The sequence below is a fragment of the Genypterus blacodes genome, unplaced genomic scaffold (assembly GCF_046128005.1).
Source record: "Genypterus blacodes isolate CSIRO-AG114 ecotype Tasmania unplaced genomic scaffold, CSIRO-AGI_Gbla_v1 ptg000008l_1, whole genome shotgun sequence".
Taxonomy (NCBI): domain Eukaryota; kingdom Metazoa; phylum Chordata; class Actinopteri; order Ophidiiformes; family Ophidiidae; genus Genypterus; species Genypterus blacodes.
Window position 1 is genome coordinate 3,044,740 of NW_027466822.1, and position 105,178 is coordinate 3,149,917.

A 105,178-nucleotide genomic window follows, 5' to 3' on the forward strand; every position below is an offset into this window, starting at 1 on the left:
GCTAATATTGCACATTTTTACTCAGTCATAACTTTCTCTTAAATTTAAGAGCAAGTGATTGATTCATAAATAAACAGAAAGTTTGCCTGATACAGGATTTAGGATTCTAAGAGAACCCTTGAAAAGATCATCACCTGTCACACACCACCTGTCCACCTGGATGCAACCGGTAGTGCAAAAACCTGACAACACACTCGTGTTGCCTGGCATGGGAGAAGATATGCCTCCCTTTGCTGTTGCCAAACTAATATCCAACAATCATTCCACACCATATATGACACTGGCTAATGGAGTTCCTTCAGAGGTTGTCATACACCACAAAAAGGCATTAAACTGATTGAGACAGACTACAGCTTGGCTCTGGTCAACAGTGCACTCATGTCCTTTAATAAGGAGAATGTGTCAGTGTGCATTGAAAGAGCAGTAATTTCAAATTGTGTCTGTACATCCTGCAGTATTTCCAAGATTCACTGTCTTGCACCTACTGTAAGCTCTGCCCATCATAAACAAATCAAAAGAAAAGGCATACAAGAGTATGCAACACTCATTTTACTTGCATCCTCAATTGCACAAATCTGCAGAAAATGACACTCGTGGACCGAGACCAGCAAGTCACTGAAGAGGACATTGCCGTTGACAAGTCTGTTATAATCAAGGCAGAGTTCAGCGGCATCTTCTTTTATTCAATCATACAGGAGTGGTAACATCACAAGGTAAAGTGAATACATACACTGAGTTATTCTTAAGGGTGCAAGAGGGTGGGTGCAAGAGCCTGTAATAATTTCCTGTTATTGTAAGTCCTGGCTGCTTATGTAACTATGCCCACAGTGGCCAGTTCTCTCCACTCTGATGGTGATTTTTAAACAGTTAGTAAATGCCAGGCATAGGTGCATAGATTTTCATTTTCTTCTTAAAGCAGTGGAAGTCAGACACACATTCTTCTGTCTTAGTGTGTTGAATGTACTCATGCAAAACTACATGGGTATCTTCCCATTGTGGAGTTGCTTGCTGCTTGGGGATCTGTCCTGCCACGCAAACATCCCAAGCCATCTAAAGAATGAAAAAAAAAGAAAAGAAAAGGAGACCAACAGCCATACTGACCTCTGATTTGTAAAGTAAATCCCTTCATCCTCTGGAAAAGCGATTTTAGGACCCTCAACAGTGGGCCAAGACGGACATCAGGAAGGGTAATTCCAGGCCAAAATATAAATACTTTAATCCACCAAACACGCTCCCACTCTTGTTTCCCAAGATCTGTGTTCCCTAAAGATGATGCTGCACAGGTATATTTTGTTTCTTTTTCTGCTCCCTGCAGAAAATAAAATTTACAGAAGCACTGTTTGGTGTTCCAGCAACTGAATCGAGAGAAAGGGCACAATAAAGTTAGTCTCTAAGGAAACAGTTCATCATTTGAGGAGGGAGAGAGAATATCAAGGGAGATGGATAACAATGTGACAGGAAACTTCTCATAACCAAAGTCCACGGCAACTTTTCACGGTTCCCATATCATCTCTTTTAGGTGAACGATGGGAGTGACAGCTGGGGAAAAAGCAGCATTTGGATGCATTTTAACAATTGTGACAACATAAAGGCAGAATGCAGAATTTGCAGAATTAAGCTGTCATGTCGAGCAGGGTCCACAAAACACCTTCAAAGACATGAGAACTGTGCATCCAACTGTCCTGTTGGAAGAAAAAATAAGCTCCACCCACAGAAATATGAAGGGTATGGTATTAGCTAAATTGTAAAATCAGTAATAACATTGTTTTCTATGAGATTATCATGCTGGGAATTTATTGATGTGAGCTTGACACTGAAATGTATACAGAAAAAACATGCTTATGTTGCTGAATTGAATTTGATACAAACTGTGAGTGTTGAGTGTTGGATATCAACCTTTTGTAAATGTTCACACAAAAGATGCTAATTCAGCTGGTTTGGGTGGAGAATCAGCCATGTGGATAAATGTTACAAATAATAATAATAATAATAATAAACCTGAGTAGCTCACCTCTATTTTGTCAAAGTAGCTCTCAAAGACAAAAAGGTTGGAGACCCCTGCTCGAAAATATGATATGATGCTACAAAGACAAGGTTAAAAACAGTTTTATAACAGATCAGAGACAGTGGACCCAGGTGGGGATGGAGTAAATCAAAAAACAAAACAAAACCTGAGCTAACTGAGAAACCCTATACTAAAAAAAAAATTGTGGGAGAAAATAAAACCTTGATCTCCAGTCACAGAACAAAAATATAGTAATATAGTTATATAAACTAGGTCAGCACCCACATGCTGACCTAGTTTATATAACAATTTTAGCTTCATGCAATGTACAGGTTACCCCATCTTTCTCATGGGGAAAGTGCAAAAATGAGCAGCAGCCCAACAGAGAGATGAGGGATGGTGAAATAGCATGTGGCTGGCTGCGACCAGACTTAGCATCTAATTAAGTTTGAAGCGACCTCTCACAAAGAAGGAACAGCCAAGTAGGAGGCCCTGAAACAGCCACACCCTCATGGGACCTGGAATTCAGGAAGGTGAAAGCAAGGAGGGGAGGGGAAAAACACCAAGGAGGAGCAAAAGAACATACAATACATGCCCCACTCATGTAACACTGGGTAATTCTTAATCTCTTAAAACGATGTCCAAAATACACAGCCTGGCATTGGACGGAAGGAGGAAATAAAATTCCAATTCACAATAACACAAGATAGTTTGTTTGTTCACACAGTTTATAATTTTGTTGAATTTGTGCACTCAAGATGGATAATATGTTCACTCGATGTGTGTACATAAGCTGTAAATAAACAAAACTTGCAATTGGTTCATTGTAAGGTCAATTGCTTCTTCAATGCTACCAAATTCCAACTAACAGTAATGCAACCAGTGCACAACACAAAATCGATATATTTACAGTATGTATATATACAGACATGGCTAAACCATTTTAAACATAAAAAATAAAAACAACAAAATATGTAGGTAAAACTAACAAACGTAATTGGCATCCACCATTCTTTGTGCTATATTCAATATGACTTCCACTTTGCTCTTGATTTTCAATGTAACACATGCAACAAAATTACTTTGCTGAGTGACTAGACAAAATTATTGAAGTTAGAAGCAATAACAAATCATTGGATTGTAGTGATATTTCACAGGTAACAAAGGTTTCTTCGATCTCTTGTGTTTCACTCCAGAATGCATAGATTTTTCGTTTCATACAGCCCTGGATGAAGACATGGTATTTTTCAGGATACAATGCACATGTGATCAGATGTTACCATGCATTTGATGAAACACTGTTCAGGTAGTGCTGCTGATGGGGGTGTTTATAAATGGCTTTACCAAATGAATTTACTCCTATCTTATTGAACCATTGTCTTTTAAACCCAAAATCACAATATAACAAATATTATATATATATAAAATTTAACAATGTGGTGTCTTTGTTTCACTTTAAAACATACCCACTATTAACTATGACATACACTAAAATACTGAGAAGCGGCAATATTATCCTGTATTTCTGTATTCATGAGTCAGAATCTGCCAGGGAGTCGCACAATTGCTGGGATATTCCATTCTGTATTTATCTATGTTTCATGTCACAACTTTTGAGTTCCATTCGATGTATCAGAGTTTCAGTCCATGTGTACAGAGTTTAATTCCATAGGCTTATTTCATTCTCATGAATCATTTATGTATTTCCTGAAGAAACAGGAGATACCCAATTTTTTTTTCTTACTTAGATATAGCTCATCAGTTGCTAGCAAGACTTGTATGTCATCTTTCCTAAAGCATTGTTAAATATAAATTAAAGACAGGCCATGTTTATCAAATGACAGGGAAGAGCTCAAGTACATATAATTCCACAAAAGAAAATTGGTGGCTGCAGTGTTATGCAGTGTCATAAGAATTGGCTATATGCCAGTAAAAAGAAGACCACTAGCTGATCTTGACTTGTAATCATGGATGTAAACAATGCAGGTTCTGTAAACCTAGCAATTGTTTTTTTAATGCAGTATATGTTTTGAACAAATTAGTTTCAGATAAAATTATGTGTAATGAGAAATCCTGAATCTAAATAAAACCATTTTTGTTATTAAGAAACTCAACAGATTACCTCTTGACTTATTGTAGCTTTTTGCACCTGTGAATCACCAAAACCACATTCAACATGATAGGTTTGAAGGACTGCCAAAAACAGCACATCACACTGCCATCTGTCATTGCAAACACCAAGTCACTATTGATTTCTAATTCTGGTTAGACTTGTACTGGTATATCTTAATACAGTGGTGCATGCTGTCAGCTACAGCCAGGTGGCCCTCAGGTAGCAGGGTCAAGCCACGTGGGCTACTTAGTCCTTGTATTACTATGGGCCAACCCAACCCTTGTGCTGGATATAACACAACTTTGTGCTCCTCCCCCCAGTCTGCTACCAATACGTTCCCATCTTTATCTATACAAATGCCCCAGGGACTTGCTAGGACAGGTCCCATACCAGAGCATACACCCAGGACCCTCACTGTATTCCAGCCTGGCTCCAACACTTTGATGCATGGCACACGACCTGTTTCACTCCCCCTTTCAGACACAGCCACCATGCCTGTCCTCAAACAAGCTGCCACCAAGTACGGCCGGTGGAATCCTGTTACCACTGTGCGCTCAAGTCGGGAGCCTGTTTTTGGGTCAAGCTTCAGGGCGATCAGGCAACCTTTACGGATATCAGCTATCAAGAACTCATCAAGCCTGGTCACTGTCACGCCTCTAGGAGCCTCCAATTCATCTTTTGCAGCACCTAATCTTGACCCTCCAAAGGTTTGGAGTAGGCGGCCATGTCGGCTGAACACAAGAAGGGCGCGTTCTGCTGCACAGCTTAGTGCTATTAGACCCTTGGCATTGACAGCAATGTCAAAGTAGTTTCGGCAGCGTCGGGCGGAACCATCAGAAGTTGGAGAAGCCACTTGTTGGAGGACATTTCCTCTAGGGTCAGTCACCTGTTTTAAAGGTTAGATTTTGTTTTAACATCATTGCAAACTTGCAAACACATACATTTAGTTACCAGAAAATTAGGTATATCTGTAATCTAATGCAATCCAATACAAGACCCATAGTAAATTCTATCATTGTTAGGTTGCCCTGCTTCAACAACCTCCTTACAAAGTACATCAACAATGATTTTAAAATAATTTGTTAAAGGTGCCTTTTTAAAACTGTATAACCTTAATTTATGAAGAGGTCACAATATGAAATCATGGGAACAAGTCTATAGAACTGGTAGAACCAGAACCGAAAGCCAAAGTTGCAGAACAAAACCAATATGTGCCCATTTGAGAAACTGCAATATCCCACTATTTACTACGACTTATATTAGAGGAGACATTGGTAGGATATATTACTTCAGATGTGAAGTACTGGATAACAAGTGTTGAAGTAGTACAGTGGCGGCAATACATCAAATTGAACTCATACCTGAACACGTGTATTTCCACAGTCCACAATAAAGAGTTGGCCATGTGGTGTGGCATGAATGCCACTTGGGAGTGTGAGGTCAGCACGACCGGAACCTTGCTTCCCAAACTGTCTGATCAGATGACCTCCTCTGGTGTTCATCTGAGAGAAAGATGGGTTTCCTTCCTCCTTCAAATCGACCAGGGCTCTCTCTCCTCTACATCTGTTGAACTGTGATGAGCCATCTATGACAGACATAGATAAAGACCTAGCCACCTGGGTTTGTTTTGAGTCAGCCAATGGAATTCTTCTCTGTGGCTGATGGTCAATGTTAGGACTTCTGTGTGAAGGGTACGAGTGCGCTTGTCCCATGTCAGTCCTTGGCTCTCTTTGAGTTGGTGAGTTGATGTGTGATGTGGAGTTGAGGTTGCCGCATTTCACTCTCCACAAACCCCCATGCTCATTCCTCCTGCCACTGATCATTGGTCGTGTTTTATGTGTCAAATCTAACGCAGACTTGGATAGACGACAACTGTAGTTCAAAGAGCCTCTGTTCATGGTGTAGTCAGGAGATGAGCTAACAATAAATGTGTAGCTGGAGTCCAGGCTATCTGTTGGGGAGGTTGCACGGCCAGAGTCACAGAGGGTCCCTAGAGAGTGTTCATCAGAACACTGGCTTTGGCAAGATGGAGGTCGGCCCTTGGAAGTAAGGTCTATACAGCTCTGGCTGCTCAAAGTTTCTCTTGCAGTCATCCTGGGAGATGTTGGACTGTTCTTCAAAAATCTACCATTAGAATCCATCACTATATCTCCATCCTGTCTGTCAAGACTTAAACATGGACTCAGCTTTGCGTGCTCCTTTCTTACTTGTTCAGCTGATGTGGACGGCTTGTGGCCAGAGACCATAATAAATCCTTTCCTCTGGTTGCTGGCGGAACAGTGTTTACCATTATTGCTAAATTTGCCTTGATAACCCTTAGTATTACGAAGCCTTGGGACAGCCAGAAAGACATCCTCCCCTTGTGGCTCAAAAGAGGTTGAGTCCTCCTCGTCATCCTGGGATGACTCCCAGTCAGACTGCTCACACTTGGGAAGACAGCAATGTGGCTTTGGTGAGTACTGCTGTGGTTCTTCCTCTGGTTTCAAACCACTCCATGTTGAAAGGCTGATCTTTCGGACCACCCTGCCTGTTGGAGAGGTCCATCCCTGCCCTGAGATGCTTCTCTCTTCTCCAGAATTTTGATTTATTTTGTCTCCGCACTCTGTTTCCTCTAAATGGAGAGCACACATCTTGCCATGGGACCCACACCCACCAACATGTAGGCACAGACTTTGTTCTTGTACACTAATATCTCCAAAGGTTACAATATTAGGTTGTGAACTGGGCTTGAAGGTCACTTTCTTCAGGGAAAGGGAGATTTCCCAGGGTTGGATGTGCTCTGCAACCTCCTTTAGTAGCGGATTATGGTTAGTATGGCTTTGGTCCACACCTGACTGTTGGCCCACTTCCTGGATCTGCTGCTGAAGCTGTGCCAGCTTATGTAGCCTTTTGTCTAGCAGTGACTGGCTGACCCGAGCTGCAGCCATGTTCTCTTTCTGCACCTGCTCCAGGTGTTGTTGAGTGTCACGATGGTCCTGCTGCACCCTCTCAAGCAGGCGTTGTTCTTCTCTGCGTGCTCCCAGGATGGCACGCTCCACTCCCCGTTTCACAGATTGAGTCTCTGCTGCATGACGCTCTTGTGAACCACGCAGCTCTGCCTCTGCCTGGGCAAGGTCATGCTGAGCCTGGGTAGCCCAGCATGGGGTAGAATGAAGCAAGGCAGCTGGGGAGGAGACATCTGATTGTCGACTGTGGGTTGAAACAGCGCAGGGTGGATTGTTTTTCGAATGACTTTCCACAACCATCATGAAATTATCCCTTTTGTCTTTTCCGTCTTTCAATTTTTGTTCCTATAGACAGAGATGCTTAATTAATGAGTGCATTCAAGAGTATGAGTCATTTCAATTCAAGTATTTGAACATAGTGAAGTGAAAACAGGCAGACATAGTACATATGGACAAGTGGGGCATCATATATAAAATGGTGAGTGAATCAATACTAAATGTTGCTGTTATTTATCATTATTTGTTTGTTGTTGTTGTTGTTGTTGTTGTTGATGTTGATGATGATGATGATGATGATGATGATCTATATAAGGGGGGCGTGGAGAAAAAGCTTGGGAACGACAGGTCTATACCACTAGGGGACCAAAGGAAGTTAAAGTTCAAAGATAAGGGGAAGTACAGTAAATGGCGGTTCCTCAGTATGGAATGTGAAGGCTTGAAAATTGTATCTGAGAGTTATTGAGAGGAAATCCCACCATCTTTGCAGAGCACAGTCAAGTGGACCAGAATGACAGGTAGAGGAAAAAAACTGCTTGTGCAAATGGCTGTGAAATATTTTATTCTCATGTACAAGAAATTCTATATTGAAATATTAAGAAAGAGAAGCTTATGAAGGCAACTTAAATACAATGCTTTCAAGATACAGTTTTTGGGCCTCAAGAATTTAAATTAGTTGTAAATCTGTTATCTAAATACAATATATCTGTATATATGTTTTTGGTCAATACATTGTTTAAACTGACAGCATTCTGTTTGATCATTTAGCTTATCAGTTCCTGCTCCAGCCGAATTTAATAACTGGTCCTAATGTCCCAACAAAATATTGTCGTACCAAATTTCTAAATTTGAAAAAGGTGTTGCCTCTAAAATGTATAATTTGTTTTTTGAAGTCGAGGTGAATTGACATTCAAGTTGAACTCTAGTCTGAACTTTAATCTAGCAAAATGTGTCAGTGTTACAATATTGCAACTGTTATGATGATATTCCGCATATCTATAAACATTCTATTTTCCGTGGCTGATTGTTTACAGTCATTACATGTGCAAACTCAAGCAAAGGAGTGAAGTGCATTCGTCACTTTAAAAACAAACTTAAAGAACACTATGAAGAGTGTTGTTTACTAAAATTATTTTATGTAGCACTTTTCAGTGCATAGTATGATATCAATAAATTATTTGAAGTAGTCCCATGGCCGAAAAGATTTCCCTATGGGACGATCAGTCACTAAGAGCATCCATGTTCCTCACGTGTGACTATCTGTTGATTTGTCTTATTAATTGAGGTCAATTTAGCACCATGTGTCCATTGCAATGCCTGTGTGTCTTGTGTGTAAGAATCCTAGTGCATGACACACAGTATAAGCTTAGTGTCAAATAGGTTTTATTGACTGTAATGTACTGTGTATTTGATATATCTAAAAATTACAAATACATTCAAAGTATAGGCCAGCCATACAACTTATTGTGAACAAAGTTACCATTTTGGAAAAAGATTATTCTACTAAACAGTTTTGTTTCCACAAAACAAAGTATTTAAGGTTGCTTGGACCCCTTGGATACTTGCCTAGAAGTCTTGGAACGCTACTTACTAACTTTTGAGGATACTTTTATTTATTGCATTTATTACATCTTATATTTATTACAATGTATTCATGCTATTGAATTTTTCTTTAAAATGATTTGTTTTTATTATTGTTTTTTAATATTTTGACAATTTCATCATAAAACAGAATGCAGAGGTCTTATGTTTCCATTTACCCAGTATTCAGTAATGTAATAAATATGCAATATCAAGCGCTGTTTTGCACTTCTGTTAAGAACTAAAGCAACGAGTCATGAGAGACACTCACGCAGACGGACACAGATCCCTGCAGCCTTTTCTCAGTTAAGTTAGCAGGATTTAATTGTTCAACTGTATGGCACAATCCTCAAGCACTTGTTGGAGTTGTTGTCATAGCATCATATCCATAACATAATTTATACACCTGAACAGGATTACATAAGTAAAAACTATTTGCAGTTTGACATCCCTGATGGCAGTTTATCTTTTGCATCCGTTTTGCTTATTATGTGATTAATGTTACAAGTTCAACCCACCCCCCTCAAGAGTGAAACATGATACAGAGCTACCGAGCAGCTGGTACAATGGACGTGTAAACAACACCACATTCATCAGCCTCATCTGACACTGTTGACAAATAAATAAAACAAATAGAATTTCACCACTAAATTACAATTAAAAATTCACTCATCGCTCACTAAACTCAACATTAGACAGAAGAACTTAGTTTTAAATATGGCATAATATAGAGTACATAGACTGTACGTCATACCATTTACACATATGATATATAATATATGATATACTGTATATTAAGAGGAACTGATAGACGTAGATGTATCCTTGTGTCTTGAGATGGCAAGTAACTAGAGACATTTACTCATAGCCGTACTTGAATGCTCTAAGACTATGCTATCTTTAATATCTTCAACTATGACAATAGATGTTAAGGTTGCAAATTAAAATTGTACATTCATCAGGAGCTCCTAAACTGATATTTTACCACACTATTTTGCGAGCACCACATAAAAAACTGGAAATTGTGGCTTATGATTCATTCAAAGTAAACACGGCAATACACAAAAACATTGCGATCCACTTAGATCTGGTGCTCACAATAAAGTATATGGTGTGCACAAGAAACTCGGAAAATTTGCCAATGCCACATCAGGGTGTCCGTACAATCAACATGAGATAAGGTCCGAACATGTTTTTTTCATGGACAATAACGTTCTACACAATATCACATTTTTAATAATCTGAGAAATTAACTAAGATAACAGACTTGTTTTTGCTTGATGACAGAATCCATTTGATATATTATTAAAATGTCATTTTAAGATATCAGAGGAGCAAGTAACTGCAATCCTCCAACTTTATAGTATAATAAAACGGTCAAGAATTAGCTTCATCCGGACTATTTGCATTGTTGGTGTTTCACCTGTATTTGTTTCACTTGCATCTGTCTGAGGCCAGTCAGGTCTTTAAAGAAGTATCATGAGGTTTGCTCTCACATTACCTCTGCATTATACATGAATAGGGTCCAGTTGCTCATCTTGTGAGTGTAACTGGGTCGTATCAGAAAGATAAGCTCAGTGTGCGTCAATGTTACTGCTACATGTCTAAAAATCAAACAAACGATGACTGCTCTACAAAGATGTTAAATAGTTGCAAGTAATGCTTCTATGAAGGACAGGTGCATACAGTACAAAATCTCCCTACTACCACCAGAGTTGTCTTACCTGTTGCGGGGTATCAGCTCTGCTACAAACGCGGCAAGTTCTTCACACCTCAGCAGCTCCTCACCATATCACCTTTACCGTCCGCCTCTCTGGTGGTTTCATTCTTCCACTTGTTGGCAGTTGCTAGGAGACGGAACAGCTGACTCCAGTTTCTTCTAAGATAGACTCTGACGACAGCATGGAATTATTCATACATTATCTCTATTCATTTATCTTAAACCTTTCTTAAATTTTGTTTTCAAGCAGATAACTCAGAGTTATTAAGGGTGCTTTTAGACTTGGGGCCATATACACATTTGATGTTCATGCACATAAGTGGGATTTTAATTATCTTTCATATTCAGACCTCAGACTTACCGGTGGACTTGAACGCAAGGAAAAACGTTTTATTGCCTGAAGTCCATGCCTTCAGGACAATTCACTCAAGAAAACTACAGGGAAATTGCAATAACATTCTAGAGGGCTGATCATAGCGCCTGAAAAGTTTACACATCCCTGTCCAATAAAAAAAATAAAAAATCATTACAAATAATACATTTAGATAAATATGGATGTGCCACTTATTCCCTGCACAGCTGTTCTGCGTAGCAGAGACTCTTTGAAGTTTCCCCCAGTTAAATGCTTGTTATAAGGGTTAATTGTTGCCTGTGGTGATATTTCAGATCTGTGTATTTATGTTTATATTTTCAAATATTTTGTCGATTGCATTCTGACTTTTGCCATGGATGTGTAATTCTTTCAGCTGTCACTCCTGCCACTATATACTATGGCACAAAGCTCAAATTCAGTTTGTGCTAAATGTGCCCTACAATGTCCCCACGTGATGCTGTGATTGTAGGTGTAATTACAGACTGGAAACCATTTCCTTGACTTGACTGGTTGTTGATACCACAAAGCAGAATTTTTGTTTTCACAAATGAGATTTTGTTTTCCATATTCCCACTCTGTTCTCCATCACTTGTAAGCGTTCTGTCCTGTCATTTTGCATCTGAAGCACAAAGCAGGAGGGGTGAAGTATTTTTTTGTAAAAATTGCATTCATTAATTTTTTGTTAAAATTGCGTTCATCTGAAATCAGAGTTTCATTGTTCTGACCTACTTTGTGTTTTTCAAGTTGAAGTTATGTTCCTCAATAAGTGATGTATTATCTGTAATCAACAACTTGTCAGCGGATTTGAAAGACATTACCATGGACTTACTCGTCGAGTGGAATTTAGTGGAAATAAAAGAAGCTGTTTATTCTCTTACCCTTTATGGTAAATGAGACGAGGAGAATGCTGCGCAAGCTACGTAGGCTCATGAACAATGACTCTCACCCTCTCCACCAGGCGCTGGCCTCATACAAAAGCACCATTAGTAACAGACTGATTCCTCCCAGGTGTACTGAATGCCACAGGAAATCCTTCCTTCCTGTGGTCATCGGACTTTAGAATAGATCTACCTTGGGTCGGGGGATGGACAGTGGGACATAGGGATCTGAGGTCTTGCCCCATCTGTGGCCCCCCAAAACACTTTCACTGTCACATTATAGCATATCGCACAACACGTTGCTGTATATCATATATACCACACGTGTATGCTGTACAAGTTGTATATATTGTAAATACTTGTACTTCCCTGCCAGATGCACATTCTGCACTTTGTACCCTCATGTACTTTGTACCCCTTAATGTGTGTACTTTATCTGCATGCACTCTTGCATGTTTTTTTTGCACTAGAGGTGACTCTCTTTTCATTCTACACTGTACTGTAACTGTTGCACAGTAATTTCCCGCGGGATAATTAACTTGTATCTTTTCTTATCTTAACCCTTTATCGGGCAAGTGACTACATCATCATCCTCTATGCAACCCTAGAGGATGATGATGTTCCCTGGGACATATTTAACAGGGTAATCAACTGCTTTCTACCCTTACTTCCAGGCCTCTTCCTCAAACCTTTGAGTGAATATTGCATCTTTTTTGTATGAAATATTGCCAGCTTTTGCATCAAAGGGGTACAGAAATCATATCAGCAATACAAAAGATTCCTTGAAGACTTGGCTTTAGTAAGTCACTGTCTTGGACATAATTATTTATACTTAAAGGCAATGACAGAGATTTGCATGAATCCATGTTCAGTTTGTTCTTTTGACTAACAATAAACCAGTGAACGGTTACGCTTTTTGGTCTTGTTGTTTTGATTTGGAACGACTCCGAGTCATGTACCACGAAGAGAAAGACTTGGAGTGAGAAGGCGACTCGTTTTCATCTCAAAACAAAAGATCAAAAGAATGAATGGTACACAGATTTACATTGAGCACAGAGGAAGCTTCCCAACTTCCTAACAGCCAACTGTTGATACTGTCTTCAGGGTGTCCAGGTCCATCTCTGCCTAACTGCTGCCCAGCACGCCAGCTGCCAACGGTGACTTGAAGAGGACAATAAGAAGTCAAATTGTCACACAATTACCTTAATGTGATTAGAAGTTATCTTGGCTTTTGTGGCTGTGCTTCTGACTGCATGGAGTATGATGAAACAAGTTTTTTAGTGATGCAAGTTGTGATCCTACTTCTGATGTGGTATAGCAGCCACGCATCCTGTGTGTGTGTCCGATAGCACTGGGTGCACAGTAGTAGAAAGCTTTTTCATGGGGATGGTGACAGAACACAGAGAAGACCTCAGCGATGTCATGGAGGGAGAATCCACAGAGGCAAAGGGCCGCCTTATGCTTATCTTTCGGGATCAACAGGACATGGAGACATTTCTTTAGAGATGTGCAGAGAAAGAAGGCCTGAAGGTTAATGCCACGTTCCTGGACTTCTAACCAGACGCTAAGAAACTAATCTTGTTGTCTGTGTTACTTTTCATAAAGCATATTTAACCACTTTTGAAAGGGTCCTTGGTCCTAGAGGAAGACCAGGGCAAGGAAGAGAATGATCTCACAAAAGCCTTTTCTGTTGCCCTAATGCTGCTGGTGTTGTGTGCCTTCTTATGTAATGATTGTTATGCTAATTGTTGATAACATACATTGTGTTGTAATTGAACAGAACCAAGATATTATTGTTTTAGAATTTAAAAGGAATGAATGACCAAATGTCGTCAGTGGTGATAAATGGAGAAAGACAATACAGCCCTCAACACACTGATGCCTCTGTTACTGTGGAAAATACAAATTTGTGAAAGAAAAAAAAAAGGCTTTATTAGAATTATTATTATTACTCGTGCTATTTTTGCAGTGGCAGTAGTATCAGTATAAACATTGAGTATACTTTAAGAAATGTTTAAATAATGTGCGTAGCAATAACACTATTATTATGGACATGTATACTTTTAAACATTAATTAAGATGCATCTTTACTCAACTTATGAACTTCCAAAACAGCGTATATGAAGTGTAAACCATTAAGATAATGGTGTATCTTGAAACATTGAAAGTCTTGAGATAGATGCACGGTTTCACATGTGTGGTCCAAATCAGCAGCTGCCGCATATTTAAAGACTGAAAGACCGGATGTGGACATCATTTTATGCATGCGTGGTCTAAATCACATTTGCGGGTCCAAATTGTCTAGTAACACAACAAAACTGAAAAGTTATCCATGACTCATACTTCACTCAGAGGTTAGGTCTAAGTAAGTGATCCAGCTCTAAGGTGAACCTCACAGTTACAGCTAAAGCTTAAAGAGTAAAACTATAATCTTTCTGTATCTATCAAAAACCTGAACATTCTAGCCATATGTAGACAGAAGCATGAATGATTTCTAATGTCACAAAGGGGGCGGTCTCTGACGGTTGTTTCTGTAAAACCAAGTAATTCCCCTGTCCTGCAAGGGCCAGTTGCCCATATGCTGTGCTAATGTTGTGGTAGCAGTTATAATGATCATCCTTGCGAGTTTGCAGCTCATTTTAAGATTAATTAAAGATATCCACCCTGTGAACCAATTTGACCTGATGATCAGTGGACACTGTGCACTGGATCCTTTAGGCAGCACTCAGAGTATGCCAATATGTCAATTACAAAATGGGAACATGACAGAGATTAACACGTGTTCAATTCCATACAGTGCGAGATAATAGAGAAAAGAGGCTGGGAACAATGCAATGTTGCTAGGCAAAGAATTTATAAATTAATAAAAACATTCCCTTTTAGTGTTCTACTTACAGCTTATTCCCCACATTTTTCCAATTTTTTATCATTTCAAAACATAGAAAAATATTTCTGACAACATTCATCATAACATTTTAGCGTGTTTCATTCTGTCCTGTTGGTTATTTCATACCTGTGCATCTTCCACCCACTGCTTTATACAATATTTACATCAAGTCAGTCCACATCAGGACACAGTCCATGTTTTTGCATAGGTCTCACCAGAGACATTTTAGGTGAAAAGGTCTACGATACAGTGAAACTGAGAAGAAAAGGGCAATATGCATTACAAATGAACATTAATCACAGCACAAAACATACAAAACAATCTAGAAGAATAAAGACATACTGTTAGATCAAAGTCTATTAGTTTAGCCATTGCGATTAATTTTCGTAAGTCAGGACTACTACCAAAAAGCTTTTAGATGTACGTTTGGTACAGTACATCATTTGGAGAGAATATTTCTGTGTAACCACTGAAAATAAAAAAGACAACAAAAAATAAATCAAATGAATCAAATCTGCTGTACTCCAAATGACCAGATTAATAATGTCAAGTTATTGTAATATCATTAATTGATGTAAAACTGTACGGATTTTCATCTGAATGATTCCATTACTTTTAAATTCACGGTAATGAACAGCTTAAACAGACAACACAAACATTTGGACATGCTCTAGCCTCTACATCGGGCTTTGATCACCGCCATCTTTGCCTGACTTGACTGTTGTAAGAATGTCAAGCTTTCTGATTTCCTTTGAGTTAGAGCCACTTTGCCAGAAGTTGGGGTAATTACAGTAAGGCTCTGGACCAAAACTCACTGTCTATGATCGGGTTTGGTTCGAAAACAGTTGAACTCTGAGACAGGTTTTTACATTCTATTAAAAGGAAATAGCTGATTGGTGGAATAATCCAACAGGACTGGGAATGCTTGCATTAATTTTTTACTCACTTTACTGTGTTGCTATGACATTGCTCCTTCTATGGCATTACAACCAGTTGATGATGACTGTGCATATGTCTGAGCTGCTATGTCATGCACTTCTTAATACAGCACTATCATAGAGCAATAAGACAAAAGGGGGTGGGGATGAATCACTTCAGACAGGATAATAATGAATTCTCTACTGCAACAAACCAAACAGGAAAGTTTGGTCACTGAGCAGTTTTTAAATGTTTACTTGAATTAATACCAAATTAAGCTTTTCATAACAAATTTCAACAATGTTGGTACATTGTTATTTAAGTGGCAAAATGTTTACTGTTGCATTGTTCGTGTTGTGTACCATTAGGGTTGTCTATGAATACCTGCACCGATAATTTTGAACAAAGATTCAAATACCATCACAAACATTGTCTTTGGTGTCGATAAAGCAAGTAGTATTGGCATCATTGTCTGTGTTGGGAAGAAACAACTGGACAGGCCTGTGAGGCTGAACACAAAGTGATCCTTCACAAAATAGTTAATAAAAATATTACAAACTTATGAGACTAAAAGGACTATTTACCCAAATAAGGTGGCTACAGTAGCTGTATCATGTGGGGACATGAGGTAATTTGCGGATGGTCGTCAATGATTTTATCGAGACAGCAATGTCTATGTTTTTGGACCATGGAAAAATTCCAAACCGTAATACTGTTTTTCCACAATCATTTTTGCATTTGGCACAATGTCAGACTCGGGCAGATTCACAGGTAGGGGGAAAAAAAGCACTTAAGAGGGACCAAACACAATTTGATTTAACTGGCCAGGTTAAGTTTCTGCTTCTATTCCTACACCCATGTCATGAAATTCATGATCCCAGTGAAAATGGCTTTTTAACGGCTGCACACGTCCTATATTATGGTCAAGGGAAAAAAAAGGGTAGAACAATGTCACAAATTGTACTTTGTGACTTAGCCAACCATTTATCATCCAAATAATAGTAAATAATAAAATGTCTTTTTCCTTCTGTAAAAGTATTCAAGGCAACAGATTTCCACATGAAAAAAGTGGAAAGATGAATGGATGGATTGAGTAAACTCTGCACTTAAAGCCCCAAAATATATATTTTAAATACTTGGAGTGGATCACTCCAATATCAGACATTTAATAACTAGTAGTGCCAATCTAAGACAGACTCTACAGGGTAATATGTGCCCCTCAACTACAAGCTGAGTGTTTGCTAACAACCTAACAGAAGATGGCATTTGACACCAAATTTAGTTTTGGGTTTCTGGAGTTTTTTCAGGATGAGAGGCAGTTTTTCCAAGACTAAAAGTTGAGACAGAATGGCTTGAAAAATGTGGCAAAATGTTGAATTATTTCAGAAACAAGGAAAATAAGAAATTAAGGGAAAAAACAACACTGTGCAGGTGCAACTTCATTTAAGCACAACATATAAATGTAATTACCAAAACAAGATAAATTAACTCAAAAGTGTAGGTATGTGTTTGTGTTTGTTTTTGAAACATAGCAGCATGTGAGGTTTCAAGGTTTCAGTAGGCCTCTGTTTGTTTGGCCTGCGTGGACCAAGGACACCAAATTTTCAAGGTCAGTAATTTGAAAGGAAAAACAGGCTACTTGTTTCTTGTAAGCTTCCAGAAGATAATTTGAAATCAAAGATCTGTCTAAGAATAAGTGAGTGACTCATAAAAAAAATCTTTAAGTGTCTGTTTGCTCCCTGGAAAATATTTCAACCCTAACAAAAACTGAATAACATAAAACCGCTATCATGATTACTTCCATTTTAATTCCACAACCTCTTTTAAGGCAAAAGAGGATCTGAGGGCACTGGAGTTGGGTAGTGCTATTCAAAAAACATTATTCATAAACTTATAGCAAAGACAAAACAAAACACATGCACGCTCCCTAGCTCTCACATACTGACATGTCTAAAAAAAATGGTGTGTTCATAAAAGAAAGCAAAATGGTGAGTTTTACTCAAGCACACAATGCAGCGATTGTAATGATTTAAGGGATTAACTTCCCCTGTCCCCTTACCAGTTCTCATCTTGTTCATTGATTGCTAATATTTACAGCAATGAGGCCTTTTGTAAATAAAAATGTCCACTTCAGATGCTCCAAGATTCCTGGTCACACTTGTTCCAATTAGCATGTTTTTCAATTAGCTAGTCCTTGGCAATGACAAAAACAGAGATGGACTTGTCATAAAGATGGCCAGAGCTGACTGTAATGATTGAGCTGAGATGTTTCTAAAAATTCTCTGCTCAAAGTTTGGCATTTCTCTTTTTTTTGAGGATAAAACTCTCTTCTCCACTGTACAAGATTTTTGACTAGCACCAATATGTGCATTAAAAAAAAATCTGTGGCTTTCCTTTGCCACACTATACCATGGCATGGTAAGGTATGGGTGTGTACAAGTCCCACATCTCAAACACTAACTGAGTATGGTCTGCTTACAGAATGTAAATATAGTACATGATGTGCACAATATCATAAAAGTTTAAAGATAAGTAAAATTCGTTAAGTCCTATACTTATCCTACATTTAATTTGGTACAAAAATGACACGAACTCAATCTTGCTTTGTCTGTGTTGATGGGGCTTAAACCTCAGGAAATCAATCCTATGACATCAAAGTCATCTCAGTGCTCCAGTCTGCCCTCAGGTGGTGGGAGAACCTTTTTGCGACTTGGTTTTCAGCCACAGGAAAAAAAAAAACTGATATGCAAGTTGCTACTCCTCTGGCCCCTGACTGTCAGTGAATGGCAGGGCGACAGCATGTTCCTGAGCTAGAGCAGCCAGCTCCTTCAGGAACTCACAGAAGATAACAGCACAGTACACTGCGTTCTTCACCCGCAGTGCTTCGGCTTGCCTCTCTAAGCCAGAGGCACCTCCACCGACGCCCCGGAACAGAGCACTATGCAGTGACTGGCTGCCATCTCTTACATGTGCCAGAGCCAACTGAGCCGCATGGCGAGCCCGGGTTGGGCTGTTGGTGTGGCGTAGTATCAGGTCGCCCAATGATGGTTTGCGGCTTTTCACTGCAGAGAGGAAGAAAACAAAATGTAGCAACCATTACAATGCTAGGACACATATAGTACTGTCCATTTTAGCCACTGTCCTCTCCATTTTACACTTTGATAGTTCTCAAGCTCACATCACCAATTAAGAAGTAACTTCTTAATTTACAAGTACAACTGCACTCTGTGTCCGGTCCGCAACAAAGGCCCGAGTTACACCTTATATATTAATGCAGTGGTTCCCAAAGTGGGGGATCAGCCGTCCCGTATTGTTTTATATCGTATCTCCCCCCCCGTCAGACCGATCAGCCGTCCCGTATTTGTTTTTCAAGGTCACAAGGTAATTAAGAGTGCCCACAAAATGCATTTTGGTTAGATTGCTACCCTTTGTGCCCGACAATATACACATGCTAGCATTGTGACCAGATCCATGTCAAGGTGTAAAAGGGGCCAAAATGCCGGTCATCTTGTTTCTGTACTCACCCAGTGAATCAGAGCGCCTCAGGGTGGGGCCTGCCGTAGGTGAGTCAGCCCAGTCCAATTTGCCTCGTGCCACCAGGTACTGTTGAGCTTTCTTCAGCATTGTGGGGAAGTCCTCATGGGAGGCTGCAAAGGCCTCAATGCGGTTCTTAACAGAACCTAAAACCTGAGGTTAGGGAACAAAGTAGGTATGACTGATCTTTCAAAAGAAATTGTACAGCCCAAGATGTTTTGTTGCAGGTTGTTGAACTTGCAGCAGCATACCTGGATAAGTGACTTGATGCTGGGCTGGAAGACCATGTTGGTGTTAAGCAGGAAGGAGCGCAGGAGGGGTTGAGGATAGCAGGCCAGCTGGGCCACAATGCCCGTCAGCAAGATGTTGACATAAAGTGAGTTCTGTAGCATGTTCTCCAGTTTAGTAAACAGAACCACCATGAACGGACCTGAAAAGCCATAGATGGAAGGTGAAGGAATAAAGAATTGTGATAGTGTCAACTCAGAGGTTTCAAATATCTGAAGCAAACATAAATAAGCTTGTAACATTGTGTGGTATATTTTGCTGTGATCTAGCATCTCAATAAGAACGTATATTCATTCCACTAGGGAAGGCCGTACAGCTGACAATGGACAAAGGAGAAGTGTACCTCAGGCCAGTCTAAACCGGACAAGTGATGTAAATAACATAGAAGGTCAACGGTTTAAGCCTTGGGCTTAAACTGCTCAAATATAGTTAACAGTCTAAATACATAGATTCATGTTAAAAGTAAACATAAAAGTTTACATGCCAAATAAAGGCCATTACAAAATGAACTGTAACACCCTCAGGATGGCCACGTAGTGTTTACAGTGGTCGCAGGTGTTTTGTCAATACCCACTGAACAGGTCTTTTCTGAGTGAGAATCAACTGTATAAATATGTCAGAAAGTCAGAGTTCGAGAGCGACTCATTCCGGCTGCAGAGTCTCTCACAAGCGTTCCATGGTGCTTGTTATGATGCTGTACTTCGTATAATAAAACGTTATTGTACAAGCAAAGACAGTGTCAGCGGAGATCCTTCCTTCCTTCATCTTCACATCATCGCAACGCAAGATTACACTAAAATTGTCAATGTGAAACTAATACATTTGTAAATTCAGTTGGTCCTATTTCATTGGCTTATAACTGATGCAGATACAGTATACTTATCTGATTTGATGGATCCATGTTCTACCTACTGGAGGCACTGAGGCATAATATGATGATACCCTTGTGACTTGGTACCCAAAAAGATGTTAATGACTCATCAAGAAGTTATATTTGCAGCTAGTTCAAGAATGCCTAAATTGCATACAAAGTACACACCTAAAAGAATCATTGAGGGCAGAACACCAGATGATGATTTGTTGTTTAACAAACATGGCAGTACAGACTCCAGCAGATGTCTGGAGGGATTGAAACCACAGTATGCTTCTTCTGACACAGCCTGAGACCGACTAGGAAGTGAATACCTGATGCATTTCCGAAAGCCCACACTGGGAGATGCAGCAGAACAAAATGAATCGCATAAATGGGGGAAATAAATGGCACTCTAGGAGAGTGTTGGTTGTTAACAGTGATATAGCGTCTTCTGTGTTTTTGTACTCGCCCCCAGTGATAAGTAGGGATATTAACATGTATAACAGGGCACAGTTTCACTTTCATTTTTTCTCCAAAGAGCAAATACAGAATGTTTAAATATGTTTACACTGTCCAATTTTTTAAAGGGCCCTAAACATGATAGGAAACTCACACCCGCACTACCATATATTTAAAATAAATTTAAAATTATTTTCATTGGCTATAAAATCACACATATGAATCAAGAAGCCAGTGACCTCACAAAGGGAGATACTCTTGCAACAGCCTGCTTGTACATATGTTTGATTCATATGGATAGATTGCTTTATTTTGCTCCTCAGCATTTACTGGTTTCAGTGATTATTGTTATTGAGGATTATTAATAAGTCATTTGAAATCCAATGAAATCCCATTGTTTGACAATTGGTGCACAACATAAAGACAATTTATTTATTCATTATTATGTGCAATTCTGATTCAATTACGGTATATGAGGGCTTCTTTTAACCCTTTGGCAATTCTTCAATGATTTGTTTCAAACACAAACTGCCTTCTAATAGTGACACATGATGCCTGACCTACTATTTGCAGTAGTTTCATACCAGTAAAAAGACAAGAGATTAAGCCTTTTAACTATGAAAAGTATGTCTTTTGTCAATATGAAGATATGTGTGAGATGTGTAGATGTGCAGGTGTGTAGGAGTTTTATTAACACTGGGTATTACTCTATGGTTACCAGCAAAAGTGTTTTACATTCCTGGTGTAAAATAGTGTGAATCTCACCTGTGTAAGGCTGGGAGGCAGGCAGATTTAGTGGTCTGGCAGGACTACAGAGCCCTGGGTTGTCCTCCCTAGGCTCTCCTTCAGCTCCCACACCTGTCAGTTTTGGCTCCAGGGCAGATGACATCAGGGTCTTGCTCTGCTGCTCAGTAGGCAAGGACTCTCTGGTGGTGTCCTCCTGCTGGCCAGCTGTTCTGCTGCGCTCCTTTACCCTGTCCTCCAGTGCCCTGAGTTCCTGTGTGAAAGCCTCAATACTGATGCCCTGGCCATTGCAATCTCCGTGGAGCTGGTGGTCTCCAGGTGTTTGTTCAAGTAGCTCCTCAATGAGACTCTCAACAGACTGCAACCCTTGGTTGGCTTCTGAAAATTCTGTTGTCAGTGAGTTGTCACTAGCATGAAATTTGGCACCTGATGTTTGGAGGGAAAGAGTCTGCTTAGGACAAAGAGATTTTGCATCAGCTATTTTGTTATTACCATGGCTGTAAATTGACTGTGGGAGTCCAGTGCAGCTTTGGGATGGACAGGAAACAAGGGATCCGTTTCGTTTGGCATTTTCATAAAAATGCTGCTGCTCCCCCACGTCTCTCTTAACTTTCTTTGCTTCCAGCCCTCTTTCCCGGCTGTCTGAGCATCTATCCTCCTGCCCCATTGTTCCGTTGAGCATGGCCTGGAAGGTAACATTGATAGCAGAGGTGGGTAGTACAGGAGCTGGCAAAGAAGGAGGGTGGGAGATTGCCAGAGTATGGGTTGAAGGTGAGGATGAAGGGACAAGAGGGGGAACAGGTTTTGGTAGTAGTTCTTCTCTCTGAAGGCTGCGTTTCTTGGACCGTGGTGTGAGGCTGATGCAGTTATTTTTGCCAATAGTAACATCCCATTCACCGCTGTCCCGCTCCGAGCTGCTCCATTCGGAACACGCTGCTGCCACTATCGCTGCCCTCTTTTGTCCTGGAGGGGTATTACTGCTTCCTCCGTGCAAGTAGGAGAAGTGTTCAGGGAACATAGCTAGGGAAGGGTTGGACGAAGGGGGTGGTGAGGGTGGAGGGGCTGTGTTCGGTGAGGGGTTCTCTCCATCGTAAGGGGCTGACCAGTCACGGCAGCCCCAGGAGCAATATTCAATGCCCCGCTGGGCATCTTTGAGGTACTCCAGGTAACCCAAATCCCAGTCCAGGCAATCGGTGTGAGTCTGCTGCTGGTGCATCGGGCTATCAGGGGATATGGGGAGGGAGGGAGGACCGGGACCACATGGAGATGCAGGCTCAATGCTTGTGTGGGAAGATGGTCCTCCTCCTCCAGATCCACCTCCACTGCTCTGTTGGCGGATGAAAAAGGCTAAGCGGGATGGGGTGCTGGGTCTGGCCTGGGCAGAAGACTCTGTGCTGGGGCTATTCAGTGCTGCAGGCAGACACATTCACAGGAAAACACACCATACTTTTTTCACATTTGTAAATGAACATTTTATTATTCTGCATCAAAATCCCCCCCATGTTTAAAACATTTACTTTTAAAATGTACTGCTTATTGTCTTATTTTTTAATGAATATGCTAAATTGTGAATGTGTTTTGTACCTTACACAATCATAACTTTAGCAAGGGTGAAGTACGAGATGTACCACAATGATTGATGCTAGAAAAGTGATTGTGAATGCTGTTCATCACAACCAAACTTGATGATAAATTCCCATAATTCATAACAGAAAAACAATGCCACATCATATTAACAATAATATCTATAACAATATTTTTTTCCTTGTCCATCAGAATTTCATCCTGCAAGTTCACCTTTGCCCCAGAATGCAGGGTCTTCCTCCCGCTCAGCAGAGGGTGCTACATTCAAGCGGCAGCAGTCTGGGATGAGAGACAGGAACTTATCGGCCGACTTTCCATACATATCAGTCTCCTTGATGGCACGGCGCTGACTCAGCATGACATGGGTACAGGGTAGCAGATACCTGGAAAACAACATAGGCTGCAGTTAAGTGTGAATTTGCAGACATTTGAAGTTACTAGCTACTTGGCAAGAGGTGGAGTAGTAAGGAAAGGGGGTCAGGAGACGCTGGGGTAAGGGGTAGGGCTGGGCCAGCAACAGTGCTGGAACCCTATCAAACATTTAAGCAATTTATACTCCGATGGCATACCTGAGAACAAGCTGCAGCATGACATCCTCACAGTTTAAGGAGAGCAGAGTCCTGAAGAGGCTCAAAGACACCATGCAGAGCTGGATTACAAAAAGAGACAAGGAAAAAAAAAAAAAACAATTTTACAAGGAGGACCAATTTGAAAAGATATGGTTAATACAATTACAATAAATAAAAGGACAAGCACCTTCAAATAATGACATTTACCTATTCCTGAATTTTCCAGTGCTAAAATGCTGGTCTTACATGTCTACATTTCCCAGACATGCAGACATATAGCTTTTCCTGTATTTCCATATGTCACATATAAACTGGTGAGGATGATGTCATGTCTGAAATAAGATCGAAGATACGCGAAGCTGAAACTTTTAATATGTTGTCCCCGTGATAGGTTAATGGTTATTGGAATGGCGTAACATTTCCATTAAACCCTTTCATAGGGACAGAACAGCGTAAACCCCTCTTATCATCGTGTATAAGGAATTTCACAAGGCCGACTGTAACAGGATGTATAGAATACATTATTCACTTGAAATATTTGTTCTCACAAACTAAACACTTACGTAGTATTGTACTGCAACCACAGCTTTTTGCCCCCATCCCACTTACCACGCACAAAACTATGTTCATAAAAAGGCTTCTTAGGCTTTCTTACACACACTCAGGCACGTATACAGACCCTTGAATTGCTGCTGATGCGTGTAAGCAGTGTGTCCAGGATGGTATCATTGTCGTGGCGGTGCAGCAGGATGAATCGCAGGAAGGTTTTTAGGAGGGATGTCTCCGTCACACTGCGCAGGAACAGGTCCAGGTAAGCTGTGCTAGCAATCATCTCATCAACTGATGACTGCATAATACACACAGGAGGCAAAGACACAAATATATTCATTTATGCAATGTAAACACACCCCGTATACATCTATATATCTATGTATATATATCTAGATATATCTATAAATATATCTGGATATATCTATAGATATATCAGATGAGATAGTAGCAAGATAGTAGCCCCTACATAATTGAAAAGACCATTCGAATGAAAGGCGATTCATTCGAATGGTCGTTCCCAAAACGCTCCAAGGAAAACTTTTCAACTGGATCAACTAAAAAAAAAACTATTGCTGTCCAAAATGAAGATTTTAACCAACCATAATGTAATTTCCAACACCCATTGATGCTACCTATGTGCCAGGAACAACTAGCTTGAGGTGGCATTATGGATTCATGTATGTCTTGACGTTTTACAGGTTGAGCGCAACATGCTCAACATTTGTAAAGACAGATTCTCCTGATCTTTTTCATTTAAGGTGATTTCTGGAAACCAAACAGAGGTAATCAACAGTTCACAAATGACATCATGTATTAGTTGCTACCTTATGCAGGGCGGGGCCCATGACGGGTACAAGGAAGCCATTGTGGAGGTAGTCTAGAAGTTGGGAGCGGACCATGGGGTGAGCAACCTGCACCACAGCATTGCAGAACTCCAGTGAATTCATAAAGAGCACCAGTGAAGAGACGCCCATCCAGTCTTCCCTCCGCAAGGCATGCCAGTCGTCACCTTGAACTTCAATCTTCCTCGGCAGTGATGAGTAGAGGGCACTGAGGCCTGTAGCCAACACCTGAGGACAGACAGACATTTAGGGCCTAAATCTGTGTTGGCAACTGACGTGGTCCGTGTAAGTGGGAAGCGTATTTAGAGTTGAGGTGATTTAATTCCATTTCTGGGCAGCAAATTATGATGATTGAGGTCATGAGCAGCTGCAACGGATAACTTGGACATAGGGGCATGTTTGCTAACACTGGTGATGAGCACAGCCACAGTTAAGGTCAAGTGGTGGTGGTGAAGTGAACAGCATTTCAAAACATTATGCTACATTAAGTGTTTGCAGCACTCTTACACATCTTGGTACTGAGCTCCAACACTTTGCTGCTATGATAGAGAAGGCAGATCTGCCAAATTCAGTAGATCTGTGGTGTGTCTCACCTCTGTTGGGCGTCCTTGTTATGCTAGCATTACCAAAGTGATGTGCAGTGATGTGAACTATTTTGATAGGGGGGGGGGAGCCAGCTGATTGATCACTTTGTACAAAATTTTTGCATCAGCATACAAAGACAAACAGATGTGCCAACCTCCTGGAGGCTAAGGTCGATCTGGTTTAAAGGAGAAAGACTGTACTCATTTTAACAGCGTAGTATATTCATATACATAAAGTGCTTGTGTAGTTTGTCAGAAAGCCGCCAGATAGAGGCACAGTTGCAGTTACGTTATTATGTCATTTCATCAGAACCTATGCTGGCTGGGGTTGGTTGCTGCCACTATGTCTGTCCTCCCACTGTCTTAATCAACATGAACACTTCTTCTCTGTTTTTGGTTTACTACCCGCTGTATGTAAAACAAAAAAATGCATCTTGTCCACATGTGTATCACATTTCCTAGGTCTCTTCAATATTTATTTCCCTTTGCTTCTCTTCCCCTCTCTGTGTATAAAAAACATCCCCAAAATGTCTCATAACTGCATTGTCATGTCAAATGCTTTCTTCAATAAAAATATCCAAAAAAGAGAATGCACACACAGGGAGACAGAGTATGCCAGAGGCGGGAGCTGTGTATTGGGTTGGTTCGTGATGCCACCGCCACTGTTCCTCTCAGTATTGAGTAAGTGGGGCAGACTGAAACTTTGTTAAAGGGGAGCAGCTAAGATTGTTGTGTTGGGCCTACAAGGACATTCCGATCCAAAGGCCATATATATTCCAATCCAAAATGCATGTACTCCCTTTGTTCACAAACAGACAAGAAAACTACAGATTCCAGGATTACCTAGGATCCACACCTTGATGTGAAAGATGTCACTGACTCCCCTGTCACGGCATAGGTCAAATGATGACCTACACCCTCTGAGGTCATCCATGTTATAAAAGCCAGGGCAGCTTGGACTTCTTTCTCTCCGTGCTATCAACTGAAGCTGATACGGGACAAGATCCTTTGCCCTGGACTTTCGTGCCGGTGGACGCAGAACCTCAAAGACCGATACATCTGTTTGTTTTAATCTTTTTGACTGACCGTGAATCAAATTGTGGATCAAGAAGCAACTGTTTTTTATCTTTTCCTCCCTGCCTTGAGGCTTAGGTCAATTATCCGCTATCTTTTCCCCTTGTAAAAAGGGCTGGTTCCCTGATGACTTAATTTTACTTAAGTTATTATAATTATTATCTTATTTTACTTGATAGCGATATTTGATCAAAAGTGATTTCCACTACAAAAGATATGTAAGGACAAGAAATGAATGTCTTACAGGGTTAATTTTATGCATATTTGACTTTTTTGCAAACTGCAAAAGCTCTGTTTTATCTATAAATAGCACAGCTAGAAGAAAACAAAATGTGGGCAAACGTGTCTTCCTCCTTGGTTTCTCAGTACAGTGAGTGTTAGTATGTTCAACACAAAATGGGTGTTTATGTTATTGAATTCTAGGAGAAACAGCTCACCAAGTACTCCTCCATATTTATCCTGCAACATTAATGGTCTTAGTCATGATTTACTTTCAGCTAACATTTGGCTGGGTAACCATTCCGGAGATTTAGACATTAATGATTTGTGTAGAGCTTGTCACAGCAAATAAAGGATTGAGAATCAATTAAGAATTAAGCATGATCTGAAAGCAAATTTCACATTGTACGTTTTGGTACAGGAAGTAATAAGGTTGAGACAGAGCTGATCAGGAGCAGATTGAGTACATAAGCCCTTTTCTCCATTATCATGAATCACCATTGCCGCTCTCTCTCTCTCACTCACTCACTCACAAAAGCTTGCTCATCGTCAAGTATTCATTTGAAAACAAAACATGAAATGGCATTGGATTTTCCAATATTGTAAAGCATACCATGCATATGTAAACACACAGCTTTATTTAAGGCTAGCTGTGGTCATTGGGGTGCTTGGGGTGGAGCTTGGGAGCAGATTTGTTATAGAAAATCAACTGTGAGCTTAAATCATAACACATTAGTACGTTTAGTGTGTTTCTTTTGACATATTAGATACAACCAAGACTATGATACAAAAAAACGTAGGTAGAACAGGTCATAATCACTTCACACTTTCTATGATAACCCACTCTGTTCTAATCGGCACCCACTATCACCACCACAACTTACCGGACAGAAGTAGGAGTTCTCAGAAATGTAGCGTGCCACGTCTTTGTGGCTGGCTGATGCCGCCATGACCAGCAGCAGCGCATCACGAGCCTGTTGGCCGATGGCTCCGTCTCGGTGGATGAATGGTACCAGCAGAGAGAAGATCAGCAGATTGGTGGAGCCCTGCTGGGCTGATGCTGCCTGGAACAACATCTCCAGAACCACAGGCTGGCGGGCCATGGACACGCAGACCTGGTGGGAATTTACACAGTTGTAAAACATCATTTAGAGGTAAACAAACTATTGACTATGTGGACAGTACAGAGACAATGCATATATGAATATATAGCTCTGAATGTACCTGATTGAGTAGCAGTACCAGACTGTTCTCCAGGGCCAAGGGGCAGCCAAGTTCAGGGTCAGCACAGGCCCTGAGCAGGTGTAAAAGAGGGTGGACAATGGCTTTGTGCTGTAGCAGGGGCTGTTGGGACTGACCAATGAGCATTTCAAACAGCTTTAAAAGCGCCCCCTGGCTATCTGGATCCAAGCCTCGGCTTAGATGCCACTGGACCAGGCGCTCTAGAATATTCTCAGTGACTACAAGTTCCAGTATCGGGCCCATAGGGGGCATATTGGCAACTCCATCTGAGCCCTCAGTAGGCCGCTCCTCTGCCAGCAGACATAACATCTGATCAGTGTGGTTCCTCACGGCTGTCAGGTCGTCACTAGAAGATGAAGGTTCATGCTGTTCCAACACCCAGGAAACCTTAGTAAAAGGAAAATAGGAGTGCAGTTTAGTGTCAGCAATGTTCATATGACTAATAATGATTTCACTATAAGAACCACAGCATATTATTAGGCTGGTTCATTACTGTGGTTTTTGATTCAGTGTACTTTTGCCATTCACAGTGCTGTGTGAAGATCTTTACCTCTTGTCAAGACTATAAACTTATAGGTACATAGTTTATCTGATCTCCAGAAAAAATAAACATTCTTCTATAGACAAATAGTGGGTGCAATAAATGAGCAGACTGAGTAACAAGTGGATGTTTCCTGATGTTGACATATATTTATGCAAGACAGCGTGACAGATGAGTTTGCTCGTTGTGGGCAGATTATGTAGATGAGATAAGCATCTGTGTTTCTATGAGCCCACAGAGTGTGAGAGGCAGAAGCAAAAAAAAATGTTGCACAAACTCCTTCCATGTTTGGCTGTAAGAAGTAAGACAACAACGTTATACCTACATACAAATAGCAAAACATAGATAACACTAATGTGCTTGTACTACGGTGTTTTCAGATATGCAAGGACATTGGGCAGTTCGTTAGAGGAGCAAGAATGTGTTAGAGTAATGGCAGTTCATATAAAAGAGCAATATGTGAAATGATTGTCCATGTGGTTATTCAGTGCTTCACTGAACTCCAACAACTGAATGTCTTCGGAGCAATGGACCTATGATTTCAGGATACATCAGTGTGATCAGGCGAAATCGCTGGCTCACTAGGTCAAATTTTAGCTGCAATGCCACCTTGGGACTTTCCCCCAAGGATTCCAATTTCGGATTACACACAAAGCATCCCAATAAGACGGCTTCAATATAGATTCAAGTATCTATAATGTTAGCTAATGCTTCACCCTGGACCTTGGCTGCAAGGGTAACCTGCTGTCCACGGGTTCAGTTCATGGCCATGTGCTGAGTCATTGGATATTTGTCCCACTTAATTGTTTCATATCTTCAAACAATATTATTATGAGAAAGCCAACCTAAGTAAACAGCTAAATACAGCTTATAAATGATGATTACATTAATTGTAGAAAATTATCTAATACAAACTGGTCGTGTGTGAGAAAGTTGCCACATAATTACTCAAACAATTAACTTAGTTTGAGTCATATTTTTGTCATCTGAATTGTTTTAGCCAAGTAAAATATTGAAGATTTTAGACACAAATTTAACTGTTGTGACAGGAAACATATCTTTATTTTCAGAACATACAAATAAAGTCTCAAAAAGAAACAAGACAACAACACACAATTTCCATGAATAATTAGATATAAAACAACACCTAATTTTAAATCACCTTGCATATGGCATCCTTCCTTCTTTCAAGCAGAAGTGCAACTCTCAAATATTAAAAAGAAAACCTGTACTGGCTGTGATACCATTGCAGATAGTACCGGAATATAGGGGGGAAAAAATCAACAGTTATCTGTTAGAAAATGTAAAGAACTATCAAATCATAATTCAAATGCAAATACGTTCAAAGAAAATGTGCATAGGCTATAATGTCATCCCTGATTAAACCTACATCAACAAAAAAAGCCATTGTAAACGACGTAAGTCAAAGTCTGCTTATAACAGATAGAGCAACCTTGCAATGCAATAACCATTCGCAACTAAAGTAAATTCCAGTAGTGCATGGAACTAAAAATGAACTCCTTTTTGGCTCCGCACTGACGGCCAAAAGTCTATTGCTGTGTCACTGTCAGTGGTGGTTTGTGAAAGGTCTTCCTTCTACTTTTTGATCTGCTGCCTCATGCTGGTTATGGTGGCCTTTTGTCTCGGCCGTGTGCAACACTTTGAAAGAAACGTAGAGACTGGCCATTTTGATGAGGATAATGCTTCTGGTTCCCTAACGTTCTCCTTTTCGACACCATCTTAATTTTGATCCTATGTTGTGTGGGTGCCAAAGTGGATTTGACTACATAGACTTCTGCCTGTTTCAACAGTTCCTGAATATTGTAATAAGCCACATTAACAAGGGTTTCGCACACAGTAAGAGTTAACAAAACAGGCTTTTTCTTGGTTGGGTCCAAGGACTAAACAAAATGCTGGTTCCTTTCATTTTCTGTGTAAGAGTGGCAAGGTCTCGGTAGCTAGTGTTCTGTTCAAAGTCAACAAGGTGGAAGAGCAGAACAAAGATGGCAGGGACCATCAGGGACATGGACATGGTGTCACTCTGGAGAGTTGTAGTGTTCCCCAAAAGGCAGCGCTAGATCATGCAATGAGGTAAGCTTTTGCCACACACTAGGGAGCAAGCTAGTCTTTCACTTTGAGGAGTCGTTGTTGAATGTGCTTGACCAGCGTGTGGGGCAGTCATTTACAACAATAAGGCCACACTGATCCATTATCTTCTGTGATGCAAAGGAGGACTTTCAAAAGAGCTTTACTAACGACCTTACTTTATCAAGGACTCTTTTGACACCTGCCACCTTTTGCATCATGTGAACCACAAATTGTAAAGGTATGTATCACATGGAGTCTGCTCCATAGCCATGTCCTCACAATGGTACCTATTAACAGGAGGAACACCGCCGAATAAGCATTAAATATATAGAAGGTTTCCATTTAAACACTCAAAATCTTAATACTTTTAGAAGAATAGAGATTAAATATACAGTGGGCTAAAAACCAAAGACATACAATATCTATCGTCTCCATCATTAAAACACAGTCCTCTTCCTCAATTGTTGTGACTGAAGGACCTGGACGCCCATTCCATTTTGCAATGACCTCCTCCTTGCCGGTTGCTCTTGGAGTCAGCTTTTAATGTAGATGCACTTTGAAGAGCTGTCAACATTTTTTGCTAAGATTGTCTTTGCCTTTTTCCATCAGTGTTCTTCTGCAACTATGAAGTTGAATAAAGGGGGTAAAAGTTCTGATTCATTCATACTCGTGCACACACACACAGATCGTAGTTGTCACTATACTACATATCTGGTCCTTCCTCCCATCCTATTTATAATAAAACTACTAAGTATACATTATATTACATACAATAATATGATACATTGCATGTGTATGAAAAGTGTCATTCTACTGTATGTACAAACTGTGTACATTTGTTGAATGGAGCTGCCTCGGGTGCAAATTAAATGACTGTAAATTGACAATGTTGTATCATAACAATATATAAAAGTTTAACTGTCCTCAAATTGAAAAAAATATGGAACAGAAACAAGAATGCACCCAACTCTGTCTCATTTACTTAATGTAAAAACAAAGTTGTGCTTTACCTTAACATGAATGTCAGGGTGGCTAGTCTGCAGATGTTGCTTCAGGTTTGTTGTGTCTTTGCCGGTAATCTTTACCTTCCGCTTTGTATTTTTTTTTTATCAAATGCGAAATGTAACCAGATATCACTCCGCTTTTTTCCGACAGCTTCTGACATTTTTGTAATATTACCTTCAAGTACCTGCAGCAGGTAAATACAGGTAATATTACTGTGGCAGTAGTATGTTGGTCGGTAAATTAGAGACGTTATCACGTGACTGCAAACACACTCCGGATTGGATATTCTTCTTCTCTTTAATTGGATTTTAAGGGCAGTTGGTATCCTGATTGGATCTCTCTCTCTCACCAATTTGTCCCTCCCCAATATTTTTGACACGTTTCTTTCAATAAAGTTTAATAATAATAATTTTCCTCTTTTCCTCTTTTTTAGTTATCATCTCGTTTTCCTAAGTGAAAAAAAGTTGTCAAGAAAATTAACAATGCAGTTGTGACACACACGACTTCAAATTCAAAAATGGGTCCTGCACAAAATAGAACAATAGTCAAAATTGGGTAAAAAATAGAAATCACACAAGGTATTATGAATGTCACCTCTCCCACAGAGGACACATGCAAGTTCATCTGCACAACAACTCAACTCCTCTATTTTCACTAACGCACCCCCGTTCATACTTGGGCTCCCAAACCCTCTTCTACACAGAGGGGAGAATCATGAACAAAAACAAAAAAATCTACACCACATTCTGCAATCATTATTGAAAACCATTGCTTTAACTATAACTACTAGATATAACTATTGTTGCAAATCCACAATTTCACACATAATACATAAATACCACACTGATTTTTTTTACAAAAATCAGTCCCGAAAATGTGATTTTTATTCCAATAGATGTTTCCTCACTTTGGTACCTTCCATTTTACTGCCGAGTTACTACTAAAAGACACATTTTTTTTACTGAAAGACTCATTACTCATTACTAAAAGAGTGCTGACCATAGGCCCATGCCTATCAGCATTTCAGTATTTTGCAGCCTACTAACTTGCAGTGTAGTACAATGCAAGTTAGTTACACAAATATCAGGCAAGTGAGTATTTTCACCATATCGTAATTGTTATGCATATTTTCCAACTCCAAGCTGTGTACACTTGAATGCTTATTGGATTTAAGCGTATAAGGTGCTGTGCATGCGTGTAATGAGGGATAATAAAATGAAACCTCAGAAATACAACTTGCCTCATAATTGTGCACACCACCAGGATTTCACTATTAATCATTTTAATATTATATCTTAGTATATTTTAGTTTCCATGTAAAATGTTCCTCAACAAACAATGCTTTTGGCCTCTCATTTGCACTTTGGTGGAAATACATTATACAATATATATTTGTATGTATTGTTTATATATTTTTATGGCTTTTTTTTTTACCATTTTATTATTACTTCAATGTTGAGGGACTGGGACCAAAACCATATTATCTTACTCTCCTTATACTAGTATAATGGAATGTAACAAATACAAAACCTTGAATGTAATGTTGGTGTGACCCTCATTAGCTATGCCTTTGTTTAATGGTTGGCAAGTGAACTTCATGGGTATTACAACCACCAACTGGAATGAGGTGTTGCCAAATAATTGGTAACATGCAGTTTTAAAGTAGATGACTTTAACTGATTAATTGTGTCAGCTCTACCAAGAACTAAGGTCCACTGTATACAGAAAAGGCTGAATGAAGTCTGAAGCAGTGTCACAGGGCAAAAAGACACTCTTGCCTCATCGCTGCCTTCCAACATTAACCCATGTACAATTACGATGTTTTGTCCAACACATATTGTTCATGGCCAGAGTTGTTTTTGCTTGCTAACCCTAACACATTTTAAATATTTCTGTGTACAAACTTATTCCAACTGAAAGTAACTTACATTCTCCAAAAAATTCCAGCCTTCTATCAAATGTAGCCGTCCTGTCTTCACATGTACACGCTGCTGCTGACGAGCAAAAGCCAATGATATCAACAAGGAATTCTGGCCTGAACTCAGTGTCACAACAAGCAGAGAAGCAGTCTAAACAGATAATTCACAAAAGCTAAAGACAGAGCCTACCCATTTTAACTGTCCTCTCTCATTTATTCTTCACCATACATCACAGGCCCTCCCCCTTTTTTGTGAATCTGTGGTCCTAGAATTCAGTGCAAATTCAACAAAGTGCAGCATTTCTTGAAGATGCTGCATAATTAAAAATTTTACCATGCAATTTTCATAAAAAAAAAAGCAAATCTTAAAAAAATTGATTCAATTATTAAAATTGTGTGTGCGCCTTCATGGGCATTCAGAAAAGTCATTGAGCTCACATGTAAGTAACGTGGGAGTCAAGTGGAAGTGCTGATATGTATCATGTATTGATTGCAACGTTAAACAGAGGTGAAGAAATTGCGATGCCGTTTTGTTTCATTTACCTTCATTTGACATATAACAGTAACATGAATATTTGTACAAAAAAATGAATAAGAAACATGTAAAATGCTAAAATAACTCGTGCTCTTCAAGCAACACAGGGTGCCAATTTTTGTCTATCATTGCCTTACCAAAAGATCTTGTTAAATGTGTTCATCTAAACTAGCCAACATTAATCTTAGATGATTAGAGTGTTGATGCGTCAAAAATTGTAATGCCTAGTAACACAAGAAAATAAAGGTTGTTATATGCATATTGTTTGCGTTTGTTTGTCATGTAGATCTATTTAAACTGAATGAAAACAAACAAATGTAAAAGATTTTGCATTATTCCACAAATAGCCTCCTTTTGACTGATAAGTTCTGTTTTACAATCCAACATACTGCTTATTCAATTAAAGTAAAAGTGATCAAGCGCAATCTGCATTCAACGACAAAAATATATGAGGCAATGTGATATTCAAGTCACTTTCAGAAGAAATAACAACCTAACCACACAAACGAGTTTAGCAGCCCAACATAAAATCCTCTTAAATAGATATTAGCATAAATAATTGTATAATATCTATTCGAATAATGTTAATATAAAATTAGTGCAATTTGAGTAACACAAGAATTACTTAAACATCTGAATCAAATCTCAATGAAAACACCCAGGCACATACTCACTCTCCCTCAGCCCCTTTCTGTCCATAATTCACTGTCACAAACTTCCTTCACATTCCCTGTAATTCAGGGAATACCATGTAGTTTGCATATCATCTGTACTTCACATGCATTCAGTCTGTTCTGATGTGAGTGAGATGATTAGGTGAGGTGGTACTATTTTCATGAGGAATTACAATAGTTTTGGAGTGTTCCTGCAGTGAAGCACGTTCTCCGCGTACAGTTTTGGAATGTGTGAATTAAGATTAAGATTAAGATTAAAATAAGATTAAGATTAAGACAAGAAAAAATTAAACGGCTCTCGGATGTGAGCCGGCTCCCATCGTTCAACTAAAACCACCGTTCTTTGAGCCGGCTCCTTCACGAACGACACATTTAAGAGATTTTCAGATTTAAGATCTAAGATACTTTACTAATTGTCATTTTGCATGCAATTCACAGCAAATCGCATGCAATTGAAATTTATCCTGCACCCCCTCATATCACACACACACAAACACATACATTACAGAGGGGGTGCAGGGCAGCCATTATACAGCGCCCATGGAGCAGTTGGGGGTTTGGTGCCTTGCTCACATGCACCTCGGCAGTGCCCTGGAGGCAAACTGGCAACTCACCAGCTACCAGTCCCCTTACTTGGTCCATAAGGGACTCGAACCGGCGACCCTCCGGTTCCCAAGCTGAATCCCTATGGACTGAGCTACATCACGCCCTGCTAGTAGCCGGAAAGTCCCGTGAAAAGTTGCTGTTGACTTTGTTGAAGTGGCGCTCCACAGATGCAGCCGCAAATGAGACACGCACACACTTGTCATTGACATTAGTACTTTTTTTTTAAATTCCTCATGAAAATAGTATGTTTGTTGCCTTTAATTGGGGGCTATTTTCGGGGGGATCATCGTCAAATGCGGCGTGCGCTTGCTAGCCGATACAGTGTCACGTAACCAAACATGACAGCAGGGTCATTTGTTGGACTGACGGCTGATTGGCTTATAATCGTTTTGTGAGAAAAGGGGGCGGGATGTCTGTGAATTTGATTGGATAGAAATTTAAACAGCTTTACCAAGTGACATTGTGTTGTCAAATGTATGTATTCTTTGAACCTTTTGCGAGCTACTCAGAAACGGGTGAAAAGCTACTTGTAGCTCGCGAGCGACCTGTTGGAGACAATTGTCCTAGTGTTTCATGCTTGGTGGGCGTGGACACAAAGTGCTGCCGCCTTGACATGCGCTCTGCGATGCTTTCACTTTAGACCGCAGACGACTTTTTTTCGCCGCAGCTTGTTCTAAGGTATCGTGCAAGTTTCTACCTGCAGCAGCAATCTTACATCATTATGACGCGTCGGCGCACGGTTATGCAAACCGACGTAGTCGGGCACTCAGTTTATGTCGACGCGTCACCCCTCCCCTAATCAAAAGGATTTCCAACATGTCCCATAACCGTATGCGTCATGTCAAATGCTTTCATCAATAAAAATATACAACATAGAAACATCAACAGTGTAAACATAAAAACACTGTTGGGTACATTTCCATCTAACCTGTCTCCAGTGGTTCTGAAACACCATCAGGCAGGTCTCTGGGTCAGCAGTGCATGGGCTGGAGGGGGCAGCAATCCGACTGGACCGACTCCCTGGACCCCGAGGGTTTATCCTGCTCAGCCAGCTCATACTGGACTCTGCAGGTGGCTGCTCAAATGTCGCAAGAACTCAAAAGGCAAGAAATCGGGAAGAAAATGTGGGAAGGAGGAGGAGAGAATTAAGAGAAGGAAAGTTGGAAACAGGAAAAAGTATGCTCCAGGAGAGAGACTGAAGAGGAGCCTGGAAGTGATTTTTAAGAACCACTGCAGCTGTTTCAGAAGCTGTGTGTCATCCGGTCTGAAGCCAACACCACTCCATAGCCAGTCAGGATAGGTACTCTGTAATGAAAAAAACAATACATCAGGCGCGCAAAGCAGGGCAGATTTTTCTCTTGGTGTACAGAATTTTCATATTGTAAAATAGACATATAAAATGCATATGCTATATTTGACAAGACAGACAAAAAGCTGTCAGGTATTAATATTTATTCATACATATATCATCACACGTTCTTGAGATCTTGAATTAACGTAATAAGAGCGCATGGCTCCTTTAAGAAGAGAGACACAGGAATTGCGTCTCGGTGTGTGTGTGTGGACGAGCAAGAGAGAGAGACCGGTGCTACGTAGAGCGTTGACGGGAGCAATGAATGTTACGGTTACAGGTTACAGTATGAAGATATGAATGTACAGTGTGCTTGCGACTGGTGAAAATAAAGCTGCCAATTTCGCAAGAAGGACCGAGTTTCCTGTGCGTTAATCTGCTGCTGCTGGAAAAGGTTAGAGGGTTAACCCCGAAGTTACTGAGCATTATCTCCGGCCCCAGAGGAAACATCTTCCCTGTGCTTCTCGACCACAGTATGGGAGCCGAACAGGAAAAGGTTAACAGTAACGTTAATGTTCCAAACACGTAACATTCTAATGTGCACACGCAGTCTCAGTGTGTTTACTAGCCAGACAAGCATTGGCTACTGACTCAGAATCGCCATGGATGCAGGAAAGCGCAAAGCTAAATCAGAATATGAAGATGAACACTGGCAGCGCTATTGTCTCTCTGTCTCCCCTATAGGTTGTGTCATGCTGGTGCTGTTAACGCTGATTATGGGTTGGGCCGGTCTCTTGCTCACTCTCTTCCCGTCCTCTCTCTCTGTCAGTCAATGGGCAGCTCTTTGTTGTGCCTTGCTGGCACACTGCGCTTTTTGGTAATAGTTTATACATTCATTCACAGTATACATTCTTGATTAGTTAATCTTTAAGCACTTTACCGGTGTGGATTAATACTGTTATCTTTTTATTTTCACAACACACACAGTCTCAAACAACTGTCCTTTGTTTCTGGTTCTTTTCCCATCAGTTATTGTATGATGTCAGGGTTTTGAGGTTTTTTTCCTGAGAGGTTATTTTACCGCCACCCTGCTCTCCTGTATTTTGATTTATTCTCCCTCACCTCTTCTTTATGGCTCTTTTGTTATGTTGAACCATTTCACACCGTTGATGGTGGTGTTGTGTTTTGTTGTGGCTGTTTGAGCTGGACTGGTTAGCCACCTGTGCAATACATCTATTTAAAGAATCTTTCATATAGCCATCTCCCTCACAGGCAAAATCGGCGAATATCAATCATTGTCAACTACAACAACATTTGGGACTGTCCTTGATGAAACACATTCTTTGTTGACTAATTGTATAATTTTCAGTCTGCTCATCTTTACCAGTATTATTGTCCTTATGCATATGAAGAGTGGCCGGCAAAACAGTATCTCATGCTCATTCAAGACCAAAACATATTCATTAACAATATTGTGATTCCAAAGAGCAGGACTTTGGAAATGACAAATGAATCATTTCTACATTAAAAGACCATAAAGACAAATGTCGTGGCAAACTAGTTAGATACTAAAATTAGGGCTGAGCAAGCATTATTATTGTGTCAACGCATTAATGAATTAACTGACAATTATTTTATCTTGCATTAACGCAGTATTTTACTATTATTATTTTGAAAGTCCGTTGCTCACTAGCTACAAACTGCAGGACGATAAGTATTGTGGAAGATGGCAGTCTGAGGAACGTTCTTAGGATTGCAACAAATGACGCCACTTGCATATGAGCCTCCCTCAAGACACACACATCACAAGAAGTAAGCGACGGCGTTACAACGAGAACCAACCGTTGCACTCACTGGAGACTACTGGACATCGCTGCGTAACCATGATTACCTCTGAGATACAGTGCATTATATATTGATGAAGAGTGGGAGCTGCATTCACACGCTCTGACTGGAATGACAACAGACATTTTGCTGAAACATGCGCAGAACATTTTCATGTTGCACAGCTAGCACACAAATTGCTCCATCTATTTGTATGACCAGCCGACCCATATTGTTTAATATAGTCCCCCACCCCCCATCATGTTATTGCACTTTGGTTCATATTGCAGTACTGCAATTATCACAGCAAATCATGCAATTAATTGCGATCAAAAACTTTATCGTTGCCCAGCACTAGTCATTTGTCAAATATGCTCCACTGCACTCTAAACATGAGGTGGCAAAAGGATACAAATTTAATAGCCATGCCATCTGTTCGGTTAAAAAAACAGATGAGCTTTCTTACACCAGGACACACAACACATAAGCTAGCCATCCTTTTTCTTTTGGCTAGTCAGCCTGAAAATCATTTCCAGAATGTAACCCGATAGCAGCATGTTCACATAAAAGTACACCATTGGAAGAAACATTGCAACTCCACTCAACTCGAGTTGTTGGTCCATTTTCTACTATCTGAAATGTTGTGAAAGAATAAATATGAATAGATGTTTGAATCCACATTGTCGTCTAAGACGTGTGTATTTCTACTGCCCACTGTTACATAATTATTGGTCTGGTTATTTTATGTCTACCATAATGGGAATACATTACAGCCCTGTCTATTGATCTCCATTTTTTTGGACCGAGAATGAGTCAGGTCGATTAAACTCTATGCAAAAATAAATAATTCATTTCACATCCTTAACAGCAAAATGTCATCTACTCCTACAATGGAAATCCATTAACCATCCCACTGTGGCTTAATGACACTGCGTTTTTTCTTAATCTTGAGAAAATCAAATATACAATGAGAGGGCATACTATTAAGTTTGTTCACAAATAGCAACTTTCCTTATCATACTTTATAGACTTGCAGGTTCTGCCAGACTAAAGCTAGTTAAATGTTGAATGTACTTTTACTGACCTCAATGAAAATACTTGGTGGGGTGTCGCTTGCTCGCCATCTTCCTTCTTAACCAGACATGAAACTAGTAAGTTTACTACAAAATAAGCTCAACTGACCACCCACATGGATTCCAACATTCCAGAAAAAACACTTCTAATTCTAAGCATACAGACAAAGTGAAAATGTGTCATTTTCAGGTGTCATGCCTCAGTGCCATAAAACGCTGTTACAATCAGTTCAAAGTTCAACCTCTACCTCCAAGATAGGGAGGCAGTCTTCATAAAGTTTGTCAAAGGTTAGTAATCAAAACAAAACACAGCCCTCCATTCTAACAGTCTGACTTGAGGCCAGTTGTTCTCAGACCAGAAAAATTCATCTTGTCAAAATCTAATTGAAGTTGAACTTGGACAGTTATCTAATGATCCGCCATGGATTCATTCCTACTGTCCTGTCCCATTTCCTGCTAACTAGATAATCAGCAATTTGGAAATTTTGACAGATTTTTACTTAATTGTCAAAGTATTACATGTAGAATGTCTTGTCCAAGATAGATCAAACGTGCTCTTTGATTCTGACTTCTTGCACCATAACACTTTCAATATGAACACTTACTCACTGAGACTTAAATGTGTTAAAACCTGTTAGTCACTTCACTACTTTTACTGCTGTCATTCCCAAGCACTTAAAAGCCATGAAATGTGACCTTTTTCATGTATCATCTGTGTTGCTCTGTAATCTTGAAGCAGACTGAGTTTACGCCTATGTTTAAAGAAATGGTCTGTAAATTAAATGTGACTTAATAAGTTAAAATGCAATTAAATAGCAAACAAAACTGCCTCTCTATATATAAATATATAAATAAATAAATGTCAAACACAGGATTGGATGCTATCAAGGGGTTATTTGCATAATTTGGGAATAGATTTGGTCTATATTTGGTATATATGTCATCAGCTCGCACACGAAACAAATGAAATATTAATAATTAGTATATATTAATTAATTTGGCGTTCACAAGATGATTTGTTGAAGGATAAACAAAGTCAATGAATCATCACAGGACACCAAAGTTGTCTGATCTTGAGCAAACGGAATCATCAATCATTGCAGGAGTCCCTCTGTTAGACACAGTTAGCTTGGGAGTAGAATCCCTCCAGAGTAACGCAGTGACCTTTCCAGCAAGCTGCTTGTTTTCCACTTTAAGAACATTCGTTCATCAACCACTGTTGTCCAATCGTTACATTTCAGTAGACTGCAAAGCAACAATAAATGCATTTCAACGACGAGCTGTGCACCGAATATATAATTAGCTAGAATCCGTCAACTATGGATGTGTCTGATTTAGCCGACGTGTTGTTGCTGTTAATCACGGAGCGTTGTCGCTGTCATTTTTGCTCGTGTGTCACAAGTTTCTCACCTCATTTAATTGTGGGACTCACAACGAAAGGCTGATTTCCACGGAGACCTGCGAGGTTGTTGCTAGTAGCGCTAGCATTCAGCAAAAGACTTGGCTGCTGGTGAATTCCACGATGTGCGAACAGCAGATGAGTGAGCCGGTTAGCGTGAACCTGAAAACCACTGGCTACCTTGAAAACACGATGTCAGGACAGCAAAGGTTGAACCACTCCTTCATTCTGGCCGCTGCGCAGTCCGTTAGCAGCAGACAAACATCCCGTTTAGTGATTTCATAATCACTCCGGCTTCTCCCGCAGCCATCTTGCTCCGACTCCTCCTACTGACGCCAGTGACTCACTGGCTCTCAGAAATCCAACAATCCAATAAAGTGCTCAAATTACAGCCAGTGGGCCTCAAAATCAAATGTGCTGTTAATCCATCGGAAAGCAGTTCACGCTTCTCATTGGTAGTCAGTCTTCAATGATCATATATTTGACTGTTGGTGTTTGACTGATTGACTGATCTAATGTTAAATTACTATAAGAACTGAACAAGCATTATTTTAAGGAATGTGTTATTCTGAATGTTTTGTGTCCACTTAATATTTTTTTAGGCTTAGTGTTTTCAGAAAGTGGGGCTATGCTGAGAAAAGGGAATAAAGAAGTTCTAGTGAAATGATCATCAGCAGTTCTTTTTCAAAATTGAATTGAAATTGAAATTGAAATTGAAACCATGTTACTGTTTTAAGCCAGAGAAAATGGGCTTAATCTGCTCAAGAAGCAGAAGACATTCAGAGAAATAAAGACACAGACATAGACATTTGCATTAGGCTGTGCGTATATTCCAGTTGTCCTTTATTGCTTTGCACTATCCACTTTACTGCTCGTACCAATATGAATTACCCTGTTGTGGGACGAATAAAAGATGACCTTATCTTATCTTCTCAACGTTCCACCTCTGAGCAAGCCAAAACTTCCAATTTTCACGTCACAACACCCCTTGCATTGAAAATTATTTTCGATAAAGCAGGTATATTATGCACATGAGATGATTATGCAGTAATGTGCTTTATAAAATCAAATAATACAGAATATAGTATAGTAAAAGTAATGCACGACAAACACACTGTAGTACTCACTTACTGTATGAAGGAAAAAGGCGTATATGTCTCGGAAACATAATATGTGATATGAAATGTAATAGTGTAGTTTCAGGCCTATACACAGTGGTGGGAGTCTTTTTGTTGTTGACACCTATGGCAGAGGAGGAGGGCCTCTGCTGATTACTAGAGGAAGGATAAGTACCCAGGGGACACCTGACATCTACTGTTGTTTCCTGCCATAGAGACCAGCATCACAAGGCACCGCTCAGGTAGATGCTGGTTGTTGTTTGGTGAAACGAGTAAACGTGCCTGATAGAAGTTGAAAAGGTTATTCAAGTCAAAGGCCATCCTTACTTAGACTAGAAAATGGATGAAAGAAGTGAAGTTAGACTTAGAATTAGTCAATGGCAGAGACTGTTCAGGTGGCATCGGATGCAGAATGTAAATGAGGATGGAGATAGCAACAAGGAAGAGAACAACTCTCAGCAACGGAAGCTAAAACTTAAGTGAGTGATTACTTACAGATTTTTATTTGAATACATTTTATTTGCAAAAAGTAGCATTCTGTGTCCATGAATTTTCTCAGTCATATCGTTAATGAATTATTTTGTGAAAAGCGACTGGATTTTCTGTGAGATGTTGAAGACATTTGGCCATTTATTCTAAACTGATGATACAGATGATGATATAAAGATCTTACTGATCAGCAATGTATATTGATAACTCATAACTCACAAATCGTTCAGTCTGGAATATTACTAAAATAGTATTTGTTAGCTGAGAGCAAACAAATATTGATCATTCTGTATTACAACATTTTTAAATACAACATAGTATTTAAATCTTACTTACTTACACCTTTCTCAATTTATCACTACTAACGACTATATTGATGCAATTTAAAGGGCTTTCCAGAAACGTTTTCTTGAAAATATGATCAGACTAAAAAAAAGGCAAGATATACACAAAAAGACATAAAACATCATTTCATATGACCACTGCACAGATGATGCACAGATAAATAAATTAAAGGAATGCCATGAAATAAAAATAAAACAAGGCAAGACAATGTCAGATATGGTGAATAGATACAGAAATAATCCAAATAGCATGAAATCAAATGTAGTCATTTGGCTGAGGAGGTGGAAGAGTGTTCAGAAGAGTACTAAAAGTTGAAAATAACTTTTGAGCATCAGTGGCGATACTGACTTTGTCCTGGTAGTATGTGGTCTGAGCGTTTTTTCGGGGGGGTTTTCTCGAACGTTCAGGTGAGGAAACTGTAAACTGAATTAGGTAGTGTAAAGGAGTGACAGTCAGATCTGCTGTGGAGCAGTTGTGTGTCAACACTAGGTCCAGTGTTTTACCTGATTTATGTGTGGGGGTATGCAGGCCTGTTTTAGGTCAGTATAGGTAGTATGCTCCTTGGCAAATGTCTATATGTGGGCAGTTGTAAGTGGGCATTATGGACAACATTAATGTTGTTGCTGGATTTCGATATACTATATAATGCACCTTAGTTAGGCAGTAAGATTAACAAGTATTTTTTATCCTGTTTGTCCCATTGAGTTTTTGGTGTTTAATTTGTAATAATATACTGGATAAATGTTTATGGGTACGAATTCAAGATTCAAGTAAAATTTGAGTTGTCTTTAATTTAGATACCAAGATACCATTATATACAGAGGTGACTGAATTATATTCACCAAACAGTTCAAACAGATCGTGTGTAACTTTGCAGGTTAATTGCATCCTGTGCACATTATGTGTGTTTGAATATTCAAGTAGCAAATCATCTTTTCTTCTTTTCTTACTTTGTCTCCATCACAGCTTCTTCAGTAACTGGAAAGAATGGGTAGTTGATCCAGCAGAACATTTTTATTATGTGTGGCTACAGGTTATGATCTTTCCCATTTTCTACAACTGGGTGATTATCATCTTGAGGTAAATGCATGGAATTGTATCAGTTTAATGTCAGTCCAATTGTCATGCCCCTTTGTTGTTTCCCCCTGAATTCTGTCTGTTTATCCCTGCCCTTCTCTGTTTGTGGGTGTGTCTCCTTTCAATACACCATTGGTTTCACAACAAGCTCCCTGCTCTACACACCTGGGCCCTGTACTACAAAGGAAGCTCAACAGACCCCGGCCTTGTTTCTGTAAACTGGACTTGACTAAATCAAAACCCCACAATCAGGCTTAATCGGTATCATGGTGCTGCTAATCAACACAGTTTGCTAGTGCCACTTTTCTTTATGTGGTGACATGCACATTACCATAAAAGGGGGTGTGTCTGCAAAGAAGAGCCTATAGGCACAAGTAGGAGCGGTCACTTATCGTACCATATGTAATTCATGTCAGAGGAGTGTGTAATGTCCTATCTTCTATGATTCTATGTGAAGTGCACTGAGCCATCCATGACAAATGCACTTTAAATAAAGCGGGATTTGATTAGACTTAATTTGCAAAATAGAAGTTGTCATCAGGGTCTGATATCTTACTGTAGCTTAACGATCAAAAATCACCTATGATCAATACCTTAGACTTATTATTATAATTATTAATCATAATTTTTGCAATCCCAGCAGTGTGAAACTCACAAAGCAACAAACAAAGCAGGTAAGAAGCTCACATAAATACTGTCTGCTTTCTGCCGGTTATCTGCAGCATTGGTAAAAAATATCCTCAAGCAAATTTTGCCGGTATCTAAATATCCTTGACCCAAGGGGATCCTGCAAAAACGGTGACGCTATTTTCCAAACAAGGTAATTGGTCAAGAGGCAGTGCTTTATGTTTCTGCCTGCCTAAGCTACAACATATGCTGACTTGACCAGACTTGCCATGGCACATGAGTTACCATGGCCACAGGGTGCAAAAGTGTCAGAGTCAGAAGTGAGTCAGCTTTGTGACATCAAAAAATCAGTCCTGCGCTCCAGTTTATTTATCTATTTATTTATTTTTACTGGATATTTTTATTGAATAAAGCATTTGACATGACAATGAGTATGCCGTTATTAAACAGTTTGGAAATAGTTTTTATACACAGAGGGGAAGAAAGGAAAACAAAATAGAACTAGGATATGTGATACACATGTGAATCAGGTGAAAAACAAAATGGTGACAAAGCACATCCAGTTATGATGACATGACATCTGTGCTTCAGTTTAGCTGAACAACCACTTAAGCTTGCTTCTCATTAGTTCCCACAGTATTTAATCAGCCTTTTCCTTTGTTTCCTTGTTTCAAACATCCCTGTTTGTTTTGCTTACGTGTTTATTCAAATTTGCTCCCTTCTAGTACAGTGGCTAAATTGACACCCAAGTCAAATTTTTCAAAGAAAATATATTTTTTACCAACGCAACTGATTATCGGCAAAGGGCAAACAGTATTTATGTGAGCTTCTTACTTGCTTTATAGTGAATTTGACACTGCCATAATTGCAACTGAAACAATAATGATGATGAATAATGCTTTGTCTTAAGTATTGATTATAGGTGATATTTGACAACAAGATACAGCAATGACACTGAAGGCGAATGAAGTCAGATCCAACCCAGCTTTTCTGCATTTGACATGACACTATACATGGAATTCACTACACATTCACAAGCTCCTCTGACGTGAAATGTGTATACCACATGTGATCATTCCTTCTTGTTTCTATAGACTTGTTCCTGCTCGTCTCCTTTTTTGGGAGCCCACATGTCTCCACATTAAGAAGGCAGACATTATCACCCTACACATTACATAACATTACGAGCATTTGGCAGACGTTTTTATCCAAAGCGACTTACATTACATTACCACCCTACGCAGAGGGGGGAGCAATTGAGGGTTCGGTGCCTTGCTCAGGGGCACCTTGGTAGGGACTCGAACCGGGACTCGAACCAGCGACCCTCCAGTTCCCAAGCGGAAGCTCTACCCACTGAGCTACTGCCTCTCTACACAAACAAGACCAAGGCTTGTTGAGCTTCCCTCATCTTTCTCTATATCCCACTGTTTTCCTAGCAGCTGTTTTATTATGTGGTTACGTAATAAAACTGCCGCCCCATCCTCATTTGAGCAATGTCTGTAAATGAGTCCACAATGCATTCAGCATCTATGACACAAATCTTGATAAGTTATTATGAAAACTGATAATATGAAATCACCTTATTGTGTATCCCTAGGACGTGCTTCAACACCATTGCATTGAGCTACCTTGCTGTATGGCTCACATTGGACTATCTCTGTGACCTTTTGTATGTGGCTGACATGATCATCAGAGCTCGCACTGGTAAAAATTGTGTGTGTGTGTGTGTGTGAGACAGAGAGATTCAGTTAAAATTTCCTGTTCGGCATATGTGCTAATGTTGCAAATTTTTCTCCACAGTCAGATGGTGGGTTTCCAGTAGTAAATGTGGAACTAAGTTTTGATCAGAACTTTGGAACTAAGTTTTGATCTGGGCCAAATAATTGTGAAAAATTCCTATCACTGCCAATTCAATACCGGACTTTTTTAGTTAAATGCTTACCCAGGGCCGTCAAACTGTCGGTACAGGGCTTCCTTTTTGTAGGTTTGTAGATTTTCCTGATCATGCGAGTGGTCAATTGATATCATGTGACATCAAAATGTTGCACTCGCTTCTTCTTTCTATTTTTTGTGTGATATTTGTGATGAATAGCATAATGTTCAAATAGTTCAATTATAGCAAGTTCAGGCTACATGACCATAACCCTAAAAATGTACAACCTTTGAGTATTTGTAGGATTTCGTCCATTTCTGCTCAGAGGATCAAGAAGTCATATTCTTCAGACGTAGCTAAATGTCTTGGTACTCATAAATAGAAAATAAATAAACACAATTTTCTCTGAAATGAGTTAAAACTAACAAAAGTAATTAGTATCCACCATTCTTTATTCTATATTAAATAGAACTGACTGCCATGTCTTGCCATGTTGTCTAGTTCATGTTCAGTGTTTAATGTCTCGTCCTCGTCTCACGTTTTGTTAAGTCACCGTCACTCATGTGTTGTGTCGTCTTGCACTTCCTGTTTGTACCTTCCCTCTCGTTCCAGGTCAGTTCACTTCCTGCCTTTGTGTGATTTCCCGCTTCTGTGATTGTCTGCCCCGCCCTTGATTGTTGTCACCTGTGTGTCCTTACCTCATGTGTAAGTAGTCCATGTCTCCCCTTGTCCTATTACGTCTTGTTTTTGGCCTCATGTATGTTTTTGTAAAGTCTAATGATTTTGTGTAAAGGATATTTTTGTTATTTGAACCCCTTAGTGAGTCGTGCATTTGGATCCTGCGCCTTTTGTGCCATGGCACCCTGACACTGACACTTTGCTTTCGGTTTTGACCAAAATTCAATATATCATAAAAAAATCATGAAATGCGGAAGGTGTTTATAAACTAGAAGCTTCTTTCCGCAGCTCTCTTAACTGACCACAGCAACAAAGCAATTTCCTACATCTTTACCGTTTATATCGTTTATGCCATGATGTCAATAAACGATAATAGAAAAAGCCTCTGCTACTGGTGCAACCACTGCATTTATTTGCTGGCTTAAAATGCACATGCATTTGAAAGCTTTGTTTACTGTTTTTGAGTGCTCCTGTGGTTACTAATTCAGGTCTCAGACACTCCTAGTTCACATCCACTAAGTGTGACTCATTTGGATGAAACTACCCACACTCTGCACTTGTACCCTAAAGCACAGACTTTCCTGAGTGTACATGACGCGCTCCCTCAGAGTCAGCACATTGGGACATGGATTGTCCACGGGACCTTAGTCAACCTCCCTGGGCATGGCCGTGTGACTTGTCTGTGTCTGTGATGTTGTGATTTAGGAGGTAAAAGCCTGGAGTATTTCATGTTTGAGAGAGGACGGATTGGCCATGGGAGGGCACTGCATAAAACTGATGTTGCAATTATGCTGCTGTCAGGTCAAACAATGTAGTTAAAATACTACAAGGTAGTAACTACGACGTAAACTACCTTACTGAAATGGCTAAATAACTTTTTGATTCCTGGATGGGACAGAATTCTTTTTTAATCGAGGGCAGGTCTAATGGAAGGTATCAGATGTAGTCAGATCAAACAACTAAATTCAACTGCAGTAGCGAGGGACCATGGTGAGAAAGAGGAGAAAAAAAAATCACAAGAATGGTATGTATTCAGTTGGCCAGCATAAATAAGGCCCTGTAGAGAGAATGCTACTTTGCCCTCTGCCTCTAATAAGAGCCACAAATACATGTGTGTAAGGCAGAAAGGGAGAGATAGAAGGGGTGGTAGTGAGCTGTTTCTACACTAAGCGGCGCTCTTGCTCCATTACATAAAAACATTTTGTTTCCTCCCACAGTCCAAACACACATTTTAGTCAAAGTTGAAACTGCACCCCGATAGGTAAATGAGTTTTTCTGTGTGTGCGCAGGATAGCAGGGAATGTGTCGAGTACGTGTGCATTTGTCGACATCCAAGTTATGTGCATGATGATCTATGTGGTTGTCTTCTGTTATTGAAGTCAAGTCAAGGCTAAAGATTATGAGGGAGACTCAACAGTATGTCTGTGTGTGCCACTGCTCCTGCTTCACCTAATGCATGTTAAATTTGAGCTTTTACATGTGTACCTACATACCAGTTATGTGCAGCACTGAGCTGTTATGCTTGCAACTATGTCATAGTCGCCCCCCAAAATAGGAAGCGTTATTAATTATAACGCTATAATTCCCCCCCCGCACCTCCTGTCCTGTCCTTAGCAGGTTCAGGCATACAGGATAACAGTATGCCTGTCATATGAGCTGCTTTCAGGAGGTGCAATAGATATGAGAGAAAAACTAAAATAACAATAACAAAAACAACAACAACAACAACAACCAAAAACTGCAGTCTCTGAAGAAACTGTGTGGGTGATTGCTGTTTGCATATCGTTAAAAGTGTGACCTAAAAGTGTGACCTGAAAAGTTCAATGACATTTCTAGGTAAAGGTTTAAAGATAGGAAAATAGGTGAAAGATGAGGTTTGAAGACAGTTTGAAGATTTTCTCTAGTTATAGTTGATAGTCAAGTGGGTAAATGAAATTTCAGGTTTTTTTGTTCAATATTCTTATTGAAGGAAGCATTCGACATGAAAATACATGCACTTATGAGACACAGACGTGACTGTGACGTGGCAACAGAAAGAGAAAAATAAATATTGATTGGGAACTAGGAAATGTGATACACACGTGGACAAAATGCATAAGGAGACAGTGCTAATGGCCTATACCAGGAGTGGCTAACCAGTCCAGCTCAAAGAGCCACAACAAAACCCAACAATATTTCGAAGAGGCGCACTGTTACCAGACTATCAATGGCATGAAATAGTTCAACATGGCAAAAGAGCCATAAAGAAGAGGTGACGGAGAATAAATCAAAATATAGGAGAGCAAGGTGGCGGTAAAATGACCTCTCTCTCTCAAAAAAAAAATAAAAAACATAACCCTGACAACACATAACTGATGGGAAAAGAACCAGATTCAAGAGACAATTGTTTGAGATTGTGTGTGTTGTGAGAATAAAAAGATAAGTATCAACCCACATGGGGGAAGTGCTTAAAGATGATCTAATAAAGAATGTTCAAACTATAAACAAAAAGCGCAGTGTGCCAGCAAGGCACAACGAGGAGCTGCCCAGTGACTGACAGAGAGAGAGGACAGGAAGAGCGTGAGCGAGAGACTGGCCCAACCCTTAATCAGCATTAACAGCACCAGCATGACATGGCCTGTAGGGGAGACAGAGAGACAATAGCGCAGCTAAAACGTCCGGTGTTCATCTTCACGTTTTGATCTAGCTTTACTCTTTACTGCCTCCGTTGCGATTCTGTCAGTACCTAATGCTAGTCTGGCTAGTAACACTCCGAGACTGCGTGTGCACATTAGAATGTTTCATGTTTGGGACATTAACGTTACTTTTTCTGTTCGGCTCCCAAACCGTGGTCGAGGAGCAAAGGGGAGATGTTTCCTCCAAGTTGATGCTCAGTAACTTCGGGGTTAATGCCCTCACCTTTTCCAGCAGCAGCAGCAGATTAACGCACGGGAACCTCGGTCCTTCTTGGGAAGTTGGCAGCTTTATTTTGTCACACATCTTCATACTGTAACCTGTAACCGTAACATTCATTACCTAACTCTCTACGTACCACTCTCTTTCGCTCGTCCAGACACACAGAGGCGCGAATCCTGCGTCTCTCTTCTCAAAGGAGCCATGTGCTCTTATAACGTTACTTAAAGACATCCCTCAAGATCACGTGATGACGAAATATATATGAACGAAAAATAAAATCGGACAGCTTTTTGTCTGTATTACCAAACATAACATATGCATTTTAGATTCTGTACACCAAGAAAAATCTGTGAGCACTCGAGCTGGGGCCAAGTTGCACGTCAGCCAGAAAAGAGGTGTGTGTGGCTTGCGAGCGCGGTTTCCTACTACATCCAATGACATGCAGCTAAGTTGAATCGGAATTTCTAAATTGCCCTTAGGTGTGAATTGGAGTGTGACTGATTTGTCTGTCTGCTTATATGTTTGCACTGCGATAGGCTGGCGACCTATCAAGGGTGCACCCTGCCTCTTGCCCAAAGACCGCTGGGATAGGCTCCAGCAGCACCACGACCTAAGACTTTAAGTGGACATGGAGAATGAAGGAATGAATAATCCTTGTCCTTTGCCTTTCCAGGTTACTTGGAACAGGGAATCCTGATCAAGGATCAAACTCAACTGAGGGAGTTCTATCTGCACTCATCTCATTTTATAAGGGACCTTGCTTCCCTGATGCCCACTGACCTCTTCTACTTTGTCTTTGGCATCCACACACCACTGGTGAGGATTAACCGCCTCCTTCGCACAGCACGACTCAATGAGGCCCTGGATCGCATGGAGACACGAACTTCATACCCGAACACCTTCCGCATCTCCAAACTCATGCTATACATCTTTGTGTTGATCCACTGGAATGCTTGTCTCTACTTCGCACTGTCCAGTTATATTGGCTTTGGATCTGATCGTTGGGTGTACCCCAACATCACCATTCCAGCGTTTGCCTCCATGCGTCGTCAGTACTTCTACTGCTTCTGGTTTTCTGCCCAGATTTTCACCACAGTGGGTGATACCCCCCTACCAAAAAGGGAAGAGGAGTATTTATTCATGATTGCAGACCTACTCATTGCTGTGCTAGTGTTTGCATCAATTGTGGGCAATGTTGGCAATGTAATCACCAACCTAAGAGACCGTGATAATGTCTTCTTCCCTAACCACGAACTGGTAAGTTGGAAAATAAGGTCAGATGAAACTAATAATACTGATACAACTATCATTATTATTTTTGTTGTTGTGGTCAGAAAAGTAACATATTTTGCTCTGTCAGGTGAAGGCCTACCTGCGTAGCCATCACATCACCAAGGAACTTCGACAACGTGTCAATAACTGGTATCAGCATCTTCACATCAACAAGAAGATTATGCGCGAGAATGAAATCCTGGGGCAGCTTCCTGTACACCTGAGGACAGAGATTGCTGTCAGCGTCCACCTCCCGACACTCTCCAAAGTCACAATCTTCCAGAATTGTGAGACCAGCCTGCTGGAGGAGCTAGTGCTCAAACTAACACCTCAGGTCAAAATGAGAGACAATGGGCACTGGGGAAAGCATTAAGCAATGCATTGACTCCAACAATAGTCAAAAACATGTCAGATATCACTTTTGTGTCATTAGACCAATTGGTGTTAAAATATTTATGATTTTATGAATAAATGAAAACATCACATGTGGTTCAGGGTCACGTAGTCATGTCAATATAGGAGCTTTGACTTGTAACCAGCTAACTTTGTTTACCATGAGACAGTTTTCCACTAGTTGTGAAGTGAATATATTTAAATAAAATTTCACTTGTTTTTTCACATTGTCTTTCATGTCTTTGTGTTGCAGGTGTACAGTCCAGGGGAGTATGTCTGTAAGAAAGGAGATGTGGGCCATGAGATGTACATCATCAAAGAGGGAAAACTTGCAGTTGTGGCTGACGATGGGGTTACAGAGTTTGCTGTGCTGAGTGAGGGGAATTTCTTTGGGGAAATTAGTATCCTCAACATTAAAGGTAAAATAAGTATTCAGTCCTCTTTATAAACATAGGTATACAGTCTTTTATTAAACAATGTTTTCTACCCAGACAGAAAACACAATTGTCACAGGTGACAGCAAGTAACAGTTTTGATTTTAATTTGAACAAGAAAATATTGAAAAATTGGTGATTTAGCCAACAGTGTGCATGCTAGGAAATAAAAGTAAGACCTTGGAGGAGAATTTGTCCGTTTTGGGAGTTTCTAAGATATTACCGACTTTAGATGATCATGGGTGAGTTTTCTGTAGCTCAGCTTGTTCTCCAGTGGAATCTATGCTTTTACCTGGAGTAGCCATCCTATGTCATTACTACGCATCAATGCACGTTTTGCAAATTGACGTATTTTCCTAATCGACTATGTTGAAGCGTCACCCCAGACCTACTTTGCAGAATCTTAAATATCTGGAAAGTCAAATCGGAAAGTCAAATCTCAGGAGATAAGGTTTAGTGTTAGGAATGGAATTTTGTTTTCATCAGACTTTTACAACTTCACGCAGGGGTTATTGACTAAATTATTGGTCTATAATGAATCCACACAATTGACAATTTAACAGGACCATAGGCAGTGGTCTAGAGAAATGTGAGAGTGATATGGTCAGATGAGTCATACTTCAGCATATTCTCCAAAAAGTGTGAGGGCATGTTGGGTGCACTGAAGGAGCATGGCCCAGGCCTGAAATCTAGACCCCTACAATGACCCGTTTTTTTCCTGCATGTTTTGATTCTACTGGTCCCCTTTGAGAAAAGGGTTAGCATTGAACTGATTTTCACAATCCGTACATTCAAACTTTGGAAAGAAACACTGGCTCCTACAGATAAACCGCAGAATGCATAAGGAAACCTGAACAATCAGATACATTTTCAGACAGTCTCCAAATTTCTGAAGCCCCTCCTTTGACGTGAAACACACGTGAAACAGTACCCCAACATTATAAATGTTCATTGCATTATGCAGAGCCACCTTAAACCTACTCTTAACAACTGTTTGTACAAGCACTTTTACTACACAGAGGATGAACAACGTATAATTGAAATTTTGTGTTAAGGCTGTTTCTTGACGGACGCAAAATGCAGACACAAACCACCAGACTTAAATTTATTGCAGTCACTCGAGAATAGAGGGAGAGTTGAATAGCTTGGTGACAATCCGTGTGGATGTTCTGATGCTGAGAGATTGAGTTGGTGGCAATAGTTAGCACAGGCAGGCAGAACAACAAAAAGGAGGACCGGCTGGAGAAGTGCAGGGGTAGCGGAGGAAACAGAGCATTGGGAGCTGGTGGAAAACTGCTGAGCAAGCAAAAGCAGATTACAACACAAAAGCACACAGGAAGTACTCACGAACACGAATGCAGCCAACACACAAATATTCATAAAGGTGATGGAATGATCTGGCAGAGATCAGAGGCATATCTTACATACAGTATGATCAGTAAAATGTTTTCAATATAACATATGAATCTGATGAAGAATAAAAGCATTGTCACAATACACTGGAATGAATAAGTCTCAATCTTCTCATCTGACAGTGGATCATCATCATGCTTAACAATATGTCAGTGTTTCATCGATGGGTAACATCATATGTTTAATCTTAATATTTTTCATCTAAGGTAACAAGTCGGGCAATCGTCGCACTGCCAACATTCGGAGCATTGGCCACTCCGACCTGTTCAGCCTATCCAAGGAGGACTTAACAGATGTGCTGTCCGAGTTCCCTGCAGCCAAAAGACTCCTTGAGGAAAAAGGCAGGCAGATTCTCACCAAGATGGGCATGTTGGAGGAAAGTGGGGAAGGAGACGGCATGGAAACAGAGAAAGTTGAAACAAAGCTCAATAGGCTGGAGAGCAACTTGGATAACCTACAAACAAAACTAGCGCGACTTATGGTGGAACTGGAGTCGAGCATTAGCAAGATGCAGGTCAGGGTGGAGCAGCTGGAGTTAGATGTGGCAGCTTTGGATATTCACCTGCCAGAACATAATGATGGGGAAGATGAAAAGAAAGAAAGAGAAGAGGAGAGAGTTGATGGGGTGGGACAAGAATGGGAAAGAGAGGAGGCAGAAGGAGAGGAGGAGGATGCGATAGAGCCAGAGGTAAAAGAACAAGGACAGGGAGAATATAGCAATGACGTGACCAAAGAGGGAGATGGAGAGAGTACTAAAAGTACAAAGGAGGATACAGAGAGATTGATGGAGAGAAATAAATGTGGGGTCGAGGAAGTCCATGACAAGGATATGACAAATGATGGAGAGAAAAATCAAGAGAGAGTTTATGACAGACCTGGGAAAGGTGATGGAGCTGAGATTAAGCCTGAAGATAACAATGAAGATGTTTAGTGGTGACAAAGAATCAGAGAGGAGAGAAAAGGCTAAAGCGGATTCAGACAAAAAAACAGGCGTAGAGCAATGAAGAGGGGGGAATGAATTAAAAGCAAAATATGTGAAATGGGTCAAATGTGGCCAATTACAAGTAGATAGTTGACTGTTGACTGAAGTCAGTACAGAAAATACAAACTTTCACATGTTTTCTGTGTTTATACATTTTCATCTGAAGATTATGGCATTTCATGCTGAACAGAAAGTGTGAAACACCATGCCAGATGATATTATTCATTTAGTTAGTTTCATAACTGAGAGATTTTGAGTACATTGAGAGACACCACTTAATCAACTCGAAAGTATTAAACCAATACTAATTTACCTATATTCCCAGGTCTGGACATCTCTTTTCCTTTGCTGCATAATCCATTGACTTTGGATAAGTAAAGCAAAAAGGTAGCCTTACCCACCAGTAAACTGAAGATAGAACCTACTGTACATACTGCTATGTCAATACACAGTGGCAATATGCAGAAATTAAATATTTTGGTATTGTTTTTTGGTATTTTGTGAAAATACCCCCCCCCCCCCCCCCCATAGATACAATAAAGATATAAAAATGTCATTTAGGGATTGGCTGTCATGTCTGAAGTGTCTGAACTTAACAATTTTGTGGCTAGATTTATCAACTTTTCAGACTATGCTGGTAAACAAAGCTCCATAAAACATATATTGTGGACCGTGTGTGACATAAGCAGTAGTGACGACTCAAGTCAACAGCCAGGCACAGGCAGCAGCAGCAATTATGGATGGCTGACTGCCGCAGGACACATCATATATGAGTTATGTTGCTTGCTGCAATTGATAGCACATATAATATACCTTTGTTATTAAATTGTATGTATAATTGTTGAGCAGTTAGGTGTATGTTAACCACAACCACTAATACACTGCTTCAAACTATAGTTGTTGAGAATGTGTAGTTTTACTAGTAAATAAGAAAAAAATGAATGAAAATGTAATTGCCCAATGATGTGAAATTGTGTAATAATTCAATGTGTTTTGTTTAAAAATAAAATTATTCAATGATAAAACAATCTATTGTGTTTATATCGCCATCATTTACAGCAATTGGTGGCATGAGATAAGTGCTTACAGCGCAATATGCTTGGATTGAATAAATGAATCCATCTCTCCAGCCTCGGTGTGGTCACAGCTGGTTGGCCCCTTGATCACAGGCAGCTGACGTACTTCCCGGAAGTGAAGTGAGAAACAGGCCCCAGCGATTGAACTCAACTGCATACATAAGCACTTACTAATAATAAAGCTCAACTTGTATGACATTTTCATGGGGTGCCACCGCTAACACACATGGAGTGTCAAGAGGAAAAGCCGATCATCTATACCATGGAAAACAAGCCGATTGTAACATGTAAGTGTTTGTTACCAGCAGACATTTTTTTTTAATGTTTTAGTTTTGACAGCTAGCATGCTACGTACGTTAGCATGGCTGAGCTAAGCTACCCGGTAGCCAATAATAGCGAACTCTGACACGTTTGTTGTAACATTTGGCCTTAATTTCTACTTTCGCGTTAACCGTGCTGTCACAATGATACATTCAAATTCCACACCACTTTCTTTGCAAACAGTATGTAAGTAAGCTAGCTTTCTAGCTACATTGTTTAACAGGCCTGAAACGTCACGTCTAGTTACTGCAGTTTTGTAGAGTTCCAGGCGCCAATAGAGGATTTCCTTTTCCACGGCAGCATTGTTGTTAGACGTCATTCATATCGCTTGTTGGAGTCTATTGGAAGAATTATTGGACGTTTTATTGGAGTTTACATGAGTGAACAGCTGTCATTTTCATTTTCATTTGTGATTGGGCTTTGTGATAGGCTCTCTCATAGGCTCCAGCCCTGGGTTACCCTGCATAGATGGATGATCTGTGTTTGATTGAAGTGAAGTTGAATGAAGTTGCATCTTGAGAAATTTTAAATTGTAATAAATGGTTAGTTAAGTGGCATAACGTTGTACACCAGAGGCAGCTTGGATTTGGCTGATGGGTTAGAAGCGCCTTTCAGAGTCATGGCTATGTATTTGTAAAATATATTTGTGGAAAATTGTGGCAATTTGTAATCAAAGAATACTAATCACCAGGCTTATTATACACATTAAAACAAGCGCAAATGCTGCTGGTGCCCTCGACCAAGGCACTACACTATTAATTTGGAATTTGTCCTCAGGCACCAGACTATGTCTGCCCACTACTCCTCAGGGATGAGTTAATGCAGAGAACAAATGTATGAAAGTACAATGGCCTTCTACTTCTATATTGATAAAATGTTTGTTAAAGTTGTGCGTTTTCAAAATTAGTTTTTGTGGCGTTGCAATGTTTTTAAAAGTGATGTAAAAAACCCAAAGATTTTTGAAAGAAAGGGGAATTGTTCTTATGGTTGTAATCGTGACAAGTCAAGCAAGAACTGTAGAGGGGAAAACAATGAAGATATTTTTATTTTCTGGAAACCTGGACATTGCTGGAAGATGTTCTGGAAGATGTGTTGCGATTCCATGTTGCGTCATTTCTTACTTTGCTAATATTTGTTAGACTTGGGTTAGCATCACGCTGGAGTTATTGCCATAATGCCATAAAAATACTTATTTTATCTGCCAAACACATGGATTGTTTGACTACATCATTTCTGTAAGTATTATACTCTCCTCCCTACAGGTGCAGGAGACCAAGCATTGTTTACATCTCTCTATACTTCATTGGCCCAACAACTTCCCAGGGAACCAATGGAATGGAGGAGGTGAGGACTGCTTTGATATTTATTACAGAAATTGCGTCCAAAACCAAGATCAGATAAATTTCACGTAGCTTGCTATGGTAAAGGTCTGAAACAAACTTGCTTGTTATTATGTTCAGTTCAATTACTCATCAGAAAAGCTGCCAGCAGTATCGAAGAGGTTTTTAGACATACCGTTCCATTTTGATGATCTTGTTAATATCGTGCCAAATAGTGCCAGGAATACAATGTATTTAATAATGCATATTGTTTCACTGGCCATGATAAAGATGTCTACAGACAGCTGTATAGAAGATGTGAGCGACATACAAATGAAGACTTGTTAGCTAAGCTTGACATGTTGCCACCTTTTCACAGCTAATCAAAGTTGTAGATTCCTTAATGTGTATCTCATAGGCCTTATTTGTCTGTAGTGATTCAGAACTAGTTTGTCTCTTTATGAATCACAATCACACAAATAAACTGACTGAGCTGAGATCGAGGCCTCTGTGTGTTTGTTTTGTTCCTCACCAAAGTGGTAATGCTTTCATAGCCCTGCCAAAAAAATTTCATCCAACTGGACTACACGTCAAAGTTACTAATCTTCGTAGGTAGAGCTTGAGGTTTTGAACCTTACCTGGGCCTGTTATCCACAAGTGCTGTCGAGGTCCAATTTGACCCTTACTGTAACTTGAACCTGATTGTAACCCAACAAAATTATTTTGCGCTGTAGCCTAAGTAGGTAACATTTCGAAAACTTGACATTCTCTTTGTGCGAAACACGTATTTAAGATATTTCAGCATAAGGCTACACGTACTAGAGCAGGGGTCTCCAACAGCTCGCTCGCAAAACCTGTTTAAATTTCTATCCACCCCTTCTGTCATAAATTGATTATAAGCTAATCAGCTGTCACTCCAACAAATGACGCTGCTGTCCTGTTTGTTTACGTCGGTGAGACCGTAACATGAGGCGATGTTGGCCGGCTAGCAAGTGCACGTCGGATTTGACAATAGCCACAATTAAAGGCACAACATATACTATTTTCATGAGGAAGAGTGTGTGTGTCTCATTTGCGGTGCAAGCGCGTCTGTCGAGCACACATCAACTTTTCAAGGGACTTTCCGGCTGCTAGCAGGCTTCAAACAGAGAAGGTTAAGGAGCTCCATAAGAGGGAACTTAAGAGGATTCACTCTTATGGACACCAGACACTCTCACTCTCTCATCTCACTAACATCAGGACTACAGGGAATTCCCAGAGTTACAGGGAATGTGAAGGGGAATTGTGACAGTGATTTGTGGACAGACATAAATGTGAAATATGAAAGGTATAGTATAAACAAAATAGTAAAATCAGTTATAACATTATGTTTTGATTTAATTAATATGATGTGAATTTATTAGTGTGAGCTTGACACTGAAAATTTATACAGAAAAAAACACTCATGTTGCTGAAATGAAGTGCTTTTTGATACAAAGTTAGTGTCGAGTGTTGGATATCAACATTTTGTAAATGGTCACGCAAAAGTTTGGGTGGAGAATCAGCCATGCGGATAAATCTTACTGGTAATTTAAAACATGAGTAGCTCTCGGACACTTTTATTTTGTCAAATTGGCTCTCAGAGGGAAAAAAGGTTGGAGACCCCTGCACTAGAGAGTCAACAACTGGCGAAAATTTGCGCATTTGTTTGTCCGGCAGGCTATTAAAGTAGCTCAAACTGTTTTTATCTGATTTGGCAGGTAAGTTGGGTTGAGGGTCAGAACCATTGATTTAAATTTAGATTTGTCAAAGGTTGTTTCAGCCATATGCTGTACTACATGGGAATATATTGAAGGCATATATTATGGAAATGACATGAAGTACAAGTATGAATTGTATAAGACATTTGTGTATCACCATGGTTGTATTATTTATTTTTTAAATATATTTATTAAATTAGTATGTGTGATAATAGGTGAAGTTACCATACATCCAGTTCCATATATTGAGGAGTTTCATTTCATATGTTAACAAGATTCCCACTTGACAACTTGTCAAGAAAATATATGCAGATATCGTATAAAGATATAATATGGTAGTATGTATTCATTGAACACAATGCCATTTACTTGCTTCTGTAAACCTCTGTTTCTTTTCTCCAAAGGACATATGGCCGTGCACCAAAAATGATCCACCTTGAGGCTAACTTTGTCCAGTTTAAAGAGGAACTCCTGCCCAAAGAAGGCAACAAGGCTCTTCTCACCTTCCCCTTCCTCCACATCTACTGGACTGACTGCTGTGTGAGTGTTTGAATGCTCTCTATTACACACTGTGCTGATCATCATTGGAAATGTGAGTGGATTTCATCATGCATTAGCAAATGTTGCGCCACAGGGGAAGCCTTTTTTTTGTTTGAAATCTCCAAATTCATATCACCAGTCTGCCTCCCTTCTGGCAGAACATTGGTAAGCAAATTGAGAGAACAGAGTCGACTATTGTGATTATATTGTACGGGGTCATGGCTGCAAAAACTAAGGCAGCAATTTATAAAACACAAATATGCAACATGTAGCTGGGGAGATAGCGTTCTGTCATTCATAAATGTTACCAGCCACTATAAGTGTTTGCTGTGTAAGAGCTGCTACTTTGCATTCTTGTTATTTTCTCACACAAAAGCCCTGTTTCAGTCTGATGCGTTGTTTGATTCTTTTTTATTGTACCACCACTTTTGATGTACTTATTGTTATTGCTACTTCTTATACCACATTCAACGTGTATGCTGTATTTTGTATCCTGGTGTTTCTTTCACAGTTTAATCATTTGTGGAGAGTGGGAAATTACTCATCTCTGTATTCGCCTTAAAAAGGATTTCCTCTGCTGATTTATCATGTCCCTTTTCCCTACACTGTTTCCACCACAGGAAATGTGTATTTATCTTTGGATGGAGCACCAGCAGGGTATAACAATGCATGATGTAACGTTACATTAGCGGCGGTGCAGAAATGACTTTCGACACAGACAGTTTAAAATTCAATTTCAAGTAACTGCAAACACAGACACGATCCGCGTATTGATCATCCTAGTGCAGTGGTCTCCAACAGGTCGCTCGCGAGCTACCAGTAGCTCGTCGCCCGTTTGAGTAGCTCGCGAAAGGTTCGAAGAATACATACATTTGACCACACAATACAATTTCTATCCAATCAAATTCACAGAAATCCCACCCCCTTTTGTCACAAAAAGATTATAAAAACACAATGGCAATCAAAGTTAAAACAATAAAAATGTAGTTTTGTGGTATTTGCCCACAGGCGTCTACTATCCTGTGGCTCCATCTGGACCCCAGTCTGTCTCTGGACTTTTGTTTGGCACCCTTCATCACCCTCCTCAGCTATACGCAGCTTTATAGTTGTCCATGTTTCCGAATATAAGGCCCTCGTTGTAAGCAATCTTGCGGGCCTTCAGAGTGCCGGAGTGGATTCCTCAAGCCAAGAATATTCTAACTTTTACTGTTGAGACAACGCAAGCTACTATTGAAATTGAGTCCATAACAACATCTGTAAACTGGCTGGCATCACTGGAACTTGATTTGAACATATCCCAGTCGGCGTCACTCAGAGTTCTGCAGCATAGCCTCTGAGTGGTCCGATTTTAAGTCCCTTGTCACTACTGCTTCAATGTTGCTGCCCCATTTGGACCCAGAACCCTAATTTGGACCACACATGCTCATTGCATTTAGAAACCGCCTCCGTCAGAACACCCACTAAAGGCTGAATATAACATGGCTGTCCCAAATGTGTATTTTTCAAGTTTCAAAACCTGTAATTTTCATACATTTCAGTTTTTTGTTATACCTGCATAAATAAGCTGAAAAAGTAACATATTGTCCTTAATTTAGGATTCAGAGATGTACAAGGGGTCGGTGAAGGAGGACATGATGCGCTGGCAGAACAGCTTGCGGGCCCACGGATCAGCTGACTGGGTCATTATTGTTGTGGAGACCAACGATACCAAGAAGAAGAACAAAACTAACATTTTGCCACGCTCATCCATTGTGGACAAGATCCGCAGTGATTTTTGCAACAAGCAGAATGACAGGTGAGGGGACTCTCTGAAGTTGATTTACAGACCTGCACATTTACAGTACGGAGGTACGTGTGTGGCCAAAAATGGAAAATGCGCGAGTCAGCTCCATGTAGTTGTGGGCTTAAAGTTTTAGTACTGTTCCAATAATATATACAGTATATATCCATATATATTGCTTGTTTAGATACATTTAAATATATGTATTCTTGTGTTTATTTGTTGTTCTGCATTGTTAGTATCAGCCTGATTCATTTCCCATAGAGCTTTTTGGTGTTTCTGCATCTGAAACTTTCACAGTTGAAACTCAACATTCTTAGAGCAGGTTCTGTTTCATCATAGTCCGTAAACGTCTTCCATACATCAAATTTCTCATCCATCATTGATTTCCTCCAATCTCTCGCATTTGCAATGTGTAGACTGTAGTGCTTTGTCCCTGAACAAGGTTGTGAAATTCTGGGTAAGACAGTTCCATGGCAAGCTCTACTCAATAACACATCTGCCCTCTCCAGGCCAGTTGTTAAGGTAGAAATTACCAGGACTACAATTGTTGGAAAAAGGAGAAATAATAAATGTACTTCTGAGTAAATAATCGCCTTGCCTCTTTATGCAGGTGTGTGGTGCTATCCGATCCTCTGAGAGACTCATCTAGGTCTCAGGAGTCATGGAATTCCTTGTTGCTCAAGCTGCGAACCCTACTCCTCATGTCATTCACCAAAAACTTAGGTCGTTTTGAAGATGACATGCGAACCCTAAGAGAGAAACGCACACAGCCTGGTTGGAGCTTCTGTGATTACTTCATGGTCCAGGTACATGGCAATCAAATGCACAAGTGTTTTTTTTATTTTTGTTAAGTATGTTAGGGAAGAGCTTGAGAGGTTGTGACAGGACCATATCTTTGTTCTTCCAATTTTAGAAAACGAGCATAAAACCTTTTCTGTAAGCCTTTAAGATCAAGGCTTTAAATTACCACCAAATTCAGTGATTGGTCGAGAACAAACACACATGACAGATATATGACAATAGATACATGCTTACATGTACACTTCTGTTCTAACGTCTTTGTGCACGCGTGTGTATACGTGTATGTCCGTGTTTGTGCAGGAAGAGCTGGCCTTTGTTTTTGAGATGCTGCAGCAGTTTGAGGATGCATTGGTCCAGTATGATGAACTAGATGCTCTCTTTACCCAGTATGTTCTGAACTTCGGAGCAGGTGGTAAGTAATTGCTGCCTAATACTTAATAAAGTCATAAAATAGTCTTTCAAATGTGTTTTTATTCGCTGTGAGTCTGAGTCATGGAAAGATAATCTCAGCCTTTGTCCTCTTTCCATAGATACGGCTAACTGGCTCGGCTCATTCTGCGCACCAGTGAGCACCTGGAGTGGCCTGCTGCTTCGACGGCCCATTGACATGGAGAAGAGGGATGGAATCCAGCGTGGAGAAGCCAGCTTGCTAGACCTGAGGAGTTACTTGTTCTCTCGACAATGTACTCTGCTCATCTTCCTCCAGAGGCCCTGGGAGGTCACCCAGAGAGCACTGGAGTTGCTCCATAACTGTGTCCAGGAGCTACACCTGCTGGAGGTGCCTTGGCTCATATAGGCCCAAAGTTAAAGTTCAAGGCATTTTGCCAACTTGCTCATCTTGTCTTCCAAAAAGTTTGCCATACTCTATGTTTATTACTCAGACATTTGCATACTTTATAAGATGCTAGCTTTCCATTTTTATACTCTAGCTCAGTGTTGCATCTTAGTTTAGAGTCACAAAATACCAAATTTGTCAATATCCATACAAAATGTTGTGACAGTTAGGGCAGAGGTAAATTAATTTATAGACGGTATCTTTACACCTGCTAGTAACCAGATTACAATTCTTGCATCGGAAATAATGGTCTTGTTAAAAAAACAAAAATCTGGCATAAAAACAAATATAAAGTGCATAAATATACAACTCACAATGGCGCTGAATTACTAAGAGCCCTGAGCATGTGTCTCTGCAACGAGCCGGTCCAATCAAGGGGTAATCGACACCTGTGTGCGCTGTCACTGCAGAAATTTTCTGTGCTTTTCTGGTGATCTCAGGATATTCTGCCTTGATTTGATTCCAGAACACCGGCGGAGTTGTTGATCTTCTTCTGGCACAGACAGGCTCGATTCACCTGTTTTATCTACAAATGGGTCGCAGATCCATTCTTTCGCAGTTCGTGGGTCTTTTGTAGTTGGGAAGTAGCGCTCAAACTCTTTTAAAAGCAAAGACAGGTGATCCTGAATCAGCGCGGAGAATGATGGCTCTTTTAAAGTTTTCCACGCATTTTTGCTAGCTTGTGAGCTTAATGTTTGATGTAAGTATCACGAAATGTAAAATTGTATTGATTATCAGTCGTTCTGTGAGGCCTTGCACCAAAGTGGTTGGGGACCGCTGCCTTAGACTAATCAACCATAAACAATACATGAAAGTAACTTCTGACAAAAACTAACATGGACTTGAATCTATCCATGGTCATCATGCTTTTCCTTTCGTTTCTCTTTCGTTGTGTAGGTGTCAGTGCTTGAGGGAGCATTGGACTGTTGGGTGTTCCTCAGCTGTTTGGAGGTTCTGCATAGGATCGAGGGCTGCTGTGACCAGGCTCAGCTGGCAGCAAACAGCTCTCATACAGTTGGCTTATGGGCGTATGCTACTGATAAGGTAAGAGAGCACTGGGTATAATGTGGCATTTGCTGTTTTTATTTTTAAAATGTATCAATTATTATTATTTTATAGTTATTTGCGCTGTCATAATTCAATTATATTGTGAGTGAAGCAGTATTGCGATTAAGTTGGTTAAGTTTCATTTAAATAGTATACAATGATTGTTAATGTGACTATGCTCATAATCAGAGAAGCAATAATGGATGGAACCAACGGTATAAGAATAAACCTTATTGGAAATCACATGTGAACACGTCAATCTGAAAATTTTCTTGCGTGCTTTTTACACACACACACACACACACACACACACACACACACACACACACACACACACACACACACACACACACACACACACACACACACACACACACACACACGCTTTACAGAGAGGTCAACGCAGGGCAGCCATGATACGGCACCCCTGGAGCAGTTTTAGGGGTTCAGTGCCTTGCTCAAGGGCACCTCGGCAGTGCCCTCCGGTTCCCAAGCTGAGTTCCTATGGACTGAGCTACTGTCGCCCCAGTTTGCAGAGCACTGCAGTTTTAATTGCACTGCACTGGTATTTATACACATTTATTCCACTCTGACTTAAGTGTGCATGTGCCAGTGTGTCAGAAGGACATCAATGTCACTTTATGCTCTCGCACGGAACGCAACATGACAAATGTATTGCATTTGTAATAACAATCTTGGGCCATTGAATGTTCTGTTGCAGTTGTTTACTGCGAAACAAAAATATTCAGGCGCTCATTGGAAGATGGTAAATATCAATATTAAAGTGGTACATACAATGTAAACATGGACGTGCTGGTTTTTAGTGTGGGCAGATTGCAGAGGGTGCCGTAGAGCCCTGTAGGTGAACACCCAGGGCGTCTCCTTGGGCAAGAAGTTGCTATCATTGAGACAGCTCAGGAGCCAAAGAGCTGCTGTAGACCCCACACTTAAGGGTGAGAAGTGGTCACAGGATGTGATATTGAGCGGTTCAAGAAGGATAGACAAAGAAAATCAGCTGATGTGCCCTTTCCTTTCAACACTCTAGCTATCGCTTACCAAGATTGGACAGAGTCTATCTAAGCCCTGAACTAAACCTGGGTTGGCTAATCACTCTCCTGCTAAAAGGAGACTGTGCTTCCTGTTCATCGGTGAGTTAGCAGTGTAGCAAGTGTACTGAAAAGAGGTGCATTTTAGATTGGGATCAAAAAATCTTCTATGAGAAAATGCTCTTTCTTCAAAAGTCTTTTTCTTGACCTTTGTGATGACAAGCAGGAATGTAAGTGGCTTTAAGGTCAGAAAGATGCACTGGAGCCAGGCCATGTAGTATCTTATAGGTAGTAATAAAGACCTTAGACCCTGGCTGACAGGAAGCCAATGTAGCGACGCTAGAACTAGCGTGATGTGCTCAAATTAGTCAAGATTCTTGCTGCATTGTTTTTAAGATTTTAAGATACTTTATTTGTCAGGTTGCATGCAATTCACAATATCACATGCTTGTGTGCTTGTTTATAACTTCAGTAAAATAAAATAAGTAAATTATCAGACCAGGCAAGTCAAAAAACTTGGTCAGCCACTTCCGTTCTTGCTGTCTGCAGGCCTGCTTAAGCGAACGGCTGTCACTTGAGAACCACGGAGCCAAATTATCCGGATTGTATCGTATAATAAGTGTTTGTGTTTTCTGTTAATTTATACAATCAGGCTTTATTAGTATTCAATGAATCCAGAGCTTGTGGTAGTTCCTCACCCAGCTGGCTAATAATGCTTGGGCCTATGATACTACTAAAAAAGCCATGCAACCTGCCTTTGTCGCTGATCAGTCCATCGACGTGAAAGATGATGAGAGAATCTTAAAACGTGGGCAGAAAGGGAAAAATTTCACAATGGTCACGCCAAGACCACATGCCGGTACCAAGTCAAGTGTGTGACCACCTCTGTGAGTTGACTCTTGGACGTATTGGGAGAAAACCACTGAGTCAATCAGGGTAGAGAAAGCTTTTGTAAGTGGATCATTTTGGTTCTCGAAATGAATATCAATGTCTCCCAGTATTATAATGTTGTGTAAGGTGTAAGGGCCAGGAGGATGGTATATAACTACATCACAAAAGGAAGATTGGTTGCCTGCCTTAGAGGGTGCAGGTTAAGGAATTAATAGCTTGAAAGATGAGAAGTCTGTGCTGGCGCATCTTTTGGTGGTTGGGAGACTGGCTAAATATAAAGCCTACATCACCACCTTTTTTTGGAGGCGCGTACAGCATGAGTGAATTTAAGAGGAGAAAAATGGATTACTACGTGTTGAAAGATTTTGTGCTATGGGAGCTATGTACTGTATATGTTAATGCTGGATTAGCCCTAGTGTCTGCCAGCAATCTTAAGATTTAACTCTATGTCAGGAGATTTGACCCCTGATTAACGGCGAACCTTGGCCGGCCTAGCTAATCTAATGCTGCAGCTGGTTGAATCCCCAATAACTAGCGTCTGGGGAGCCTCTAGGTCAGGGGTGGGCAAACTTTTTGATTCGCGGTCCACTATGGGTTCTAAAATTTGACAGGGGCCGAGCCAGTCAAGGATGGATGGAGTGTTTGTGTGAACTAATATAAATTACATGTAAAAGCTATTATATGAAAGTATTTGGCCTTTAACAGGCAGCAAAGCAGGAACATACAAGTCTCATTGTACAAATTGTTTTCCAAATGCATTAATTTAATGACATTCTATTTTAATAAACAGTAGAGAAATTCACGTTCAGTTTCAGTGAGAACAGTGTTGTTGATCTCCCTTTTTTGCCAGTGCATCAAAGTCTGGAGTTAGTTTTGTTGTGGCAATTCTCAGGATAGATCCGAGGTGTTGGTCAGTTAACTTGGATCTGTGACGGGCTTTGTTAAAGATCATGACGCTAAATGTCTGCTCACATAATGTAGGTCGAGCCAAAAAAAAGTCTGCATCTTCTGTGCCGTCCTCCGGAGGTTTGAAAACGTGGCTTTGTTAAGTGACGCATAAAAGTCATTCAGTTTAGGAGAATTAAACTTCTCCTTTAGGACGGAGTCAGATTCAAGATCGATCAGTTCCAACTGCAGCTCCTGTGGCGCTGTTTCAGGGTGTTGTGACGGGGGAGCATGCCTATGTTCCCTTAGCCCTATGTTCCCTCAGCCCTATGTTCCCACAGCCCTATGTTCCCTCAGCCCTATGTTCCCACAGCCCTATGTTCCCTCAGCCCAATGGTCCCACAGCCCTATGTTCCCTCATTTCTAAGATTTATTTCAAAATTAGGCCCTATGTTCCCTCATTTCTAAGATTTTTTTCAAAATTAGGCCCTATGTTCCCTCAGCCCTATGTTCCCTAACCCTAACTCTAACCCAAACCCTAACCCTAACCCTAACCCTTAGAAATGAGGGAACATAGGGCCTAATTTTGAAAACAATGTTAGAAATGAGGGACCATATAGGGCCTAATTTTGAAAAAAATCTTAGAAATGAGGGAACATAGGGCTGAGGGAACATAGGGCCTATTTTTGAAAAAAATCTTAGAAATGAGGGAACATAGGGCCTAATTTTGAAATAATCTTAGAAATGAGGGAACATAGGGCGTGCAGGGTCTGGTCTTTGCTTCAAGAAATTTTCTCTAACTGAACCTCTTTAAGTTTTAGTTTAATACCCCTGCTTTAAAGCGTGCACAAGCTGAACCTTGTACTGTATGTGGCACTTCATTTAAATTAGCTGAAATTCAGCTCCGGTCATTATCATCTGTGCTAATAAATAGGCTGCACAATTGATGAATTGCTCTGCCTCTTTGTTTCCATGAACAATATCTTGCTGTTGACAGCAACATATAGGTTGAGAGCTTTTTGCTCTTTCAAGAGTAAATACTGTACTAAAATACTAAATCCTTATTAGAGCCATTTAGAATTTTTCATTTAGAGCCGTAGAATTTTACATTTATTTTATTTTACTTGTTACAGGAGTGCATCTCTGATCTATGACATTTTACCAATTCTTAATTTTTTTTATGTATTTAAATATTGATTCAATATGTTTCTACATTGTTTCACATTTCATTGATTTCAACAGTTGGTGTTTTCTGTTCTTGTCCTCTCTCCTCCAGCTGAAGTCACTGGGGGAACTCTGTGGCCTAGTGTCAGGGCCAACGTCTGAGGACCTGAACAGGACTGTGGATCTGCTGGCGGGGCTGGGGGATGAAAGGCCTGAGACTGGTGAGCTTTCATGTAACAAAGCAGTGTGTGCACTTGACATCATGAAAACAACACAAGTTTCCTTTTATGTTCAAATGCAAATAGCTCTAGGAAGTTATGAAAACCCTGCTACAGTTTACAGTTATAACATCATAAGTTTTCAACCTGATTGTAACCTGTAACTCAAGAGTTTTATCGTCCAATCCAACCCAACAGAAACCATACTGTTTTGAATCCAAATCCGATTGTAATCCACCAAATTCTTTTAGAGTGCAAGCAGAAAGTTGTGACTCTGAACCAAACTGTAAACCAACAAAATTCTGTCCATTGGACTCGCATACAACTACTAGGTAACCGGAGAAATGGTTTTTACAAAAGCTGTTTCACCAATTCTCCTCATTATCTCAAATTCTTTGTCTGTATTTAATATGGCTAATTTATTGTGACTTCTTTTTTTATTTTTTTATCATTCAAGCTACATTTGGAACTGCTCGATGGTCTTGAGCCGCAGGGTTTTTGACTTGTTAATTTCCCTTTTATGGAAAGCAGTGTCTTTGATGTGATGAAGTTAATATAGGTGTTTTATTTATTTATTTTTTAACCTTAGCTCTATAACAGTGTTGTTTGTACCCCGTCTTCACCGTTCCAAACACAGCAGTGCAGTATCTCCCTCACTTAGGAAGCACAGTAACTCCCCCGCTTATGTAGATTGTAGCTTATGCAGGCGCATCAGTTTGTTTACTATTGAGATAAAGGTTAGCTGCTATCTTAGAAAACTCACACACAACAATTGTGCACAACTGCAGAATGCAGGATGATTACGTTGTATACAATCAGTCATACAGGACGTGTTGTTTATTCAGTTTTTGTTTCTCTCTCTCGCTGAAGATATTATGGAATTTGATAGGGGTTTGGTGGGTCTGGGGGGGTTTGAGAGTGTCATTATTTTTCTGTATTAATTCACCTTCATTAAGGCTGTTAACTTCAGACGCGAAACCAGTTTGCTCAAAAACATACCAGCCAGTGCTTTTGTACTTGGAAAGGTTAGGATGACATACAATTAAAAAAAAAAAAACAAAAAAAAAGCAAAACATAGTGATGCCTATTCAAAGACAAAAAAAAACGTACATAATGTCAGTAAAAACTTTGTGTCTTATTGTCATACTTCTCATTTGTATTCCTCCATAGTGAACAGTTTGCAGAGCCCTTACAAAAAACTGAAAGAAGCTTTGTCATCAGTGGAGGCATTTCAAAAGCACTATCTTGTAAGTCAGTTCATTTCCACTGCTTTGTGTTTTAGATTGTTTATACCGGTTCTCTGTGCTCCTGTCACATTTTTATTTATAATATCTGTCCTTTGTTGCAATCCATCAGGAGCTATCTCAAGCTGCTATGGAGATGTACAGAGCCATCGGTCGGCTGAGGTCTGCCAGACTGGTGGGGAAAAGCCTTGCTGAATTCTACATGTAAGCAATTGTGAAAATATTACTTTGATCAGCATACATGTTTTGATTTGCATAACAAAGTCCTAAGTCAAAAATATTCATCTATATGCGTCAAGTAATGGGTTTAACAATCTAATTAGGTTTTCTTCTTAAAACAGAATTATTTTATTTTCATTTTTCAGGTGGCTTTTTAAACTAGATCCCGATCCAATACTTTTTTTAGGGTACTTACTCCCGAAAAAGTAATAGCATTCACATCGGAAGGTGATCTTCCAATTGCTGTGATGGACGGAAATATGTTATTAAATGGGTCACAGAAAATGTTTATAACCACCACATGTGGTGTTAGATTGTAATATCTGTTAATTTTGCCTCCTCTCCTCCCCCCTTTGTGTTTTTACCATCAATGTTAACATGTCACAGGTGTCTTTTTGCTGTGAACATGTCTGTGCAGCGCCACTTCACCAAAGTCCATAGCAACTTTTCACAGGACTTTCCGGCTGCTAGCAGGGCGGAATGGGAGCCGGCTCCCGTCTGAGAGCCGTTTTAATTTTTCTGCAACTTAATACAAGACAGAATGATAGGATGGTCTTCTCCGTGCCATGAACAGGGGGGAGTTAAACCAATCCCATTTGGCCTTGCGCTTCATTAGCGAGGAATTGTCAAGGAAGATCAATCGGTTAGAAAGTGAACCTAGTCACAACAAAATGTGGAATTTGTGAGTGATCAAAACCCACATTTTGGTGTGGGCTGCAGTGGTCTCTCTCTCTCTCTCTCTCTCTCTCTCTCTCTCTCTCTCTCTCTTTCCTTCCCCTTTCCACTGCCACTACTCCATCCACAAAACAAAGTGTTTAATTAATACCTCTGTGTGTGCTTTTACCAGGACAAAAGGAGACTCTGAGCGGGCAGAAGCCTTCCTACAGGAGGCTCTGATGTCCTATGTGTCGGAAGGGTGGAGCCTACCTGTAACTCACACCAGGAAACAGATTGCTGAGTGTCAGAAACTACTTGGCCGAACAGAGGAGTATCCTTCAAAACTCTCACCCAAATGACTTCAGACCTTTGTGCTGCTGTGCTTATTCTAGTGTTCTATTGCAATATATGCAATTGTATAATCACATTTCTGTCTGAATTTCATGTCATTTTCATTTCATTTTCATTTCATTTTCATTGAACCATGCATTAGCTTTGGTCAGATTTTGACATTGACCATCCAAACCCCAATCAACCTGTGATATTCGGATAGACAAGCCTACTAATGATTACAATACAATACTTGCATGCTGCAGGTATAACAACAGTTTTGTATGCCATGCAATGTGCTGGGATTCAAGACAAGATGATGGTGCATCATTGAAGGGTTGTTCACTTCATATAGTTGGTGTTTACTTTGTGCTGAAGGTTTATATAATTTGGTTTCCTTAATGACACATAACAGCTATCTGCAGACCAGTGCCTTGTTGGCAGGTGATGTGAATCTGACTGGGGAGGACCAGAATCAGTTTTGTCAGGAAATCATGACATTTGCAAGCAAGTCCGTAGATCAGTGTAAGTAAGGAAAATATGACCCAAAAGATATTTTCATGGCTGACTGGTTTAATCAGACTCTGTTAGGTTTCTCCCTTTGGGTACCATTCTGTTGAACACACCAATTGCATTCTGATATGGATCAAATTAAGCCCATTGTGACCCTTTTTAGGAAGTGGTCTGGTTTAACATGCTTCATCAGTCCAATACTTATTGCTTAACAGGGCTCATTTTGAGATGAAGCATTTCATTTTATGTGATGGAAAATATATGAGAATGAATGACAATGTCTGTTTGTGAACATGAGACTTCAAATCATGTTGAAAATTGAATTGATTAACAATTAAAACATGGTCTCACCGGTTTTCCTTTGGTTAGTGGCAGTGCATAGTTATCTTCATATAGAAAATAATCAGCATGCATCAGAAGAAAATGTATTTAGCAAATACAGACACCTTTTAGTGTCCAAGGTGTACTTGATAAACAGTTTCCTTTTCTTCTTCCATAGCCCAGAAAGTGACTATCAGCATGGGTGTTTTTGCCCAATTCACACGGCTACAGTTCCATCCATCAGCCTCTGTGCACTCCGGCGCAACCCTACAAGTTGAGCTAATTTTCCAATGTTTGATGCCTATGCCAGTGCAAATACAGCAACTAGCTGCTAGCATTCACTTTGACCTGGAGCACGGAGGGACTCATGGAAGGTCTAAGAGAACTAAGAGGCAACTGAACCCAGGAACAATAGAATTTAGCAAGGACAACTCTTTAGGGGGTCCCCTGTCCTCCTTAGCTGCTGCTCCTTGTTTAGAGCTGGATGAGTTTCATGACAGGAGTCCATCGGACAATTCTCTTAACTCCGCAGGCGTGATATGTAAAAACACTCATTTGGTCATGCGTCGTCATGACAGCAACTCTCCACCGAACTGTGTCAGCCCCCCTTCTGTGGCCATGAAGGAAGGAGCACAGATGCTGAAAGTGCAGGATGTAACGTTAGAGCCTGGGAATAACAGTATCATTTTCACAGCACCAGTAAGTAAAAGCCACTTCACTCTCACCCTCTCCTAATATTGCCAATTAACGAAGTTTCTAAATATGGCTTAGTTTTTATCCTGTTTTGTAAACACCTGCTCGTCTGATTCATGAAAACATATGATTTGTTTCCTTTTCTATTTACTCTCTAACTCTGGACTTCTGCTTTTCCCTGCATAGAGCAATAATCCAGGTAAATATACATTGCGGCAGTTGTGTGCCACAGTTGGTCAGGTGCAGTTTGTGCTGCCTCACATTTATCCATCGGTCCAGTATGAAGTCTATTCTCAAGAGCCCCAACTCAACGTAGAGCCTCTCTCAGGTCAGAATTATTCATGTGCTCTTTGACAAACCATAAGACCAACATGGTATTGTGTGTCTGAAGATTGTACTCATTATTGTTATGTTTCTGTTATTAGAGCCACTGCTAGCTGGAATGCCTCAGAAGGTGAAGTTCACTCTCCTCACCGGCCACTATGAGTTGAAGAAAGGAGACGCACTGCAGCTTAGTAACACAGACACCATGCCCATTCTGCCCTCCGCCAGCTGCACTGCCTGCATCTTTAATCCTGGTGCTGGTCTGTACACACACACACACACACACGCGCACGCACACGCACACGCACACGCACACATACACGTTTCGGTAACCCTGCCCTGTTCTTTGCTCACAACCTTTGCATAGAATGTTCCCAAGGGACCTGATTGGGAATGTACTGTAGGAGGGTTGCTTAAGTGGGATGGCATATTCAAATTATTAAAATTTACGTCCAGGCCACGCCTCGGAGGTTGCCAGGGTCGCTGGCTATTCCACTCTCTGGAAAAAATGTTCAGTGTTGTAGTGTAACTTCTGCTACCTGTGGGACGCACTGGCAACAAGTAGGGTCATGACCATACAGCCACAGCGAGGCGAGTGAGAACATAGTGTTGAATGAGATTTGTGTGCCTTGACAGAGTAGAGAAAAGGTCTGCGAACTGCTGTTGCAACAAGGCCACGTCTGATCTCAGGGCCAGTAAGAGATGGTTATCACAAGAGAGCGATGCAGATTCGGTTCATTTTGGTACCTCAATCGAAATCCAGGCCAATCCGTGCTCAAAACCATGGGGTTCGGTGCAGACGGGAACTAACAGCAGCCTTAATGCTTTGCATTTTTCCTTACCTGTGTGCCCCACTCCCCCCTTTGCTGGTTTGGTGGAATGCCACAATAAGATCTTTCCTAATTTGTTAATTTTAATAATAATTACTCTTTCTGAATTAGACAGGTATGGGTTAAAATTACCCTAGTGTTATGGTCAGCCTTCCATGATACTATAACAAGAGTTTTCCAGTTGTTTTCATGCCTGAGTTGTGCTGTGGACGTGGATATCGGGCAGTACAAAGTGTTTCCCAGTGCATATCAGATGGTAGCACGGGAGTTCATACAGCTACCGCCTGGAGATGACTCTGATCAGGAGATAGCTGTAGTTACACCTCTCCCCATCCATTAACTCACCTGAGAGGTGCTTTAGTATAGTTAATCTGGTAGGTCTAAAGTCTGAATATGGAATTTAGGTATTTAGTCCCACTTCTGCATATGTAACTCAACTCTGAATCAGATTGTAGATGAGATACACCGGGGATTGTACTCAAACATACAGTATATCATTCCAAACATCAGTGTTGTTGCCCTGCCCATGGTTATCTTCAATGTTTAGAGTGTTAGAGATGTGTTTGCTCATCACTGAAATGCTTCCATTTTTTCCCACTGTCACGGAAGTGAGGAAAATGGAGTAAATGTGTTTTTGACACAATGTGGATGTGCTACAAGAATTTATATATTAAGTTACACAATATTTATCACTTTCACATTCATTTAGCTGCATTGTTGACAAACAAAGAGTGGGGACCAGTAAAGTTATTCAGGTAACCTCCAATAACATTTACAACATTTTTGTTATTTTGCATAATGTGCAGTACATTTTTTCTGATTATAGCTGGTGTTGGCTTATTGAGATAAAGGATAGATTTTATTTCAGATTATTATTTGATTACCCTTTACACAAGATTGCGTTGGGTTTGCATTTTGCTAATAAGACCCTTTTTTGCCGAAGTTATGGAGGGATTCCTTTACTGAACAAACACTGAGTGACTAAAAAAACACCAAAAAGTCTTGATGTTGATACCTGAAGTGCTCTTATTCCTATTTTTCCTTCCCTGTGTGCAGAGGTGGTGGGTGAAAGCGTTCTGTCCATCCAGTCATCTGAGAAAGTGACAAGCATCTGCCTGCCCCCCACCCCACCCTACCACACATTGGAGTTCCAGCTGGAGGTTTTATGCATGATCCCATCTGGTCCCGACCGGCCCACCAACGAGAGGCTGACCAATGGGGAAGTTCGTCACCGTCCACGCAGCTACAGTCATCCTGACACCTCGATGACTGCCATCGACCAGAGGGTGAGGGGTTTTTGAAATTTGAGATTTGTATCTTTTTCATTGGGGCAAGATTGATTTGATACCAGATGAACATTATTCTATATTATTATATTAACAAGCATGGTCCATTTTGCAAGCACAGAGTTAAGGGCAGAAGTAATCCCAGGTTGTCTACAGGGTAAGGCAAAGGAGCTTTTAAGAACGCTGCTCCTTCTAATTGGAACAAGTTTTAAAAAATTGAGATCTCCCTTGCTGTTTTTAAATCCTTGCTAAAGGACGTTGAGAATGACAATTTATGTTGTTACTGTTCTAGTGATTTGTATTTCTATTTGATTCTTATTCGATTTGAGGGTTTCTCTGTAAAGGTCTGCGCTTTGTTTAGTAATTGTTTTTCTGCTGCTCATCTCAGTCAGGACTCTTGGAGGAGGTTGTTAATCTAAATTGGACTCAATTGTGTGTGTCTGAATGTGTCCCTTGATGCCTTTTGTCAGCTGTCCTTGCGTTCTTGAAGAAATATATCTTTTGCCCAGATTTGTCAGCAGAATCACTCTGGGTTTTGTTTTTGGTGGAAGACATTTTGTAAAGACTATTACAGATAGACAAAGCAGATTTGCAAACTGCAAAATCACCTGGTTGAACAGGAAGAATTTCTAGAGAAACAGTATTCAGTAAAATTACACAGGGACGTACTGTATATTGAAAGAAATCAGTGCGGTTAAGCATAAATATCTAAATACTACGAATGGGGGTGACGCACTTTCTACTGACAATTAAGTCACACTGTTATTTGAATTATAAATTACCAGTCCAGGCTTTGGGTATTAGAGTTGTGTTGTGTGTTGTGTAGAGAGCAGTGAAGTTTTTATTGCACTTTCCAGTGACAGTGAATTGATACTGCTGTGTCCACAGATGTCGATTGACTGCCCTTGGTCCATATACTCTACGCTGTTAGCCTTAACCTTCTATGTTCCCTTCAAGACCAGACACTCACTGCTTTCTGCTGGAAACAGGTGAGCCTAACGTCAAAAATAAAGATTTTCGAAAATTAATTTTTTTTTTAATCTCACACATGACTTTGATTTATATTAACAATTAAATTCTTATTTAATATGTATAAACTTTGAAATTGTTGTATATCAAATTCAGGAACAACAACAACAGAATGTCAGTCTTGTTTTTATGTTTCTCCTTCATCTTACCTGCAACCTATGACATCCCTCCACAGGAAGTACATCCAAGTGTGTGTGCAGAATGTGTCGGATTTAAATTTCACACTGGCAGAACTGAAGCTGGCGGAGAAACAACACAACTCGCTAGAGCTACAATCCTTCAACAGTAAAGCACAACAGGTGAGACACAACAATTAGCTAGTGTGTGTGATTTTCTACTGCCTGGAAATTACAACAATAGCTTCAAACCTAGAGAACCAATTGACTCTCTTTCAGTTTCTTTGTCCTGGTAAAAATGAGAATAATAGGAAGCCTTGCACTGGAAGTAACCAGTATGTTTCAGGAGTGACTAAATTAAAGCAAGTGTGACTAAATGTCTTCTTTCTGCTTTTGTGTCCACTTGACTTGGGTCCATCCATCATGCACTGTGCATTGATTTGAAGCAACATGGATATATGGCAGTAACTGATGCTAAGTCATACAATATTTATTACTTCTACATACATCTAGCTCCGAAAAGAGCCAGATGTATGAAGCTGGTCAAGCTACTTTGTCTACAGAACCAGTAGTGTTTATTGTAAGTATTTAAATGATTCTTTGAGATGTCTTCTTAAATCCTATCTAGATTTGAGTTCACGTCAAAAACACTTTTTTCACCCATAGATTCTTCAAATGACATAAAACTTCACACCAAGAATATGTCCCCCAATTACTATAACGTTGGTGTATATCTACACATAGGGGTTGCTGTAACAAAATATTTGCTCTGTAGCCAAAACCGTCACATATGAAAAAAGGGAAATGTGTACAAACAATTTGCCATTTCAATATTTGTGTGACCTAAAAGCACAAAAAAATAATTTATGTCGATCACAGGGAGGCGCTCTAATAAAGGCAAATGCATTTTGGTTCTTACATTTGACGTGAGGGTGCATAATTAAAATCACTATACGTTCCTTGAATAGTGATACATCTATTGTTATGGCATGTCCATTTCTGCTTTTTTTAACACAGTTTTTTTTTTTAAATGTCTGAAGAAGTTAATCTTGCTAACGTGCTAAAGTCCCTAGACTTTTGAAAAGAAGGACCGAATTAGTGTCAAAATATTCTGTGGCTCATCAAGAGTAATTATGCAATATTTTTTTGATGTCACATAAAATTATTACTTTAGCCCAGTGGTCTCCAACGCACACACTTGTCATTCACATTCGTAATTTTTTCCATATGATTTGGAAATGTGAGTGTCGAATGGAGAAATGGATTGGAAAAAATGGATTTTTTTTTTTTTTCTGTTTTAATGTTGTAATGTTGAAAGGAACATCAATAACATCAATTTTCTCAATGTGTATCTGTGTTTTGTGTGTGGGTCTGTTTGCAGCTCTTGTGCAGTAAACGCAGTGTCTTCTGCTTGTGGGAGGTGAGGTGGAAGGATGAGCTACCCTCTTGTCTCGAGTGTGTGTTCTCGACCAACTTCTCCCCGCTCAACCAAGAAGTGACTGCTTACAAACTGTTTCACTACCAGTTCCAGCTGGAAGGAGTCACTGTAAGTCAACATCAGCCTCGCTGTATTAGCTAGCAGAAATGTTTGTAAAGGTTTGAAAAGTGAAGTTGTGAGTTGTCTGGACAGGAAATGAACATGTGTTTATTTCTGACATTATGGGTCTAAAATGTCTTGCAAATTGCAGGAATTTTAGTATATACTTTCTACCATAACCATTGCTATATAACATTAAATAGTCTGTAAAAAAGACAGCTTTTATAAACTAAATGTTCTGAATATTCCTTGTAAATTGTTGCTGCTTAAATGTCCACCAGGTAACTTGGTGGAGGGAGAGCTGCAGCAAATTAAATACTATAACAAGACTTTTTTTGTTATATACAGTTTTACACTACAGTATAAATCCAGAGATTCAGACCAATATCTAATTGAATAAAATGTATTATGTGACAGGGCTCAGGGATCCAGAGCAATACCTGGATCTGGGCTAATTTACACCTGTTAGTTACACCTGATAAATCATCTTAAGATACACATGCTTGAATTTTTGCCTGAGCAAAATTGCCATATGCATTATCCCCATCTAAATGGAAAAAAATGGAGTCCTTGTTTAAGTCCCACCTTTCTACAAAGTCTCTTACTGACACACATGGAAACAAAGCCTCCTTTTTGGATATTATGTTGTGCATGCTGTATTTGATAAGCAATCCTTTCACATGACAGACTGTTCAACCAGAATTATTTATTATTAATATCATCAGACATTGTACAACGTGAGAGCTGAGATCCTGCCTCCCACTGGAGAGCAGCACTGTCACTCTGGCGTCCTCTGTGGGCTGGAGGTGTGCATTACACGACTGACAGAGCCTGCAGAGGGAGAAATCGGAGACGAGAGCAAGACTGAGACAGATGGCCTTAAAACTACCAAACTACTGTATGAAGGTATGTGTGAAATACTGTTTTATCAGAGCAACAGATATGATTAAAAGAAAACCTAGTGTCTTCATTTTTGAAGCAAATATTTGGTGTGACAACCCATTCCCCAGCCAATAGAATGGCAGGAAATGCTTTGACCAATGAAATGACCGCTGCAAAGAATTGATATTGACGGTCCATGTCAGCCAGCATCATGGGGCTACCAAACTAGCCCAAGGCGAGGTGGTGTGTTAGATGGCTACTCTTAGGCCTACATATACAGTAGCTAATACAGTCAAAATATGGAAACTGGTATACAGGTATAGCCAAATTCAGTATCTGAGAAAATTTGAATATTGTGAAAAAGTTCAATATTTTAGACTCACGTTGTCACACTCTAATCAGCTTATTAATTCAAATCACCTGCAAATGTTTCCTGAGCCTTTAAATTGTCTCTGAGTCAGGTTCAGTCGGCCACACATGGGGAAGACTACTGACTTGACAGTAGTCTTCCCCATGACAGAAGCTGGGTGTTCAGAGTCGTGTATCCACGCATATCCATAGAAAGGAAAAAGAGTGGTAGGAAAAGGTGCACAAGCAACAGGGATAACCAAAGCCCTATTGTCAAGCAAAACCCATTCAAGAATTTGGGGGAGCTTCAGAAGGCTTGGACTGAGGCTGGAGTCAGTGCATCAAGAGCCACCATGCACAGAAGTGTCCAGGACATGGGCTACAACTGTCACCCCGTGCCAAGCCACTCCTGAACCAGAGATGACTTCTGAAGCGTCTTACCTGGGCTAAGGAGATAAAGAACTGCAAAAAGAAAAACAAAAAGGGGAGAGATCCCACCCAAATTGCGTTCCCAATATGGTGGATATTGTTTTAAAGTAACCGGACCAGTAATTGTGTAACCTGGAGCAGAAGAAAAACCTGTGGCTGAGATTGCAGTGGGTTTGAACGTCTATCACATTTGTCCTCTACCTCTGTGTACATTTCAGATAGTCTTGATTTGGAAAAGTGGACCCTGTGTATAACCTTGAACTGGATTAGAGCACGACAGGCACAGGACGAGACTGTGTGTACTTTGTATATGACTTCCTCCCACCTGTCCGTGTCTAGTTGGAGTCCAAGCTCACCCTACCAGGGGGCCCTTATTTTAGAAATTAGGTTGGATTGAGGAAGAGGGGAAGGGAACTTCGGAACATTTTTAAATCCGATATTTGTTGTTGACCAATTACAAGACAATCACTGGCTCATGCCCCGATGTGCCTATCAGTGGCTTGGCTCCCCATGATTGTGTGGCTGACTGAACCTGACTCAGAGACAATTTAAAGGCTCAGGAAACTTTTGCAGGTGATTTAAATGAATTGGTTGATTAGAGTGTGACAATGTGAGTCTAAAATATTGACACCCAGCATTAGCAAACTGAAGTGAATGACACAGTTAATAAGGTCTCTATCTTCCTCGCATTGAAAGAGTTCTGGCATCCGCTTACTTTAGTTTGGAAAGCCTGTGTGCACTGAGCTGTGTTCTTGCCACATGCAGTAGGCTTGGTGTTTAGCTGCAGCTTTATCTGTTGTCCAGCCAGACAGAACTGAGCCAATCAACCCATAGCCTACTCCACTTCAACCTTGCTTATGCTGAACCTAACTTGTGTGTGTGTCATCATCTCCACAGTGGCTGACAGCAGCAGCAATTGGGCAGTTTGTGGAAAGAGTTCAGGGATGGTTTCCATGCCCATGGCAGCCAACACCATCCACAAGGTTCAGATTGAGGTGATGCCTCTGTTTGCTGGACACCTTCCCTTTCCCAAGATCAAAGTGTTGAAGTATCTGCCTCACACCCCAACACTGGCTACTCAACCAGACCCTGGTAAGAGCAAACACTGCTGTCTTAACTTTACAGGACACAGTAATACATTACGTTTGTACGTGAGTGACAGTGTTCTAATCTGCCAAGACACTCCAGACTAACAGAGCAAATTCACCAGGGTTTATTTCCACCTAGGAGAATTTATTTTTACTTGTTTGTGTGTTTGCAGGATTCCCAATTTTTTGGTATATTTGGCGGGGAGGTGTTTTTTGGACATTTTAATCAATTGCTTAAGTTAAATAGTTTAAAAGTTTTGTCCCATTATAGGTCACATCTGGTTTGGATCTGGATAAGAGAGCTCTTAAAGGCTTGACTGAAAATGTTTGTACCATTCCAAAGAAAAAACAGCACAATTTTCTCTGCAATAAGTTGAAACTGACAAAAATAATTTGCTTTCACCATTTTTTATTCAATATTTAATAGAACTGACACTTTTTTTAGTGTTTTTATGATACATTTTCAATACTAAAACAAATGAAAATGGCCTGAGCAAAATTATTATTAGAAGTGATATTAGTTGGATTTCGGTGATATTTCATGCAGACAATTCTACTTAATTATAACATGTATGTATACATGTATTTCTCACCTTATCAGACTTTCCTCATGCTCTGATTACTTTGGTGTATACAGTATACTGAATGATGGAAACTAGTTTATTCATGTCTGTATACAGCTTCCTTGCATTTTTGCTGTAATTGCAGCACTGGCAAATAGTCCCATGTGTATGTTAATGTTGTGAGTGAGTGTGGATGCTTAGTAAAGTCTCTCTTTCTCTCCTTTACCTTTACCAGATAGTTGTGTGGAGAATGACAGCCTTTCCTTGCTAGACAAGAACCTTGACGACCAGGCGGACACAGCCAGCATCCGTAGTCGAAGCAGTGTTCACTCTGTGGGCAGTGGGGATCAGCAGCAGAAGGGTATGGCCATGCCGCGGTTGGAGCCCTTCAGTCCCGGACAGGTCTTCAATCAAAGCCACGCCCGGCAGGTGCTAGTGCTGCCCTCCACTGATGACCACATCATGGAAGTCAATGCTACATGACCCTGGTGGCTGGAGTATCCACTCCTCTTTAGTGGTCACTACTGTCAATACCATCTCCCCTCTCCTGTAGAACTCAACCCAGGTCGTGGATAGACTTTGCTGATCTTATATTCTAGGGCAGACTGGGTCCTCTAATCCATGTTGAAAACCAATACGGGTTGCTGGTATGGACTCATTGGTCATAATCCCGCCACCAAACATGATATTTTCACATCACTAGAGACATCGCGGACCAGACACAGTGAGGAGATTCTGCTGATTTTATTTTTTTGCCATACATTGTAAATAGCTCATTAGATTTATAGTTATATGGATCAGTCAGATTGGTGTGCCTCATGTCCACGATGGTCTCCTGATTACCCCATGATTTACCAAAGTCCTAGATATACATACACCTGCATCAGCTATTTAACTACTGTACTTTGCTTGAGAGTATTCAGCTCAGACCAATGTAAGGTATATTTGAGACTTTTACATTGGTGATTACATTAGAATCACAGAAATAAATCCTCCTATGAAAAACATATAGAAATGAGTATTCTTCAAAATATTGTCAATGCTTTCCTGAAAAGTGTATTTCCTCACTTATACAGTAAATTCTAATTTTATCTTATTTGACACAGATGCATTTTCTTTCCTTTACCCAAAGATTGCACCTGGACAATAAAGCAGCTCTAAATTCTTGTTATACGGGTCAAGAATCAGACAGTATCTACCAATTTCTGTTGTCTGTACAATAGATAGAATATGATTTGACTCAGTTGGACAGAACAGCCAGGAATGCTGTTTGTGAAACCTAACTAGGTTTTCCTTATTACTACTATTATAACATCTGTATCTTAATTTCTGCAACTGTAATAGAAGGAATAATGCAAAAGCCTGAAAAATAAAAACACTGATTACATTGAGAGACACAAACCAGGGCTTGTGGTGTGTCCAATGTGTATTTGTTCAGCTGTAATTATGTGCGTGTAAATATTGTGTGGTACATGAGAACTACATGAGTGTGTTTTGATTAGGTCGGACTCAGCCTGTGCACATTGCCAATCTTCTGTACTTCTCACTGGATTGATGATTTACAGTGTGTATATTTATTGTGTGTGTGTGAGGGGTGTGTGCATCCCTACATTTGTGTCCAAGCTATGCACACACATCATTAGATGTTGAGTAGATCAATGAATGCATTACTGAGTTTATTTGAAAGAATGAATGTCAGCTGCTTCTGCTCCCCAGCTTTCCACCACTGACACCATATTGTAATAATAACCTACTGCTCTTTGTGATCATTGTACATACGGATCTGTATATATTGACAATTTAAAATCATCTTCGATTGCCAAGCTATATTAAAAAAATCATTGTAATTGAACATTTGAACATGGTTGTTGTTGGACTTTCGGCACCTTTTGAGGACTGTTTGGGTTCATTTTCCAGTTTCCGAGAAGTGAAATAAAGCTTTCTGAGACTTGGCTGCATGTTTCACACGTGCCATGATAGCTCCTGATTTCATCATGCCCTTTACAGATTTAAGGCACCCATGGCCTGCACTACGAAGAAAACTCGATCGACCTCAGCCTCGTTTGCGTAAGCTGGTTCGACAAAATCGCAATTAGGTTAAGTTGGTAACACCACGCCGCTAATCAGCAGGATTAGTCAATGCTGGCCTTCTTGATGCAGAGACGTGCACTCTCCCATAAAGGGGGCATGTCTGCAAAGACGAGCCTACAGGAACAAGAGGGAAAGGTCACATGCAGATTTGGAATTCACGTCTGTGGAGCTTGTGTGCAAGTAGTGTCCTATTTTTTTTAAGATTGTATGTAAACCAGTCAAGTCAGATGGCCCCCCACCTAGAGCCCGGTTCTGCCTGAGGTTTCTTCCCGTTAAAGGGGAGTTTTTCCTTGCTGCTGTTGCCAAGTGCTTGCTCATGGGGTAATGTTATCTGTGTGATCTGACTTCACTGGCAAATTAAAAGTTGTCTACAGTGTCATTACTGTATCTTGTTGATCGCATATCACCTGTGATCGATACCTTAGACCAGTGTTTTTCAACCTGTGTGCCGTGGGAAATTATCCAACTTCACTTACTTAGTCCGCGAGCCAATCCGGCAATCCGGCCCGCGAGACAGACTGCAATCCAGCGCAAATTTCGAAGTGCACACTTTTAGTTTGGGGGCCACATTCAGCCCAATTTAGATTCAAGTGGGCAGGATTACTAGGATCATAGCACCTCTCACATTAACCTCTCCACAGAAGGGCTGTAACAATAGGACAGGACAAAATATATGCTCTTGGAGCATATATTTATTTATGGTACATTTATTTTGGTGGCAGGCACACTGATGCAAACCAAAGTGTTATCGGTATAAGTCTACGCGCCCAATTTTGATGGTGTTAAGTTCCCCAATACATTGCCCTCACCCTGTGGAACATGATGTATGCTGATTTTTGTTTTCTAGTATTGAAAAAAATCTGATTAATGTGCTCTTAATAATACTTAAAAATAAATCTGTACTTGTAATGTCTTATACTATTGCACCCTAAATTATATCTTTTTATTCACATATCTAAATGTTAAATCAATATGGTAGATATTAAGTATTAAATCTTTAGACTTTTACAAAGACCCAAGAAAAGTTGCCATGACATGAGAACCTTCACAGGCATTTTACAAAGACCGAAAGTGAAACACTGTTACTTATTGTAGGCTGAGAGCTGAAGGCTGATCTCCTGTACCTTTAACAGACATGGAGTGCACTAAGCAGCCCCTTCTGTGGTTCAGGCCGTGGTTTATGTGGGAAAATATTAGAAATCACAATGGAGGATTTAGAAACAGAAGTAAGACCTGCCAGCTTTCCAAGTAGCTCCTACCACATTTAACTTATTTCTCTTACAGAGCATGCTTTGATAATTCTTTATTTGTTTAAGCCCTTCTCTTATAAAAGACAATTCCATGGTCATGTGTATTTGGTGTGGTGTGACCTATGACTCTAAAGTTATTATTTCCATGTCAGTGCATGTTCTAAGATTTTACACATTTACACTCCTTGTACTCCTGAAAAGCCAATCACACTGAACAAATTATTGAACTCCAGTATCCAGGCAAATATTTCTGCAGCTGATGCCTGGGGAGCAATGGCTGGCTCTTTATAATACAAAACACAGAAATGTTGACAGTTTTGGCAACATTCCTGACAGGCCCGGAGTGGGACAAACTTTTCAGGGTTACACTTCTTGCAGCAGCCCACTTTCGCCAAAGCTGTCACATTATGCAGAAGCGCGTATCGAGGCGTGTGTTGTTGACGTATGTGGTGACGTTCGAAGACTCAGTTTGGCGCATGATTCGAGATATGAGGGGCAGCGAAACGCAATCAATCCCACGGCACCGAGCACCCTCGGCTCGGGGGCTCACTGATTTTTCTCTGGTGTATAAGATTTTAATATTGTAAAATAAACATCTAAAAATGCATAGGTCTATATTTGGCAATACAGACAAAAAGCGGTCCGATTTCAATGTAATATTTCTTCCAATATAATTTGTCATCGCGAGATCTTGAGGGATGTCTCTAAGTAGTGTTAATGTTCCAAACAAGAAACATTCTAATGTGCGCGCACAGTCTCAGAGTGCTACTGACAGAAGCACCATGGATGCAGAAAAGCGTAAAACTAAACGAAAATATGAAGATGGAACACCGGAGGGTTTGCGCGTTGGTGATGTACGAAGCCTCGCGAACCTGCAGTACCACGTGACTGATTCACGAAGTCGGGGATCAGGTGCATTGCCGCTGCCCCTTTTGTTTCGAACTGCACGCCAAATTCGCGAACCAGTCACGTGGCACTGCAGGTTCGCGAGGCTTCGAACGTCACCACATACGTCACCAACACGCAACACACAACACAACACAAGATAATGATGATGATGATGAGACAAAGAGACACAGGTGAATCACATTAGGAAAGACAGGTGATCACAATGATGGGAAACACATGGAAGTAAAGAAAATTTGGCTTTGTAGATAAATATGTAAGCATTAAAATGACTCACTCTATTGGGTTGTGTGGCAGGATGACACACCCATACTGTATATTCAGTAGATAATGGTTTTCTTTATCATAGTAGGATTCATTTGGCAATGCATTGACAAATACAGTATAATGGGAGGCTGCAGGAAAAGTGTCGGCAGTTGATATGCTGTGTCACAATACTTTTGGATTTACTGCTTGTTTAAGTGTTGGTCCCTTGTGTGTGTGTTGCATCATGTGTCGAGTAGATGTATGAGTTTCCATCATCTGGCAAAAAGAGGTGTGAACAAACAACTTCATTAGAGTCATTGTTATTACCTGTGGAGTTTGTTTTGCTCACTGCTTGGAAAAGCAAACCCAGTCTCATGGGCACAAGTGTGTGTGTGTGCGTTTGTGTGTGTTTTTTTGTGTGCGTGCGTGTGTGCGTGCGTGCGGGCGGGGGACTAGTGTGTGTGTGTGAGAGAGAGAGAGTTTGTGAGTGTGAAGGGGAGAAAGAAATAATAAATGTGGGGTCTGCAGTATTTTAAAATGAAAAAATGTAATCAATAAAATATTGTGTTGTGTCTCAGTAGTGCCGATATTCACGGTAGCACATGGAGTACATAGTACAGAGTTAGCATGTAAAATACATATTTAGCATTTAGCAGCCATTCCCAAATTTAAGAAAGCCGAGGCCCGATTTGAAATCTGAAAATCTTCTGCAGTGCACCAAACCTAATGCTAATCCTAATTTGCTTGTTTTTCTTGAATATTTTTTATTGAAGAACCTTTTTGCATGACATTGGGCATGCGGTTATGAAACATTTTGGAGATTCTATTGATACACCGCGGAAGAGAAAAAACACATTAATCAGAACGAGGATTTGTGATACACATGTGAACTAGGTTTAAAAGTAAACATAGCAATGATGTCATAGGGGCACAGCCAGTTACCTGACCTCTGGGCGTCCAACGCAGAGAGAGAGAGAAAAACATGCAGCATGCAGGTTCTGTCCTGAAAAGCACGGTCAGAAAACGTAAGAACACAATAGCAGAAATATTAAACATATAAAATGCAGCATTCCATACAGTGAATTCATCTACTTAGATCTAAATCTGACTCTAAATCTTAATCTGCCCAAACATCAAAGCCTTACATAAGATAGAATCACGTCGGTTTTGTGATTCTCTGTAGCATCGATTGGACAGCTGCGCTGAGGGTCCACTGAGTCGATGGTTTGTCCATTGTGGTGAGGTTTGCTCCAAGTCTTCAGTTCTGGGCTTGAAGAAGTTGGAAAATTGTCTTTCTTGTGTAGGAGAAAAGGGGGAAAGTGAATCGCTGCTTGGTCCACAAGTTGAGTGACAGTGACCATTTTAAAAGCAAACAGAGGTGCAGGCCTCGGAGGTTTTGTGTTCACTGGACCAGAAAAATCCAGGGTTGAGGTTCTTAGGTCTCCTTTCTGCTTTGAGTTGAGCTGGAGAGAATGGATTTGGGGGTTTCAAGGCTTTCATACTGCAAATGACCTAACAGGCAATGGTTAACCTTTTGGCCAATATGGCGGGAGCTGAGTCTATGACATCTTCACATCAAGGTGTGAAGAGGGGGTTGGTCTACCACAACTCTGCGGACTGTAGTTTTCTTGTTTTGTGCACAAAAGACCACATGGCAAGTTTGAGGCCTGCTCTGTTTCCCAACATATCCCCCTTTTTGGTCTTGAGGCTGGGTTGCAGCCACGGTCTCCAAGAGCAACCTGAAAGCAACCTGGAGTTGGATAATCCTTGGGTGTGGGAGAATGTTCACAATACAGTTCAGTAAGGCTTTCGACGTTTGGGCAGATGAACTAACTAGGCTACCTTAACCTTAATATTAAATTAATACAAAAAGAAAAAGCACAACATGGAAATCCAAAGGAAGAAGAAAGAGAAAGGAAGGTTGTTACTGTTAGTAATCTGCTTCTGGAAAGAGTTAAAAGCAGTTAGTGGTAGATGAGTGGTCTGACGTGGGACACATAGTGGAATGTGAGTCGGATCATCAAATCTGCTGTGTAACGTTTGAGTGTTTGTGAAGTGTGTACCGCCCTTACCAACACTGAGGTGTAGATCGACTTGGCATTACTTTGTGGACAAGGTTCCCTAAGAACTATAGGAGTGGAGTCGATTAGGTGTTGGGAATTGGCCATGCTTTGTCCAGGGGCATCTGAGGCTCCCTGGGATCCTGTCCCCAGCTTATGGAGTAGGCTGTAGAAGAGGTAAGGTGCCTGGTCCTGTAAGGCTGACAGTGAGTCCTTATCAGCCCTCATGTGGTCATCCTTTGACACCTTGAAGGGGCTGTGGGAAGCATTGAGTTTCTTTATCAACTCTGTCAGGCACTTCATTATTATTTTCCTCACATAATGTTCTCCAAAAGACTACAAAGTCTTCTCCTTTGTCTCGCCCTGCAATTAAGGACCCAGTTTGAAGCATCCCGTCTCTTTGTGAAGGAGTTCTGGCTTCAGGACCTATGCTGAACCTGAGAGGGGCCTTTTTGGCCATGTCTATGGTTCTTTTGTCCACCCTGCAGGTGGTAGGGCAGGTGTTTTGGGAGTGCAGCGCCACTGTTTACACTAAGGGGGAAGTTCCTGCAGCCTTCCAATCCTGATTCAGGCTGTCCTGATGACAGGATGCCCAAAACTCTCACCTCATCTTTATGTGTGTCAGTGGGGCGTACAACTGTCTCCCAAGTCATCTGGGCCATTTTCTTAATCTCCTGCATGGTGGGTTTGCCCTGCTTACACATCAGTATAACAAGTATTCTCACACAGGGAGGTTGTGGAGGAAGAGAAAGCGGAAAAATCGATCTTCTTCCAGGCCCGGTTCACTACTTCCTTGAAAGTAGGCACTCCTCAGTCGTCTGTAATATTCACGGGGCGGTTCTGTTCGCATTTGGTGAATTTTCATGGCGTTGAGTTCTGGAAGCTGTTTTCCAGATGAGCTCCAACTTCTCACGTGAAGTGGCGTGAGGCAAATCAACAAGGCAGTGTTCAATTTCACGACGATAATTATTAACAGTAGCATCCTTGTTTGTAGGGTCAAAAAGCTCAAGGTCTTGGGCAAGGGAGTAGAGCTGATGCATGTAGCATACTCCCGCTGGTACTCATCTGATTCTTCAGATGGGGAATACCGATGCTTGCTCATTCCATCACGCTGTGGGGCATAGTTATTTCTCTTTTGTGGTGAAGGCGGCATTTTAGAGTGGGGATGCCTGGGGGCATATTAATACTAATATGCTATTAGTATTAATATGTTAGTTATTAGTTAGCATTAGTCATATTCATCATTATTTCTGCTGTGCTTCTCTGTGTCTCTCTCTCTATACCCAACCCGTCAAGGCAGATGGCTCCTCACCTAGGGCCCGATTCTGCCTGAGGTTTCTTCCTGTTAAAGGGGAATATTTCCTTGCCATTGTTGCCAAGTGCTTTTTCATGGGGGGGATGTTGGGCTTCTTTAAATGCTCTGTATGTAAAGTGCCTTGAGAAAACATTTGTTGTGATTTCACGCTATATAAATAGAGAATTGAATTAAATTCACCCCCCGTGAAAATAGGTGATGCACATGCCTTTCAGGAGTTTGAATTGAGTTGTGGATCCCACACAGTCATTTGAGTTGTCTACCAGTGCACAGCGAGCTTATCACTCCATCTGCCATGCCTTCACTGCCACTGATCTCCTCTTAGCAGAACAGTCATGTCAAGGAACCACACTGTCATGGCCACCTGGGGGGAATTTCTCTACCCACCTTTTCTAAACAGCAGCCATGTTACTGATTTGATCTGATCATCCTCACTTGATAATTCCCGTCCAGCCAGTGAGCTAAAGGCCCACCAAGGGGCCAGTTGCAGTACGTACATGACTAGGTACTAGGTTGGGCTGTGCAAGGGCCCGCCAACTTCCTCCAGCATCCTTCCAATAAGAGCTCCTGCCTTTACTCATTATTTGTTACACCTCACTCTGATCTGCAGTAGCATGTTGAATGACTGTGGCAGCTTAGCTTGATGTACTGCCTTATCAAAAGAGAGGGAGGCAACACTATCTAAGACCAAACAGCCCTCTCCATCCTGGAAGAGCAGAGCACCCATTGTTGGAGTATCCAGATATGCTACTACGTTCCTCCGGAAGAATCCTACAGCTCTATTTCACACATAACCCGCTGCTGTGATGCCCCTCCTCCTCGCTACTGTGCTTGCCAGCACATATAATCAGGGAATACACAAGCTGGATAAATTGGGATATGAAGAGAAAATCACCACTGAGGAGGCAAGCAGTTCTGCTGAATCCTGGCAAGAGTAATGACAAGGCATGTCATGTCTCGGCAAGTTGTCTACTTCATGTTCAGTGTTTAATGTCTCGTCCTTGTCTCACGTTTTGTTACCGTCACTCATGTCTTTCCTGTTTTGTTTTGAAACTTACTTTCCCTCTCCTTCCAGGTCACTTCACTTCCTCCCTTTGTGTGTTTTCCCGCTTCTGTGATCGTCAATCCCGCCCTTGATTGTTGTCACCTGTGTCTCCTTACCTCATGTATAAGTTGTCTATGTCTCCCCTTGTCCTGTGCCAGTTTGTCCTGTAAAGTCATGTTAAGTCGAGTGTCAAGTCCAAGTATCACGTCAAGTCTAGTTGTTGGCCTCATGCCTATTTTTGTAAAGCCTTGTTTATTAAGAGTAAAGAAGAGTAAAGGATATTTCTGTTAATTGAACCTCGCCTTGGAGTCGTGCATTTGAATCCAGTGCTATTTGTGCCGTGGCCTTCTGACAAGGCAAGAATAGTATCTAAGTGTTCCTTTCACCACCAGCAGACTACCCTGAACGATAAACTTCTACCAGGGCCCTCTCTTGGTCCATCACTACTGGGTGTCCTACTCAGATTTAGAGAGCATTTATGTTTCACCAAATCTGTCCAGAGACCACCAAAGCAGCCACAAGAATTTTCTGGAAATTGTTCCCGCCTCATTCTGTGTGGACAACTGCCTGAAATCATTCTGCTCACCACAGCAGGCAAAAGGTCTCCTCAATTAGCCCTCCTAGCAAAAGGTGGATTTGAGATCCGACCTGGACCTCCAATATGAAAGAGGTCAACAACACGTGAGCTGTGGCTGACTGCCGAAAAGGCTAATCCCTCGAAAGACCACCCTTTGACACATTGGGATATGAACATTGGCCAGTGTCATCAAATCAGCCAACAATGCAAAACGTGTAGAGCGCTTGCAACATAATACAATCCACTCAGGTACATCATTCCCTTTACTACAGGTGCCAAGATTCTGGTCCAGGTCTTGTGGACTAAAGAAAGACAGTGGGATGAACCAATGGCAGGTCTGGGAAGGTAAGCTTCCTCAGCTACAGGACATCACCTTGCCTTGGTGCTACGGCCGGCCGATGCGGCCGACGAGGCTTCAGTGATGGACATCCACATATTTTGCAACAAATGGCTGATTTGCCTGCCTCAGTTTTGGTCCACTGGAGTCTACTGTTTCGGGCCCTACACAGTTAAGATTGGACAACAAGACAAGGCAAAAGGTGGGGTATCATATTTAAAATGTCTCACGACGAGATGTGTCCACCTTGACTTGTTGCTGAACATGGATTCAGACTCCGTCTTAGTGGCGATTCTTACGTCGATTCATTGCTAGGAGAGGCAAGCCATACAAGCTCTTGAGTGTTAGATGCACCAACTTCTGTGGAGGAGAGAGAGAACTCAGGGAAGCACTAGAAGTTTTAGAGCTGTCACTGAGGCAACAATTGGCACAGCAAAGCATTGAATCCAAATTGAACAACCTCCTGCGTGGTAGAGGAAAATAATCTATAAAAGATGTTAAATCCTCTCTCCAAGTAGTGCTGCGGGACTATGTTGTATTGGAGGAGGTGTTGATGACCGCCCTAAGCCGTTAGGATACACCTCTTCTGACCTTGCAGACACTGACCCCATAACATCCAACCTTTTACTGATGGGGCAGCAGGATACATCTTTTCCCCAAGCAGCATATGGTCCCAGCTTTCTTCTTCTCCACCGCCGTTGGAGTTCTGGAACCTCCCTCCAGTATCTCCCCAACCTTCAACAGCGCCAGAGATGGAGGGCTTCCACTGCGGACCTTGAATCACAGCTCCCCAGGGCGCTCTGGCCCGTTGAAAGGGTCTCCTGTGTTCCCAGAAGGAATGTTGTCTCAGTCCACCGACCTGTAGGGGAGGGGACAAAGAATTGGATACATTCACACATCTCATTCTGTTGTCAGTGGATGTTCCAAAGAACCGGTGTGACAGTCTTTCATTGGTTTGTGGCAAAAGTGTGTAAATGTCCAGGGTAAGGGTAATTCAGATGCCATTGTGGAGGGGCCTCACACTCTTGGGCTATTCTCCTTGACTCTGTTCTTCTCCCTGGGTCACTCTTTCTCCCTGACCCTGTCCTTCTCTTGCGCTTACTTTCTCTCTACTTAATTTTCCAGTCTTCTCTTTTTTTGTCCAGTACCAGGTTTGATTTAATTCATTAAATCATTTGTATCACTTTGGGTTTTGTTTTACATTTGTTCAGCTGTAACTGTAACTATAATGTCAGCTATCAGCTCGATTAAACTATCCACCATTCATCTAACTTCTATTATGCCGTGCCTCTCTGATTTAGTGATGCTAATTTAACTTCTGCACTGGTCAAAATCGGTAGGAGCCCGAAAAAAAACAAGAAAGGTTAGAAGCTCCAACTGAAACTTACTTCTGAGTATGGTGCTGGCTTCCAACCCATCTCCCCAATCTTGAGAATCAGCCTCCACGGAGGCCAATGTGCAAGCTCAGGAGCAGGGTGCTCTGCAAAGGAATTACAAGACTTGAAGGTTACCCAAACAAAACCAGTGATGATTAAGTTGCCGATTGTTGACGCTATGGCCTGAGTCCGTGCTGAACTGGAAGCCATGAAAAAGCACCAAGCTACAGTTGAAGCTGCTAACCAAGAAACGTTTGCTGCCCACGCATCCGAGCTCACTTATGTGAGAAGATCTAGCAGCCTATACACGTCGCCAACATAAGAATCATTGGCATACTCAAGGAAACTGTCAATAAGTCTGCCACCGTAGCCGCTGTTTCTGGAGTACCACAGTGTTCAGCTGAGACCAGTCAGAGTTTGTCAGAGTAAGCGAAGTTTATTCACATTTGCAAATGGAGGAGAGATACGTGTGCACAGGATGCTCACCTAGCTCTCTCTGGCCCACAAAGAGAAAATCACTGTACTATATCAGAACCTATCGGTTAGGCTCACAACCTATATGTCCATACAAGGTGAGAAGAACCCTGTTACTGGGCAAATTCTGACTTTATGACCTTGAGGCCAAAACCAGACACCAAAACCAGATACACGACCACTTTCTTGGTCCATACAGGACTCGAAACGGCGAGCCTTCGGTCCCTATGGACTGAGCTACTACCACCTGTGGACTTTCAGCCAGGCTCTGGCTGCTTTCAACACCGTCAGGAACCAGCTACGGGGCATGGAATGAGTTTGTTATGGTCTCTTCTACCCAGCTCGTCTACAGATCAGCTTTCCCTGCTGACGATGCCCAAGCCTATGTCAACACCATGTCAAAGGGCTGATGTTGTTACAAAATACTCCACTGCATTACAATGTTCTCCTATTCTTTGCTTCGGTTTAATCCTATCTATTTTAGGACACGTTAAGGTCCTACTACTTAGATGGTTTCATTTTGTTTTATTTACCCAATATGGGTCTCATAATACTTTAAGTCTGTTAAACCTGTAAATTATAAACAAATACATGTTAAGCCTATCTTTGGCTTATTCAGATGTTGCTGGAGTGTCTCTCCTCATATCTGGTATTAGCAATATTTGTGGTCTAAATTGATCTCTCTTCCTCTCCAAGTTGCTGTCACCACTATGTGGCATGAATTTGACTTCCCAAGTTTTACACTGCTGTCTCCTCAGAGGAGATTTATTTGTGTGTCAGTGTGCATGGGGTTCTGTGTGTGGGGGTGTATGTGTGTGTGTTTGCCTTTGCTTGATGCATTTTAATTTGACTCATACAGAAAGATGTTTTCTGCCAATTTGAATGCCAGCATTGGTTCTGGCATGCCTTTACGTTTCCTTAGCTGGAACACTCAGGGAATGGGCAATCCTGTTAAAAGATCTGTCATCTGAAGCGGCAGACATAATATTTGTAAGAAACTCACATTAAGCTTAAAGATCACAGGCCCTCTTTGATTGGCCAGGTCTACCACTCAAACTTAAATTCCAAATCTAGAGGGTTTGCCAGTGTTGATCAATAAGAGAGGCAGTGGCTCAGTGGGTAGAGCTTCAGCTTGGGAACCGGAGGGTCGATGGTTCGAGCCCCTGCCGAGGTGCCCCTGAGTAAGGCACCTAACCCTCAATTGCTCCCCCCTCTGCGAAGGGTGGTAATGTAATGTAAGTCGCTTCGGATAAAAGCGTCTGCCAAATGATCGTAATGTAACTCAAGTCTCACAGATCAATGTTATTGCTGATAAAAATGGTAGATTTATTATAGTGGCAGCAATGGTGCAATTCCTCTGTCAAAAAGACCTCATTCTTTTCTCAAGTACACAACTCATACTCTTGGAAAGATCATTTTCTTACATATAGCTCTTTCGCCTCATGTGTTGCTTCCTTTGACAACTAAAACATTCTAATATCAGACCATGCACCATTACTATTAGATATTCTACTAACCCCTACAAATCCTCCCCTCCTCTCTGGTGGTTTAACTCATTATTACCGACAGATAATACCTTCTGTGAGATGATCTCTAGTTACATTGACGACTTTCTCTCGTTTGATAAATAATATTCTATTTCGCAAGCACTGCTCTGGGAGTCGCTGAAAGCATTCCTTACAGCAGTGGTTCCCAAACTTCTTCTTCAGGGCTCCCCTTTTGTAGATGATAACATAATAACACTCTTAGTTCATTTTCAATGAGGACAGTGTTGCAGCAGGGTCGTGTACTGTGCCATGATCCCTTATAATTCAGCCTGGGGTCATATGATGCCCAATCACCGTGTGTTGCTATGCTGTGAGTCCTAGAGGTGGAGAGGCTATGTACTGATGGAAGAGGGCTTACACACTCAGCTCCCCTTTTCACCTTGCCAGGGGTAGCTGACAGCAGATAATGTGAGCATTCAGGCTATGCACTGGTACTGAAATGTAATGTTAAAAATCATCAGCAAAAAAATTAAAAGACACTCATAGTGACTCCTGCCTTCATTCTGTACATTGTTTAATGTGACTCAAAGGAGCATAATCACATCCACATGACCAATAGAGGTTCACTGTCAATTTCTTTTGTGTCTTGCTAGAAGAATACTAAAACTCACATCAAATTTGTCAGTACATCAGGGCAAGGAGGACAAACCTTTTTCGGAATAATTCCTACTATTAAATACTAAATGGTGTACCATGGCATGACAATGACTTGATGTAATTTTTCCACATTTCCCTATCCTATAGGGCTGAATCTTTGCACACATGCTAGGAGACCCTTGGATTGTAGTATGAAGAAGGGTCAACAAACCTGGCAATCATCATCTCGCAGTAATTGGTATCACAATGCAGGTAATCATCACAGTTGGTCAACGTCAGCCTCCTTAATGCTGTGACATCCGTGCTCCCATAAAAGGGGGGTGTCTGCAAAGACAAGCCTATAGGAACAAGAAGAAGAGGCCACGTGCCGCCTATGTATTTTACAACAGGATAGCGTGTGTGTGTGTGTATTGTCCTACTTGGTATGATTCTATGTAAAGTATACTGAACAATGCATGTCACTTTAAATTTAAAGTTGGATTTGATTTGACTTAATTAGTTGTCTTCAGTGTCATTACAGTATCTTGTTGATTGGATATTATCAAAAATTATTCTCCTCATTATTGTTTTAGTCACCTTATACAGACAGACCCCCTAAAGATACGTCGACAGGAACCCACAGGAACAGTGACGCTTGTTTCCAAACAAGATGATTGGTTAAGAGGCACTGCTTTATAATTCAGAAAATACTGTGGTGGAGTAGTGGAGGAGTAAGCAGAGGGAGGAGATTAAAAGATAAAAAGAGCAGGATGAGAGCCCTGTGAGATAGCTGCCAGACAGCGGCTTCTCCTTTCTACTTCTCTCTGATGATGACGACTCTAGAAGGAACTGAACTCTGCCTTCCCCAACTGCTCAACACCTCCTGCAGGAAGCCACTACGTTCTCACTCTGAAGTCATGCTTATTTCCTTTTTTCTGTCCCTAATTTCTCAACCTGCTTGTCATCATCTCCATCGCCCACTTCAAGTTAGACAGTAACTTAACTTGTCACACTGGTAGACCTTTAGAATTACAGAGATATAAAGTGTAGGTGTAAAGTTGATGGAATTGATATAAGCGATACTAACACCCCCCCCCCCCCTCTCTGATGATGACGACTCTAGAAGGAACTGAACTCTGCCTTCCTCAACTGCTCAACACCTCCTGCAGGAAGCCACTACGTTCTCACTCTGAAGTCATGCTTATTTCCTTTTTTCTGTCCCTAATTTCTGTCCTCACAGCGATTCTCAACCTGCTTGTCATCATCTCCATCGCCCACTTCAAGTTAGACAGTAACTTAACTTGTCACACTGGTAGACCTTTAGAATTACAGAGATATAAAGTGTAGGTGTAAAGTTGATGGAATTGATATAAGCGATACTAACACCCCCCCCCCCCCTCTCTCTCTCTCTCTAGGCAGCTCCACACCCCCACCAACATCCTCCTTCTTTCCCTGGCTGTCTCAGACTTCCTTGTTGGTTTTCTCATGTACTTTCAAGTTTTCCTAATACAGGGCTGCTGGTTTTTGGGTGACCTCATGTGTGCTGTGTATCACTATTTTGCCTATGTCATCACCTCTTCCTCATTTGGTACCATGATGCTCATATCAATTGACCGATATGTTGCTATTTGTGATCCTTTGCGTTATACCACAAAAATCACTCAGAGGAGAGCTGCAATATGTTCTTTCCTTTGTTGGCTATTTGCAGTTCTCCATAACAGTTTGTTGTTGATGGATCACCTAACAATGCCAGGTAAGTATAATTCCTGCTTTGGAGAGTGTGTGATTGGCATGAATTACATTGCAGGGATTGCTGACCTTATGTTGAACTTTATGGGTCCTATTACTGTCATCATCATTCTATACATGAGAATATTTGTGGTGGCTGTGTCTCAGGCTCGTGCCATGCGCACCCACATTGCAGCCGTTACTGTCAGCCCAACTGCAAGGAAATCAGAGATTAAAGCAGCTACGACTATTGGTGTTGTCATAGCAGTGTTTGTAATGTGCATCTGTCCATATTTTTGTTTTGCTCTGACCAACCAGAATGCATTAATCAATGCTTCAACTGAATTCTTTGTGATCTGGCTTACATATTTTAACTCTTGTTTAAACCCTGTCATCTATGCTTTTTTCTACCCCTGGTTCAGAGTATCTACTAAACTCATTGTTACACTTCAGATATTGCAGCCTAAGTCCTGTCAGGCCAAAATACTGTAGCCTCAGTCCTGTCATGTCAAAATATTGTTGTATAGAGTATTAGAGTAATAAAAACCTCCATATTTTAAGGGAAATGTATTGGATAATGTTGTTGAGTTAGTCTAGATACTTTATTGGGCCTTAAACTCGTGTGTGGGGAGGCAGTAGCTCAGTGTGTAGAGCTTCCGTTTGGGAACCGGAGGGTTGCCGGTTCGAGTCCCTGCCGAGGTGCCCCTGAGCAAGGCACCAAACCCTCAATTGCTCCCCCCTCTGCGAAGGGTGGTAATGTAATGTAAGTCGCTTTGGATAAAAGCGTCTGCCAAATGATCGTAATGTAATGTAATGTCATGTCATAACAACATTGTGTAGGGGGGCTTTGCAGTGACAGAACCAAGGCTTTTAATTCTGAAGCGATAACATACTTGGCCATGTTTTTGAGACAGTGAATTAAACATTTAAATACCTAGTTAAAGTGAAGACAAGTTGGAATTGTATGGCGATATGCTTGAAAGTGAATAAAAAGTACATGCATATTTTTGTCCCACATTTATTTCTAAATCAAGTCAAGTCAAGTTAAATTTTATTTGTATAGCTCTATATCACATACAATGTCGCAAAGTGCTTTAAAGTCTCACAACATCAACCGACCCCGCCCAGAGCTCTGGGAAGACAAAGGAAAAACTTCAGAGAAAACCTTAAACCCTTGAAACCCCAGGAGAGGCAACTCCAAGAGACATTCCCCTTCACAAATGGCTGGGTGTGCAATAAAGTAAAACACTTCAAGTTGGATCATACAAAGGTACAAAAAAAGGCATGCAAGGCAGTAAACACAAACAGTCAGAAATAGCATGCAAGACAACCATGAGGGAGAGAGAGACCAACAGAGAGAGTGAGAGAGAGAGAGAGAGAGAGAGAGACAGAGGGGGAGAGAAGAGAATGATAAAGCACAATACAGATACAAGAATACAGATGGCAGTGGGAGCCACAGTGTCCTGACTTTGTAACACCCCGGTGTCTCTGGAAAAAAATAAATAAATCTAATCTATGATATAGAGTAAAGTTAAGAGGAAAGATTGCATGCATATTACATGTCCTTGTTAATATCCAAAATATCAGAAACAGAAATGATGGCCCTCCTGAGGATCATGGAAATATTTTAACCAAAGAGAAATACTTGTAAACATTAAGATTTCATCACATTTCAAACGGTACGCTGCTCTAGCTGATATCCGTATAACCAAAGTAACGAGACAGATGTAGAATTAAAAAAAAGCGAATTATTCCACAAGATGCTCAAAAACAATAAAAACTAAAATAAAACATCTCCACGTGGGGTCCTGTCAGCAACATTTCCATATCTGTGTAGTAATGTGAATGGGAACTCACTAACCATGGATAAATCCCCAAAAAGTCTTAGAGGAACAGTTTAATTCTGCGTGGACAGATACATTTGCTTTGACTGCCAACAATTCAGGAGAGACAACATTTTTCATAATAACCTGCGTTTCCAGAACAAACACGCAGCATTTACTGAAAGGTACTTAGCAGGAGATGAACGTAAAAGAGCGATTTTGATACTTCTTGATATTTCTCATACTGCCGTGTGCATATTCGCAAACAAGATTTTTCTGGTTTTGTACTGTTACCTGAGCAAGCCAAGCAAGACAGTCCGCTGTTATCTTAAAGAGACAAACATGAATGTTAACTAGTGCTTCACATTATCATGCTACATTTCCATTAAAACCATTTCGTAACGTAAAGTTTAAATTAAATTTGCAGGGTATTGGTCACACACAAAACATGTAGGTAGATATGACAGGGACACAAATGACACATCAACCATAAAGGGGTACTATAATAAAGGGAAATGCATTTTCTACCTTGGAATGTTTTCCAGTATGAACATTTTAAATGAATCCCAGAAGTTAATTTCTTCTTACACACAGGTGAGGCACACAGGTGAAGGTCAAATATGAATATTTTATTATTGAAGAAAGCATTTCACATGACAATGAGCATACAGTTACAGTTTCACTGGCCTCTTGTTTTTCCGGTTTTGCAGGGTTTCCTGGACTTGCAAGGTCTGCTGTTGACATACTCATTTGAATCCTCTTCCTCTCTCCTCTGTTTCCTCTAAGGAACACAACACATTGCAGAATTAAACTTTATTGTTTTATTGTTATTGTTGTTGAGAATGGTCAAAAGTTTAACTTTACATAGAACAAGCAGTTCTTATTTAGTTTACAACAACTTGGTGATTCCATTGTACATGTAATGTTCAATCCTGAATATTTTCATTCATGGGCTCCATGGGCTCAATGTGAACACTGCGATACTGTTACTGTGAACTGTTTTACAAAATCACCAAAGACTCATTGGATTCATAAAACATATTGATTTCACTCTTACCCATATACAGATGGCAATGCAAGTGACTGACAGGCTGTAGACCAATACAATACCACACGCTACCCACAACGCCAGCTCTGGGATCAATCGAGAACTGGTCAGAGAAGACTGGATGCAGGTTTGGTTGGATAAGGAGACACTCTGATTGGTTGTTGGAAGTATACGGTTTTCTGTAAACCAATGAGAGGAGATTGGGATAGGAGATAAGGGATTTAGTTCTAAAGCGGTACAAACATTTCCTATATTATATAATGTTTTCACATAAGTATGCAATTCTGCTTATATTACCTCCCACCACTACCACAGTGGCATGACATCTCTCTCTGGATGGTGGAGGATATAATGACTCCCTCCTGCAGCGGTACTCTCCACTGCTGTGGGCTGTGACTTCAAACAGATCAGAGAAGCTACTATCTGCACCGCGAAACTACACATAAGAAGAGCAAAATTATTGTATATTAAAGGATATTGATTACAGAACAATGACTGGAAGCTCAAGGGAAAAACCACAGACATACAAGTGGAATTAGTAGAATATAAATATAATATAGATATAATATAGACAAAAATCGAAATTGGCAGAATTACAGGATATAGGATAGTAACTGAAATCACAGAAGACAAGTGAGTCTGATGAAACTGCTCAGTACATTTCTAGAAGTGAGTGTAGACTATTATTTTCTTTTATCAAAATGTAAGACTTGTGCAGCAGTTAAAGATGCAATAATCTCCCGGGCACTGCCGAGGTGCTGTTGAGCAAGGCACCTAATCCCCAAATTGCTCAAGAGCACCTGCAAGCCCCCCTTTCTCTGCATCTCTCCATCGCCATCTACCTATATACGGACTGTGTGTTTGCATGGGGTGTTTGCGTGAGAGTGTGCATTTCCTGGTCTGTGTACATGTGATGTATGCAAAATAACAACTGAGTGAAGAAAAATGATTTCCCCTTGGGGATTAAAGTACATTTCTTCTTCTTCTTTACACAATTTAGTCCTGTGAAATCTAATTCCTTTGTATAATCCAATATCACATGAGAGAGAGGGAGAAGGAGAGAGAGAGAGAGAGAGAGAGAGAGAGAGAGAGAGAGAGAGAGAGAGAGAGAGAGAGAGAGAGAGAGAGAGAGAGAGAGAGAGAGAGAGCATATATAAACACATACAGAGACAAAATAAACAGGGGGGTCAACACAAATAGAAGCAACACAGACATCCTGAGTGCTGCTCCAGGATCAACAGTCAAACTAAGATCATCAAGTCATGAAGTTGGTGGGGGAAACAAATTATCCACTGTGGCAACCTCTAACACGGATGTGAACGGATTTACTTCATAGACCAGGGGGCCAATTTGTCATGCGGACAAGATTGAGTGTCATTTAGTAAGGAATTTGCATTATCTGTTAATTTGTTAGGCTTAGGGTTAGTCCTCATTAAAGTTAAGAGTACTTAAAACCGACAGTATCCAAATGTATCATACAGTTGAAGAAAGTATTAATTTAGCTTTTGTCAGAAGTTTTTACCTCAATTTGAAAGATGATATAGGACTGTTCTGTTTGTCGGGAGTCGGTGTTTATCGGGAGTCTGAAGAAGACGTCATGTAAACAGAAAAGCTTGGCCTGATAATCCCAGTACTGTTGGACCATGATCCGCTGTATTGTGCCACTAATTTCAGCATATCATTTTCTATATTAGAAAAGTTTGGTGTTCAATTCCCCATACTCTTCCAGCCCAGCCATTATAAACACCACAATGCCAGTGACTCGTCTATGTCCATTTACCGCTTATTCTTTCTCTTCCTGGTATCTCATTTCTGATTCATACCAAAACAAAACATTGCGAAAACCAAATAACAAAACCAGCAAATCCAGACCATTGTCCAGTTTATTGTATCTCATATTTTAGATTGACAGGAGAAAAAACAAAAATCACCCTGTTTACTAATTGTCTCCTTTTTGTTTCAAAACGAAAAATCAGGTTCTGCGTGTTAATTGAATCTGTATGTCAAATTTGAAGTAGTGGCTTTGTGAGTGCACCTGTAGCGACTAGTTGCAAGTTGATAGGACATCACTGTTCTACCTTTTGTGGTAGAATACCACAAGGGTTTGTGCATTAGAATGATTAAAACTAAAATGTTTTATCTTCAGAGGTTTTCTTCAATAAAAAACCTTCATTAGCCTTCCTCCCTAATGAACAGCCATCAGCTCTGTGTCTTCCCTTTGTACAGGATCCAGTTTTTGGTCACTTTGATTATTCAGTATATATCTTCCGTAAAAGCAAAACCTGTCCCCTAATCCATTGTCAAACTTCTGTCAGATGAAGTTGGACTAAATAATGTTATGTAAAAAGTGATTTTCTCATGACCTCATGAACCATGAATCACCATGTGTGTGTGTGTGTGTGTGTGTGTGTGTGTGTGTGTGTGTGTGCGTGTGTGCGTGCGTGCGTGCGTGCGTGCGTGTGTGAGATTAAGTACAGAAAGAGTAAGCTGGAAAAGATGTTATCATACAAAAGATCCAAATGCTGAAGATTTCGGTTCAGGATAATGAATCTTTGTAACATTTGGTCACAATTGTAAAAGTGCAACACCTCATACACACGCACACACAAACACCAACCTTTTGCAGATGCATCTCGTTGATCTTGTTGGAATTGAAGAAGAGCTGATACGTAAGCTCTGTGGTGTCGACATTGGAAGATGGACAGGAGATGGACACTTTACCCGCTTTTGACACTGTGATAGGTGACCCAACTACCAAAGAGACAGACAAATGGATACAGAGACAAACATATGTATGGAACTGTCAGTAGAATACAAAAATCAGTTTTAAAGAACCTGTTTTCTGCCTGGACATGTCAGGAAAGCAAAGTGGTAGTGGTAGTTTAGAACTTTACACATTAACTCACTGTTCAAATGTAAACCTATTTGAACAGTAAACCTATTTAAAAAAAACTCTACCTTCCCCTCGGACTCGGCCTACTGGCACTTATGTCCTGTTGTTTGACTAGAAATTAGTGCCTTACTTTTGTTGGTCTTTCTGGACTAGATCATTGCTTGTGTTGTATTAAAATCAAATATATGTCACTTTGGATAGAAGCATCTGTAAAACGATCAAATGTAAATGTAGATCAATAGTGGGCTGATAAAATTAAGTTGTACTATCGCACTCACACCAAGAACCTGTGCAAGCCCCATCATTGAGACAGTGAGCTGTACAAGCCAGGTTTACTGCCCACGCTTACCAGGCAGATATGTTGGCTTAAAGAATACTAGTGGTCCGGTTCCACTTCAGCAGCCTGATAGAGCTTGCATGTGCAAATACAGGTGTAGAATAAGAACATTGTCTGAACTGTCATGATGTGAAATTTCATGTTTGTAAGAGTCGCTGGGACAAAACCAGTGAACTGTTCATTGATTCTATATCGAATTTTCGCCTTTAATTGTAGTAAGCCGAAATAGTAAGAGTTTTGAGTTCTTGTAAATACCATGAGTGAAACCGTTTATCAGAGTTATTGTAGCAAATCTCATAGTTAGGATTTTAACTAATAAATAAAACGTAAAAAACAAAATCTTAAAGCATGTAGCCTTTTCTCTCTGTCTGAACCACAACAGCTTCATCTGTAACCAACACAGTATAGTTTTGGAGCTATTTTAGAGAGTTTCTGCATCTTACCAGTGCATCCATGTAGGTCTGTAGCCTGTAAGTCACTCAAACGCATCATTCCCATCCATAGCACCCACTGTATCATTGTTCCCGTGAACAGCCTCTCGTGATTTAAGACTGGTCAGGGACAATTTAGTCCAATTTAGTTGTACTGAACTGCGCAGCCTGGTGATTGTCCAAATTTCAGTTACATACCTGTTGAGTTATACAGACTGAGAAGCAACTACATGAGATCACATATGTATAACTGGCTTGTATAAGAATCAAACAAGGCGGACTTCCTGTGTAGAAGTGTGAAACCACAGACGACAATTTCAAACACGCACACAGGCTCAGGGGGATAACATCCTCATCTTTCTGAAAAAAATCCTCAACACTGCTATCAACATTTTGATGTGTTACCACCCCTAGTCGTATAGTTGTATTCTTGTGTATGTGTGTTTCTGTGTGTGTGTGTGTTCTGTGCGTATGCTTTGTACTTCTTTGTATATTGTTGTGTTTTTTGCTAGTCGTTTATTTGTAAATACATTTCACACTTTATTCAGACTGTTAGTGGCTCCTGGTTGCCCTTGATCGGTCATAAAAAGAAGGAACTTTTTTGGCAACAGGGAAGCTGCAATTGTTGTTGTTTGTTTAATTTGTTCTGTAAATTTTGTGTCATTTACTTTGAGCCTCTCCTAGACTACTTTGCAAAGAGAAAATACATTGAGCTGGATTGGAAATTGCGTTTGTGGTCTGAGTGTGTTTGTGTGTGTGTCTGTGTGTGGGTGGGTGGGGGGGTGAGTGCGTGTCAAACACTGGTCTATCACAAAATTCATGATACTTACACATACACACGAGTGAAACCACACACATGTCTATAAATGCACCTCTCACACCCATAAATGAGATCATCATTTATCACAAAAGTAATTTAGTGCTCAACAACTTTCCAAACCTTTTTTCTGAAGACATGAAACATGTTGTCAATCAGATGTGGATGGGGCTGAGCTTGCATTAGAAATGCAAACCCAAACCTTCCTGATTTGCTTGAATCCATTGATGACTTTGCAGCAAAAATGTCAAGGCATGTCCACTTTGAAGGATGCAACGCTGGAACAGAGCACTACCGCAGGTCCATTGAGCCTGCTTCTGCATAGGAGTGTATAACAGTTATCAGGTACAGCTTCTGCTGCTCGGGTCGCTTGTTTCTGATGTGCAATCTTTTTGTTACTCAAACTGCGATGGTATCTGCTGGAAATATGTTTGATGCTATACTTTCAGTATTTATTGTGTAGTTTATTAGCATTTTATTTTGTATAGTGTGTCCAGTCTATTGCGGTTTTTATTCTACAGTTTTTTATTCTATTTTATACAGATTAAAAATGCAACAAAAATGGTTGTATTCTATTCTTGCATAGCAGTTTCTGATTTTCAATTATCTCTTTTATTATTGTTTTTATCCTGTGTTGCTGCAACATGTGATTTCACCTTGTTTATCTAGAGAAATCACATAATCATGTTTCATTTGTTGAAAGCTGGAAACTAAGCAATGTTTAATTGGTTTAATGGGACTTTTGTAAAACGTACTTCAGTGGTCATAAATATATTGACAAGCAAAATGAATTGTTTCACACTGTGATGTGCACCTGGGTACTCTGTAGTGCCTCCCTGTGGATGAAAGACACAATTCTGTTGACCTGTATGGGGTTTGTTAACAATAAGATTTAACTCTGAGTGTAATATGTTATAAGTTAGACCGAAACAGCCTTTTTTCCCTTTACGTGTGTAAGGGCCCTGGGCCGCCGTCTACAAGCAGGACTTAGTGGTGTATGGTGGTTTATAATACGGTATACTGTTGAAGGAACCATCAAGACCTGACGACCACATCCCATGTGAAGGTAACCCCCCTCCAAATGCTATGGCTGTAGAGTGAGGAGGATCGTTTGACGCTTTTGGGTAAGATCTTCAACTACCTTTAAGAACACAAAACAAAAAAACATGTGTAACCATATTTAAAGAGCCAAAGTGTATCTGGAGAGATGTCCTCTCTTCAGCAGTCCTCCTGGTTGACCTCTCTCAACTCTCAATTTCCATCATATTTTATACAGCCTAGGCCACGTCATAGTTTCCTTACAGGAAACATATGTTGCCTCTTCAAAGGCAACTACTTTTACTTAATGCAAAGCATGATTATTCTAATTCTCTGTCACAAGTTTATTCCATACTACCCACAGCTGGCAGGAGGTAATTCTCTCCTAAGAGTCTAATG

The 105,178-nt window shown here is 40.6% G+C and overlaps 5 protein-coding genes across 5 annotated transcripts; 3 read left to right on the forward strand and 2 right to left on the reverse strand.

The window, feature by feature from the left end:
* Positions 1-16,388: 16,388 nt before the first annotated feature.
* Positions 16,389-41,509, reverse strand: fhip1b (FHF complex subunit HOOK interacting protein 1B). Its single transcript, XM_076156249.1, has 12 exons — positions 41,206-41,509; positions 36,536-36,912; positions 28,223-28,627; positions 27,883-28,113; positions 25,104-25,349; positions 24,407-24,574; positions 23,728-23,807; positions 23,372-23,541; positions 21,596-22,984; positions 19,482-19,660; positions 19,221-19,383; positions 16,389-18,758 (listed from the first exon to the last, which is right to left on the reverse strand). Exons 2-12 carry the CDS (start codon positions 36,662-36,664, stop codon positions 18,451-18,453), a joined length of 3,468 nt encoding a protein of 1,155 aa, XP_076012364.1. The 5' UTR covers positions 36,665-36,912; positions 41,206-41,509; the 3' UTR covers positions 16,389-18,450.
* Positions 41,510-44,167: 2,658 nt separating this feature from the next.
* cnga4 (cyclic nucleotide gated channel subunit alpha 4) lies at positions 44,168-55,493 on the forward strand. The gene is made up of 6 exons (XM_076156844.1): positions 44,168-44,226; positions 46,448-46,554; positions 50,970-51,553; positions 51,657-51,902; positions 52,215-52,380; positions 54,015-55,493. The coding sequence occupies exons 1-6, from the start codon at positions 44,183-44,185 to the stop codon at positions 54,737-54,739; spliced, it is 1,872 nt and encodes a 623-aa protein (XP_076012959.1). The 5' UTR covers positions 44,168-44,182; the 3' UTR covers positions 54,740-55,493.
* A 489-nt stretch (positions 55,494-55,982) lies between these two features.
* trappc10 (trafficking protein particle complex subunit 10) lies at positions 55,983-82,828 on the forward strand. The gene is made up of 23 exons (XM_076156289.1): positions 55,983-56,153; positions 57,450-57,531; positions 59,650-59,785; positions 61,381-61,580; positions 62,179-62,374; positions 62,670-62,781; positions 62,900-63,147; positions 64,102-64,248; positions 68,350-68,458; positions 69,626-69,702; positions 69,812-69,903; positions 70,766-70,906; positions 71,321-71,430; positions 71,918-72,438; positions 72,619-72,760; positions 72,858-73,016; positions 74,643-74,872; positions 75,761-75,861; positions 76,077-76,200; positions 77,399-77,563; positions 78,280-78,460; positions 80,111-80,305; positions 81,100-82,828. The coding sequence occupies exons 1-23, from the start codon at positions 56,093-56,095 to the stop codon at positions 81,345-81,347; spliced, it is 3,777 nt and encodes a 1,258-aa protein (XP_076012404.1). The 5' UTR covers positions 55,983-56,092; the 3' UTR covers positions 81,348-82,828.
* Positions 82,829-95,774: 12,946 nt separating this feature from the next.
* Positions 95,775-96,884, forward strand: LOC143005639 (trace amine-associated receptor 13c-like). Its single transcript, XM_076157014.1, has 2 exons — positions 95,775-95,947; positions 96,080-96,884. The coding sequence occupies exons 1-2, from the start codon at positions 95,775-95,777 to the stop codon at positions 96,882-96,884; spliced, it is 978 nt and encodes a 325-aa protein (XP_076013129.1).
* A 1,390-nt stretch (positions 96,885-98,274) lies between these two features.
* Positions 98,275-103,203, reverse strand: LOC143003949 (uncharacterized). The gene is made up of 5 exons (XM_076154761.1): positions 102,937-103,203; positions 101,881-102,014; positions 99,561-99,699; positions 99,273-99,442; positions 98,275-98,996 (listed from the first exon to the last, which is right to left on the reverse strand). The coding sequence occupies exons 1-5, from the start codon at positions 103,010-103,012 to the stop codon at positions 98,895-98,897; spliced, it is 621 nt and encodes a 206-aa protein (XP_076010876.1). The 5' UTR covers positions 103,013-103,203; the 3' UTR covers positions 98,275-98,894.
* Positions 103,204-105,178: the final 1,975 nt, after the last annotated feature.

Coding starts and splice junctions, on each gene's coding strand:
- fhip1b (XM_076156249.1), bottom strand. CDS start 36,664: ATGAGCTGGCTGAGCAGGATAAACCCTCGGGGTCCAGGGAGTCGGTCC. Junction 24,575..25,103: donor TGGGCCCCGCCCTGCATAAG/GTAGCAACTAAT, acceptor TGTATTATGCAG/TCATCAGTTGATGAGATGAT. Junction 23,542..23,727: donor ATGCTGCAGCTTGTTCTCAG/GTATGCCATCGG, acceptor GTTGTTTTCCAG/GTATCTGCTACCCTGTACCC.
- cnga4 (XM_076156844.1), top strand. CDS start 44,183: ATGATCTTTCCCATTTTCTACAACTGGGTGATTATCATCTTGAG. Junction 44,227..46,447: donor TGGGTGATTATCATCTTGAG/GTAAATGCATGG, acceptor GTGTATCCCTAG/GACGTGCTTCAACACCATTG. Junction 51,903..52,214: donor TGCTCAAACTAACACCTCAG/GTCAAAATGAGA, acceptor TTTGTGTTGCAG/GTGTACAGTCCAGGGGAGTA.
- trappc10 (XM_076156289.1), top strand. CDS start 56,093: ATGGAGTGTCAAGAGGAAAAGCCGATCATCTATACCATGGAAAACAAG. Junction 76,201..77,398: donor TCAACAGTAAAGCACAACAG/GTGAGACACAAC, acceptor GTCTGTTTGCAG/CTCTTGTGCAGTAAACGCAG. Junction 78,461..80,110: donor TACCAAACTACTGTATGAAG/GTATGTGTGAAA, acceptor TCATCTCCACAG/TGGCTGACAGCAGCAGCAAT.
- LOC143005639 (XM_076157014.1), top strand. CDS start 95,775: ATGACGACTCTAGAAGGAACTGAACTCTGCCTTCCTCAACTGCTCAAC. Junction 95,948..96,079: donor ATCTCCATCGCCCACTTCAA/GTTAGACAGTAA, acceptor CTCTCTCTCTAG/GCAGCTCCACACCCCCACCA.
- LOC143003949 (XM_076154761.1), bottom strand. CDS start 103,012: ATGATACAGTGGGTGCTATGGATGGGAATGATGCGTTTGAGTGACTTA. Junction 99,700..101,880: donor ACGAGATGCATCTGCAAAAG/GTTGGTGTTTGT, acceptor TCTTATGTGTAG/TTTCGCGGTGCAGATAGTAG. Junction 99,443..99,560: donor CACTGTGGTAGTGGTGGGAG/GTAATATAAGCA, acceptor ATTGGTTTACAG/AAAACCGTATACTTCCAACA.